General features: G+C 40.8%; 1 protein-coding gene across 1 annotated transcript; it reads right to left on the reverse strand.

The window, feature by feature from the left end:
• Positions 1–1,448: 1,448 nt before the first annotated feature.
• Positions 1,449–105,316, reverse strand: stau2 (staufen double-stranded RNA binding protein 2). Its single transcript, XM_042510548.2, has 15 exons — positions 105,184–105,316; positions 103,104–103,311; positions 102,670–102,800; positions 102,283–102,442; positions 99,764–99,899; positions 83,076–83,235; positions 78,045–78,152; positions 70,737–70,949; positions 69,882–70,019; positions 63,356–63,484; positions 60,183–60,240; positions 52,306–52,667; positions 38,125–38,238; positions 4,108–4,173; positions 1,449–2,993 (listed from the first exon to the last, which is right to left on the reverse strand). Exons 2-15 carry the CDS (start codon positions 103,300–103,302, stop codon positions 2,958–2,960), a joined length of 2,010 nt encoding a protein of 669 aa, XP_042366482.1. The 5' UTR covers positions 103,303–103,311; positions 105,184–105,316; the 3' UTR covers positions 1,449–2,957.
• Between the last annotated feature and the right edge of the window lie 2,476 nt (positions 105,317–107,792).

The following is a 107,792-nucleotide window of genomic DNA, read 5'->3' on the forward strand; positions in this document are numbered from 1 at the left end:
GTGTTCAACTGGAAGGGTCCTAAACCCGATTGTTATGCCAGATGGCTGAAGGATGTCATGTTCCATCAAAAACTAGAAAGATTAATTTACCCAAAGGCAGAAAAAGATAAGTTCAGAAAACTGATAACTGATAACGCCTTGGAATGACTCATAATGCTCTTTATGAAGAACATGTGGATCAATATGTAGCTGGACAGTGTGTATGAGTCCATTCTCTTTCTCTCTTCTTTTTGTGCCTGTGTTTTCTTTTGTTTTCTCTTTGTTATGCAGCTTTGTGCAATTTCCTTGATTACTGCAATTTTTATTATAATTCTTGTCAATTGTGGGCAGCTGTAACCTGCTGGGATGGGACTGGGCCGTGAGTTGGACTGAAATTATGAGTAAGAGCAACCAGGGGGTCAGGAAAGGGGAGGGTGGTTTTATATTTTGTGTGTATATATGGTGATTTTGTACTTATATAACTGAATATTTTGAAAATGCAATAAAGAGATGTTTAAAAAAGAAAGCTTTTTCCTCATCTGCCTTCAAATTGAAAGCTCATTTTTCAACTTGTGGATAGTTTAAAAAAAATATCTTAACTCAAGGTCAACTAACTTTTTCAAGGGCTTTCAAACACATCGCTTGATTAAAGCGCCATACTTTGGTCTTGTGAAGACAGCTAAGTAAATTGTATCCACCGCTGCAGACTGTTAAATGTAGCCACAAGTGCCAAAATAAGCTAGTAAATGGTAGAGCTGGGTATTGTTTAAAAAAATAACGACAGTACCAACACCCTTCAAGTGATACCGATACCTATGAAGTACTTTATTCAAATGGAGTGGCATGTAGTATAGCCATAATTTTGGCCTAATAGTTTTGGTGGCATCTCGGCACGCTGAACTGCCAACTCTGCCAAATACATCACGCTCAACGTCATCATAGACTAGTTGCTGTAGCTGCTGCTGTGGGAGTGTGAGCTCTTCACCAGAGACAGTTGTAAGAGTCTACCAGTCCATATGCACACAGTCACGGAGCTAACTGTTAGCAATGGCTAATGTTACGTGACCATTATTAATGGCTTTGACGACAGTGTCAGAGCAAGAAGGATCAAATGCAGTTATCGTCTGACTGGAGACATTTTGATACAACTTGATTATTTTGATTGATAACTAAGAGGTATCATGCACTGATACGCTAGTAAATGGGCCTTCAGTTAAGATTATTTTGTCAAACTGACCGAGTGTTCAACAGATGGTGTGTGTGTGCGTGTTTGTGTGTGTGTGTGTTGGTTAATGTCATCACCCTGTTCCTCGTTTTCACTTACTTGAATGCAATTTTGTTTTCAGCTTCTGCACTTAAAATATGTGTGAAAAAGTAGATTTAATACAGAAACGGTGCTAATTGCAGTTGGGGGTGAGATGTTGTGTTAACGCCTCTTTAGAGGAAAAAATAAGACACAAAGAAAAGGATATTTTTCCACATGAACTGAGGTGTTTTTACTGCATTTCAGTAACAGAAACTGCCTTATTACACATTGTACTCACAGCGAAAAAGAAGACACGTCCTCAATGTCAGTGAACAAAGTGACTCAAAGTGGCCTTTAGGGGAGGGAGTCTGCGGAATCGGACACAGGCTCTCTCCGCTCAAAAGATGCACTCCAGACAGAATGCAGGCATTAAAAGCACCCAGTTGATGCCTTGGCGGGTCAATACAACACACACAATGGGTGTAGATGTGATCGACAAAACTGTGGGGAGGGGAGGAGAGGGGGGACGATCCACTGACACAAAATCACTGGAATGGAGAAGACTTTTCATTCACTGGAGGACATGCAGTCACGCCGGTACAAAACTCTCTGGAGTTAAACGTTTACTGGCATTAGAGAAAGTGTGCAGAATACTAGCCACTGGCTGCTTTTTCTAGATAAAAAGTACAACTGTGGTGGCCCCTGTTGCCTCCGCTGTTGGTGTGGTGATGCTCCAGTGATGCTATGCCAGTGTTGGGTCATGTTAAACGGGAAAGTTAGACCCTTCAGGAAGTAAAGGTTAGTCCAACCTTTCCTCCTGGGTGGTCGACACTTCTACTGATTACTGCTAACACCAGTTTTGTCCTTTTTGTCCACATGAAAAAAACTTTTCTGTGTTATTTTTCGGAATATGATACTCTTGCAAGTCATACACATCCATATAGATAGATGAACTCTTTTTTTTATGTCAGCATACAAGGTAAGCTGGGTGACTATATATGAAGACAACAACTACAACTTTCACAGCACTGGCATTGGTTAATTTTAAATACAGTACTCAAGCATTGTTAGATTAATAAAATAAAATAATAATAATAAAAAAAAAAACAAAAACGGAAACATAATACCCCCGAAAAAAAATAGCTACTGTACGCAAGTTGGTTTCTCCCCTAAAATGTTTCTTTTGTGTTTCAATGGCATGATGTACATATTTGTTTTAACCATACCAACAGACATTTATCCAAAGGGAAAATTGTCTATGCAGTGTATCACTTTGGATTTCCCTTGATTTCATACAGTACCATGCATTTATCTCATTAGTTTGTGTTTATTTTTTATTTTTTTGTCCTCTAAATTTTGACTGAAATCATCAATAAACGTGTTAACATAGCGTTGTCTTCACATAGACTCAGGTAATGGTGTTTTAGTCGGTCATTTCTCGGTGCACATCCACCCTATTGCATGTTGACAGGTTTTGCAGGATACAGTGGCAATCGTGGGGGTGGGGGTGGGTAGAGAGGGTGAGGGGAATTGTGGGTAGTGGGGACAATGTGGGTGTGGGTTATGGGACATTGAGGTGAAGGGTGGGTGGGGAGGGAGGGAGGGAGGGAGGGAAGGAGGGGTTTGTCAGGTCTGTGTATGTCGAAGGAGGGGGGGGTTTGGGTTTGTCAGCTCCTAGACGACAGCCTTTGAATCCTTGCAGACCTGAGTGGTGGTGCCTGAGTTAGTCTGTTTAATGTCCATCCTCCCTCCCACATGGTTCACTGGTCTGAAAAGACAAATAGAACCGTGTTAGGGCGGATTTTGTCGAGGAACTTGAGCAATGATGCTAATAATCAGCCCTGCTGTTGATGATTTGTTCAACACGGAAGATCCCAGGAATTTAAGTTCAGTCTGTAAAAGCGCGATAAGCGATCATTTGGGAAGTAAACTTCCAAAGAGACTGAAAGTGCCGTCGCTGTGACTCTAAACACTTAACAAGTCCTTGACCTCAATCTGTTGCACAGTGACCGGCTCCTGTTCTGTGGTTTTTTATCAGAAAGGACTAAAGACAGACTCACGTGGGGCTGCGGGGAAAAGAAAAGCAGCCGATTTAGAGGAAAAGTGTGTATCTTCATGTGATTATCCAAAGCTTGATAACCAACACTGTGTTAACAGCAAGGTACGGGTGAGTTAATGAGTTTTAGAGGCTGAGAGGGGGAATACTGGAGCGAGAAATGAGCCGTTAACTGCTCAGGTGAAAGTGTAATTGCTGCCATATTTGCCCCTCTCTTGTGATGACGTAAATGAAGTTGTTATAATACTGCGGTTGTCTTTCCTCTCTTTGTTCCTTTCCTCTTCCTCTCTAAAGGAGACACTGGGCTGCAAGAAAACAACCCTTCTAATTTTTTTTTCCTGGGGCACACCTCCTATGAAAATACTCAGAAATGCTTGACAGTGATTTCCTCTTGAGTTTCCAAAAACCCCAAAGTGTTCCGACTTTATTCTCCGCTGTCCTCCTTTCCTCCCTTCCTCGTTGCGTAGGGGAGATTCGTGGAGAAAGCCCTCTTTCCTGCCATGACTGAGCCTTGGTGGCGATAGCCATCATGCAAAGTATCGACTGACAGGAGTGTGATGCATGTAAATATCGACGCCTACAGTTGCTTTCCTATGGAAGAAAAATGTGTAGCGGATATGTTGGATGTGTGCGCGTGGGTGGGAAGGGAACTGATGATGGGCCAGCCTGCAGCACTGAGGATTTGCAAGATTGGCACACGCACATCTGGCTCTGACCTACACGAGCATCTGCAAACCCCAATTGGCCGATTGTTTAAACATCCAACACTGAGTGAGCGTGCAGCGTTGGTCTGTGTGTGCTTGGCGTGATGCGTGTCCTACTGTACCTTGATGGGGCCATCCACCGGGTCCAGTCCCTGCTCCGACAGCTGTTTCAAGGCACTTAGAGCAGCCTGAGAAGAGAGGGAACAACAGATGGTCGAGTGAGTGAGGGAGGGAGGAGGGAGAGAGGGAGATTGGGTGGGAGGAGAGTGAGTGTCACCCTTCAGCTGCTTTTCAAATAACACTTACTCTGGGAAACCTGATGCCAGCAGGACACTTTCCCTTCGCTCTCTGTTGTCTTTGGCTCCTCTCCGCTCACTGTTTATCTAGCGTTATTGGGTTAACATTTCCACTTTATGTTTTGGCTGCTCTGCATTTTCCTAAGTCAGTCTGAGTGACATCTGTATTCTCGGTGACCAAAGCTAAACAAATATCAGCAGCTCTGAAACACCTATAAATCATAAAGGTAACAAAACACACTCAATCTAATCTGTGTAGCACAAAAGTCCACACGAATCAGGTAAAAATAAACAAGCGTGTGTGTAACATTTGTGTTCTTAATTGTGTAATGACTTAATTATGTTCAATTTGTGGTTGAGAAGAGGAAGCTTTCAACACTTCTCAGCCTCACACTTTTAAGGAAATAGCTGAATTGACTGTTTGCGCTCACAACCAGCCATGTGAAGCAATGTGGTGCCATGTCATTAAAAAACTATATCCATGAATCCACACTAAGCAGCTTGAATAATTCACCGATGCCTTGTGCCAAGCCTCCATCAGAAACGCCATGATGTCATTTCCTTCCTGCTCATCGCCCGCCTGTCTGTGCCTGCGAGAGGGGCTGCTGGTGATGCGAGGAGGGTCCAGCCTGCTATCATAATATAAGCAACATGTGTGGGAGTCGAGAGGTGCGGTGTGGACTGACACACGTGATATGTGAAGTGGGACGGAAGGATAAACAAAATAACAGAGAGGCAGACGGTGTTTTAGCGATACTTTCTTGACATTTGGTTTTGTAACGCTGTAACTTCCAAGTGTTGATCAACTCCTGCAGGGACGCTTAAAAGACAACCACTGAGCTGAGCCATCGTCACAAAAAAAAAACCAATTAATGTCATGACCAGAAACCACTTGTGGAGCACTTCTAGTAAAGAGCTGTTTAAGAGTGCCAACATGAACTGGTCGATTTGATCTTAACCAGGTTTCAGGTCCAATCCTGACACAGATACCCCCTCCATCTGAGAGATTGGCTCCAGATGTGTTAGTCCTCTCTCTGTTTCCCTCTGTTTCTCAGTATCGGAACATATAAAGGGAGTAACTGGGGAATATATCTTCCAGCAGAACGGACACCATTGGATCTGCCAGTGCATCATGAGTGACAACTGTTCGAATACAGTACGCTGCTCATTATCTGTGCAACTGTGTTATCATGCTGTCTCACAATGATTTTTTTGTGTCCTTTAAAAGCACCACCAACTGTGTTTAATGCTTGCTTACAACTGTTTTGTCAATGTTGGCGTCAAACGGTAGACAATTATTCACGAAATACGAAAAGTTATGTTCTAAAGCACACCAGGTGCATGCTCAAACTCAAAACAGTGCGCACCGATTAGCTGGGGTATCCAGGTTGAATTACATGTTTCCTTGAAATGTTGCAAAACACTGTGCCACGGACTTTGAGGCATGTTTTCTCTCCTGTGTCTGAAGTGTACCCAATCAGCAGCAACATGTGAGCAAACCAAATTCTAGGAGATCTTTACTTATTGTGCATAAAATTTTGTTTTTATTTCATACTTTATTTGTGAATCTACATGTATGTTTGCCATGCCAAAAAAACTTTACAAAAAAATTAACATTTTGCTACTTTTTAAAGAGCTAGAGCTGTCATGCCGTTGGTGAGCTTATTTCTCTCATCTTTCATCCAACTTTTTGGGCGAGCACAGGCGTGACAACAGTCGGCCCTCGTTGCAACTATTCTCGACGGTTCGAGGTTTGTGTGTCCGGGGTCATGTCATTTTCAGCTAGTGGACTCATATTAGTTTTTCCAGCCACGTTAATTGCATAATTATCTATTGTAAGTGGATGAAAATGGTTTCACTGCATGTTGTTTGCACACTTCGTGTTGCAGATTTTTCGAGTTAGTCATAATGAACTTGCAAATGTGCACCATCCATATTGTAGATTTAGTAATCATTTTATTTGGGCCCCTAATTTTACAAACAGCAAAAACGCTGAAACATTCTGATGCTGAAGATGTTGAATCCTCTAACAGTAGTGCTTAAATATACTTATTTGTTTATCAACACAGTAAATAATGCACTGGTAATAAAATAAATAAAAGTACTGATAAATACGACTTTATTTAAAGTGATGATTATTGTTGAAAAGCTGCTAAAAATAAAATTTTAAAATTACATCACCACTGAAAGCTTCATTTTTTTTTCACATCTGGTGATGCATCCTCACACTCTATCACTGGTTAATCAGCGGCGAGATAAGGCATACGTGGCTCAGCTCAGTAGATGAGTGAGATGTGACGACTGACTGAGTTTACCTCATTATGGAGCCCACCAACGTCAATCTGTACTTTATTCTTATTAGTAATATCAGTGGTACAGACCAATTAAATTCTCCCCACATGAATATTTGACTCTCAGACACACAGACAGAGATGTCTCCATGAATAACGGTCTGTACTCAAGTTAACATGCAGAGAGGAAACATCTATCACGCTTTAATCCTGACAAAATATAAATCTTGCTGCATGGCATATGAATGTGTCTTTATGGTATGCAATATGTAGAGGAGGATGTTACACACTATCATCTGTGTGCTTGCGTTCGAAATCATTTTCAAAGTGTTTAACTTCAGATTAACAGAAACATAAACCAGGAATCGTAATTTATGACTGACAGGTGCAAGGGTCAAAATCTGGTTTGTATCCATCAAATTGAGAAAAAAAAACAAAAGAAAAAACTGATGCTTACAGGTACTGAAAAATGTGCACAATATTGTAGGACTGGTTTGAAAAATTGATACTGTTGGGTTATTTCTGAGGGCGTTTCTCCAGAGACTCAAAAATCAACTGGAGCCCCTCGAAGTCTGTAACAGACAATTTATGATGCAATGTGTTTTTTTCTCTGTGAAGATCTGACAGCCTGTGAGATTTAGAGCTTGAATATACTTGCAGAGATTTAAGGCGACAACCCTGTAAAACATGACAGCTCAAGGAATGTTTTGACAATTACACTGTTAATAAACATAAATCACATCAGGAGACTCTTTATATAACCACTATTATATGCATCAGCACATCGTCTCACAATGACCAGGACTGTCCGCACATACTGAAGCGGAAAAAGTAATTAAGATAAGAGGGAAACCTAACAGATTAATCTTGAACACATGATCAGGTCACACCTGATAATCAACAGGGGCAGATCTATCTCCATTTTCTCTTGTGGCCAATAAATTGTAATCACAAGTTTCCACCAGCTTCCCCGTGATTACCTTTTGTTTGTTGTATTTATTCGTTTTGGGATCTTTCTCTCCCTGAGTAAATAGCAAGAGCCCATCTGTTGGAGAGGTGGTGGGGGGGTGGTGACTGGAGATAAACAGCCATAAATCAGCAGCTTGACGGTGGCAGCGCTGCTGATATACGACAGGCAGGCATAAGGGCCGTGGCAGCCAATCCCTGAGCCGAGCAGCTCAGCGAAGGACACGGAGCCTAAGACAAATACTGAGCCTATCTGTGGGAATGGCAGCCAGTGAAATCATTATTTTTCTATGAGATAAGTTGGTCATTGTTAGAGGCAGCCACAACACTGATGCATCAACACCAGGAGAGTATGTTTAGTCTGAGGCTGAGATGCGCAAGGTGGAGGTGTTCCATCTCTGTCACGGAACAAAGACAGAGTTAGAGGCGGGTCAGGAGGAATCGATGTGCAGAGAGGATGCTGAGTCCCAAATAGGAAAGGACTGGAGTGGCGTAGGCTTTAGAGTTCAATGCCTAAAAATGGATAAAAAATATCATATCTGAAGGTGTACCCAACAGCCACTCTCAAAAAGCAATCTGTCATTGAAGACCCATTAATCCTTTAAACATAAGTATAATGACACATTTTTAGAAAGTCTCACCTGGAAGGCATTCATGGTGTTGCACTTGTTTGTACAGACCACAATACATTGGTACTTCCAAGCACAAATTCACAGTGCCAAATGTCAGTATGTGAGGGTACATATGAGCAAAAACGTTGGGTTTAGAGGAGAGGCGGAAGTGCACAAAAGCTTACTGAAACCTAGAGGGCTGCAATACAGAGCCATTGGATTCCACTTCAGACATGAGGCAGAAGCACCCTGAAGCTGGCCATGGAGCTCCAAGGCTTCTCTGTTGGCTTCCCAGTAAACTGAAGTTGTCGCTGCAGCTTTGATTTCTTTTTTGTCTATTACAGCTTATTCAAAAATTAGTCAGGAGTTTGTACACAAGAAGAAAAAAGCTATATCGACATCTGACTATTACTCACTACTGATAGAGTATGGAGGTAGCTTCAAAAACAGTGCCTTATTCATTTCAATGAGACCACTGCATTGGCACAGCAGGGGTGGTTACACAGGGGGCTCCGAAAATAAAATGCAGAGTTGTTTGGCAAAAAAATATAACCTTTTGCATCTGGAAATGCAAATGTGTGCAAGCACACATTCTATGAAGGACACCTTGTAATGAGAACAGCATGATGTTTTTCTTCTTGAGTGACTCTAGAACATCTTTTATCTTCACACTCGAAGCTGTGACAGCATGCCCATTCCAGCTCAGCCCCTTCAATTTCTTATGGAACAAGTACTGAAGTGTCCCTCATCACTCCCCCTCTTCACCTATCCTTTCCTCGCCCCAACTTTAGATAACAACCAAGCACTCTTCATCAATCCAAGACTGGGAGTCAACATGAAGCACCCCACAGTCACTTGACACATTCATCTATCTATCTAGCTGTCCCTAGTTCAAAGGCTTGGACAAACAACGGTCAAATGTGATGGCATCTGAGGAGGATCTGCGACCGTGGCCGAGCTCCTGATGTGGAGTGACAAGGGCGGCTCATTTTTCTGGGCCTGCTGCGCTCTTAATGGCTACCCCGACAGAGACTTCGCTTCCGTCAGCGGCTTAGCCAAACAAAGGCCTTGTCCCCCAGGAGTCCCTGGCACCGGCCTGATGGATCTGATGGATTGTTGGATCACATCGACCCTGACAAATCAGACCCCTGTGTCAGTTCTCACTGCTGGACAACTAGGTTCTAGGGAAGCAATGAAAAATAATTAGGGGATGACGTAAGGATAATGCTAGTAAAGGAGCAGAAAAATTAAAAAGTTTGGTGGGAATGGAAGCTGAAAGGAGGAGATCCTTCGATCTCGATCAGTTCACCCTCTGGCCCTCAGTAGCCATCAAAGACACCAGGGAGGTCCTAATGAGGTGAAGACCATCAGCACATCATTCACTCTCACATACTTACATCTCTTTCTCTCCTCCTACTCTGAATCTTGAGAGCAGCAGAAGAAAGAGAAACTTTAGCCTGGTTTTCATGTTCTCTTGGCTTTATCAGATCAGATCCTGCCTCTGCTCTGCTGGAGGCCAGATGAAAGCATAGACATCAGCTGAAGGTTTAACCCAATGACCCAGTCTCAGTAGTACAGTGGTATTTCCCTCTTCACCAAGCAGATCCACACTCCCAGGGCTTTCTCCGGCTCTGTACGGTCCAGCTAGACTATTCGAGCACTTCTCTAATCTTAAGTCCAAGCCAAGAGCATCAGTGGCAGCCTCCCATCTTTGCTTTGATTGGACATCAATTTCTAAGTCATGTGTTTGGACATCCACGTTATCTCGAGGAGCATAGGATTGGTTTCGTACTCATTTGAAACTTGAAACTTGAAACTATCACTTAACAACTCTGCAGGTGCATTAAATTAGATGTATGTGGGTTGGTATACAAAAATAAAACGAAAAAGCTGACGAGATAAAGTTTTAAAGGCTCAGTGGTGTGACATTATGTGACGTCATGCAGGTGGGAGTCAGTATACACTGTTGTTGGGTGGGAATGAGGATGGCAAAGCTGTTCAGTGTCCCACAGAATTAGATGCTATATTGGGCGGTAGCTGATGACAAGGGAGGTTCAGCACACTTTCTTTTTTCCATGGTCCATGAACATACCACAGGTGGAATGCTTTAGAAGTTTGTTTTTTGGGTTGATCAGCTTGTTACTAGATCAGAGCAGATCATATTAGATCGAAGGAATAATGGAGCAGCTGCTGCAGAGGTGAGTGAAAGCAAACTTTCTGTTGCTACCTTTAAGACAGGCTATGCCCAAGGAAAATTATTATGTGGCTGTAAATGCTGATATTGTGGCAGGCCACAACAAATAAATTTAAGTGTGGAAAACGCTGCCATTACTGTAGCTACAAATTAAAAGTTTGAATGGACTGCTGCAAGCATTTAAGCATTTTAATGTAACTACTGTTTCTTATGGCTAGATTAACATTGTATTATTTACAGGAATCATATCAAGTGAGATAGACTTCCCCACATCTACGAAGTACCACTTCATTCCAGATAAACACAAACTGCAGCACTGTTTCACAAACACTTCAAAAACAGTTTCCTCTGAGAATTTGAGACAACACTGGGGTGGACGGACTGTAACCAGAACTGCCAGCTTTTGTGTCCTTAATTGTACAGTCACCATTCCTCCTCTTATTCTGCAATAACACACTGGCAGTCAGTTCTTAATAATGCTAAAAAGAGTCCGGTTAATGTCGGGTGGCTGGTTCTGAGCTGCTGCGGAGCAACGGGGGGGCACTCGGAACATGAAGGGGATACAGGACGGCTGCTGATGAGGATGATCTAAGGGACTTCCACTAGACTAAACAATAACCAGAGTGGATTTCAAACAGAGTGTTTTACAGTCAGGACCTGGGAAGTTGGAAAAATGAGTGCCCTGTTGTCAGGGAGGTTCTGAAGCTGGATATATTGTTCTGGAGAGGGCTTGTTCAGTTTTCAAAAGGCCACATAAAACATTGACAGTGCTCCCTCTTTTTGTGCTCACTCCCCAAAGCACAAAGAAACATGAGATACGAGGGAAGAGAAACCCAGCCATCTTTTTGTCCTGTATTAACCCTGATGTCACTACCATGCATTCACATTGCATCTTTCTCTGATGTTCATTAAATTCTTTTAAACGTTATCTATTGCTGACTCTTCTCCGTTTTTCCTTCTGTCATCTACTCTCGAAGCTTCTTCTCACCCCTTGGCTTTCGTTTCCTCTAAATTCTTTGTATTTTCTTTCTACCCACATCAAAACTCTGGACGGGGATCACTGGAATATTTCCGAATAGCTCGTGGAGAACACCTGTGTGTGCATGAGTGCTGGCAGTGTATGCGTCTTATTTGTTAATGCGGTGTGATATGTACATGGATTCTTGAATAACTACAGAGAAAATGTATTCAGATCCTCTCACCAAATCTCTTCCTCACTTTCTCTCCAGATTTCACATCCTCTTCCACATTAGAGGCATTGATAAAAGAAGCAGTGTGTGCCTGTCAGTGGTTTAGCTGTAGCCTGACATCACGTTGTTTCTTCTGAAGTAGGACTTCATACGTGCTACTTCACTTCTTATGAAAGAAACTGCAGCAACTGTGAATGTTGTACACCTCAATAAACTTCGCAATGAATAAATCTTTTTGATTTGTGCATACTTCTCAGTCATGTGTGCATGCTGCCACATTATGGTGATCAAATTCCTTCAGTGGATAGTGTGTGTATTCTTGTGTGTGTTTAAGATGAGCACTGAAGGCTGGCTGAGCTAAGTTAGAGGGTAACGGCAGTGGGGCTCCCCAGGGGAATGAGCCTTCACTGACATGGGAAGCCATAAATAAGGGCCCAGGGCGCAGCGCCATGTCATGCGTCATTTGGGCCGGAGAGGCCTGCTTTATCCCCTCCCATCACCGAGCTGCTGAGCATGGCACCTCCTAGGGCGTAATACAAAACATATGGGCAAAGGGCGAGGGGCAGAAGCACCTCAGCATACCATACTCCTGCCTTGTCAGCGACGCTATTCGGAGGAAAAGCAGATACAGCCAAAGACGGCCTCTATGATAACACTGTGCTTGTATGCCACAATGAAACTTTGTTAAGACACATCGCTGTTATAGTTATTTTTCCATACAACATCACATCATAATTATGGGATAATGGAATTGAAAAGGAGCAGGTTTAACTGGTAAGGCCATTTAGCAATTATAACCAATATATGAGCAATAAATACAATTTTGTTCAAAACAACCCATACCACACTATAATGTAGCTGTATCCAGAAATAAGAACATTTTCAGTGTTTATTGGTGTATTTGTAGACAACTCTAACAATAATAATGCATAATTTATCTTAAGTACTTTTCAAGGCATGTATATAAACAGTTTTTGTGTATGAACTATAGCTGGGTTTTGTTTAAAAAGATACTATACCAGTACCAACACCAGTACTCTCAAAGTGATACAGATATGGAGTACTTAATTCGATACCCATGTGAATGGCATGTAGCAAAGCCATACTTTTGAACATTTTGATGGAATCTCAACTGCAAATCTTTAAATACATTGCGCTTGACTTAACCACACTACAGAGTATATGGATTGTTCTGCTGTCGCGGGAGTGTGAGCTAGCCACCAAGGACAGATGAGACAATCTGCCCACCTGCACACATACAAAGTGACAGGGCTAACTGTTAGTATCACGTGGCTAACATCACCCAATGGCTGTTTACAGGCTCAGAGTTGAGCTGTTTCTCTGTCAGTGTAACTTTCATGGGACCTTTAACAGCTTAGTTTTGGATGTTAGCTGCTACTGCGGGCAGATGTCAAACTTACCAACCGCCAGGAGGAGAGTGGCTCCGGAGATGGCAGCAGCAGAAAATTTGGTGATCTCTTAGGGGGCTGGGATGGTTTGGGATCAGGTATCATTTGACTGGAAATGTATTGATACAACTTGCTACACAGCTATTTTTGTCAATATCTGAAAAGTTTCAAGTACCGATACTCAGACCTAGTATTAATAGCTAGAAATGCTTCAAAACACTATAAAATCATTATATGCCAATATATAAATATCTTACAAATGACTCAGAAATTATTTAAATCAATATTAGGATATTTTAAACAAGTAGGGGAGAGGGTTTAACTTTTTTGTTGTTTTTTAAAGATTGATACTAGTGAGTTTTGTTTTGCTGCTCTGGATCAAGAGTGACTGGACACTGACTACATGACACACTCTTTAACCAAGAAAAGAAAGTATGACACTTTCCCTTGTCATCAAGAATGGTGCCGATGACACACTTTCATCATCTCCATTCTCCTTTTTCAAAGGAATCTTCCACCCACAGGAAGTTACGCAGGGGAGCCTATGTTTGTCCATCTTCAATATTGCTAACTTATTCCAAGGTTGCTGATGAATCAGTGACTAAATAACGCATGAGATGAGATATAGGGCATGAAGAATGCATTAGTGGAGGGACTACTGCTTGTGAAGATATTGGTAAGAGGGAAAAAAACAGCCTCAAGGCCAGTGACTCACCAACATGACAACTGACTAAGCTCAAATGCTCCCCAAAAAGAAAATTCCTTGAATTTTCATGGATTAAGACCCCCCCACCATACACAGATGCAACCTGAATGATGAGACACAGTCTGGGTGGACTATTCCTTAATGACTCATCCAACAACCACAGTTTCTTCATTCACAATGTATGCTCCCCTTGTATAAATTACATAAACAGAAACAATGTTGCTTCACTGATATTACTGTTCCTATAAGTCATCTAAAGGATAGCAGGTGTTTCACAATATGTGGAGGAGATTTTCAGATGTCATACTGAGGATTCACTTTGTGAGCTAACTGTGGGTGATTTAGGAAACACCCACATGACCGTCCTTTAGTTAAAGAGGACCTATGATGCTCATTTTCAGGTTACTACTTTAAGTTTGGGTTTTAACTACACGTTTCCATGCTTTAATGATCAAAAACACTTTATTTTCAGGGCGGCCTCTAGCTCGGTGAATTCTAGTCCTATGCAGCAGCCTGGGTTTGATTCCGGCTTGAGGCACTTTGCTGCGTGTCATTCCCGTTCTCTTTCCCCCTTTCTTGTCACTCTCTGCCTGCACTAAAATAAAGGCAAGAAAAGCCAAAAGAATAATCTTAAAAAAACACTTCAAAACTTCACACTTCAAATTCACCACTTCCTTACCTTACAGGGTGGTCTCTGTCTCCCACTGTGCCGCTCCCTACATGTTCGCAGCTGCAAAGAGCAGTGTTAATGTCAAGAACACTCACTCTGCAGCAAAATCTGGGGACCAAAATGTCCCCATTAGTACACTGCACAGAAAAAAAAACACCCAACTGCTCGACTCAAAGCAATCTCAGTCAACCAAGGGTCTCCGACTTATGAATCCTACTTTCAAGGGCCACCCCTTCTACCAACCATGAAAAATCACCTATAATAGCTTCTAAACTAAATCTTATCTGAAATCAAAACGAAAATAAAAACATCAGCAACCAAGATTACTGGTCACTGATGTTAGCTTGTAGCTAAATGTAGCAGTCTACTTGAAGCCAGGAAATGACTGTAAAGGTATATAGCTGCACTTTCTACCATTAAAAATTACCAATAAAAGCTTCTACACACAACTATTCCGAAACAAATAGGATTCCAACCTGGGTAGAAAAAACACACCATCAGCAACTAAGATTACATGTTTTTCTGACGTTAGCATGTAGCTAAATGTAGCAGTGTAGGCTATGTAATGTAAACACCTGCTGTAGCACAACTGGAGCAGATGACCATATAAAGAAACTGGTTACAATCTGATTACAGCTTGTCTAGAGAAAAAAACAGCTGGAAAAAGAGCTGTCTAAAGCTTGATGGTTTTTGCTCACAGGGATCACTTTTCCATGAAGTATCCAACACCTTAAATATATATCTTTTTCCATCAGGTTTCCCCAGTGACTTCAAGTTAGTGTTACATCACCACATCTCCACCTACAGAGATCCACCTTTCTACACCAGAGGGAGAACCTTCTATAATCCTGAACAATTGGACTCAAGTTGCTCTAGGGACGGTACAAAAAGCCGTGGAAGGAAAAGCCAACCTTCAGGCACTCGCTCTCTTATCAGCAGTCGGATAGTGATCGGTCCCGAGGGGCGTCCCATTTCTCTCTTTTCTGCTCTTCTCTGCTCCTAATCTCCCTCTCCTTTCCTCTTTTCTCTTTGTGTCAAAGATCGACCACATGATCCTTTTAACCACTCTTTTCCTGCCAATTTTCATTGTCCTGGATTCAAAATGACAAACTCACACTGTTTGCTTGGTGATGAAGTGCACAGCATAATTAAAGTGGGCAGCAGTACAAGTGGACGTTGGGTGGGGATGCAAATCTGATGGCTGTGGTTGTTGCCAGGCTGCTAACACAACCAGAGGAAAAGACCTTTTCTATCCGCAGCATAAATGCACGGGGCAGCCCACACAAGAGTTAGGATCCAAGGTCTTAATCACTTCTCCCCTTTTTGCATAGATAATAAACTTAGTGAAGATACTGCAGTGGGCCGTATCAATCACTAGTGTAGATATCAGCCTGGATGTCAAAGAGCATTGCTGGCTGTTATCAGTACTTCCGTTAAAATTGGAAACCAATTATTTCTTCATCGTTGGTTAGGGGTGAAAGCTAAAATAGTGTTAGTATTAAAAATAGTCTGCACAAATAAAGAGATAGGTCTGATGAGTCATCGGAGCAGCAGCTTCGGTCTACAGAGTTGCTATTAAAACCTCCCATTCCCTCATACTGACAACAGCTGCTGGTTGTCTTGAGCTCAGAACCTCAGTGCTTCAAATGAGCCAGCTTGTACAAAATGTCATCCGAACATAATGTCAGATGTAATCCCCCAATCCCTTCATCTGAAAGGGGGGGGAGGGCTTCAGTTGCTGCATGGTGAAAAGTAACACCTATGAAGAGGTACCTATATTCAAAATCTGTTGAGTGTTTCCACTGCAAACAGCACTCTTTCATGTGTTGTTGTCACTCACTGCTCCATCTAGCTTGCTGTGTTTCCTTGTTCACAATACAAAGTGAAGTCTACACCCCGTTTATTGACCATAGAACAGGGCTGCATGGCGACATTTTCAGAACAAAAAAGAGCAGGCTGAAGTGAGAGTCTCTCAATAGAACATTTAAAGAAAGCAGGTTTGTACATATACTCCTTGTAAGACAAGGCAAGAGTAGGGGATTCAGTGCTGCTGAAGCACACAGGAATGACGTGCCGCCACCTTTTTTTCCTCCAGTGACACTTAATATATATGCTGTTAAGATTTTCTAGTTCCACATTTTAGTAGCTTTACTACCAGATCAGAGTGCTAGGTATCGCAAGCAGAGCCGTGACGAAAAATGGGGACAGTAAGGAATATGGAACCATCCACAAATTTTCACAATCAAAAATGTGTACTAAATTGAACTGAAGTGCTTTTGTTAATAGCATACTGACCCTTTTAGACCAACAAAAAAGATGTGGAAAGGCAAAAGAAAATAGCAAACGGCTATGTAGTATATGAAAGGGTTAAGATAAAGGGCGAGGGGCTAAGTGTCTTACTGTGGCAGCAACCAGCTGCATACAATAATCCCCAACTCTCTATCACGAGGCCTTTATATTTTCCCGTCAGACACAGCAGTGTGTACGAGGGAGTAGATATGGACAAGGACTTCCGGTAACAAGAGAGGACACACAGTCAGACGCCGTTATACACCTTCTTCCTCTTGTCTTTTCCTCCTTGTAGCTCCCTAAGCTCCTTTCTACGTTTTCTTTTAATCACCTTGTACACACAAGGGACATGCTTGTAAAAACTGTTGCAGTGTTTTATAATTTGCTATGGATCCCCACTAAGCCTGTGGCTGTTTCTCATTACCCAGCATGCTCACTGGGCCTATAAGACGTGGATGGACGTTTCGTCTTGTACCTAAATCCCAAGGAAAACTGAGTAGGTCTGCAACTCAATGTGTGACGGGTCGATTGAGACCCATCATGCCTAAGGGAGCCCCTGAAGTGTTATGAAAACCCTACTATGTTCCTATGGCAACTGACAGTGTGTACTGCAAAGACAGATTATGTATAAGGCATGTTTACTGAAAACAATAAATTCCAGCAAGCTTATATCAAGAGGCAGGCCTTCCTGGGTAAGGCTCCTCAAACCAGGCTGGTGTTCTGATGAAAAGGTCCAGGGGCCACACTAACCAGCCAAAGATGGAACGTGATGGGGTAAAATGAAACGTAATGCACACTGGAAACATATGTCTTCTTAAAATGTTAGCATAATGCCATTACCGAGTTAGTTTAAAGCCGGCAGGCCTGTCACAAAGTGTTCATAAACAACAGGAACTGATCTCAAGAGGAACAAAGCCATGTTATGGATTGAGCCTGCAAACACAGAGTGGCTGACGTGATGAGCAAACAAGAGATTGACGTAGGCGTGGTGGGCCTCTCACGCAAAATAAAAGCAGTATGACATGATCTTCTCCAAAGTTGGATAACAAAGGAAATCAAATAAGTAATACAGGCCACTCTTGCAGCCAGACAAAATAGAGTTAAATGTCTGTAATGTCATGGAGTATAGCAAAAATTAAATCAAATGGGATTAAATTTAAATAAATGGAAGTGATTTTATAAATCTCCCTGACTGGTGCGGCTTTCCTTGAGTTGTCTAAATAGTTTTCCTGCAGTAGCTCAGCACAGAGGCTATTACTTGTCAGTGATGCTGTGATTTTATCCACAAAAGGAGAGTGAGTACTTAATCCTCTGTGGGCAAGTTTTTATGAGGTACCTCACACATTTTTTACAGCATTGCAAACAGACAGTAAACACCACAAGGTGCTGCACTTTAACACGTGATTAAGACACAGCTAATTAGATTGTGGACAGTAAAACTGTGAGGAGAATCGTAAAAGACGGAGCAAGGCAAGGCCCGAGTGAGGGATCAGGTACAACCACAAGACGTTTAAGTCAGGACACCACAGGCCACTGACAAATGACTGAGCTTGGGTTTCTCATTTCTGCGTTGAAAATGTAAATAGCAGACTTTCTATGGTTAAAAAAAGAAAAGACCCCCTCACACACAAGCCCCCCATGTCCACCATCCATCCATCCCTCCATTCTTTTCCTCCCTTTCCTCTTATGCAGTGGTTGGTCCCATGAAACAGGGGTCAGGGTACTAATGGAGGACCTCATGGCCCTGTGTGCCTCTGGAAACAACCCCCCACTCCCGGCTCTCTTATAAATCAAGCAGGCTTCATTGAGAGTGGCAGACTCCTCTGATGTCCTAGCCATGTCTCATTTCAAAGTCCTGCTGAAGGCTCACACGGTTCCACGTTTACTCACTGGGCACAGGGGAGATGTGCATGTGGGGGTGAGTGCGAGACTCAAAGAGAGAAAGGCAGACAGCGAAACAGAGAGTGAAAGAAAGCGAATGAGTTTGTATTAAGAGAGAAGTAGAGGGAAATTAGGAATAGAGAAGATGTCCCGGAGGAAAACAGGGCCTCTAAAACAAATGTTTATTTAGTAACTATGCTGCATTAGACCTCTTACTTGAAAGCATGGACTATAAATCACACCATTTTGGGAAAGTCATTACACCATAGCTCTAATGTGTGTTCACATGGGCACATGTGAAAGTCTTGTAACGCGCCTTCCTCTGTTGCATGTGTTCAGTTTACAAAGCATCTATGGAAGTGCAATCAAAACATAATTTTCCTCCCTTCATGGTAAATTGAAGTGTGCATTCTATAGATGGATAAATGATGGCTGAGATAATGCCGCTTTGTGGTTTCCTTTAGTGTATGCACTCATAACAACACCAGATGAGTTACATATGGATTTACAATGAATGTTTTCCTGGCTATAGGTTTTGCTGTTACATATACAGTCTTTCTGCACACATCATCCAAATGACGTTGAGAGCAGCTAATCAAAACCAGCGACATATATAGACACTCTTGAAGCATACAAAGGAAAAAGGAAACAATACATTTTGATGCAATCAATACAATATTGAAGAAGAGAGAAAGACAAAAGGTACTGAAGGGAGAATATTAGGGATCCTGAAATGGAACCTTGAGGGACACCATAATCAATTTTCTTTGTCTTAGACCAACAGCTTGACATTTTCTTAGATGTGCTTATTTTCTTTCTCTCTGAGAGTCTCACATCTCACTCTGACATCAGTTCAGTAAATATGTAGCTTTAGCCAGCATCTGGTTAGCTTAGCTTAGCTTAGCACAAAGATAGCATACATGGGGAAAAAAAACTAGCTTGGCTATGTTCAAACATCATTAAATCAGCCTACCAGTAGCTCTTAAGGCCCTGACACACCAAGCCACTGGGCTGCCATTGGGTGTCCTGCACTACTGGTCCTCTTTGGCTATTTTTCAGCTGATTCAGCTTGTTGAGTCTATACTGGCGACAGTGCAGCCCATCAGTCAATAAAATCACAGGCAATGTGAGCTGAAGCAGTCCTTTGAAGTTCGTTTGGTTTGTTGGGGTCTTAAGGGGCTGTGTCCGTCAAAGCTGTTTTTTTTTTGAGGCCAGCTTATTGTTGACTTTCTTTGCAATGGGAGCACTGCATATTTATGCTATGCTACAAACACAAGCAGTGTAACAAGGTGCTGCCTGTTTGTGTTTTGTTTTTTCTTCTGACCACCAAGAATTGAAAAATGTTTTAACGCTGCACTCATCACTGTTACTTTAAACCCAGCCTATCAATCACACTGGAGGACGGACAAATACGACAAGGGTCAGCCGTCACATCTTACAGGAACAAGTGTTAAACAACAACAAAAAATTAGAGAAATATGTTAATATACTCAATATATACAGATATAAGTTTCCTCTCATGAACCTACATAGACCAATGGGTCTGTCCTCTCCACTTGTCTACTTCAGCTTTCCCTTCACTACCCTACTTTACACCAATAGTTTTACTTTTAAGAATATTGCATATCATGGCAACAAGATGACACTTAACCATCTCAGCTGAAAAAACGATGCACCTCCAAAACGCTCTCATGTGCTCCCAGCTGGGTGTTTCCTGGTGAGTGCTTGGTGTTTTCAGCTGGGAAAAAACACTTTGGGGGAGACAGGGCCTAAAGCTCATAAATTAAAGTGTTATAATGATGTTTGTTTAATTCCTTAAAAAAAAGTAATACAACAATTCAACATTTTATAGGGAGGTCCTATGCAGGACTATTTTTTGGCTTGCAGCAGTTTCCTGGCAACCAGCAGAGACTCCAGGAAGTCACTGGTTCAAGCATGTAACTCCCTGCAAAACCTCAATTTGTCGTATTACACTACAGTTAGCCCTTTAAAAGGGTCTGACAAACAGCTAAATCCATATTAGAATAAATGGAAACTGTGCTCCTTAGCCAGGGTGTACCCTGCCTCTCGCCCAATGACAGCTTGAATAGGCTCCAGCCCCCCGCGACCCTTGAAAAAAGAAGTGGTTACGGCCAATGATGAATGAATGAATGAACGTGCTGCTTAGATTAAAATGCAGCAAAATTTGTCATATCACTAGATCATATTCCATATATAAATACTTGCTAAACTATTGCAAAACTTTGAGCCTGTGATAGCTGTCATACGCAACAGAAGACAGAGCAAGACTGCCTTTTCCTCAGCTAGCAAAGACATGCAAAAGGAGAATTAATCTCCTTAAAAAAAATTGTATGCATCTCTTGTTTCACTTGCCGCTGCAAATTATTCCTCTCACATTTAGGTAGTGACAGTGTGGTTTGCTTAATCTTTCCTTATCTCCTTTAAATGCAAAGGGCTGGGCTGAATTTGCATGTAAAATGGAACGCAAGCTGTCACTTGTGACTTTATTTACAGAGGAGATTCGAAAGATCATGAAGATAGTTTCATGAGGTGGGCAGACACACACACACACACACACACACACACACACACACACACACACACACACACACACACACACACACACAGACAGTGTTTACTTAAACCGCAGGAGTGTGTGACACCTTAGTCGTAACTGGTGTTAACCCCCGACGAGGCTGTTGTTTTGAGTGTTTCAAAATGTCTGCAGTTTGAGGCCTGAGAATGCGTTAACATCCAGATGAGAGGAAGGTGGTTGTGGTTGTGGTGGGGGGCCGTTAGGGGGGGCTCAGACAGACAGAAAAACATTCCCCAGTCGCTACGCTCATCTCCATAACTCAATATGCAGCCAGAGAGCACTGATCCTAACATGGGACATTAGCAACTCGACTCCCACCGCTGGAAGCGTCATTACCTGTTGGTTAACAGTGAGGGTCATTTAGGGCCCAAATCATGCCAGCTCATTTTTGACAATTCAGGAAAGAAAGGAAATCTTTCTGCCTCATGGGTGCATTTAGGGTTAAATAAATTACTTGTAGTAACTCTGTATTAGGCAGAAGGAGCCTCGTCTTGCACAGCTATGGACCTGTCAGCGAAATCTGAGTGATAGCCTGAAATTTTAGTAAGTCATACCGTAATCATATTGTGTACAATGGAAATCAAAAACAACTTTTACAAACAAATAGCATCTAAGCATCTAGGAGATCGGATTTCATTAAGCCAGGAAAGCAACAAAAGAGTATAATTATAACCAACAATACATCTCATTGTGCAGTGTGTATACGTGTGGTTGTTTTTTTGTCTGTGAGGTATCCCTGCAATTACTGTCAGTGTGATTTGCTTTTGGAGCACTCCATGATGATTAATTCTTAGAAGTTCTTAACCGCAAGATGTGTGTCTCGTATCAAGTTTAAGAACTTTTTAAAATCCAGAGCTTTTTCGTCAGAGAGTTGCACAACAGATTTTTGATGCATTGTGCAACTTTACAAGAGTGGGACAAATCTGAAAGCATCAGCGTTGGTTTGTTGTCCTCTGTTAGATCTAAATCTAACTATGCTGACCTAAGGAGCCGTGGAACTGGATAATAGACAGCTTTAAACCCATCACCATATCAACTGTGTCTAAAACTGTGTATTTAACATATATTCAGTCATGCTTACTTTTTGCTCTGAAGCAAAACCTCTCAAAATACCACCCTAGCATTCCTCTACTACAGTATAATTTGTAGATTAGGACATTAAAATGCAATAAAAGAGAGTAAAACTGTTTGCATAATGCTGATTATGAAATAAAGGGAAAATGTCAACCTTTGTGGTGTGAAAACCTAACTGCGTTGGTGTTATTGAAGGTGTTTTCTCCACAGGTGACATCTCTCACATATTGTCACTGAGAGATGGCAAAGCAGAGGGAAAAAATTAAATACCTGGCCTTTATCTCAGGGACCTTTTCAGCGAGGCGAACTATCACTCAGTATCAAATGACATTAAGTTAATGAGCCAAAGATGCTACAAAAGAGCGGTGGGTAGCGAATTGGCAGCCTGGCTTGCTTATGCCTCCCACTGGGGTGATGAGTGAAGAGAGGTGTGATTAGTTAAGAGACCTTTATCCATGCCAAATTTGTGTGTGTGGGAAATCACACACAGAGCCTAACAGCACAAGGATTCGAGGCCACTGCTAAAAAATGTCCTCTTAGCACAGAGGTGATAATGAAGGTAACACCTTCGGTTGCTTTAAAGCTATCACCCTTGTCTGACAGGTCCCAGAAACCAACAGGGAAGAGAACAATTAATGAGTATAAACATAAATACAGACATCGCTTAAAAATGAATCATTACAAAACAATATTTTATTACATTTTTAATACTGCCACTAGTAAAAATTAAACCACATTCACAATTACTTGTGGATACCATCTCAGTAGGTGCATTTACGCTGATGCTGATATTGCACTAAAAACCCAGGGAATATCCCAAAAAAGAATAATCATGGCTCATGTAACCACCTCAATCAGAAAAGACTGGTCCGATGCAGCCCGATCAGGGGGGATTTTCATTGGTTTGAATGAGAAGGGTGGTGTCAACATTTAATAATCTGTTTAATAGCAAAAAATTAGCAGCTAAAAACTATGTAAATGGTCAAACAAATTGTTTCAATCATCTATAATCATCTAGTCATAACAATCATCTATTGCAACCAGAAGCATTTGAGATGTATTGGGAACATTGGGGCTTCACCTATTGATTTTTTTCTTGAATAGTGTAGCAATTATTATTTTGGTTAGTCATATATATTTTTTTTAAAGATTATATCTTTGGCTTTTTGCCTTTATTCAGTTGGAACAGCAAGTGCGAAAGGGGGAGAGAAAGAGAGGGAATGACGCAGTAAAGGGCCAGGGTCGGATTCAAACCCGCAGCCGCTGCAGCGAGGACATGGCCTCTGTACATGGGCCGCTCGCTCTACCTGGGCACCCCTGAATAGTCATTATATCTTAAGACTAATTTATTAATTATTCTAAAGATTTTTTTTAATCACTTGATTATTATAATAATTTACTTTAATATGTCATATAATCATTGATAATTAATTAATTCCATTCAATCATTTGCTCCTAAAAGCAATGATAAACCCTATTTCACCCTATATGCCTGAACAGAATAATACTGGACGTCAAACTTAAAGGGACTGCTCGGACACATACATTTATTGAATCATTGTAAATCATAGCCTGAACTGGAGAATCAGTTTTTTATGAGGATATGACGTGCAGCTGCAGCGAGGATACAGCCAATATACATGGTGTGCTGCTATACCAGGTGAGCTACTGGGCACCTCATGACATGGACATATTTAACTACTGGAGTAATACGCAGTCAAGATAATAACTGGCAAACATTTTTTGCATCAGTGTAAGGCAATGAAAAAAACTGAAAATAGTTACAAACTGCAACAACTGTAACATTAGTTAAAGCCATTTTTTCACTCTATATGTATGGCTGTTTGAGCAAACAGAAAACAGCTACAGCCTAATCTACACTTTGACCAGATGCATCTTACTAAACTGCGCCGCATGCTTTTTAAATCAAGATCTAACTGTAATTGATGAGGTCAATGAATGACCCAATCACTAAGGAACAGCTGTAAATTGTAGCTTGGTAGTCCGCATGTGAGGTTTTTAAGAGACAACAGTAATTTGTAGATACAGAAAACAACCTAGGTTACGTTTACATTACTTTCCTAAATAGCATTAACAGGTGGAACCACTTCCTCCTTTTTATACTTCATGTATTGAACGGTTTGAATTTTCTTAATTAAGTTCAATCAGAGCATGAAGTTAAACGTCCTCTGTTACATTTCCAGCAGAGCAGACGCTTCACAGCAGGTGGAACCACTTTGCACAAGTCAAAAAAAATTATATTAAGAATGAATGCTTGGGGCACGAAAACACACATTTTATCAGATCACTTCATTTAGAAGTCGTAAGTTGGAAAACAGAAATAGAATGATTTCGATCAAAACCAAAGAAATGCTGTACATGTAACCACAGCTAATTTATTCTGCTCTTAAAGTGTATCACATCTCACTTTAGCTTTCAGAGAAACTCCACGTTATCGAATCTGTCATGCTCACCATATATTTGAGTGTGACAATTTTACACATCTCCAACAACTAAAACGTGTCAAGTTACTTTCTAGCACATACTTTACAAACACATGCCAACAGCCTGGAGCGCAAGACGCAGGCATTTCAGTTTTGTTTTCATAAGGGCAGAGCAGAAGTTATCATCTGTTATCATCTGCTTAGCCAGCACTTGTGGATAAACACAGTATCTTGTGAGAGAAATCATCCTTCATATATGGGTTTCTTTCTTCTATGAATCACTGATAAGGTTATAGAGTGTAGGCTGCACAGCATGGTACTTGGAGCATAAGTAAGCAGGAGTTCTTGCTGTTCATTCAAGGCTGAGGTACTACACAGATGCTAAAAACATGGCATGAGTCATACGCGCACTGGCGGTAACCCTCTTTAAAGGCTATTTGCACAATTCATACAGCTCATGCAACAAGGTCAGCTGCTTTGTTACAAGGTGTTAAAAGGTCAATCCACAAAAATCACAAATATACTCATCTTTTCACTTTTTCACACAGTGTGATCAGTTGAAAACATGCTCTGGGGGACTGTTCACAATAAAAGGCACATTGTTTTTGGAAAGAGATGTCGCCATTCAATATTTTTAAAATATCAGTTTCTGCTACTCTGAGCACCACAAACAAAACTCTATTCAAGTTTGTTCAGTTGGGGTCGAGACTGAAATCTCAAAGGCGGAGACCTCAAAACTGTTTCTAAAATGATCAACATCATTTGCCAGGAAAATTGTCTGTGCCAATTTTGATAATTGACAGTCATTTATCAATAAAGAAAAATAAAACTGAAAATTAAATTTATTTTCTATATTTTGTGTCATAGTAAGTTTCATACCCTGGCAAGAAAGACTTGGCTTTGGGGGCACTTTTGGAAACTGATAACATCTGTAATGGTTTTCATTATTTTAAAATTTAAAAGACTGAATTATGAATATATTAAATGGAATCTGCAAGTAATATCTAAATCAATTACTGAAATAGTCATTATCTGCAGCCCTGACACTGAAAAAAGGACTCGGCTGTTCGCATAAATAAACTTAAAAAAAACATGGAGAGAGTGTGTTGGTGAGATTGTGGCTGTGGTTGTGCAAAGGATTTTTTTTTGCCTCTTTTTCCCCGAGCACACCATGAGGAGAAAATACTTAATTTAGACTCATCTGATATGAGAAGACTGATTCCCTAAAGCGTTTATTAAACTGATAACTTCTATTTTCCCTGTTGATAAAGACAGTGAGAGCACACTATTATTTATTATCTTAGAAGGCAGCGATGTCACAAAAAGCACGTCTCTCTTTCTCTCTGCATGTTCTACCTTGTGCAGCAGTTAATCTGATGGTCTTTACTTCAAACTTATTTTCTGTCATAAATATAATGATGCGGTGTTGGATATTAGTAACAAATGTGGCCAAAGTTTCATAAAATGAGGTACAAGTGCAAAGTAATTAATGCCTGTAAGAAAAAAACGACTCAGGCTTCTAACTGCTCTGAATACTAATATTTTCTCTTTACTTAGGCTATAAGATGATGTCAGACAGTGATGGATTTCTTTAAATTGTTATCTGCCCCAAGCATGCTACTGCAAATGTTTAAATTATATATTCTTCTATGTTGCATGTAGCTACATGCTAACAACAGGGAAACATGTAAAAAATGATTCTGAAACAAATTCTAATTTGAACACATCCAGTTGTGTTCAGAAGCTTTTATAGCTTTTTTTTTCACGGTAGAAGGTGCCACCATAAACAATCATTCCCCAGCTACACTGCTACATGTAGCTACATGCTAGCGTCAGAGAAACATTTAATCTTGGTTGCGGATGTTGTTAATTTCTCCCCAGTTTTGGATCATATTCCTGCTGGAACATGCCCAGTTATGTTTTGAAGCATTTATTGGTGACTAGGCTTGGGCAGTATCACTGTATTACAGTACCAGGTTAATTAGAAACCCCGAAGGTATGTTTTAAAATACTGTCATAATAAAGGTCCTCTTATTAAGCTCATTGTATTTAGTGCACAGCATGCACCACCAGAGCTCAGTCGTCGGTCTCTACTGGTAGAACAGACAGCTGTAATTAAAGACACCATGACACCTAGTGGTGGAGAGATAAGTTACAGGACTGTAAACAGCAGGCAGCAAATGGGAAGAGAGAGAACGTGTGGAATAACTGCATGCTCTTTTTACATCTAACCTGGTGAATTAAGGATTTATTTCGGCCAAACCAGAGCTGAAAATTGTTGGAACAGAGGACTTACTAACTTGATTACAAGCAAGAGCAATCAAGACGGTTTGGGTGAGTTTTATTTTGTTTCTGTCGAGTTTCAATGAATTGCGTTTTATTCTTAGTTAACGACAGAAACAGAGCAGAGCTTTTTCAGGAGCAAGGCTTAAAGAGAAAGGTGCTAAACGGAGCACCTCAGACAAGGTGTTTTTGACGAGTAAAGCATGAAAAAACTACAAGCCTGAACTTGAAAAATAGTATAATACTTTTAAATGTTACATGGCCCTTCTTGCAAGATTCCTGTGCAACTTTTACTTGGATGCTTATTCAGACATGAAACCAACATGTTGAATTTTGATCACATTAATGCAAACATGTCCACGAGGGGCTATAATGCAGTGTTACAAAACACATTACAAAGATTACTTGTGGTCAGTTGCTTAATCTTTCACATCTTGTTTGATGTAAATACGGCTCAGAGTGTTTGCATGTGTGTGTGAATGCACGTGTGTGTTTTCGGTTCCACACCATATCAACCCTTAATAGACATGCTAATGTTCCAAGGGGCCACTTTGAACTATCAACACATCCCCTAATGGGCAAGTTCATGTTTATTCTCTCCCCACTGGTTGCTGCTTCCACCAAGAAAAAAAAAGAAAGGAAGAAACAGTCACTTCTATCTCCTATGTTCTCATTCCCTGTCCTCATCAATCTTACGTATCCCCACTCCATCAATTTCTCTGCAGTTCCTCTTCTTCAGTGCCCTCTCTCCCTCTTTCTCTCTCTCTGCCTCCCTGGATCGTTTACCACCCTCTCTCCCTCCTCCTTCATCATTCTTTCACTGCTCCTCTCCTCTCCCGTCACACTCTAATCTCCTGGTCTGAAAGGTGTTTCCTGAGGAGGGCACGCGGGAAGACAGGCAGGAGTGATGGATCACTCCGTGGATGCTTCACTTTGTCCTCTCTCCAGGGCGGGATCAGGGTGGGGTTGGGTGAGGAGAGCAGCAGGGGTCGGGTAGGTCTGACAGTGGGAGTGCTGGGTGAGGTGGTGTTGGGGAGGAAAACAAGGTACAAGTGCCTTTGAAAGGTGGTGTTGAGGGGGAGCAGGGGAGGTCTCTGGTTCTGTAAGATGTGAGCTAATTACAGTGACGAATGAGAACTGTCCAACGAGTGCTTCCTGCTGTAATCTCTGATCACACCCGTCTTATTATACACTGAATCCAATTCAACTGACTTTATTCATGAACCATGGACTGTAGTGGTAAATATTAAACATTCAAACATCTGAAACAGTGACTACGTTTAAATGCACAAAATATTCTTTTTTTTGCCCTTATTCATAAAAAGACAATAGTCCTACTGGGCTGTTTACATGGCTAATTAAAATGAATGTTCCACTGATATTCCATTTACATGCAGCAGTGCATGATCCAATTAATGTGTCCTAACACATCCTTTATCATGTCAAAATATGGAAAAATGGAGAAACTGGAGCGTCTTTCATTTTTCTTGTTTGTATCAAAACAGGATTTTGGCAGTTTTCTTGCCGTTTGTGGACTCTTTCAATCATGCTAACACAGTCTACCGCTTTCATTCCTTCAACCGCCTTCTTAAATATGTTGGCATTGCAATATTTGTTCATCCCCAAAAACCTGTTGATATTCATGTCTTTTATAATGTTTAAAAGTACATGTGTTTGTCCTTCTGACTAGAAATGTAGGCTTTTCTTTTGGGTATGCATCTCCACGCCAGCCTTGCAAACTGTTGGCGAGTTGCACGCAGAGCTGACTGTAAACAGGCAAGAGACCGTGTATGGTAAAAGCACTAATTGAGATGCATAATTCAAATGTCTAAAGAATGCAGAGCTGACCCAATGCAGTCAAGCTTACAGAATCCAAATGGCTAGGACATGGCCTGAAGATAACAGTTACCTAATTTTGTTTAATTATGTTGTATAACTTAATTACATTAAGCTGTCATTTACACTTCCCTATAAACTATGAATTAAAGATCAATTTTATGCTCTGTTTTTGAAGTGTGATCTCCTGATTTTGAATGCGTAATTGTTTGATATTTATTGATTTTTTTCTTTTTGCCATCTTTGATTGTTTGTTGTTGTTAATGTTTAAGTATCTTTTTACTTTTGTTTGTTGTTCAGTGTTTTGTCTAATTATGCTTATATTATATGCTTATACCCACTGAAAAATAAAATGGTATATCTCAGAGCGGATATACCTAATAAAGAATTCCCAACATTTCCACTAATGGCTTGTTGCCATGTAGCTGAGGAGCTTTTGAACTGGCTCAACTCAGAAGCAACAGATGAACACTCCCGCAGGCCAAAGTTTTGGATCATTACACTCAGCTGTGACTTTGTGTCAGCCAAATATTTATCATGACTTTTCAAGCTTTTGGCATAATGCATTTTGACCCTTCACATAGGCTGGAATTCAAAGGGCAATGGTGACAAAAAGTACAGACAAAGCATCAGTTTTGATCTTCTTAGTAGTCCTAATTAACCCTTTCAAACCTGGCTCCACATCAGTTTTCTTGTGCTGCGTTCACATGCCTCTCATAAGCTATTCAACCCTTTAAAAACTGAGCATTAGTTGAATTTCTTTCAAAAACTTGGGGAAAAAGGCAATGACCAACTTGGCAAGAAATGTCCCATAAACTGCAAGAAATTAGTAAAAGCTGACAAAGTAAATGAACTGAAAATTTGGTTTAAGAAGTGGGGGAGAATTATTAAAAAACATGAAAACTTAGGCTAAAGTGTCCAGATAAAATATATTTATAATCATAATAATTCTATATCTAAATTATGTTACACTTTTTATGAGTCAATTTCTTTTTGCTTATTTTCAGGTGATTTTCTTGTAACATTTTTAATAATTTCTTGCTATTTTTTGGTGTTCGTTCTTCTCTGAATGTTTTTAAAAGAAATCAAACCAATATGCTCAGTGTTCAAAGGGTCAAGCCTGTGTCCTTATTTAACTAAATGCACTTCTGACACACTCACATGTTTAAACATCACTGAAGAAAGGTCTTTAATGTAGTCAGAAACCTAGGTTTGTCTTAATCATAATATTGTAAACCTTCGACCCAGATTGGATCCCGCTCCCCTGCTTTCTCCACATGTAATGATTTAGGATACATACAGGTGCTGTGTTTGGTTACACAACACTGGCACATAAAGAGGAGATAGACAAGATAGAGGAGAAGGGAGGAGAGGCAGTCCGACAGCTGCCTGCTTGGGTAACACTCCTGCAGGACCCCCTGAGAGGCAGCCCAGCCTGGGGTAACGTCTGCGCCCCAGTCGGGAAGGAAGACTTCAAACACGAGGCCTGTACACCCTCCACCCCTCTGCAGCTCCCTCTCCTGCTGTTCTGCTGAGCTCCATGGGGGATCTCTGAAGACCATCCCAGCAGTCACCACACCATGAATCAGTCCCGTATATCCTCTTGCTGCCAATACGTTTCCCTACTGTCGCTCTCTTTTCTCTAATTTATGCCTATTTTCAGCACGCCACATGGATAAACGCAGGAATGTGTGCAACATATAAATAAATGCGCTCCTCACCACTGGTCCTCATTAGGACTCCCACACAGCCCCCTTCCTTTATCCTTTGTTTCTTTATCGCAACTCCGCTGGCAGCAAAAATCCACATACCAAAGACATGGTCAGATGCCCAATTAATTGTAGTCCAACTGTCCAAATTTTTGTTTCTGTAGGGAGGGATTGGGTAACCTGATGGTGCAGTTACCTGTGTGCGGTTTTGAATCTGGCCTCAGAAGATAAAAAACACTTAAGAGAGCCAGCATGTGACCAAATGGTGTTTAGGTGAGGTAATGTCAGTCATGTGAAAGGTCTTTTCACAAGGAGAATCACAGGACTACTGTCTCAGTGAAAGAAGTCAGTTCAGAGAAAAGTTATGAAAAAAACTTGATCTTTGCTTTCGCTAGATTACAACCTAAAAAGCAAAGGGTTTTTTAGGCACACCAAAGAGAGCTGGCAGGCCTGGTACAAATCACGAGAAATAAATCCAGAAAACATAATCTAAAAAAGTAGGCCTCATTACCTGAAAGCATGTCTAAAACACATTTTAATCCTGATACACTATGTTCAACATGTCACATCAAATCAACCAAAATGTGCTCCTGCTGCAGAAAACCCAAGCAGCCACAGCTGACAATCTGGGAGACAGGGCCCCCGGGACCCTGGGTGGCTCAGCTGAGGACATTACTGCACGCAAAGCTACCCTGCACACACACAAATACACACAAACACACAGAGTCTGGTGGCAGACAACAGTCACCCTGTCATCTTCGATTGTGGGTCGCTCATGTTGGACCAGCGACACCTCACACACAGCTCAGTGGGCCTCGGCCCCCCTGGTGTCCCACTGCCGCCACAGAGGGACTGCCAGAGAGTTACTTCAGCTCTGCAGAACAAATACAGAAATCAGCCTGTCTAAAAAGCATCTAGTGCTGTCGAAAAAATGTCTAAATATATCCCACTGCCACTGCCTTTAATTTGTTCTTGTAATTCGCAGATATCAATAGAGTGAGAGCAGATTTAACCGAGGAAAATGGATATAACCTTGAGGGAGTTTGAGTAGACAGCGAGGCTGGAAGTTTGTGGTCATGGAGCAGCATATGGTTTTCAGTCTGACAGTGCTTCAAATGAGTAGTTACCTAAAAATAAATCAGGGCTGTCAATTAACATTCATAAATTGATTATGAGACATGTAAAAGTTGAAATTAAAAATAACAAAATTAATATAAATTCATTTTCTATTGCGAAAAATAGCAGCAGAAAAAAAAAAAGAAATCTGCACTAATGCGGCTGTCTGCCTCGCCAGAAATTGATTAGCACATTCTCAGTTCATACTCTAGCCCCAACCACAGTGCAGAGAGAGAGACACAGACAGACAGGGAGGGAGGGAGAGGACATTCACATGTTTATTTTGTAATTTGAAGGCATTTACTGGAGGAGATGTGAAGGGGGATGTCTAATACACGGACAGACACGGACCTATAACTTATCACATTTTGTCTGAGTGTCACTATCTCAATCAAGTAAAGGGGTAAAAAATTTAGAGCCAAAAGAGGAGTTTATGGGTTGGTTTGCGAGTAGTGGGTGAATAAACTAACCATTTCTCCCCTCTGCTAAAAATTAACAACTTGCCTACTGGGTATGAGGATCTTTTAAATCTATGTTTATGTTGAAATAAAGAGTTATGTCTCTTGTTGTATTGGTTTGCCCTCTTATTGACAAAATGCTAAAATAATATGTGTCTGAATAATTTGAGCCAAGCTCATAATAGTTGACTTTAATTACACTAAAAACTAGGTGTGAAAATCGTTTTTAGTTAACTGGTATAAAAACGTCCCGAGTTTTAGCTGACAAAACAGCATGAGGAGGAATTAGTGCACTTTTATTGAGACTGGTTTCTCTATGTGAGTCAACTGCCCTCACAAAATGTTTTAGCAAAGAAATTAAAACTGATACTGAAACTCAGAAAAACTAAACAAAGATAGTATTTTTTTAACGATAAAAATGAAATTGAAACTAAAAGCAAACCCACTCTTGAAACTGAAGCTAAACTAAATTGAAAACTAAAATTAAAAATGAAGAAAAACAAAAACTAATGAAAATAATTACTCTGATTTGAGACTTGAGATTTGATGTTTTTTTTTATTTTTTTAGAAGAAATAATCAAAGTTACTTTTTGGCCAATTCTGACACACCTAAATAAACCTACAGCTAAATATGGAAACTGAGAACATGAGACAAGTTTTAAATTAAATGTACAAAAAGCAGAGTTTAACATCGGATTTGCAGCGCTTTTGTTTGGTCAAAAAAGCTGTCAGTGCTGTATTTTTTTCTTCTTATCTGTTTGATTTAAGATTTTAATTAAACCTACTGTAACCTAAAGCTGAAACTATCTGCAAAAATCATTTAGAACCAGTATGGAGAACATGTTGACAAACATCTTTGGCTTCAGGCGAGTTTCAGCGAGTGCAGCAGCCAACGGGCTCACATGTGTTTGGCAGATGGCATCGAGGAGATGGCACAGAAGGTCAGAAAGAGCACTCAGCTGTATATCTCTCACACATACAGGCCCTCCAGGAATGTCTGCACAAGGCCAAGGATTATGGCAACGAAGCACTGTGATGTGTGTTAATGTGTAGTCGCTTCTGTGCGTGTTTGCACTCGTTGATAAAGAGCAGAAGATTGTTAAAATTACACTGACAACACCTCTGTTCTCGATCACTATTGTTTACTGTCCAACAGATGTCTGTGCAAAGGTTTGACTCTCAGATCACCAACTCTGTAGCTTTAACAGGTAGTTAATTATCTTTCAGTATTAACATCTGACCCAGTGCGTAAAAAATACACACTTCCATTCGTGCCCGAACTCATTGGTGATGCCCTTGGAAACACGATCTGGTGTACCAGGAGCTGATTGCATTAGCTCCTGTGTTTAAACTTCACCGCTCTATAATGCAGTGGTCACTAACTGGACATTTACACGTACCCAAAATGAAGTGGGTTTCTCCACACAAACTGCTTACACACAGATGAGTTGTCACTAAATATTTACACATACACACTGCTAGGGGTTAAATGTTGTGTAGCAAACTGAACCAAATGACAAAACTAGCTATAGCCTAGTAATAGGAATATGTAAGGCGATTAAATGTTGTTACAAGGGGTCGACTAATATTGGTTCATCAGGGCCGACACTGATACCAGTTAGTACTTAATGGGACCGATAACCGATATTTGGAACCGTTATGCATTTACAATAAAAATGAAATATTTCTGCCGAAAGTTATATAACAAACTCCAATACTAAACATTGTTTATATGCCTTTAACAAATGTTGAAACTTTTAACATCATATAGAGCTAGTTTCCTGCAACTTTTTTTTTTTTTTTTATAAAGTTCAGTGAAAATAGTGTGAATGAATAAAAATCTCCCTGAGGCCATAAAGTAAAGGTTCCTCCCATGCTCACACTTTGCACCTTTGCATGTACTGCAGACGGCCTTTCTGGTGTTGGTTGAGTGTAATCTTCAGACTCTACCATTGATTCATTTTATTGGCCATCATTAAAATAAAACACAGATACATATAATCAGCAAAATCCCAAATATCCGCCCCGATAATTGGCCAACTCCTAGTCGCTACCCTTGCTAATCGCCACCAGAAATACTACTTAAACTTTTTATTAGGATACCAGGAGACAAAGAGGAGGAACTGGCTTGCGAGACTCACCAGAGGCTCTATCCTTTACTCTTTCACACACACACACACACACACACACACACACACACACACACACACGCTCAACTCACATGCATATCTGCATGACTGTTACAAGACCAAAGCTTTCTGCCGATGTGGAAAACAGAAACTATGTCCGAGCCTTTACACACACACTCTTTCCAGCTGGGTGTCTTCTAGCCAGGCTGAACAACAGAGGTGCCCATAGGCCTGTCATTAGTTGAGCACACAGGAAATCCTGAGAAGCCTGGATGTATGTGAGTGTGTGTGTGTGTGTGTGTGTGTCTGTTGCGTGTGAGTCAGTTTGTGTGCACCCTCATGCGTGAGAGTTACTGAATGAGTGTGTGTAATCATATATAGATTAGCCTGGAAGTGAAATACTCAGTAAACAAATGTTATTTGTAAGCTTTTTTTTTTATAGTGAGTTGGTGTCTTTTGTTGCAGAATAATGTGTAATGTTAATATTTGCACAATGCAAAGTATCACTATTCTTCAGCTATATTTAAAATATGACTTTTTTTTTGTTTTTGTTTTGTTTTAGACTGGCGACTACCTTGTTTTGAAATTTCTGTGTTATCAGAGAAATAAAATGAAATGTCATTATTAGGAACATCCCTATATGGTAATATATGTAAAGTCTTAAACATATATTTCTAAAATTATGCAAATATAAACTGAATTAAATTGACAATTACATTTCCTAAGGATTGTCAGTTTAGCGTAACATATGCTTGTCCCGCTTAAAATGTAATTTCTGGGACATGTGCTACAGTTTGTGATGCTATAGTGAGTCAGTTGTTTTTATAAAGTCGATCACTTTTGGTTGGAGGGCACTACATGTTCACATGTGACTGTTACACACAGCACTAAAGTCTTTCCTAGCCAAGACATTTCTTAAGTTTTAATGGTGGAACACAATTTAGTAAATTACAAGTTTGAAACTACAAAGGAGTTAATATAAATTTTGCACACACATTTTCTTCATTAATCTCCTTTTTGGCTTTTTCTGGCCTATATTTAAGTTATTAGAAGCAAGATGGGGATGGAAAAGGGGGATTATATTGGAAAAGGAGAGGGAGTCAAACTGTAGATATTGCAGTTCTGTGGCACGTGCCTTAGCCATGAGGCTACTGGCGCGCCTAAACAAATTTAATAATGGATTTATTAATAGTAAGTGCAACCCATCATAAGGCAGAGGGAGAGAGGGAAGCACTCAGGGGTGAAACACATGCACACTATTTGAGTCTTAAATCAACACAAAAAAAAGTTTGTCCACAAATTTCAGTCTGTTCCTTGAAGCATTATTTATAGTAAACATACTTACCATTGTTACCACTGCTGCTGTTCAACAGTTAGCTGATTCAAGATCAGATTTTATCTATTATTTGATCTGTAACAAAAAGTAAGACGTTTTGGTAGCGTGTGTGTTCTTTCTAAGTTATTGTTTTATGCTTATTTAACATTTACTTACTGTATGTGTAATAATGAATACTAGCATGAATACTTCTATTTACAGCCCCACCTCTGACTTGCTCGTGCTGCACATAAAGACAAACCGCATAATAAACAACAAGACTATTGAAATAATCAGAAACATAGAAGGTGACACTAATGTCCATTATGTGTTTGCAAAAAACACAAAGAGTTGCAAAACTTTAAATTTAATCAAATTCCAACACTGTCTTAAACAGTTATAAATAATCCAGATCCTGCCGATTTTTCATCGAGTGCTGTTTTTCCAACTGCAACTTTAATTTTCACAGAAAATCACCCATAACTGCAGCTCATATCCTACACATCTTTCCGTCACACATCATGGGTAGAGAGGTGTGGAGAGGATTTCCCTTTGGATCCTGATCTTAATCAATTGCTCTGGTCTGACACAGACCTCCATGACAGAGCAGATAACACAGCAGGAAATTCCCTCAGTGGTGTATAATAAAACAAAGTGGAGTCACCAGGCATTACTCTGTGTGTGTGTGTGTGTGTGTGTGAGTGAGTGAGTGTGTGTGTGTGTGTGTGTGTGTGTGTGTGTGTGTGTGTGTGAGTGTGGAGACAGGCTCCAGGAAAGGCTTTTATCACATTACAATGTCTAATTACACAGATAGGAGCACAAGGTGTGTGTTTGTGTGTATAGGTGCCAAGGCCAACATGTGGAACAGCAAACACGTGGATCTCCTAATTGGCAACTCAGAGACATGACAGATTGATCTGAATGCCTGAGACCCTCCTACACACAGAGAATACACTCTTCACAGCCGCCAGTGTCCGTGCACTATCACAGCGAAGTCGTCCAAATGTGTGACGCCTTCAGGCCTACTTTGTTCAACAAGTGTTAGGGTTTGGGGGGCTGCTGAGGGTGACCCCTTATTGTTAGGTGCTCCCTTTGTGGTCGCACTCCTCACTGTACTGAGAAGAGAAAAAGAAAGGCCTTCCCTAACAGTCGGTCATGCCCCAGTGCTCCTGGCAACAACAGGTCCCGAGGACGCAGACCTGCCTGGCCTATATTGGCTTGGCTCTCAGTTAGCGGTGGCGGCACTAGCCCCCTGTCAGCTGTCCCATTCAGAGCCGGGCGGGCCTTTTAATAAGCTTTGAAGACTGCTGAATAAAGGGGCGTCCCATGTTTAGATGATAGAATGTAAGCAACTGGTTTTCTGCTTGGGCAACACAAGACAAAGAGCCTCCTTCTGAGTATGCCTGAGAGAGAGAGAGAGTGAGTGAGAAAACCAGAGAGGGAGGGAGAGAGAAAGAGGGGTCCGCCACAAGGATTTTCAAAAGTGGGATTACTTTGATGGATTGAAAATCATACAGAACTAGTGGCTGTGTTTGTGCGTGCGTGTGGAACAGAGGCTTGTTAAGGAGAAATGTAATCAGTGGTAATTATCACAGGTGGTTCTGATGCCCTGGTGTGTAACAATAAAGCCACAGAGCTGAAGCTGTTGTGATAATTAGAGGATGAGATCCCTGCCAAAGTCTCCTCCTGACTTGCCTTATATACACAACATGCTCCACTTCACTGAACCAGGACAAGCAGAACCTAAAGAACAGAGCCCAGCTGATATTATCTGCCGTTATTGTGTTGTAACAGATATATCATCATTGCTGTTTACTGTGTGCAGGCAAAAAGAAACTGCAGAGCAGTAAACTGGAGCAATAAATGATTTATTAAAAGCATTTTAATATATATTTGTTATTAGTTTTCTCAATTCAGGTTTATGCTTTTTCATTTTTTTTATGCTCTCTCTTGCTGAGGCTACGATGCCTGTGTGCTTCGTACCTGGGTGTACTTATGCCAGCAATGGGTTTTGCTCATTCTTTAGCATTCCAGCCAATAAAAAGACCAGGAGCTGCTGGATAAAACCCATCAGGTAGGATAACTTAACATCTGTCAATGGAACAGAGATAAGTTACCTGGCCAGCCAACTGTTGTTGGGGATGTATATTGTGCAAGGTGAGAGAAGTTGTTCACTTAGCTGTTTCACTGAAAACTAAATGACAAACCTCCAAACAATTCTCTTGACTTGCAAAATTAACTTTTAAAATCCGCAAACAACATGCATTATTCATGCAGTCTTGCTGTGTGTATTTTTTCTGAAACAAGATCCCTGGGGAGGGACTGCGCCTCTCTCTACAGACCATCAGAGCCCATCCATCAAAGCATTAAGACTGGTGTATGTGATGTAAAACTTTTTTATGCAACTTGTTGAGAGCTAAAAATTGTGCGCATCATGGCTGTATGAAGCCCAAACTGTTTAAAATATTTGCAACCAGCTTCATGCGATAGCGAATTAAACTACTGATACCAACTGCTTGCCAGCTAATGCTAAAATAACTAAATTATAATCCCACTTTTTGATGTCCACTTTGATTGATACTTTTTGATATTTACGTACCATTCTCTAAGGGCATACAACAGGTGTGACACTCACCCTCCCTTCGAATGCTTACATAAGTACATGCACACACATACCTGGTCATGGCTGGCTTGAAGGGTGCTCCCGGTGCCGTGGAAAGTCATTTGCACAGGGGAGAGGGTCAGATAGGTCACAAAATCCTTACCACTCTGCGCGTCACTGTACTGCACCTGGAGCAGGGGGCAAAGGCAGGCAAACCGAGTTACCCCAAAAGTAAATACAGGAAAAGATCAATTAAAGCACAAAAGACAAGAGAAGTGAAGCATCTCAAGTTTTCAGTGGGATACAGTCTTGTGTTTTTGGAAGTGGCTGGCTTGAGAGTAAATCTTGCATGTCTAATTGCCACCACAGAGCATTTATGGACAATTACACCACACCGTAGAAAGACGGCAACGGCTGGGAATGACTATAAGAGTGTGTGTGTGTGACCGAGGGGGGGCATCAGAGGGGGTAGTGATGACATCACTGGTGACCCCTCATCACTGGGAGGTTAACTCTGCAGGCATTCCTAAATGCTGTGCAATCAGGACTGTTATGACATGATGCTCCTCTGGGACAGTCTGCTCCTGAGATCCAAGGGCTTTGGTAATACTGCCTGCTTGTCTGCCCTACTTCTCACTGCCTCTCACTCTGTGCACGCGTGTGCATTTGCATGTGTGCGTCTGTGTACAAGTGCATGTGTTTGCCTGGCCTACTTATGCCCAGGACAGCTGCAGGCATCCTAATAAATGGCATGAAAAACTATGGGAGCTAAAAGGGGAGAAATATCTGACTGATGCAGAGACACAAAGGACAGAAGGAATGAGAGAGAGAACATCACTGACTGAAAATGCTTTCACACATCAATAAGCAAAAAAAAGAAGTACGCTAGAAGGTATGGAACAACATAGCTATGAACATAAGAGAGCTTTTAGCTACTTCTAATACTTCACTTCAAACTTCAGATAGTTCAGGCATAATAAAAAGGTGATTTCCGAGCCATGATGAGTGAAATTTGTTTGAGCCGACAAAATGAAGATCGTTATGGTGATGCATAAATGCATTTTACATTAATTTGTACATTACTGTATAATGCTGACCACAGCCATTCTAGACAATTCTTGTAGTTTCAGCAGATGTGCCACAGCACATTTTAGCTAATAGAAATATGTGCCTTGTCTACTTTTGATGGAGCCACGATACGTTGCACAAAGCAGATCAAGTTTTCCTGCTTACAGGCACTGTATGTGAAATATAGATACAATATAATTATGAGGATGAATATATCTTTAACAACTAAAACACAGCTAGAAATCTTTAAACCATGTATTCACAACTGGAATTTCAGCGGTATTGACTACGGCACAAAAAATAGGAAATAACAACAATAAAAACAAGTAAAAAAGACAAAAAAAGAAACCACTTAACTGCATAGCCTACTTACTTATGTTAGAAGCACATGAAAAAATTGAACAAATCAACAAAAATCAGCAAGTCTACAAAATCTTTCAGTCAAAGTTCTCTGCGCTCCTGGAGTGGTATCACACCGTGTGGCGGATGGAAGAAAATCAGGTCGCAGCTGCACCTGATGCACTTGCACTGGCTCCTTTACATTCAAGATGGTGGCAAAGATGAAAAAAATGGGGAACAATTCATCTTGTATCATGTATTACTTTAGTCGATTCAATTAAATTCAATTTCATTTATAAAGCCCAATATCACAAATCACAATTGGCCTCAGAGGGTTTTACAGCATACAACCTCTGTCCTTGAACCCTCACAGCTAATAAACGAAAACTCCTTAAAAAAAAAAACAAAAAACCTGTCATGGGGTAAAAAAAAGACATATACCCCAGGAAGAGCAATATTTTTTTTCAACAGTTATGAGTTACTACAACCACAAGAGGTCCTTGAACATACAGTCATACATGTGCACACAAAATATTAGGCTGATTGGTCCAGTACTATTAAAGATGAACTGCGGATAGACGGATATATACACGCTCCGACATGCTCACACACAAAAGACCAACAGTACTTCCAGCCCTATGCCTGGTGGAGATAATATTATAGAAAAATGTGTTGAAAATGTTTAACATCAACATCTGCTGAATTTATATACAATGTGGGTGTCGGTTTGTGTCTGTGTATTTTTGTTGGCTGAGGAGTTTTAAGTTATTACCTTCTTTAAATCTACAGAAAATGTATGTCACAACATGCAGTGTGTATTGTGTGTATTTTCCTTTGCACATATTAACTATCTTATCAGAGTTTTTGGTACAATTTGTAGGCTATACATGCTGAACTGTGTGTATGCACATGCACGCACACGCACACAAGCCGCTGTATATGGTCTGTGACTGAAAGCTTCCAGAGCAAGTTCTGTGTCTCTCCGAATGAGTTATGAACATATGTGGAAAAGCGTGTGTGTGTGTGTGTGTGTGTGTGTGTCTGTGTGTGCTCCAGCCAGCCAGACACATGGACGTCTGCCCATTAAGACATGGACCCATCATAACATACACAAACGCACAGAGATATGAACATGTGCATGCAGGGATATGCACAAACGTGATGTTAAGCACAGTGCGTGAGCAGACACAGTAAGTACTGACGTGCATGTGCACACACACACCTGCTGATGAGGAGATGGGCCCACAGTGATAAATTGTGGAATGCTATCTGTTATGTGTATGAATGATGAATGTAGTAAAGTGAGCCGTGGAAAGAGCCTTCTCTGACAAGTTAATCTCCAATAAATTTTCCAGACTTCAACATTAAGGAGAGGGAGAAACAGAGAGGAGAAAAAAAACACAGGAGGGGCGCTTTTTAAAGGGTTAGAATATAATTGTTTTGGAGCAAAATCCTATTTCAGAATTTTAAAAATGAATGAATGAAATCAAACTACAGCTTTTCTATTAATTTTTTAAACCTGGGTGAGAAGACATACAGAGCTGTGTTTGTGCTTGAAAAGATATGAATCTTTGTGTGAGTGTGTGTGTGTAATTGTCCAGCACGCTGGTTCATTTAAGCAGTATAAAAGCCTATGGTTGGGAGCTTGTGATGTATGGTGTAATCATGCTGTCTGATCAACGGGCACTTTGTTCAGTTCATCTATTGCGAGCTGTCTGGCCTCCAGCTGAGGGTGAGGCCCATCGTTGGCGCTGGAGGAAACAGATGCTCTCTCTCAGTCTTTCATTGTAAAGAGATATATGCTTGGATAGATCAAATTTCTAATATTTTTCTCCCATTGTCTGTGAGTGTGTCTGCACACAAGTGTGTACATTCAGTTGATGGAAACTACGAATTACATATAAGTATCCTTGACCACAAGGGGTCAAAGATCAAAAGGTCCCTTATGTAACATAGACTTTGTGCTACCAAATAACAATGGAAATGTTCCTTTGGTTGGGTTTATATTTATAATTAAATACATAAAACTTTTATATTACATCAGCAATTTCATAACCTTAGATTATGAAATGCAGGTTTTTAAAAGCTTTGCAAGTACAACGTTTGATGTCAGTGTTCAACATCTGGTTTTGAATGGCGGCATTTAGTGTGAGAAATCAGGAGGGCAAGGCCCTTTTTCTGGAGTACACAAACTACCTAACCTATAGGAATCTTGCTGGTTAATGATCCCATTGCTGTACTTTAATAACTGGTCTTTCTTTGTCAATGCCATTTACCCTGAAAGCTATCTGTAGAGAGGGGATCCCTTTCTGAATTTCCTCTTGAGATTTCCTCCGATTTGTAGGCTTAGCACGGACAAGAGATCTGTCCACCACTTTGTTCCAGATTGAAATATCTCAACAACTACTGGATGGGTGGCAATGAACTTTGTTACAAATATTAATGGTTCCCAGTCAAAGTCAATTGTAATGAATTTGCTGATCCCTTGATTTCTCCTCCAAAGCCACCATGAGTTTGACATTTGTGGTTTTGATTGGCATATTTTATCAGCTACTTGATGGGTTGCCAAGAAATTTGGTGCAGATGCTAATGTTTCCTGCTGGATGAGTTAGAGTCGCTTTGGTGATCCCGTATCTTCCCTTCTAGTGTCATCGTGAAGACAACATAAAAAATAGTCCAAATCTTTGGAGTGGATCTGATTAACAGGGTGGAAACAAAAAATTATTTTCCACTTTTGTTAACATTGTGAGATAGGGCATTTGGTCTTCTCTGAGCTCTGTGCTCTCTCTCTGTGCCCCTCTGGTTTCCTTATATGCTTAAATGTGTCTTTTCTATTTCCTCATCATCTTAGAGATCTTTAACTTGGTCTGGACAAAATGCTTTTGTAAACCTGCAATGTGCATTGACACACTGTATGTGATTTTGAACTATACAAATAAACATGTCTTGCTTCATCCACCAGCCAAATTATGGTTAAAACAGCAAATTTGGCAGATCATCAAACGCCACCTGGAGGTCTAACTTTTGTTGTTGAAATTGTCAAAGTTCCTGGTTACTTTGAGGATTTTCCAGCAACTCAGACCTACAGGCAGCAAAGAAAGTTGCCTATGTGCCAGCATCAAAGAACATTATGGCATCATCTCATTTGCGATGATTTGGCGGAAACTGAAATAACGAGCATCTTAAAAACAAACCGTCTATTCTCCCATCCAGGCCGTCTGTTTTGAGTGCATGTTTGTATGCATCTGTGAGTGCATGCATTCTAAACAGGCCTAACTAATCATCCCAGGTCCCAACTCAGAAAACAGCCTCTAATCCACTTCCTTTAAAGACAAAGAAGCAGGAGAGTTACGCAAGGCCTGCGATTGATCGGCGGCACTAACGTGGAACGACCTCTGACATCTGGCTTCTAAAGCTGGATGGCTCCTCTTCAAATGCTCCTCTTCATTCAAACTAACACGAACATGCACAAACTAAAAAGCAATCACAGCCATACCGCTCAAGAAGCCATGCTCCAATTTATGTTAAGTGCACAAATATGCATGCGCACACCCACAAAAAGGAATCCAAACAGACACGAAGGGGTGCACTCAAACACACAATGGAGATGGATGCATGTGTCCATATCGTTAGGACTGCCTTACACAATACTGTCAAGGTAACTGCAAAAACAAACAGTTATTAGGTATGCTGTCATGTTATTCAAGTTAAACCACAGAACAAAAGCACTGCAGGAATAAGAGCTTGATTCCAGAATAAGCAAGTGCAGGCTGTGAAGACTCAAGGAGCATGGAAATAACTCTGACTTTACTATAATAAACAAGCCCTCTTAGCTGAGGAACGCTGTCATTGTTGGTGAGAAGCAATTAGAGGTCCAAGGCAGGCCACTTCAGTTGAGACAGCAGAGGTCAAGAGTGTTTAAAGCACACTGTTAATACACCTTTCACTTCTTCTAATGGCAGGAGGTTAAGGGCAAACAAAGCTGCCACTCTCAAACCTTTGATAGCACTTTGCCCAAATAACAGAAGGAAATATTAAGACAATGAGACAATGTAGTGATTTCTAATGAAGCCAGTTCAGTATGGAGAAGTTGGTTTTATAGAAAAGGTTTTCTAAAGAAATACATGTTAAAATAAATGTGTAGAGTGACCAGAAAAACAGACACTGTTTAGACACTATTAAGTTAGGGGTTATCTAAGGAAACAGCTCAACACACTGTAAAAAAACACTATTTTCTTTTTTCTTGAGAGTTAGGTGAGAAGATTGATGCCACTTTAATACACCATATCAGCTAGTTACCTTATCTTAAAGGTATGGAGAAATCAAATATCATGATACTTTTGACCAAATATCTCAACATCAACATGGTGGGGTTGACTATTGATGCTCTCACAAAATACTTTTAGATTTTTGATAAATAATCATCAGTAATGCGCATAAAATGACGTGGCTATAAGCAAATAACAGAACAGTCTGGTAAGTTTAGAAACTTGCTTCACTTTACTGTTAAGCAGCCTTAAAAACCAGGAAAAGACACTTATGATAAAAATCTTAGCCAATATCTAGTCTCTTTCATGATATCTAGGGCTGTTCCCTACTCAGAATTATGTCAGTTGAATCAGAATTTCCTGTTCAATATGAATATTTGACTATTTGCACCATTAAAAAAAAAAATAGACTTTTAGCATTTGAATGGGGTTCAGAAGGATGTTTAAAGTGATGGAGGCATTCATGTCATGTAATCAACAAACCAAATGAATCCTGTGAATGCATGCTAACTGCACTAACAACGAATCTGAAATGTGCAACATCATTTTTTTGCCAACACAAGATATCAAACAAAAGCCTGAGATTTAATTGTATTAAGCAGAAGATAGTGTTACAGTGCTTATTCTGCAGCTTAATCTGTGCACCAACACATCCCCAGAAGTACATCGCACATTGACTGACAAAGAACAAAAAACAAAAAAAATAAACACTCAATTCAAAGAATCTCAGTTGACTGAGGGGTCTCTTACTGATGTTTCAAATCTTCAACTTTCAGGGGCACATTGACTTCTCTACATCTTGTTGTTTCTGTGGGGCTGTCAAACTACGTGGATTTTTTTTTTAACCTATGGACAACGCCAGGCTAGCTGTTTCTACAGCGACTGCTGTAGAGATAATAAAGAGCACTGTTTAGATTCCAAACAAAGTGCCAGGTGAACACACCCTCCATCTCCACATGCTCGGACTGTGTTGGCACACAGCTGCTGTCACTGCCTGGTGTTGAAAATAACATGAAATATGATCATTCTATCAAAATACAGACAACAAAAGAAAACAATAAAAAAAGATTATGCTGCATATTTAAATTTGCAATATGCTGTGCTGGCACATTGAGGGTATTTGATTTAAAGGTTTGCAAATGGGCTTGATTGTGGTGTAAAAACATCATCACTCAGTTTTGCCAAACACACACAGACTCAGGCATACGCACCGACACGCACACAGAGGGCCACCATGTAAGCAGAGAGACTGTGCGCCGAGCCAGCACAGCATTAACGGTCTGATTTATACCACAGACAAAACTTGTTTTCGAAGATCGCTCTTCACACAAATATGCCGCAGAGCGCAGCTGGAAGCCATCACCCTGCCGCAGAAATCAAACGTGGTGGGATTAGCCATCCCAAAATGTATTTTCTAACGCAAATCCCAGAGTAAACAGAGAGTAGAGGAATGAGATGATGACAAGGAGGTTGGAAACAAACTGTTAGAGTCTTTGAACGTTTGTACCAGATCAGGCGTTTGATGTTGATACACAGAGATGAGAGTCAGCATAAGAGATCAGGAAAGAAGGATGGAAGAAAAAAAAAAGAAAAGCGCCAGGCAGAGTACAAGGTGTAGTCGGCACCATTTGAAGTGTTTTTTTCCTACACAGCCAAAGAAGGAAGCAGAGAGAGAGGGAGAGAGAAGAGCAAACATCGTGAAAGTGTGAGAAATCCTGGGAACCGTACTGAATGGATATCAACACCTGCCACCCGCCAAGGATAGTGTTTTCATTAACATGGGATTTCCAACATGGAAGTTCTGATTCCAGCACGGCAAAGAGTGCAGCCCTCCCTTCTCTCTAAATCCATCTCCCAAGATAAGCCTGCCCTGGCCAGATAACATAACTCAGCCGATTGCTATCTCTACGGTGTTATTGGATTTGGATTTAGCAGGTGGACAGAATTGATAGATTCAGTAGATACTGTTCAGCACTTCCAGACACAACTTGGAATGTCATCGTGCTGTATGTTGATCTTTGATCGCCATATGCAGGAGGATATTAACAATTTCTAAAAAGGTGCAATATCCTGTGTCACTGGGAGTTAACATCTGACCTACATGAACTTGTTATGGTTCATTTTTTTTGTACTTTTCACAGTGCACCTTAAATGTCACACAGTGATCCTGCGCTCATGATTTGAGAGATCGAACAGACGCCATACCCTCAAAGACCCACAGGCGCCATACCCTCATATAACACAAACCAAACTATTAGGTTATACTTTATGCAGGTCATCAAAAGTCTACAGGCTGCGTAAAATCTCTGCTACAATACACAAAGTGGTTCTGTCATATTTTCCATTTGCACAACACATCCTCAGGAGGGGTGTAATTTGTAATTCATGGTGAAAAGGTGCTACTTTCACTGTACATGCCAGTTTCTTAGGAATATGGCTTACTGTATTATGCACTGCAAAAATAACGAGATGCTTTGTTACCGTTCTATATCATATTTTTTTTATGCATCTTTGGTTAAAGAAGTTTAATCTAATCTATACACATTATAATTAAATAGTGATGACATAAAACTTTTGACAAAATCTGTTTTTTTTCCTCACACAAATGTAAACTTGATTAGCAATAAAACGTACATTTCTTAAATCAATAAAATCCAGGGTTTGCAGCATGTACACACACACACACACACACAGCATGCAGCATTGCTTGTAGAGCAATTTGCGTTTCCTAGGACAGCAACTCTGTCTGTGATTGACGACTACTTGTTTCTTGCTTGGATTGGTTAGGTTTAGGCAGGAGGACCAAGTTTTCTTAGGGTTAGGGAAAGGATGTCAGGGCACCTGCATGCTGTTTTTGGCTGGGGGCTTCACACATCCTGACCACATCGATGTAAGAAAAGAAAAGGTAAATGGAGATAAATAATGGGTCATAAATCTTTACATTGTTTTTTTTTCTTTTTAAGGAAAATCCTGTATAATACACCTTTAATAATTATTGCTTCTTGCTACATTAGTTTATCTTTTTAGCTAATAGCTATGCAATATCTCCACAATTCAACAAAGATCAAGCAATCTTTCTTTAACATTTATGTTTCCACATTGTGGCGTCTGTTTTTTATTTCTGTTTTGAACTACTGTAACTACTACTGCTTTAATAACATGATTTGTGGGTCACATAAATTTGGGTCCATTCATCCAAAACAATTCTGATAAGGAATATGATGCACACATTGCAGGCTGAAAATCTTTTCTGAACCAAGGATAAAACAACGATGATCTTTAACAGTAAAAAAGGAAGAAATATGTTATCACACCAGGTTGCACACATTCCCATTACTGGTTACTGATGTAACTGGAACAGAATTGACACTACTTCCCCACAATGTCTGAAGAATCATTCTCAGTATTGGTCCACAAATAAAAGCAGCATGTGATGACATACACACACACACACACACACACACACACACACACACACACACACACACACACACTCACACACACTCACACACACACACACACACACACACACACACACACACACACACACACACTGGTCTTTCATCCACACTTCCTTTCTATCCTTTTCACTCCCTTCTTCTTTATTAACTTGCTCAACCACTGAGTAACTCCACTGCCAGTCCACATTCAGACATGGACAAACAGACAGAGTGGCTCTGATAAACATCCCAGTCTTCCAAGAGCCAGGCAGGTTATTGGAAATAAAGCACACACTAAAAAGGCGTGAAGGCATGACCGAGAATAAATCTGTTCTGAAGCAGTACATTTGTTTCAGTCCAGGTGTGTATAACCGCTCCATTGGAAGGCCATGGAAAAAAAAACCGTTAGATTTCCATCAATCATTGATCTTCTATATAAAAATCTCCAGCCCGCTTTAAAGGGAGGTAACAGTTAATAATCTGGAGCAGTGGCAGCCTGTGATGACTCTATTAAGTAATGTGATGGCAGAGTAAATGGGCAGCTGGTGACTGCAATGCCGGGGTCGAACCCTTCAACATCTTCAAACCACACACCAGCAAGATAAATTAGAGAAATTTGTGGAAGCAAAGGGGCATAAATAAGAACAGAGGAAGCAATTATGATGGAAGTGCAGAAAGACATTAACCAAAGACAGAAACACAGGGACAAAGAGAAAGAGGGAGAGTCTGTTACGTGGCTCTTACTCAGTACTTCATCCTTGGTCCATGTGTTGTCTATTACCTCCTGCTTCTTTGTTTCTGCCCTACTTCCAGCGCACATACCCGCCGTGCCAACAACACGCCAGCCAAATTAATAGGAAATACACACACACACACACATACAAACACACTGGAGTGAGTGCCAGCATCCTTGCTCCAAGCTGGCGTGAGTACAACACACTGTTGCTTATCCCGTCAGAGCTTCCACCAGAGGCTATTTTCCAATCAAATCAAAAGAAGGGCTTAGCAGGTAGGCCCAGGCCTTTGTCTGTAGAGCTGGATGGATGAAACAGACACTATGAGAATGTCCTCAGTGCTTTCTTAGTTGCTTTAATCCAGTGTTGGGCGGTCACTGTAATCCGCTCACTTGGATAACATAATTACATTACAAAAACAAAGTTACTAATCAGACAAGGAGATTATTATCAAATTACAAAAAAAAAAAAAAAAAAAAAATCTTGGTGGATGTGAGCTTGTTGTTGAGTGTGGTCGACAGAAAGCCGGCTCGACACAAAGAGGCGCATTACGTGTCCAGTGGAAAAGCAGACAAGTGCATTTTTTGGCAAAAACATTTAAAATCTGGGGTGGTTCAGCCCACAAAAACACATAAGAATACATAAGCCCTAAAAAGTCTGCCTAGCATGGCTTTGTAGGCAACCAGAGGTTCTCATTACAAACCCACATGATATGAAACATCCCCTCAATAGAACACATATTGTCTGCATGTCTCAATTACAGCCTGAATTCCTCGCTTAAGAAACACACACACACACACGCACATGGAAATATGCGAGACGCCTGTGTGTTTATCTACTCAGATCAATTCATGTAAAGGTGCACAGACGACAAATAGAGTCATTTACATGCAAAGGGGAGTATGGTTTGTGCAGTATGAGAACGACAAGGAGTTAAACTTCACACACAGGCTTAGCCCAACTCCTCCATTTCCACTAAACAGAACCTGCTGTGTGTGTGTGTGTGTGTGTGTTTGTGTGTGTGTGTGCATATGTACAAGTGTGTTTGGGCTTGGCCAGGCAGCAGAGCTCTCTCAGGTTACACACACACAGGAAGGCTCAGAGCAATAACAAAGGCCTTTCAAAGGAACCCTCAGCAGGTTAAGATAAAATGTTTTCGCTCAAACTGATAAAAAGCATCTGCAGCTTAAATGAACAGGCGCTGGTATCAGTGGCATGGTATGCACCACAGATCGGCCGGCACTGATTAAAACAGACACCAGGCTGTCTCTCTGTTACACACACTGAGTGCTAACAGCCAGTGTGTGTTTCTGTTCTGTGTGTGTGTCCAGTGTGGTAATGACAGAAGCACCTGTGGGGTTTAGTTCCAGCTCTAAATCCATAGCCTGCCAATACTGTCCGCAGTGAGAAACACAAGACGGATAGTCTTATCGAGCATTTCTATACTCCAGACCACTTGGTCTGTACAGGAATGGGTATTGTTAAGATTTTAACAGTAATGCTACCTTTACTGATACTGTGCTCCTGTACTTTAATAGTACTCTTATTGGGTTTTTCTTGTGTTATTTTTCAAGAGAAAAAACATAATTAATATTGCCTAACTGTATTTTCTGCATCACAGCTCGGATGAGGCTCCATTTAAAAATTGAACTTATGAACACACTGGGGCTGTGTATTTGCAAGATTCAGCCAATAGAATACATATCATGATACAGTGATTATGATTCAATAAATTACAATGCAAATTACGATTACGATACAAGGCCATTACAAGCCCTCACCATTTGCATAAATTCGGAGTTAAAGAGTTTCCTTTCTTATGATATCAGAACAGTGGCATCTGCATTTGTGTATATCACAGTCCCTGCAACACAGTGGTCCCCAACTGGTGGACTGCAGTCTAAAAGTGGGTCCATTCTGAATGGACCCAAGTGACTCACTAACATGTCAAGTTTATAAAAAAACCCACTCTATTTTAAAGTACAGTAAATTTTCAGCACAGAGGTAGAATTTTGAAGTGCCATTTCCTGCTGTAGAGTAAGAGTTTTTTTTGAGTAAAGCAACTCTTTTTTGCCCAGTTTTGGTATTATTTAGCCTATTACCATGCTGTGCCTCCACAATGTTTTTGTCATTGGTCTTAAAGCAACAATATCCACTTTTTTTTAGTTGTAGTGCTATTTATTTAATACATTTTAAGTAACCACACTTTATTTTAGAAATCTGGACTTCATGGCTGGACCAGTTGGGAACCACTGCTGTAACACACTGGCGATATGTTGGAGAGAGAGAGTCACATAGCAAAAGATGGATACAAAATGAACCATTGCTAGAAATCTTTGCATGTAATTAATCAATTAAAATCAGTACAGTGTTTTTTAGATTCAATACTGCATACTGCAATACTGCAAAAGACTTGCTGCAAAACGGTTAAAGTGTAATCAGACTTTTAAGCACTTAAGTCTTGTTTCAACCAAGCAGTCCAGTTCATTCAGTTCGGTAAACATTAAAAAAGTAATTTTTGCATCTTCATTGTCAAATGTTGTGGATGGTACCAATAAAATTGTTCAATTTGCTTTTGTTTAGGTACCTAGCACACTGATCCGATACGAAAAGGTGGAGCTTGACACAATGCAGTCCATTGATCTGTCAAGAGAGAATCATCACTCTTGTTTGACAAGGACTTGATGCACAAACCACAAACACGCTATTTTTAAATATCCCATTGATTGTAACAGAGGCTCCAAACACTCCATGCCTGTTCTTTTTTGTTCTGAAAATGTCATAGCACTACCACTTTCTTTGGATGACTCTGCATCGTTGGTAGAAAGGAAACAAAACAAGAGCCTATATTTCAGAGTATTGTAGGAGTTTTAAGGATACTATAACACGTGTTTGTTTGAAACACGGCTTCAGTTCTCTGCCACTGTCACTAAGAGCAGGGCTGTGTGTGTGTGTGTGTGTGTGTGTCAGAGAGAGAGCTCTTCTTCTTGGGAAGTCTCCACCTCAATTCACTTGCTTGCTTGCTTGCTTGCATGTATGTTTGTGTGTGACATGCATGCTTTGATACAGAAAGCCTGCACCACTTATGTGGTGTGTGTGCGTGTGTGTGTGTTTATATGCAACATTTCTTCTAAAGCACCACACAGGTTGACCAAGACCAGATTCTTATTTATAGCAATGGCCCAAAGGGAGAAGAATCAGGGCAGGAATGTGAATGTGTGCGTGTGTGTGTGTGTGTTAGTGTGTGTTGGGGGGGGTTCATATTTATCCATGGTCATGCTAACAGCTGTGCTGTCACTTTAGCGTGTGTATACTGTCCGGCTGTACCACAGGGTGTCTGCAACTTTAACCAAGTTTAAATTATGACTTTCATGACCTAATTTATGGCAGTTAAAATGAAATACAAGCCAACATTCCGCAAGTGGAATAAATGTGAAACTGGCAACAGTTGCAAGCATATCAGCATGGCGGCCTCACTGATTGGACTTTCACCCAGAAGACACAATCTGCAGTAGTGCAATGTGCAAGAGGAAAGTCTTAAATTTCTATATTTGGCCATCATTTATATCAGTTTTCATATCATCATACTGACCAAAGTAACTGCAAATTTCTTTGGTCAGTGTTTTGCTGAGATCTCAGAACATGGCTGATTGCAATGGGGCAAGAAACACCAGAAGTCAGATAATCAGAGTTTTTTAACCAAAATTAAAGCCAAAATTGCAGAGGAAAACTAAGTGCATGGACAAATAGGCAGGTTTCCCACAGAATTAAATGCTAGAGATGCTATGAATAAAATGCATCTCCCCTAAAGTCAGAGGAAATAGCTATGGTTTTGTGAAATATAATATTAGGATTACTAAATTGTTAGGACATGTGCAGTGGAGCTACACCACACAGCAAAACAACAAATATAGCATGAATGAGGCAATTGTTTAAATCATCATTTACTCACTACTGGTAACAAAAAATGAGATTCATCAGGATCTGTCTGAATCAGCATAGCAGGTGTTTGAGTGATTGATCACATCATACATTTGCTCTGCAGTAGCTCAGCAACTTTGTTAACACATTTCTATGAGAAAACCCTGTGTAAGTAATACTAGTATATATTGTGATGGATGTTTACAATGGACAGGTTGGGGTATTTAAATCATTACCTTTATTTTATCTTCCAAATAAGTTTGCCTAACATGAGTTTTGTAGTGGCTTTGTTGCTGTGTTTTCAGATCTCAGCATATAACTTGGTGAGTGCAATGTTATTATTAACAATAGGAAAGATTGCCAAAAAAAACAAAGAAGGCTTCCTGTTGGAAGATACTAAATTTCTCTTTACGGAAAACATTTTAGACGTTTTTCTGGATCTGCAGACAAACTTGAAGTAGCATGTCAACATTCTTGGATCTTACCTGGAAGCCCTGGATGCGAGCCAGGTAGTCCAGCTGCTGTGCAGGCTGCACCGAGACGCCGCAGGGCAGGGCCGAGTTCTTCCCCTTCATGGCCAGGGAGGCGTCGGCTGTGGGTGACTGACCGTTAAGCAGCAGCTCCCTAGCCATGGTGGCGGTTGGGCTGGGTGAGGAGCCTGAGCCGCTGTAGTAGGGAGGGTGTCCTGGGGGCAGCGGGGCAGAGCAGGGCCCCATGTCTTTGGATGTCATGTAGTTGACAGAGCCGCCACTGTTGCCACCGGGGCCCGGAGCACTGCCTCCCTGCTTCCTGCTGGCCTCCATCTCCTGGTAGACATCGGGGCTGAGGTGGAGTAGACCCTTCTGGGCTGGAAGGGGTCAAGGGAGAGGGGAGGGAGAAGGGATGACGATTATAGGGAGAGGAGAGAAAAGAGGAACAAAATAAGTGTTGGATGAATGGATGCATGGGCAGAGAGGAGGAGTAAAAGTGGAAGAGCAGAAAGAGTATGTGTGGAAATAGTGTGGATGAAGCCAAATGGTTTATAAAGGAGCAGAGCGAGACAAAGGTAGACATTTGGGGACAGAGAAGAGAGAAAAGGGATCATTAAGGCTTTCATTATTAATTGTTGAAATGATTTGCACACACATTCCTCGGTCACTCTCTACCACACAATGCCAGGGTGTGTTTGCATGTGTGTGTGCCTAACTGTGTCAATTTGTGTGTGTGCAGTTGTTTACTGGCTCCCAAACTGGCATTCCATCACCAAACGTAGATGACAGTTTCATGTGGTTTGGCAGTTCCGAGCACTATCAAAGTGTCTGCTGGGAAACACACACAGCCTCCTTCACTCTCACTCTCAAACACAAACACGCAGACACAAACGGAGCATCTACCAATATCAACAGAGCCGCTATGACTTCATCATTGATGGGAAACAGCGCTGTTGGCATCCTGCTTCATTCGTAACTTCAAACGCGGACCCAACAGGACTCGGAAGCAGGTTCGGTCTCAGATCAATGTTCTCGTGAGAAAACTTCCGTGGTTGGAGGAAAACGTCAGAGGCAAGGCCGAGGCAACTCTGACCGGCTTTTCTTTAACAGGACGCAGCTTGATCCAGATATGCTGTGGTTGTAGCCAGCTGAGCACAACAGCGCTCCAAGACCATGTTCCGATCCAGACCATTTGGATAAATCTCATTCGTTTATGTTGGCTTCCTTGCACTCTGACATCACTGTCCTGAAATGGTCGTGACAGGTGGAAGGAGGAGACAGGTTGAGGTTCAACACTTTCGTCACTTAGTGGCTGTGGTGAAAGTGAGGTGAAGGAATATGAGACGTGAAAGAAGACGAAGATGTGAAGGTTGAGAAAGGATGAAAGAGAAGGATGAGCCAGTTCAATGGAAGAGGAGGTGGGGATGAGTGGATGTGAAAACCATGCGGAGCCTCCGAAGCCCAGCCAAGGTCACCAGAGACAGGAAGACCAGCTGTGTGTGTGTCTGTGCGTATGTCTGTGTGTGCTTGTTTGTGTGTGAGTACGGGGCCAACAGCTGGGAGAAAGCGCTGGAGTGAGTGCATGACTGACAGGCCACTTCCTGTTTGAGTTAACATTACCATCACACATACAAAGACAGAAGGTTTTGCGCACTTGTAGCTTGCTCTTGTCTAATGTTTCTGAGACCCTGCAGACAGTATTTCCCATTGTGAACAATGAAGTTTGCGTTCCTTTCCAGAGGAGCAGAGAAGCTGAAGGAAACAGCAATGAAATCCAGGACTTATTACTCATACTACAACAAACTGCCCCATGCCAGCAATGACACAACTGTTAGGATTTGTTTCCCCCCTCCCAATCATGATGACAACTTTAATTAGAATTTACGCAAGTAAAACTCGCAGGCCTGCACATTCTGAATGTATCACAAAAAATGAAAGGTGTTAGCCAACATGACATCAGCTGTGGACAAAGAATATTGTGCTAGAGGAGGGGGGGCAGTGAATGTAATCCATGTGAGTGTGTGTGTGATTGTCTGCCTAAGTGTGCGTGGGCGTGCCTGTGAGGATGTTTGCATGTTTGCATGTGATTGAGTGCTTGAAGCTGGTGTCAGATGGCAGCCGAGAGCGTGAGAGCAAGAAAGAGCAAGAGTGAGACAAAGGAGGAGAGACAGTCGAGAGAGAATAAGTAAGAGTGACGAAGTGTGTTTGTGCGTGAGGATTGTTGGGTAGAGAGATTGTGAAATTGTGTACATGAAGTGGGAGCAAGAGAGCAGGGGAGAAGCACAGCTAGGCTGAGAAGTAGGGGAATGAAAGAGTAAGGGAGAGCGTGTTTGTGGTGCTGGTTCCAGGCAGTTTCGGAGGGGTCCCACCCAGACTCGGCGTCCGGTGGGCCAGGGGAGCGCTGGAGGGAAGCCAGAGCCAAGCATGAGACTGATCGAAAACAGATAGGGCCAGAGCCCGCCGCTATAAATCACCACGGTGGAGCAAGACCTTCACATAGTTCACACATGCACACTACGCACAGACACACACACACCACACATATGCACAGCAGGAAATGAAATGTGGCAACTCGAGTGAAAAGCCCTGCTGCAATACCCATGGGAACAGCAGGGAGAAAAATCACTCTCTTCTTACTTCTTTTTCTTTCTTTTTACACTCCCTCCCTGTCTCTGAGCCACCCTGTTTGTTGTAGTGCTGTGTCCCACAGACCCACACACTTAAATACACACACACACACACACACACACACACACACACACACACACACACACACACACACACACACACACACACACACACACACACACACACACACACACACACACACACACAATTAGGGCCTGTAGGTCCCTGAGGTGTGTGCGTTTTAAGTGGAAGAGCAAAAAACGGAAGGACAGGGCCATAGCTTGTGACACATTTATCTACTTTCTTCCACCTTGCTTTACATAATGCAGCAGTGCTCCTTATGTGGAGTTAAACTGGTCAATGACAGTTTGTAGGTGTGTACAAAACAGTGTGTACATTCGCTCAGGTACAACAAAACTCAGGTGCTGCGCCCAAGTTGTACAACTGGTATGGAAAACCCTGCTGTTTACTCTGGCATCATGTTGGCTAAATGTGGATGACATACTTGTTAAAGCAAACATGCATATAAATGCAAGTGGAATATTGTGCATTAAATGTGGCCAGGACCTCAATCATTTTTGACCTCACTAGATGTTACTGTGACTATTGTGGCAGACCCATGTTATATAAAAGACTGATATCATATGACACCCATTTGTTATACAAAATTTGAGACACTGTTAAAATGTAAAAAAAAAACAGAAAGCAATGATTTGCATATTCTTTTTGACCTATATGCAATTGAATACAGTCCTCAGAAAAGATATTTAATGTTCAAATTAATGAACTTTATTATTTTTTAAATAAATATGCATTCATCCCGAAAATAGTCTAGCAGTCTTTTACTACAAAGCCACGCTGTTGAAATGTGCAGAATGTAGCTAGGCAATGTCTTGCTGAAACAAGCAGGGATGCACTAAAAAAGATGTCATGTGGATGGCAGCATATGTTGCTCCAAAACCTGTGTGTATCTTTTAGCATTGATGGAGCCTTCACAGATGTGCAAGTTACTCATGCGATAGGCACTAACACACCCCCATACCATCACATATGCTGGCTTTGAACTTTGCAGTGGTATGTAAATTTAATTACATAGCCAGGCACAAGGGATTCACTCCATACAAAAAGGATGTGACATCATGACTTAAGTCTGCAGAGATCGCTACTGCGCAGACTCTGGCTCCAAATAATGTCACTAGCGCAAGATGGCAGTGACAGTATCTGGGATACTTTGACTTTTTTTTTGGCTTCCGAGGAAGTGGAGACGCATCCTGCATCTTTACACAGTCTAAGCAACAGACACCCTGAAGTACAGTTAACAAGGGCTGAGAAAAATATCATCGCTGTTGAGCACAAACCTCTTATCTCCAGAATTGCTATTTTTCAGGATTATAAAAACTGCAGTGTTTTGAAAATGATCCAGTGGAGATAGTTTTAGTCACAAGATTTTTCAAACAATTTTCATTGTTTGAGAAATGGTACAATCCATTGACAGATGTAGAGGGGGACCAATATAATTAATTTCTGAAAAAAAAGGAAAGAAAATAGTGAAATGTGGAGATACCGGGTTTGCGCCCGACAACGATGATATGCAGAATGCGATAATGTTCAATATTGCAATAACCACATTAATTGTGAAAAACAGAGAAAGTGTACTCCGATCTTGACTCAGACTTGCACAGTACCTGTGCTTGTGCTACATGGACTTTGCTGTGTCCAGACAGATGATAACATGAGATTTTTTTGGCATCAGTTCCTTTCGGATTTTGCACTTTCATCTGCACTTGTGACACTTTCCTCCCCCAACCATGCAGAGTAAACCTCTCACCTCACTCGCATGCATGCAGTTTCTGACCAACCAGTGCTTAAGGGGTCATTGTTCATATTTAACGTATTAGCGTGTATCAGACAAAATAGCACCTACAAACAGAACGTAAATTAACACTGACAATGTGATGACAATACAAAAACAATATACTGTGCAGATCAACGCTTTACACGACTGCAGCAAGGTGAGAAGTTAAACCACTTAAGGCCAGCAAAAAAAGGATTGTCAGCTGTTTTAACTTGAACTTTAAAATCTCTGTAAAATGTTATTTATTAGTAAAAAGGAACTTAGCTGTGAAACAGCTCCTGTAATTTAAACACTTGTAAAGTATGTCATGAGCTGACAAACAACTCTCTATTTGTTCTCTCTAAAAACCACACTTCAGCACAAATAACAAATTAGCACTGTTTATCATATAAAACATGTTACAATCATTCTGATGCCAGAGCCTATTTTTACTGAGTACGCCACGATTCTGCAAACTTTATTTAGTTATTCCCACTTCTATTCAATAAACGGCATGGTCAATCAAAACAATGGACAAACCAGAAACATCTTCCATTCAGCAATCACACACACACACACACACACACACACACACACACACACACACACACACACACACACACAGAGAGAGAGAAAACTGAGACCAGCTGTATCTGTTTGAATGAGTTGTAAATGGTGTTTATGCAATAAACATTATTCAGACATTAGCGTCGTGTGAGTGTTGTGTGGTTTGGGCAACTTTAAAGAGGTAATTAGCAGATAGTTACGCTTCGTGCTGAGTGTGAGATAAACTATGAGTGGGAATGGCATGGGACCAAAGACACGCTCCAAGCCAACAATAGGAATAATCACCAAATAAGGAAGACTTTGTTTCCCACGGGGCTCTGCTCTGGAGGTATTGGGCAATGCCTGGAGCTTGGGCTACCATAGAAACCACAACCACCAAAATAGTTTATCCAAGAGAACAACCATTTATCTCTAAACATAATTTAGATGATATATCTTTCGGAGAATTGGACTAAATCACACATATGAGTGCTATAAAAGTTGTGGCAGGGGCTCATTTCTCATCTGGATTCTGTATATCAAGTCTGGACCAGCAATGGACAAAAACAAAAAGTCTTACCAAGCTGCTTTGTACTTTTCAACATGAGAATATCACATCCATTCTCCTCTCTAGACTGAAGTTGGATACCCCATGTCAGAGCACTGCCAAAAGCCTCCATTACACCCAAGTGACGACAGCACATTTGAATCTAATAAGGCTATCTGTTTGTTTTCCACTCTGCTGCTCCACATCTCGCACACTGTTCATTTGTCCCCCAAACTGCCCTTTCTAAAGCTGCTGACATCTCGTTTGCTGGCATTCAGAGTTTTTTCAAAGTGTCCTTTTATCAAACTGGGACATCACAACAAATCAAGCTCAGCTATCACAATGCATGTTGATCTGCTTAAGCTACACACGACAATGAATTCCTTGCATAACTTATTACACCTGCAATAAATATTAACTTACTTACTGCCACACCACGTGGAATAAATGGAAAAATAACATTGCTGCCAGACTTGGGAGACCAGAATAACATCTGAAAATAGAATGTGAAGTCTTTAAAGGGAGTTGGTGAGCTTTTTCATTGTTTTTATTTTGATTACAAGACAGCCAACTTAACGGATACAGCTGACAGACACCAGCTGTTTCCTACAAAATTGCATCCTTACGCTTTTCAGTGAGGACTCCTTGAGTCCTACCCCCCTCTATAAATAAAACATCCCTTGAGGCCATCACATTCCCATATAAATTCATACATAAATCCTGAAATGAAACTTTTATTTATTTGTCTGCACTTAAAACCGTCCACAACTGGGGAATTTTTGATGACTAAGGAGGATGTCTTCCCCATGTCTCTGCATATGTTTCATATCTGCTCTAATCTTGGACAGAGATGGACAGAGACTTAGCTGCATGTTTACATGCAGTTAAACAAACAGGTTATTTTGAGCATATTGCAGGGCAATCTAGCATGCTAATTAGCACCACATTCACAAAGTGCAGTTGAGGACAATGGGAATGTTATTTTGTCCGTATTTAGTTATAAATCAATGTATTGGACAAACTGGAATTTTGACCGTATAATGCCCTTTGATTGATGATCAGTAGGCGGACATGAGTATCTACACCAAATTTTAAAACCCCAAAATGCGAAATTCATGGTCGGGCACAATTGTTTTTCTAATAAGTTGACAAGGGCTGTTTCTAAACTTGTAACACCATGTGCCAAGAACTACAAACTGCATCAACATAGATGTACAGCAGTCATAAAAAAATCAAAAGGGAAATGATGGAGATGTACAGTATATAGTAGTTGATGCTACATCAGTAATGGGTTAATAAGAGCTTCCTTTGTAGCATTGTTTGCTATGATGATTAAAGCATCTTTCCTTCTGGACAAAAATCCCACCGACAACCATTAACATCTGACTTCAGTATTTAGTTAGAAAGGTTACAATCAGCATTTATTCCGGGGACAAATAACAGGTAGTTAATGTAGTCATGGGTCTTTATCGGCTCCAGCTGTGAACAGCAGTGATAGAAGCATGACAACTGGGTGGACATGCTAATTTTTACCCCTCTTCCATCACGACTGTCGGTAAACTCTAGGACTTAGCAACAAATTCTGTTTATCTCCGACCAAGAAGTTACAGATTTGAGAAAAAGAAGGTAACCACCTTACATTTTCACTGGCCTCCCTGCTGCTTTCCTCTGTTTTATGCCACATTTGTGATGTTGAGAAAACCCCCCCCAGAAAAATCCAGTTGTCTACAGGCCATGGGAGAGGAGTCTATCAGCTTTTTAAAGTGGATTTTCCAGTGTTTCAAAAACCCAAATATATGCACTTATTTTCGTGGAATAGGTTAAAGGTTCCAGTGCTTTTTCATGAGGTCTTAATCTTATTTTGTCTACAGCTGGTATGTGTAAGAGACACACAGCTAAGTGAGATATATCTTGCTTCATATATATCCCCATATCACATCATCATATATCCTGCCTCACTGTTTTGTGTCTCTGTGTGTAGGATTATAGCTATGTGTGTGTCTGTGTGTGTGCATCGGTGCTCCAGTGGTCTTGTGTGTTAATCCTGAGTGAAAGGCTAGTTTTTTTTGCACAGGAAGGCAGTGGGGGGACTCCCCAGAGGGCCTCAGTGTGCCGGCCCTGTAAGCCTGTGTGAATGAGCCTGAATTCGCAGGCTCCCCACGAGGACGCACGGCCGATTAAGCTGACAGTCAGAAGCCCATTGACCAGTCACAGAGATTAAACGCCGGGCCATCTCGGCGGCTAAAACCACCTGCGGGATGGAGGGAGTGATAGAGTGCTGGAGAGGAGGAGGAGAAGGAAATGGATAGAGACACAGGGAGACGTGCGGATACTCACTGTTACTTGTCGCTTCGGTAAATGACGCCTTTTGTCCGTTCCAGCCTTTGTTGTCCATCTGTAGTGATGCAGAGAGAAGGAGAGAAGGGGGAGGTAAGAGAGATGTAGATTCTTGAACAGACAGCTTCTTTCACGCATGTCAGACGAGTTCCTTCCTACTGTTTGGGCCACAAAGAGACGAGCGCTCACAGAAGGGGATGCTTAAGGAGCCTAGTGTCTGTCTAGGCCAGCTACTTAATTAGGGGGGTTGTCAGTGTTTAGTAACTAAAAAAAAGGCTCCTATTCAATGTGTTACTTCTGTTGTGGTATGCACGTCTGTCTGCACAAACACACACAGCCACAAAACACACGTTTGTGAAACAGAAAAACTAATAATTTCTGATGTGTGTGACAGCTGAAGCGATGACATGTCTGTAAACAAATGCACTGCACTTCGGTAGCACTAACACTCTCTTCACACTTTTGCACCCACAATCCCACGGTGGGAATGTATTGCCACAGAGTTCCCAAAAGAAAGGGAGACAAGGGACAGGAAGAGAGAGATCTGAAGGGAGACAACCTATCCTACAAAACAGGAGCTTGGCAAACACTGTTTAAATCATTCCATAGAGCTCGGGGTTGTCTGAGGACCTAATGAGAAGTAGGCCGTCCAGATAATTTTTATAGATGTTTTCAGAGTTGCCAGGCCAATGCACAGCCATGTATCAGCCACTAACTCCATTCTGTCTAAATATTCTGCCTTGAGTGTAACCAGAAAGGTCTCACCTCTTGCCAGGATTTAGCTTAAACAGTGAGACTCAATGTACTGCTTATTTTCCAGCTTGGCAGCCTCTCATTTATTTGAAACCTTAGACATCTAAACATGCACACATAAAACATGCAATGATGCAAGCAGAATTTCAGGAACTTGTGCAACATCTGACATTTTCATATCAACACAATATCCACCATGCAAAGGGATTCAACTCTTTCAAAAGCTTTAGAAATGTGTCAGAGGTAACCACATAAAAAAACCAAAGTGAAAAATATCAGAGCTTGACTGTTTCATATGAGAATAGAGGAAAAAGGAAATGCTGGCTGCAAACTGGGTTGTGGTTTCTTTGGAGAAAACACGTCAACCTCAGGCACTCTGATAAGAGCAAGTGTCATCCTTTAGCTACAGTATATGGTATGGCTGTCTGACTCAGATATATGAAGCAGCACATATCTAACTAATGAGCTGTCTGGAGAACGATGAATATTTACAGAGAGCCCGGTTATATAACATCATCTCTATCTTAATCTGCTCCCTTGAGCTTAAAAACCAACGAGGTGCATAAAGATGATGGTGATCAATGGTTGCTTGCAAAACACGTCCGGTTCAGGGGAACTGAGCGGGTTACATAATAGGTTGACCATGTCAGCTACACTGGGACTTGTGATAAATCTGAGTATCTCAATTTCTTAAGGTCTGCACAGTGCTGTGAAGCTGAGATAGCATGGAGACTAATAAGAGAACTTCTTTATGTAATCCTTCAGCATATAGCTATACAGATACCCAGTGGCCAACATCACCATCCCTGCAGAGCTGCTGCTAGAGAAGCTTGGATTTGCAAGACTTCCTACATATACCTCAGTGTGTGTTAGTAAAAAAAAAGCAATTTTCAGGTAACACTTGTGAAAACAGTTCATATCAAGCCTCCATAAAGAGCTCCAGGCTTTAAAGCAAATTTTACATAGTAGCCAAAAGTGGAATTATACTGTCCAGGTCGGTCATGTGATGCCATGGGGCCCAGAAAGACTATTTCCCATAGACACACTGGGAAAAAGTAATCTGTAAATCAGTGAATGTATTTTTGTGGAAGTCAAAACCTCTGTGAAATGACTGATTTCACTATCAATATTTAATCCATTCAGTTCCATAACATTTGGAAAGTCTGAAAGACCTGCAAGATTAAATTATTTGATCGCCATTAAAGCTAGTGAAGTGCTAAACCAGAAGTCAGTCACTCCACATACGCAAGTTGCCCTCTCAGGCATAGTGTACATGCTCTAGGGGCCCCATAATGCAGAAGATTCAGGTACTTTCATACTGCGGAAATGGAGAATTTTTTGCTTAATGCGCCACTGAGCAGCTCTCACAGAAATGAACGTGGCCCCGTCTGCATGCTGTATTATGGTTTTCTTAATACATCCATGTTTCATATGGTGCTAAATTATGTTACCTTAGGCTAACTAGTTAATAGGGCTACACCAAATAGTTCATAGCTTGAAGTGTCATTCATACCATGATGTTCAAGCCAGACTGTTTACTGTTCACTTAGTAACTGTGGGTATGCATCAATCATGCATGCAACCATTTTTGATGCAAGTGGAAATGCTAAATCTCATTTGTGAAATCTAATCCAACATAAATTAATGTTAATATACCTCAGAGGTGTGATCACTGACTACCTGTTTAATCAACTACATGGTTCAGCTGGGATTTCTCTTTCTGGAGCTGAAAGGATTTGATATGCGGAAAATTCATCAGAGACTATTTCAATAATAAATGCAGAATGAGTCATCAAGCAGAAATACTAATTATCTATTAGCAGCAGTTTTTAAATGGGGGAAATGGCTTGATTAAATAGTGTTGCAGAATGAAAATATTTGGACTGCTGGTTGATTAAAACTACTTATTTGAAGATGTCGAAATGGTAAAAAATGATTGATTAATTCAATATGTGTGAGTGGACTTTTTCTGGTCAAATAGGTTTTTCATGCATTTCATGTACAATATTTGAACGTCTCCTTTCACAGACTGCACAAATGATTTGTGACATGTATTACTCTGAGTCGGTCAGATGGTGAACAACACCTATCATCACAGAATCTAACAGCCTGTTGGTTTATATGACTAAGTGGAGTCAATCTGCTCATTTTCAACAGCCTTGAAACTATGTGTGACATGGATATAACTCTGATCCTTCCTAACTGATAATGGAAATAATCGTAGCTGCGGCCATGTGATTCCTTATGCTCCTTGTCCTAAGTAGAGCGCCGGCAGGATACTGTACTTACAAATGTTTAAAACTTGGAGGGAACTACCTACACTTAAGCACTAAAATATATTTAGGACGGGAGACATGTATATAAACTGGCTCAAATATACAAGTTGGTGTGAGAAAAAGAAGCATGAGTGGAGTTTGTACCTCGGTGGGGTTCTGAGGGACTGTGGAGGCCTTGTATCCCAGCTGCAGGAGCATCGCCTCGGCTGCGTTCCGCTTGGCCACCTTCTTGTTGGGTCCTGTTCCTGTGGCAACCTCACTGTTCACCTTCACCTGCAAACACGTATATACAGATAAAGACATCTAGAATGACAATATCTTCCCATTCGCAAATGGACATAACGGCTGTGCAGCTACATGTGTCATGATGAATGATTTGCTGAAAAACAATCTTAAATGTGCTTTTCTCACGACTTTCCTCCTCCTGTCACACTTTCATTCACTTTCAGCCCAGAACACTTTGCTTCGCTTACTGAGCCGTGACAGCCATACGATTTACATCACCCAAAAATGCTTCTAGTGAAGTGTTTGTTTTTCAGTGATCCCAAAACATTAAATCTGTCCACACAGAATGTAAGCAGAGAAATTTCCAAGAGAATATCAGACGTCGTTATGTTATGCAAACAGACAATTACACTGTACAAATAACATTCTGGGAGCCAAAGCGTGTGAACAGCCAGGCCTCAGCGCACTTACGCACAGTGGTCTGACATGCCCAATAAGTACTGTTTACACCTGGTATTAACATCCGTCTTCATTGATTGGATCACAAATAGACAACATCTCACTTAAACCACAGTCAAGGGAGGCCTATGGCCTCATTCTTTGGGAGGTGTGTTCATTATTGTTTTGTGGGCCAAATTAAAGGACCATCGACTCAGCTGACGTCTTCATTCAACTGACTTTCCAACCAATAAGAAAACTTTATGTTGCTGCAGTTTCACAGGTTACATCCAGTAAGTTCTTGTCTGAGTGCATCAAGGAGGCCACAACAACGCAATTTGTTTTGCCAGCGCAGCAAAAAAAAAACAAGACAACAACGACAAAAAAAAAAGCACAAAAGAAAAACTGGATGTTACTGGATGTAACTGGGCTTTTATGAGTACAAGAACTGCAAGGCGAAGAAAAGGGGGTTGAGACGGTGCCTGGACGCGTACAAGCAATGTGACTAAATTACCATGGTTTATAAAATGCAGTGAAGTGAGGATTCAGACATTTCACACATCAGACCAGTGCTGGTCCCCAGCACATTTGGCACCCTAAGCAAGCTTAGATAAAGATCAACAACCTGGCTAACAAACAATAATGAAAAATGACAAACATAAAATAACAGTATGTGAAATGCAGTATGTGGCTTTTACTGTTTCATTTTCTCCTACTCCAGTGCTCTTCCCATACACTCCACTTTACTGTTTCCCTTATGTTCAATTATTTTGAATATCAAAGTCAAAATGCCCCGGGTGGCTGCCTATGTTGCCTATAAGAAGATTCGTCATAACACTAGACATATACACAGACCTGCACACAGTCAGCCCTCAGTGGACCCATTTATATAAGTCAGCCGTCCTACACTTATTCTGCCAATCCTTCACTTAATTGATAAACCTGAGACTTGTACAATTGCACTGGGCTCTCTGAGAAGACAGTCAAGAAAGTTTTCTGAGTCTCATCTACACTTCTATCCATACTCACACGCTCTCTCTCACTTATGCTCGTTCACATGCACGCTCATTTTATCTCCCTCCCTCCCCCAGCGGGTACAGTACCTTGACACATTATTTAATGGAAATGCCTGGATGGATGGATGGATGGATGGATGGATGGATGGATGGATAGACAGATGGACAGATATACAGACAGATATATAAAGGGATATATATGGAGAAATTCTTGTATCTAGTAGCTCACATAAGATCACGTAAAATCAACATTTAAAAACAAAACAACAATAAATAAGTTGTTGATAAAATAAATAAATTGAAACTAAGGCGCTATAGAATCGGCTGCTTCTCCGTCCTGCCATGACGTGGAGAAGGTGGCCTTTTCCATTTTATAATAAGGAGCTATAACCAAATCAGACATCCTTTTGTACACATTTTCACAAATGTCAACGTAATGCAGCAGTAATAGCATTTACCTTATGAACCCAGTAAAAACGGTTTGGACAGTGTGGTAGTTAACGAGCCTATTAATCACCATGGCAACCCCAGGCAGACTCAGGAAAAGTCACATGGCAGTGCCCCCACCAGTCAGTCAATGTGAGAAGACTTCAATCAAATAAACCTTACCTGTTGCCTGCTGTGTGCGTAGTAAAAGTAAGTGGACTGGTCACTGGAACTTATTCCCTCATTGCCTGTTTTTTACTTGGTAGGCAACCCATGCTTATGCTTATATTAACTGTGGCTAGAGAGCCTTGCTCATTTCAATAGCTACATGCAAATTGATAGATAAGAGATTCCCTCAGATGTTATTTCAACTACTTATAACCCCCGAGAGATAGTTACTTTTATGTTTATTTCCTTATTACTAATTTAGGCTTGTATTTTTTGCTGAACCACATTAGTATTAGTCTCCTGTTTTAGACCACACACCCACACATATACCCTGGTGTTGAGGCAGATAGGTGGAATAGAAGGTAAACAAGTGTGCTTTTTTTTTGTTTTACAAAGTTTTAGGAACCCAAAGGCAGTCTCTGAGTCCTGACCTGACACTCCATATTGGTGAACACAGAAGGAACTCCCTTACATCCTGCATCCATGCTATGTGCATAAGTAATGATAATAATAATAAATACATGCATTAATTTATAACAACAATTTTACTAGTTCATGAAAAATTACCTCTTCAAAATGTTCCCCGCCCCACAACAAGTCCCCACAGCTGATGCTCTCATTCCACAGAAAGCCTCATTCAATTACCAAATTGCTAAAATAAACACAGTTGCTCTTTCATTGAATTCTAAAAGATGATCACCCTCTAAAAGGCATCTGGCATAAGCTGGCGCTTCTTTCTGTAACAAGTGATGGGATCAGAAAAAAAGATGTGAAAACAGAGACTCATTTGAGCCCTGCTGCTGCTTACCGAGGGAGACAATGTGGAAATTTTAGAAGAGTGAGTGGACTGCACAAAAGTAACACACACACACACTCGCAGGGTCTAATGTGTGTATCAAAGAGGCATGGAGAATAGGTTTGAGGCTGAATTACTGCCTGATGCCAAGAGAAGCTCTGTTCTTCTTATGAAAGAAAAGGATTACGGAAAAGAGAGACAAAGAGCGGGAGTTTGAGAGACAGACAGAGAAAGACGAACAGGAAGAGTGAGACAAAGAGAACTGCAGTTAAAATGTTGTGCATAAATTAAAATGGACTACGCCAGCTTTGCTAGTTGTTTTTCTCATGCATGGAACAGACTGCTGACTAGGGCTGTATATCTGCACAGACTGTATTAATGACAACCAAATGACAAAAAAACAAACAACTAGCATCCTCCCCAGCTCAGTGTTTCCCAGCCAAATCTGAATCTCCACATCAGTTGAAATCAAAATAATGCATCTGTCTTTTTTTCTTTTTGACATATCTTTCAACAAAGACTGTAAAACTGTTCATAAATGATTGTGTGATCCTGCTACTGCTCAGAAATGGCCCAGGGAATGTGACAAAGAGCTCAAGGTGTCAACCTGGCCCCCAAAATCCCCAGATCCCAATCTGATCGAGCGTCTGGGGGATGTGTCTAAACCCGAAAGCCGAGTCCAAATGAGGATGAGGGCTCCTCAAATTGGATTTGGCTCAGACCTGTTGAGGCATAGACTCAGGACCTCTGGGGTTGTCCTGTGATGTTTGGCACATGGATCCTTTGAGTCCTGTCAGTTGCAGGTGGGATACCTGCAGGTTCTATGAATGCTCAATGAGGGTGAGATCTGGGAAATTGGTATCAGCATGATTGGCGGTTTCCCAGCAGAGCATTGCATTGTAGCAACATGATCCATTTTTTTCATTTCACCTGACAGTGGTTTTAATGTTGTGACTGACGGTGAACATCGTAACCTGGTTACTAGGAGAGTCAATCTCGGCAGTTATAGTCTTGCTGAAGCAGTGACATGGTTCGCAGGCGACACTGCCTATGTGAGCAGTGCATCATGGTAACTCGTGTGGGGTTTTTTTTTTAACAAATTAAGGCAGCCACACTGCCCTTGTGAGCAGCACTGTTTCAATGTCTATATCTACCAGACAAAAACAATGTTTATCTCCTCTCTATTCACTAGATTAGTGATAACAACAAATCATTCATAACTTAGTTAAGGTTTAAAGGTCGTTACTGCAGCTAGACCGTGACATTTTATCCTGTTAATGAATACCAATTCCTTGCTGCATGGACCACATTCTGATATCTTTCTGTCAACAGAGGATTGTCTGTGAGCTGTCTTTATTAGCCACAACAGCTGAAATGTCTGTCTTACAGTTTAAAACAGTTGGCTGCTCCCAGAGGAAAACAAGGCTTTAAAGCTGGACTTTCAAGATTCAGAGTTTGATATGCTTGCTATAAACATAATGAATATCAAACAGAACGTTTCAAGTGGGAGCAGAAAAGATGAGAGACGGAGAGAGGAGCAAGAGCGGAGGAGAGACAGGGGAAGTACAAGGATGTCAGTGTACAGAAGACAGTTTTGTATTAAATGTATTAATCATCTACTGCAAGCAAAACGGTGCAGTGAGGAGATTTTCCCATTGAGTAATACATTGAGACAACGCTGGTGTTACTGATAACATCAGACATGTACAAGGGAATACATTTGCTAATGACCTTACAATATCTACAGAGTGCTGTACTTAGTAACTGCTAATGCAAACCGTACATTCCCTACTGCTGCTGCTTCATAATTAAAAGAATTTAATTACAGAAACATGAGTTGACTTCTATTATGAAGTCAGTGAGATTACCACAAGAAATGCGCCAACAAAAAAAAGATAATGGTCATTTTCAGTATACTTCTTAAGCCTGAACTGCCCAAAGCCATGTTCTTCAGCAATGATTCTCAACCTATGGCCTGTGGGCCAAATCTGGCCCTCAACCATTTTCTAATTCATGGTAAAAATAAAGTCATTTACACTGGGAATCTTTTTAGTATACATTAGGTGTGAGAGTGCATAAAAAAGCAGCAAAATCAAGCATGCATGTTGGCTGTATGCAGCTTGGACGACACACATGACAGAAATAGGAAACCATAGCATAGTCCCATGAGAAAACTGAGTAAGTTGTGTTCTAGTGTAAAGAGGTTACATAATGCTGCTGCTGGCTTCCTTTGGTGAGACAGAGAGGGTTGATTCTTGTTCTGCCACGGCCTAGTGTTCCCCCTCTTGATAAATACAGTCAGTGTTTACCTGCTCTTTGGCTCAGGACAACAAGTCAGTCCTTTCAAGCATTTTCCAACTCAAAAACACATCTTTTGATTCATCCATTACAGCGTATCTACACATGAGGTCTTTCAGTGGACACAGTATTTAAGTAAAATTAAGCAGATGACAGTTAAGCTCATTTCCCTCTTGCTTATTTCAATCCCACTTCATGAAGCTTAGACTGCATTACCTAAAACTTAAATCCCTGTAAGGACACTGGTTTCCTGTAGCATCACACAGAATATATACTAAGACATGCTAAACATTTAAGAAAATTAAAATGACTTCAACAACGGGGGCATGGATCCCGGTCTACAATCATGAGTGTTTACTATCCTGGCTCTGCAACAAACTCCCCATCAGGCCAGCAGAAAATCAAATCGCCCATCACAGCCTGAAAAATGTGGCTTTATGCATCAAGGCTTCATGGCTCTGCTGAGAGTCAAGAAACTCTCACTTATAACTGTTGTTCCTGACCGTGAGTAGCAGCAACGCTGGTTTGTTTTTCTTTGTCATACCAACTTGACACTAATAACATGACTGTCTGCAAAATACCTCCGCTAAATACATTCATGCTCTACTTTATAACTGCGGTGGTTATGTCAGATGCATTTCAACTGTGATTTTGACTAGCTGTGTTTGTCAGAATCAGATTTAGACACCATCTTTACTTTTTATCCTTGCTGGGCTGGAAATGGTGTAAAACTATGAACTATTTAATAATGAAACAATTAATACACTACTGCATAAGTCCTGCAATCAATTTCTTATCAACGTGAAGAGTGAAAGACAGGCACAATCAGCACAATGTAAAAAATGTCTGTTCAAGTGAAGCTTTCAATTATAATATAACACTGGAGAGTTTAATGAGTAATAATGCATTATGTTTTGATGGTTACATTGTCTATGTCAGGTTAATGTTGTAGAACAATGTCTTCCTCTAGAGTATAGTATATAGTAAGGAAGCAGCATAATATTGCATTTTATTTTTTTTGTTGAAATGGTAACATAATTTAATAGTTTTTATGTGTGTGTCTAGTGTGAAGTTGCTTATATGGGCAGTTCCAAACAGGCATGATTTGGCACTGCATTGACTGTCTCGAAACCAAGAACTTGAAGAAGATCATATTTGATGACGTTGATGAACTTGATTCAAACACTTTTTGGCGTTATACCCATGTGGTTGAATGTACTTATTGTAAGTTGCTTTGGATAAAAGCGTCACCTCAATAAATGTAATGTAATGTGATGTGATATGATGAAAAATCATTGTTTACCTGCATGATGAACTCCCGGCGTCGGGGCATCCCCCTTTCAGAGAGCAGCAGGTACTCGGGTTCCTTCTCCTTCTTGGCCTGCTGGATCTGGGCCAGACGGCTGATGGGGTTCATGCCCTGGCCATAGTCTGGTCCCGTCTGGAGGGAAAAGAGGAGACACCAGATGATCAATTCTTGTTATCACAATTATTTATCATATAATCACAATATGCAGTCCACAGACAGTACAGTGCGTATGTACGTGCATTCTTTTGTTATAACAAAACAGTGCTGTATAGGAGTGAACGGAAATTACATCACACTCATCTGCAATGGATAGATGCAAAAGATATAAAGACATATAGAGTAACACAGGAAATTAGTAGGAGAAAAAAATGTCATGATATCATTTTTCACACATCAGGGCTGGAAATAAACTTATTTTTCCCCAGACCTGCTACTGCAGCTGATGGATTCCAAAATCTACCATCCATTCAACAGATTATAATTGTTTTTTGGTTGTCAAGTAGGAAATCAAATCTAGCAGCCACTTGCGTATTTTACCTGCATTTGGCTGGTCGCTGTTGCTTATTCCATTCATGTCACGCATCTTCTGAAATCAGATTCCCATTAAACTTTATCCCATTTTTCAGTTGGCTAATTGAAATAGTGGCAACGAATAATCCTGCCATGCTAAAATAGTTAATGACTGACCAGGAGCAACACTTCTGAGCAGATTCTACTTTGAAAAAAATGCTAAAAAAACCCAGATGCCTTGAGTGCATCAAGAAATGTTGTACATGACGTAACAGTTTAATGAAATCGCAGTGGTTCTGGACACCATGGCCACAGCTTCTCCCAGCCCAGCTGCAGTACCTTGAGGATGGTCTTGGTACGTTTCTTGTAGTGCGTCTTGGGTTTCTCCACAACAGGGATGAAGGGCAGCTTCTTCAGGTCCTGCAGGATGGACAGAGCAGCACGCTTCTTGGACAGCTTCTTGCTGTTGCCCTCGCCCTCAGCGGAGAACTCCCCCACGCTGACGCGGGTCAGGAAGCTTTTCATGTGCGGGGGGCCGCTCTCTTTCAACACCTGGAAGAGAAACAGAAAGAACAGGTTGGAAGTATGTGAATTAAACTTCCACTTAAGTTTTTCCTATACCATATTTGTCACAAGATGTTTCATGGAAAAGGGATTTTAGATAAATTACAAAAGACAGAAAAAAAAGAATGTTTTTGTGTGAGGGAGTGTGTGCAGCGCACTCTACAAGCAGCTACACCAGGTGGTCCAAAACATCTGTTCTCGATGGTCACAGTGCTACCCACCCATATGCGCGTGTTATTCATATACAAAACACACACACACACACACACACACACACACACACACACACACACACACACACACACACACACACACGGACGTACAAACACACATACGAAGAGGAACATGTTCCTAGATGACAGTCTCTAGTGATGAGGGCTCAGTTTCCTTCCTCTAGCCTCTGGTCACCTGGGAGACCTAAAACAAACACCGGCTGGCGTTAGGTCATGCTTCTGCAATCACATCTACTTCCTGTGAAGTCCGAGAACAGTGTGAGAGTGTGTGTATGTGTGTGTGTGTGTAGCAGGTGGGGTTCTCCCCATCTTTGTGTAGGAAAACACACTGGAGGAAGAATTAGGTTTCACACACTTACCGAGTCCAACAGTACGTGTTCGGCTAATGTGGACGCCTTTTCGATTCACAGCTCACCGACTTTCTCCCTCGCTCTCCCTCTAGCTGTAGCTGCTGTGTGTAAATGCCCCCCCCCCCTCCTTTATTTGAGCTCAATTTGTGGTGCAGACAGCACAAATTGTAGCAATCAGATGCAATCTAGAAACAGTTAATTTGAACCCAGTGACCGATAAAGCAGATTAAACTGATAAGCGGAACCTCGAGCATTCCTCAAATGCTTCGCACATCAACACAGACTAATACCAGACCTTGAAGAGAACAAAGCATAATGTGTGCATACCTCTCCTCCTATTCTACACAACTGTACCCACACAAACATGAGATTTGTTTCAAATAAACTAAAATGACAATGCCTGACAAAATCGGGGCATTAAACCAAAGAAAGAAAGGTAACGCCTGAAAAATTCTAAAATATTCTGAAATGGATAAAAAACACACACACAAAAAAAACCCTAAAACGTTAAACTACACCCATAATCCATACATTTAGGTTTCCTCATCCTAACTGTTCCTACTCAAGTTACTGCAGGACATTTGTGTTAACAGGACTGACACTGGCCCCGTGTTTGCTGTCAGTGTACCTGTTAGCCTGTCAGCATTCCTGCACAATAAGTTTAACTACACAGTGACGATGTGTGTTGTAGGGCAGCCTTGGAGCACTTGCTGTCCAAGCTAACAGCCAAACTCACTCCCACCCAGGGGATCTGCTCTGGTCTTGCTCATCACCAGAAAAGGGAAATGTAACATGGCAGCTTCTTGTACGTTACAAAATTCAAGTGGGAATGGATGCATCCAATTTCTGCACTTTTTTTTTTGATGGTGTTGATGACACACTGTACATCACTGGCCCTGGTCAGCTAAGATTATGTCACTTGGAGAGAATAAATTTGAGCTATTAACAGAATGTAGATGTAACTGGTGTTTGGTTATGGACCAGCAGGCAGAGGGCCCTGATGGTGTTGTAGTGAGAGATGGGATACACAGGAAGCCTCTTCAGCTGCACTCAATCACTCATTCAGTCTTACTCTGTCCATCACAGGCCTGTCTAAACATGTGTATCTATTCAGTTTATGTGGTCGAGCGAGATGGTAAGCAGACCAAAAAATACACGCATTTGCATCCTGTTGGGTGAGTGGCTAACATGATGTGATGGCAACGTTCCCAGTTTGATTCCAGCCAAGAACCTCTGTTTCAAGTCTGTGATTGTTTGTTGGCAACCAGCGGAAAATCTAGAAAGTAAAAGCTGAGGCCCAGAAAAACTCAGAACATAGCTGCTGTATTACAGCACACTATCTGTTTCACACTTTGGGTTTTATATTGATTTGACAAGCAGGATTAGTGCTGCAGTGATTAGCTGATTAATCGATTAATCAATCAACAGAAAATTAACTGTCAACTATTTGGCAATCAAAGAATCATTTTCATAATTCTTTAAGCAAAAAAAGCCAAACATATGCTGGTTTGTGCTTCTTAAATTCAAGAATTTTGATGCTTTTCTTTGTCATACATGATAATAAACTGAATAGCTTTGGATCTTCAATCAATTAATTGAAAAACAATGAGCAGATTAATCTGTAACGTAAATATTCATTAACTGCAGCCTGAAAGGAGCCCGGCAAGCTTTTTCCCTTTGTTTCCAGTCTTTGTGCTAAGCATAAATAACTGTCCGCTGGCTCCAGCTATATATTAGATATTTCATACAGTTACACAAATAAATGAGTGTTACATCTATCTTCTCCTCTAACTCTCAGCAGGGATGAAATGAACACATTTTCTGAAAATGTGGAACTGATCCTTTAAAAAAAACAGTCTTGTTGTGATGTGTTTAGATTACAGAGCTGTAATCTAAAAATTGGCAGTTATACCCTGACATTCACTCATCTATTGTAACATCATGTACTCAAGCACTGACTTTATGTATTTAAAAAAAAAAAATTGTAATTTCCTTTACAGAGATACATGGTTAAGCAGATGTGCTACTGAGTCGGTGCTCTTGGTTTTAGGCCTTTTAGGGTGTCTATGTATACAAAAAACACTGGGAACTTGCAAGAATATTGCTGAAAAAGTGATGGACAAGTGTTGCACTGACAAGGCTCACATGGGCTATCTGAGTGGAAACACGCAGTTGCTAACAGGAAGCAAAAAACCAAATGCGGCCTGTAGATGTATAAGGTGCAGCTGACAAAAGAGCATGAGACAAAGTGTGTATCTGTGCGCACATGTCGCACGCTCTTGGCCCAGGATGGCGGCAGACGAGCTGCAGTCAGTCTCCTGGCAGACGACACGGGATCTGCGCCACACCGATGGGATTTCAGCACATCCATTCATTTACACGCACACCCGCACACACATACATGCAAACAAACACACAAACACACCCGTCTACCACCTAATCACAAGGATCAGGTTGTACACAGGAAACACTTGGTAATTCAATGTTGATTTTTTTTCCCCCTCAATCCCCTTCTCTTCTTGTCGCTTCATCTCTTCTTTTCTCTAACATGGGAGGCCTTCTCTTCAGCTTCTCATAGAGTCATTAATACCCTGAGCAGTCTGAGGATCCGTGCATGCGAGACCTCAGGTACTCTGGAAGAGGAGGCTATGGGAGCAGGGTAGGACAATGGTGGGGACTGGTAGAGGGAAGAAAGGCTCTTTTGTGACGAGCACTAGATGGACAAGCCCTGAGGGAAGCTGCTTCTTGTAAGATGGGTGGTTCTTGGCCCGGACCCTTTTCTCTTGTGTCCTCCTTGGAAAGGGAGCCTCCGATCCAACACACAAGCTGTGATTTATAGATTGGTTCCTCTTTGATGCTGACATCTGTTTGATATTGCCTGACGGGGGGATTAAATGAGCCAACTGGCTCTCAGGGTGGCGGCGACCCTCATCGTTGCAGAGGGGTGGGAAAGCAGACACTCGCTAGCGGTGACTCACGGGTAATTTCATGCCCCAGTAATGGCAGGGATGAGATGATGTGAAAACATGGCTGCTGTGAAAGGCGTTCACATGAGAGATGACCGTTACAGTTTTGTGTAGGATGCGTGAAGGTTTAACTGTGCGTGTATATGTGTGTGTGAGTTTGACCGGGGGTGTGGGAGTGTACCATTTCTTCTCTGTGCATCAAAGAGGACACGGTGAAGGGGATGTGACATAGCAGTCCGGGAGATGATGCCAAACTTTGTCTAATGAGTTATAATGTAATGGACCCAATAGGCAAGAAAAGACCCATAGAGACGCGTGTAATTCACACTTGGTGTCTTGCCACAGCGTATGCATGCAACACGCTGATTGAGGGTGAAAATGAAACTGCTGGAGAGCCATTAGAGGTATGAGGGGAAGAAAAGGGTATGTAATGCCAGGAGAGGGAGAGGATAATTGTCTTGATGCAGCCTGGCCTTCAGATGTTCAGCTTGATATGGCACAGGAAAACAAAAGTGGCGTGACTGATATGTAGAAATGGAGAACAAAACTAATCAACTAACAGTTTTTGAGTGTGGAGAAAATGAAAAGACGGCACTTGGGGAAACAAAACTGTTAGTCTGACGTGTTTCCAGCCTCTCTCCGCTTTAAATCATTCGTTTCGAACACAGAAAAGGCTGAACGCTGTCGTCACTGTGCGCACACAAATCACAATATGTGAAAAAGGCAAAGAATAGCTGTCGACGGAGATATGGAGAGACGGTTGAAACAAAGACAAAGTAGGGAGAGGTTACTGATTTACTGTCCATCAGACAGCAATAATGAAGAATCTCCAGACTGACAGTAAGCAGAACAGAGACCGTTTAGAGAAATGTGGCTGTGGTCTGCTTTTAAAAAACCGCCACTGTCAGCTTCCAATTTGGAGGGTCTGAAAATGAAAGCGGCGTAATTGCTGACAGTGACAAAGACATGACAGATAATGAATCACATCAATCCAGATTTAGCTGGCTGAAATTATTAATAGTATTTCCAGGAAGGATGGCCATGTCATGCTCTGATGAGCAAATGTGTTTTCGAACAAAGAAGATGAGAGGATAGGAGGGGGGTGAAAGAGAGGATTGGACAGCTTTCCTAGATAATTTTTCCAATGTTGTGTAAACTCTTATTAGCAAGCAAAGTCAACAGAGTGAGGAGAGTTTCCCTCCCTTCCTTCCATCGCTGTCCCTCTGTTTCCTCTCACCCCCATCTGCCTTTCCCCTAGTCTCAACACGCAGCCACCCTCTGTGTGATTTTTGGGAGCAATGGTAGGAGAGGTGGAAGGCAGGGATTCTGTGGAGGAAGGGAGGGGGCACACAGAGTAAACTGAGCCTCCCTTGTTTTTGGCACCTTGCAGAGTGCAGTAGAAGAAGAGAGGCCGATCGGGGAGTGAATTTTGGATGAGTCAGCTGAGATACGGTGAACGCCAAGGAGAACAGACCCTGCAGGTCATGTCAGGACACACTTGACTTCTCCATGGATTTAGCAAAGTTGGGGACAGTGGCTTGAATTGTTAGAAAAGCAGTGGTAGGATTCCCTGTAATGCATTGAGGAAACTCAAACTAAAACACTGAGCAAGGCAGTTAAGGCCTTCTCTTATCCAGTGGAACACGCCAGTGGGAGATTGTAGCAGCACTGGGCAGCTCCCAGCTGAGTTTATCAAGGTTGCCAACCTTCTGCTGCAAAGAAGCTTTTCTCAGAGGCAGCTGTGGATAAGAATATGCTCTGGCTGAACAAACAAGCCGATGCAGAGGTGGCTTAAGATTTATTTCCTCTAATGGCCACTGCATGCTGGGTGTTAAATTGACTAAGAATGTACTGACGTGAAGAGAAAAATCCCCAAGAAGTTTTTTCTACAAAGCACTGGGGCTTCAATATCAATATCACACACATTTTAGAATTTCTTGCAGCTGTTCACCTCCACCAAATTAATCACTGCCTTTGCTCAAGTTCTACACTTTTTCACACTACTGCAGACGTTTTGACCACAAAAGACGCAATGCTGTTAACATGTGCAAGACTTGGCGCAGCAGATGACAGTGATTGAATGATCAGGCTTACAGCTCCAGTCAGGAAATGTCGGAGTTATACAACTCAGTCACAAATAACTCAGAGTACAAAAAGCACTGCTGGTCAAGTACTGAATTTCACTTAGTCTGAAAATCTCCAGCTGGAAACACTTTTCATGTAATGCATCAAAATTAAGGTGATTTGATGCTTGATATTGAGCAGCTGGACTTGTATTTTAATGTCAATAGCTCGGCATTGATTGCCTCCATGATTCTCATCAGTAGTGATTTAAGTGATGAGCACAGCGCAACAGCTCTGCCTCTCTGTCTGCCCCTCAACGACATCCTGTGACTGGAAACCACAATGAAAGAAACAGCTACAACTAACTAAACGAAGGGTTGATTTCTGACTTTTGACTGATTAGATTCAATCATACTGTAATTCTGTGAATTGTGTGGACCCCAAAGGTAGACCGTAAATGGAGCAAATGAAGGAACAAGACTCTTTGTATTATGATATAATGTAATGTGAGAGAATAAAGGCATTTTGGCTGATTTGAGGGAGTGCGAGAAAGCAAAAGGTAATGTTACAGATGTTTTTTTTTTAAATAATTGCAGGGTTCATGCATGTACCTTTTTCTGGGTTCATCATTACAAGTTTTTATTGGTTATGATGTGTAGGGTAATTCTGTTCAAGCCCACAAAATTGAATTCTGAATTGTAGTTCAGATGCCCAGTTTCAAATGTCATGTCTAATTTCAGTTAAAATTGCGCAAAATTATTCAAAAGATATATATTTTTTAATCATTACGGAGCACTGAAGCCAAACAAAACAACATCTCAGGTGTGAATATTAAACACAGGTGTATTATAACTTATAAACCTTATAAAAACCTGATTTTGTTCGAATTTGCTCCACGAAGAAACATGTGATGGAGGGTTCACATATTGTATTGCATTGAGAAATAAATGTAAGAATAAGAGGTAATTGATTACTAAAAGAAAATTGGATGTTGAAGACAGGTTCAGGAAAAAAGATGTTATTGGTATAAGCCCATCTAATTTTGTTCACAAGGCTGCCTAAAAGTTCAAGTACTGAATGACCATCATTACACAGCACCTTATCAGCTGAGTCACATCCACATCTCTGGAACCCATGCTGGTGTCCTATATCAGTCCAGAAACACTTTGACATCATGAGAATTTCCACAGATTTTAAAAAGCAGTGAGCCATCTTTAACTTCCTGTACACATATTTTTTTTCCAACTTCCATTAAGATAAGAAACCTCCTTTGTGGGAAAATTAAGCAAAAGCGGGTAAATACGCATATCCTTGCACATCACTTCCCTTATCATTAGGGGACTGTGTATTATCAGTGTGACTCCTTCAATGAGCTGTTTAGTTTTTGTAATACACCATGACTACACATCCTTTCCCCTCTGCATGGATTATTCTCATAATCATGACATACATTCGTCATGTTTTTCTCACCTCAAAGTTGACAGATAAGTTCCTCTTTAGGGCAATTTCGTAAACCAGGCTGATCTCTGATTTGCTGGCATCAGTGCCTTCCTCAGTCTCGCTTTTTTCCTCTGGGCTCTGGAATAAGAGGCAAAACATCACAGGTCAAAATGTTGAAAGGGGACATACTGAGTGAAACTGATCAAACTAGTGCCACTTTTTGGTTATAGGTTTCCAAATGGACTATTGTTCTGTTACACTTGTTCACAAAATGCATTATCTGTTATTCACAAACTGGCCAGAATATGTCAAGAACTCAGAACTCTGAGAGCCACCACCAAAAGTTTTACTTGTTGAGTTTATCTACCAGTAATCTCTTTAAAATCTTCTTTTAAGACTCACTTGAATTATTTGGAATTCTATACTATTTCATACTACTTTCTGTCTTGTACATGTTCTTTTAGATTTGTTAATATACAACTTTCTCTTAAAAGATGCTATATAAATAAAGTTACTGTTATTATTATAAAACATTCTTTTAAGGTTTGCCAAACTCATATAACTAACATCACTGCTATGGGGAACATGAGGAGAGGAGCCAATGCTGGAGGAGCCTCTGATGTCATTTTTGCACTCGTTTAGAAGCATTGCAGTCTTTCTGAAGAAAAGGTGGATAGACCAAAAATAAAAGTGGACACTATTCAACCTACCAAATGCCGGGTAACATTATTTCTGTGGAAACACAGCCACATTAAAGAGGCTAATTCATTTGAAATGGCATCACCACAGTGTGTTGAGTTACATCTATGTCTGTCTGGACTTATATAATATACTGTGATTAATTCAATGAAAGGTGTAAAGTGTGTTTTTTTTGTGGAAATGGACATTATCACTATAAAGGCATGTATGATTCCACTGAATAACGCCCTTTGAGAAACATGCCCCTTAACCAAAGGACTACTTTTTACTGAGAAGTACAGAGGAGGACTAACAGCAAAGATGTTTTGTGAGGTCACAGTGACCCCGACCTTTGACCACCAAATTCTCATCAGTTCATCCTTGAGTCAAAGTGGACATTTGTGCCAAAAATTTAAGGAAATTCCCACCAAACATTGCTGAGATATTGCATTTGTGTGAATGGGGCAGATGGACAAGCAACCCGAAAACACAATGTGTCCCACACTATGGCTGTCGCCAGTGCGTAGGCTTAAAAATGTATTTTTTTTGTTTTCCCTGCTTTTTTTTATACCAACAAATAGTAAACTGTGACCCCAAAAACTGTGAACATATCAAACCAAGAATTACACACCTACAGGGTGGATGTCAGCCAAACTGCTGCAACAAGAAGCCTGTCTGTCTTCTGACAGTGATCTTTATCTGATATGGGATTGAGAACTCGGTAATCCAGGACACGACTGGTGGTCCTCTGTCTGTACAAGAAGGTCTCTTAAAGGGGCGGTCCCTTAAATAGGAGACTTGTTGTACATATTAACTCTGATCCAGACAAATCATTTTTTGTGAGCATAAAGAACCATCTCTCCTGGTAAGAAATAAAATGGCTCAAGTTTGTATTTTCATTAGGCAGTAAACATAGGACGGATGTATTGAAAAAAAAGGAAAAGACAGTTATGGTCAGTGGGAAAGCACCAGCAGGTTTCATCAGTGGGATAACCAGACATTATTTCCAGAAAGACCTAACGACATCACTATGTTAAAAATTTGAATAACTTTTTCTCAATCCACAAAATTTGCCGCCCATGAAACTGTGAAGTAATCTTGGACTTAATATCAGATGACTCAGGTTTAAGCCTTCAGTCTTTGCCTTCTTTAAGTTTTATTCACCTCCACTAATAAGAAACCTCATTCACGTTATAGAGATCATATCATCAGCTATACAACAAGGGGTTTTCGGTGCCAATTGTCTATGGGAATGCAGAGTGCTGTCCCGATCTCTATCTTCTCATGTCCAGCTCTTTGTCTGATTATGTCTGAATGGCTGCGGTCTTTCCCTTTGGGCTTCTTCCCTTCACTTGCCTCATTGTGTGACCTGATACAACGCATGATTCATACTGAGAGTTCTCTTGGATTTCACAGGGAAACGGTCACGTGGTACGATGCACCTACCACACCGGACAAAGACCTCACATTGGCGAGAGGTGATGATCATGCGCTCTGCTTTGTTTTGTGTTTTCTGACACATACATTTCCTTGTATTGTATTTTATGCAGACATGAGTGAAATCTGAGAATCCATTTATCCCTTTTCCATGAACTCACTAAAATTCTAATATGTATTCATGGTTTTCATGGTTACATATCCCTGTGTTTCTGTTTCAAGCATTCTTAACGTGTGTGATTAATAGTGTGAATCCCCTCTCAAGGCTGCATTAACAAGCCGCTGGGTGTAAATGTCCGCATCTGTCTGTGGGTGTGTATTGGTGTGCAGAACAGAATGACCAAGAGACCTTCCTGTGACAAAGACAAATAGAGGGCTAAATCAGACTTCGGTGCTGCTTCTACTTATGGATCTATTGAACAGAGTGTCCTGGGAAATGAATAAACAAGTGAAGATATATGGGTTCTTTACTTGTTCTGAGACATTAACTCTCACTATGAAGGAGTTTGAATGAATAGTGACTGTGGGCGAACAGTGTGCTTCACATTCACATCAATGCTCCTGGGCAATTGATTTCGCAATAGGGCAAAAGGATTCAACATCAAACGATGCGAGGGAGAGTCTCCCAATGGACAGAACGACCTAATTCCTAGGAAAGTAACTGTTTATTGTAAGAGGTCACAGTTTCACAGCTCTAAATTTATCGTCTTTCATCACAACCAGGTCATGACCATGCAACCTTTCTAATGATGCAGATTTCCCCTCATAAATATCCAGTCAAACTGCTGATTGTAAGGTTCACATGCTTTTTTTAAGACAATAAAAGCACTTGTTTCACAGAAAACATAACAACTTTCATAGTATCATCAGCATATAAACCAACTGTCAGTAATTTACAAGCTAAATCAGACATTTCATTAAATAATCTTTATTGCCTGAAGCCCTGTTGAGTTGGCTCTACCTGTGTATAAACACAACACAGTTACAGCGTGACTGATATTTACCTGTGGTCTTCCTCAAAATAAAGGTTTGACAGTCTATAGTTGAAAAGAACACTTTTAGCCTGAGGACCTCCAGACATTAATACATGTAAGAGCATGCACGCACACGCACGCGCACGCACACGCACGCGCACGCACACGCACACGCACACACACACACACACTTAGAGACAGGATGACAGACATGTACTGTAGACACAATGTGCCTCAATTTGTAAAGCAAGACTCAGAAGCAGCAGCAAACAAAGAGCACATTTATGGAGGCCGACGCCACAAGACAGCAAGTCAGGCGAGTGAGAAGAGCCAAAGCGTTTTGAATAACCATCAACGATGCCAGGCGGTGAGGATATGGGGTAATTTGATTTCCGGTGGGAGATGATAACAACAGTTAACAGCTATGCCTGAGGGGAATCTCTGGAAAGGTACAGTGACATTGGGAGCAGGCAGAATCAAAAAGGGCAAAATAAAAAACAGAGAAAATACTCTCCTGCCAGGGGTAAACTAAACTGTGGAGACCGCAAGGCTTAAATTATACATTAAAGTAATTAGAGCTGAGGTGGATTTGGATTCAATCTGATGAAAGGTGGTTACATATTCATCTTAGTATCCACAAAGGAACACTGCGTAACACTCTTGATGGAGCCTCTCTGGGGACGACACAAACAGATCAGCAAAGCAAATCCTTTGACTTTTCATTAAGGGAAGAGTTTTAAAGGGGGAGGGGTCGAGCAGGGAGACAGTCATCTGAGGTGAAAGTACTTACAAAGTAACAATAGTGCTGCAGGAATGAGGTTTGAATGATTGGAGGGCAACTTAGGTGGAGAGTGGTGTGACCTCTTAAGACTTGGAAGAGAAGCAGTTTCAACAGTTTGATTTCTTTTTTCATATAATTTCAGTTATTTGGATGTAAGAAAGAGTTGCGTGTCTCTCTGCACCAGCAACAGCTGTGCAGCTATGTTTTTGGGTTATTCGTCCATCTGTTCATCCCATTCTCTTGAATGTGATATTTTAAAAATGCTCGAGGGAATCTCTTCAAAGTTGGCACAAACATTCACACGGACTCAACAAGTGACTGATTAGAATTTGGTGGCCAAAGGTCAAAGGTCACGGTGACCTTGCCTCAATTTTGTAAAGGCAATATCTCAAGAAGGTATTTAGGGGAATTTCCTCAGATTTGGCACAAACATTCACTTGGATTCAAGAATGAACTGATTAAAATTTGGTGGTCAAAGGTCAGTGTGACCTCACAATACATGTTTGGTTCTCATTCAAGTATTCATAATCTAATTATGGCAACATTTCACAGAAATGTCAAATAGGATAGAATGATGAAGTGATGATATTTTATATCCAAAATGTCAAATGTCAGTGATGAGAAATCATAATGTTCTGTAAAAATACTTTTCTGGCCATTACTTAACATCAAAGCTCTCTAAGACCTTAAGACATTTGGTCAGACACTAAACTGGTAACGCTATTTTTGGGTGTCTACGTTGAAACTGTGTTGATGTACTCATCCTCTGAGCTGCCTGGTTGAAGATGTGTGTGAAGAATCTATGTTTCTGAATATGCAGCTTCTCTGCAGCAACATCTGTATTTTAAGATCTGACATCTGTCATGGCTAGAAACATGTGTCTGGACAGACATGGATGTAAACTTAAATTGCAACTTCTCTGCTTCACGGAGGCATATAACTGTGAGGCCATAATTCTAAATAACCTGTTTTACCCTCCCTTGAATCTGTGTTAAATAACTTAAACTTCAGAAATGGATTTTGTGTGTCAATTCAGGAGCCCATTCAAGCTTTCACAGCAATGAAACTGTACTGACAGTGGCGGCAGGGTTTCCCAAAATGGAAATCAACAATCTCTAGTTAAAAACTGTGAGTAAACACTGCTTGCACAAGCCTTCCTGTTTCTAAGTGCTTGTGTGTGTGTGTGTTTACCTGTGGTGGCCGTTCGGGGATGGGTTCATTGCGCAAGGCTTGCAGAGCCTTCATGGCAGCGTTGTGTCTGGCTGCTTGGCGGGTGCGTCCCTCGCCAATAAACTCGTGACTCCCCACAGACAGCTGCACATAGAAGATCTTAGGAACGGGATAATGGTACCTGGAATGAACAAAACATATAAAACAAGCTTATTTTTGAGATATTCATCTATAAATATATGAAAAACAAGGGAGGGGAGAGGCTCAGACTTTATGAGCCAAGTTATCAATTCACACCGTTTACACTGTTCCCAAATTAAAGGCCCACCACTTCATCAGGGTCAATTACTACACAATAGCCTGTTGGCCAACCATTTGACTGATGTCTTGCTATTGAATCTCAGCTTAGGGATGGCAAACAAAGCACAGAGACATATATATCCTCTCCTCTTTCTTCTGGCCCTGGACATAGATTTTCCTCTCTTTCTTTGGGTCCTGACAGAGCGGGACTGAGCTGTCACCGAGCAGATTTAGAGGTCTGCGAGTCCGCGTGTGTAATACCCCCTCCTGGGTCAGGGGGAGAAGGGCTGAGAATGTCTGCCCAATGGAGGACAAGGAATGAGAAATAGTGGGAAAGCTAACAAGAGAGGAGAGGAATCCAATGTTTTTAATATCCGTCTCAGTCCTCTTTCTACTCTGCAAGTGTATACTTATACCACCATATGTGGTAGACACAAATGGATGGCAGCAGATGAGATGTTTAATACTTTATTGTGAGTCTAAATGGATGAAATATTTTCATGTTTGGTGAAGGCATTGAGCTTTGCCAAACATGAGGAGTTAGTGAATGGGGTGGAGTTGATTTACAAGGTTGGCTAATGTTACCAAAAATCACAGAATAACCTCTGGTCTTATGTTGGTAGTTTTGGTAATCATTCCTATTTGCAATAATGACTCAGTTTTTGGCATGTTGACAACTATCTGATTTTGAAGATTAGCTTGATTGTGGGTCTGACGTGTTTTTCCCTGATTTCAGCAGGAAGTGTGGTGAGTGAAGTGTTGTCACAACTGATAGAAACTGTGGCCGAAACTATGAAAAAAAACCCAAGTTGTAATAAACTGGAAATTGTCTCGATTATGTTTTCCTGAAGCATTCTTTGCATTTTTCTAAAACCAAAATACTGGAAATGCTGCCTCTTGACTAACAGTAACACTTAAGACACTTAAGATAACTCTTAATAAACATGAGTAATTTCTCTGAATATCTCCCCCCTTCTTCCCCCTCTCCTCATGTCTTTCCGCAATCTTCTGCTCAGCAGGCCTAACAATGAGTCAGCGTTTTACCCCCAGAATTCCAGCAGGTCTTTCTCCAGCCCACAGCCCTTCTCTCATCCGTCTGCTCTCAGCTCCTCCTGGCCACGGGAGCCTTCCTTGGGCGGGGGCCTGCCTGGCCCTCGCACGTCAAGTGTGGCCCCAGGGTCTCAGAGGACATGCCAAGTGCAACATGGGCTCCAGCCAACAGCGCTGAGCCGAGATGGGAGCAGCTGGGGCTGGAGCGCAGAGTACAGGTGCAGAGAGGAGGAGAGAGAGAAATAAGAAAGAGAGAGAGGGAGACTAAAGGGGAGGGAGAGAGAGAGAGAGAAGTAAAGAAAAAGAGAAGAGAGAGACGGACGTGGAGGGAGGCCTGTGGGAGACCCTACTCTGCAACGTGGGAAAGTAGTGGCTTACACACAAGCAAGTCAGCCAAGAACACAGGCAAGCACACGCACACACATCAAAATCATGCAGACAAAAAAGGCAGGAAAATCACGTCAGCGCTCCGTGGCCAGTACAAAAATCAGCACATGCTGGCTGGCTCTGCCTGTTCTGTGTTATCAATTATTATTTTTGTTATTATTATTACTACAGAGAGGGAATTGGACCAGGACACCTGTAGGGAGGGTGTGGAGACTGCTGAAGGGGAAAGAAAAAACACAAAACACCACCGTGTCTGTGTGATGACGTGAGCATGTGTGTGAGTGTGTATCTGCTGTGATTCAGCGATGAGTGACTGAGTGAGAGAAAGAAAAAGTCACTGATACCACAGCTCAATCAAATGATAACTCATCAGCTTTTAGCAGTGAGTAATGGATTTCACTTTGAGGATGAAGCTTTCCTGCAGCTCTTTTTAATGTGAGCCAGGTTAGTTAAGGTTACTCTTTCATCTTTAATCATTCAAAGACTCATGGGTGAACACACAGCCACATTCAAAGACACTGATGTTTTTGAGCCCACACACAGTCCTATACTGGGAAATGGGAGATATGGAATTGCAATTATTACTATAAATGACGGGGTGACATTTCGGCTGGAAACTATTTTCTCTTGTGGCATGGAAAACTATTTCCTTTCTAATTGCCTGTGCAGGAAAAATACAGCTGATCTTCTCTTACTGCATGTGTTAACACTTGTTCCCAGACTGAACAGGTTACTTCTCATTCATTACCTTTGTTATTTTTCAGCATATTTGTATTTACAGCACCAGATATAGCCGCTTGTTTCCATAAGTAATGTCAGCTTGATCATGTCGATATAATGTCAAAAAACACAGCTCACGCGAGGAAAGTACTGCGGTCACATGGCTTTATACCACAAGCTATGGAGTACATTTGATGGAAAAGTATCATAGGCATGCCTTATTGTTTCCAGCGGCTCCATCACAACGTCACAATGGCTGGTATTGTTTCCACCTTGTGAGTGTGTCTGTGTGTCATCGTGGCAAAATGTGGTCCAGGTGACGTCGCTTGTAGCGGTAACTTGCATAGAAGCCGTTTCAAGTATTTTGCCAGGTGTTTTTATGTCGTAACTATGCAAAATAGGGTCATAAAAACTTCAGGTGTTCAGTTGAGATCAAAATGAAGGCTGCGTTGAAAGATGGGCGGTTTCCGAGCAAGGGAGCCAGAAGCAAGGGGAAACCTCTGAGGCTGAAAAATGAAGCAAGTGCCAAAGTGCCAAAAACTGCAGTTCCTCTAATGGCCACTTGAGGTTGTTTACAAAACAAAGTCAATCCCCACAGACCCCCATGTTAAAATGCTCAACTTTGCAGCACAAATAAACATTTTTACAGCCTGATACAAAAAACTGTTTTGATTTCTTTAGCTAATTTCAACATTCATGACAATACATCACGTTAGCTACGCCCATTATTTTATACAGTCTGTGCCGAGAAGCAGGGGGACAGGGTGTACGGAAGAGGCCATTGCCCCCTCCTCTTTATGCCCCTGGCTCACAAACTTTTACAGGTGTTTAGCTGAGATTAAAATGAAGGCCTAATTCGAAGATGAGTGGAGTCCAAATAAGGGCACCAGAAGTAAGAGGGTAGGAAGTAAAGAAAGGGCCACTGTCCCCCTAACATTTCACACCCTTAGCCAACATTTGCTTTATATCGCAAATCACCACATTGCAGCTGGAGTAATCCCACCACTATGGGCTCTAGTTTCATAGCTGGGTTTTCCTTTACTTTTCAAGTTAGCGTTGGTGCGTTGGGAAATCTTTTTTTCATATCATATCAAATCATTTTTAGTACTCACAGTGATGTACAGTCAGTTTATTTAAAGTTGACCATACTTTCTGAATAGAATAAAATAAAAATGCAAACATATAGTGATACAACAACTTGTGGAATCTATGTATGCAAACTTAAAATATCTGGTGTGTAACTCAACACATGACGTTGACCAGTTGCAGATGGTGGTGTGGAAAAAGCTGTGAAAATTTCAACAGCTATGGCTGGCAAACCTGTGCAGACCACAGCAATCAAAACCAAATGCAGCACTTCCTTTTGGTCATAAAGCTGCCATTTTCTCCATAAGAACAAACATTAAATTCATTATTTTTCAATATATTGCAGCCCTTAATCTGCTCAGTCAACTTTTGTGGTTGTTAGAAAACACATTAGAGGTCACAAATACTACTCATACACCATAAAATATCAAATAAAATACTCATTAAGTTGTTGAAACTTGCAGCAGTTAATGTATATACACATTTGTGATTATATAATTAGCACAACAATATGTTGTACATGGGTGATCTTTGTATGGGTGGGCTTTTGCATTTACGGTGCTGATTTTTTTTTTGTTTTCTTTTTTGCGAATATGTACTGCTCTCTGTGTGAAGCTGCCTTTGACTGGCCATGTGGGCATCAGATAGGGCAGTCATTTTTGTTGGTCTTGCTGTGTTGCTGGGTTCTTTTGACTATATAGCTTCTCTATTTGTGCTTTGTTGGTGTACTCTTCCTTTAAAAGACAACCTACAACAATGTATAACTGCATAAAACTATAGCACAACAATAAATGAGCTTTGGCTGTCTTAGTCACATTTCTTTGCAAAACAAACAAAAAAACCTCACAACAGGAAGAGGAGAATGTGGACTTGGTTGCAGCTATGGAAAAGAACATGAAATGCAGATTTTTCAGTAAGTTTGTGTGGGTAAATATGTTTTTAGCAGTAGTATTATGCCAGCTTGCCAGTGTGGTGATCTGATTGTTTAGACTATAAATGTGGGATGTATTCGCACCCACATTGTTGGATTTTAGCCCTAAATTTCAAACCTGACACTGAGTGTATTTGGTCCACGTGTCAGCCCTGTGATTTACTGACAACCCGTGCAGGGTTTTCCCCACCTCTTGTCCTGAGCCTTTAAAGGATAAGTGATTATAGATAATGGATGGATGGATGGATGGATGGATGGATGGATGGATGGATGGATTTTGACAGCCGTCGGACATGTCTCATAGCAGGATCTAAAACCACAGTTTTCAATTGACAAAAACATATTTCAATTTCTCTCTAAAAATGTAAACTTTTGTCCAAGACATCTTAAATTCACAGTGTAAAGGGACTTTTTACATCTGCATTTTTAATTTCTTAATATGTAAAATATGTGTGAAACACACATTTAAATGTCAGTTTGCTCATAAACTATTAAACTAAAATGGTAAATCAAGAAACAGTAATTCAGTTGTAATGCTGCTTGCAGTGGTGCAGACCTGTGTAAGTGTTAATAAAGGCAAACATTTAAGCAATTCAAGCTTGCTTTAGTATGGTTGCTCCTGGATTAAGCCTGGAAGACTGAAAACATATGTATTCTACTACAGGAAAGAGCAAAAGAGCAGCAGACAGGAAAAAGTGGGCCAACCAAACACAGACAAATAACGAGACATGAATGAGGAAGCGTACTGGCCCACTTTGTCTTCCAGCATCTCTGCGCTTGACCACCAAGACGTCTACTGGCCACACATGCAAACAGTTGTATGCTTAAACCACAATTACACACAGACATAAACACACACAACTGACTCAAAGCCTTGTAAAGGGCTACAGGGCTGTGCTGGGATTAAAAGGGTGACAGAGATTTGGGGGTGGGGGGGATGCAAAAACTTGGACAGGATCACTTCTCCACCAGCTGCACTTTCTTCCAATCTGCTGTCAGACCTTTACTTATTTTCTCTCCCTCCCAACTTCCATTCTTCATTCCCCGTGTCCATCATTGATTGCTTTCCTTCCCTTTTGCCGCACGCAATTGTTAATGTAGAAAATACATGGTGGTGTGAGAAAACAGTCCATGTTGTCAAGTAAACATGGTGTTGGGAAGTGTATTCAAAGTTCCTTGGACCCCATGTGAGGTCAGAAACCACTAACCCACATGGGAAAAATGGATTCAGCGTGATGGCAGAGCTGTGGTTTCACATGAAATTATTTCTTTGTCAGTAATTGCTCATTAAGGAGTATTTTCCCATACAGCCCCTAGCCATAAAACACAAAAATACAAGTTACAGTTGCTCCAACCCACTAATATCTATTTCAGAGTTTTCACTAAAATAAAATTCACGTGGTATTTAAAGTAAATGAAAAATTAAATCATTAGTGGGATTGAAAAAACACAACACACTGCTTCTAATGATGACAAGACCAGTATCAGATCTGGTAATTTTATTCTAAGTGGTGTTGCATATTGTGTTTGTTTGTTCATTTAACTATGACATAAGAGGATGAAATTCAATTTTGTGACCATATTATAACTGTCATCTGTTATGTTGGCCATTTAGTTCAAGCCCGCGGGAACAGCACCAAGCTCTAAAGCCTATTGGACATAGTGGCAAAAAAAGTGGAATTATAACTTCTGTCCCATGATGCCACTGGGCCCAAAAAGACTTTTTCCAAAGATTAACATTGTGAAAGATATGTCTGTAAATCAATAGATACATTATTGTGAACGTCAGAACCAACATGAGATGATCAGAATTCAGGATTCGATCCATTTGGTCCAATGACATTTCGAAAGTCTACAAGAACCGCACCACTGAATCACCTTCATCCACATTTAAGTTAGCGCAGCGCTAAAACAGAATTAGTCAGCTTGGCCGGCAGAAATCTCAGATGCACATGCTCTCTGGGCCCAAGGATGCGGAAATCCAGGCAATTTTATATCCAGAATTTAGACTTTTTGGCTACATATGCCAAAGAGCAATTTTCAGGAATGAACAGGACCTTGCCTCCAACACTGTATCCAGTTCTCTTTATACATCCATGCTTTAGCGTAATGAGCTAAAACTTTAGTTCAGAGTGCGAATATTTTTTTCCTGAAAAGACAATGACAGCAACCTCACTGGGTCATAGACACACCAAGATCCTTTATAGTTTCAATTTAACTGGCAATCAATGGTGCATTCACTCACACAACATGAATTGTAAGTGTGTGACAACTAATATACAAGCGGTGTTAGAAAATATCAATAACCTTGAGAAACAAGGCATTTAGCAGTGAGTAAACAATTATGAATTTTGATACTGTATCAACTCTCAAACACACTATCGATTTTTAGTTTCAGTTCATTTTGTGTTGTGCTTAAACCCCTGATCACTAGATCCATCTTCAGCATAACAATATATCGTAGAGTAAACTAGCGAGAGAACACAGGCCTGTGAAACAGGGAGTCATAAAGGGCACATCGCTGGCTTCTAATATTAGATTAAAAAAAGCAATATATCAGCTTGCTTACAGTATCGCAAAATATCAAATCATAACCACTGTATGCATTGCGTATCAAATTGGCAAATTCTTGCCAATAAATGGCCTTCTCATAAACTATAAAACTCAATACAGAAATACACTGTATTTAACTTTGCTTTTAGTTAAATGTTTTAAAGAAGTAGAAACAGTTAACCTTCAAATGATGAGGGTGTTCAAACGTTTACAGAACAGATGGAGAAAGTGTGAAAAGATGTTCGAAAATGCAAACAAACAGATTTAATGTGATAATGAGAACCTGTGTATGTGAGACCTGTAGCGGTCTCAAAGAAGCCACAACTAGTTACTCAAACAGACGTCCCCTGTGGCATCTCTGACTCACAGATACATTAATTCACTGCGACGGTGAGAAATTAAAATGGTTCATGTGTTGGAGCATTAAGATGTGAATCTTGTGGTGGAGCCTTTGTATAAAAACTGAATGTTCAAATCGACATTGTCACCGACACACATCAAATCAGTCAGGTTTAAAATACAATAAAAGCAAATGTAAAGTCAATAACGTGGGCTCACCATCCACAGCTTTTAACCGGCCACGAATAGGTCTCATTCTACAGTTTAATATAACCAAACTTTTTTTTCATTTAAGTATGTCATGGGGGCGATGTATTTTCTTACCTCAAATCCCTCCTGTGTAATGCACTGCTGTGTCTATGTGCAGGAGACAGCTGGTGTCTCATACTGACTACACATATCACTGCCTGTGCCGACAATAGCTATTTAAGAATTCCTAAAAGACTCAGTACATAAAACAGAGGTTTCATAACCAATTTTAATTAAATTGTCCAATCTGACAGTGTTTATTGTTTTTACTGTTTGTTGTGGTTTCAGTTTCGAACAAGAGATTAAAGCTCTCTTTGTGCGAGCTCTGTAATCAGTGTGCCCTTTTCCATGCCTGGCTCACGAGAAGTCACGGCCCCCGTGTAAACCGACCCCTGCTCTCCTGTCACACTTTATTGCTGAGTCACAGTGGTACATCAAGATTTGTTTCCAAACATGATAGATTTACAGCACTATAAATGACAGGTAGCACGCTACAGAAAAAAAATGGGCTTTGTGGGTAAAAAACAAGGACGGATTTCATTAAGCTGGCAATAAAAAAGCAACCACTGGAGATCATCTGACTGAAAACAGGCATTATGTGAATAATACTGACTCCTTGAGCACAAAAATGATCAGTTAGTAATAGAAGACTCGCAAGTGTGTGCAAAGAAATTGCATCATGTGTGCATTTATGTGACATAGCAAAAGAAAATTAAAAAATAACTTAGTTTCTATGCAAGCCTCTCTGCCTGCAAATGATTTTCCTTCCTCTTTTCATCCAGGCATCTCTTAGGGGACATATTTCACTGACTGATAAATGGTTCTTCGAAACTGGCTGCTGGCCAGACTGAATGTTTGATTCACTCAAGGTTAGGTGAGAACACTGCTGTTTAAACTCAGATGAGCAGCAAACTAGCACACTGAGTCACACTTAAAATGTGGATTTTTGAGCTGGATTGCGGTTTGCTTGTGCTGAGAGCGCAACACAAACCAATTACATGATGTGAAATACGGTTGCTCAGATTCCCCAATTTCCGTGTGAGCTCTCAAGTGGTAGGACCACCAAAGAAGACGTGCAGCATCACTTAACTGAACAAACTTTGTTTTGACTTTCCCCGCACTGAAAACTATTATAATGACGCAAGAAGACAGGTCCCCTAACAGTAATATGGCACTGAAAAAGCCCTGATGCACAAAGTGTCTACTGCTGGTATGATTCAAACCAACTAGAACAGGTATAAATTTGTTAAACATGTCCGCTACTTCTGTGTTCCTCATCACTTCTTCCCATGACATATGCAATCACAGTAAAGTGACTAGTGACTGCGGTGTTTTTAAAACTTAAGAATTTATTTTCCCTGAAAAAGGATCCTGTTCTCCCTGTCATAATTACAGGAAATCAAGTGGAGAAAGTAGACTTATAAAAACACCCGGGTGTGCACTTGGACTGGAGAATAAATACAGAGACACTATTTACAAAAAGGGCTGTTCATACGCTTTTGTATGAGGATACAAGAGCCTAACATGTGCAGCAGGATGCATCTCTGAATCAGCATCCTGGATGATAACATATAAAGGCTAATCCCAAAAGTTTAAAGGCCCCGACACAACGAGTCGGTCAATGTTGGGCCGTTTGTAAGCGGCCATCGCCCTAGTTGCTGTCGTGTGTCATGCACCACTGGCTCTTGTCAGCTTTGGTTGGCTTTTTTCTACCTATTCAGCGTGCTGAATCAACGTTGGCGATAGCAGAGCAGGTTGGTAAATAAAATCAAACTAATTCAGCTCTGCGCAGGAAAAGAGTGACGGAACTGAGGAACGTAAACAAACAGCCAAAAAGGGAGTGAGTTTGAAATTAACTTGTTATAAAAGACCGTTTTTCTTTAGCCCTTGAGCTCTTTAGCAGAAATGTTTCCTTATGGTTTGTGTCATTGTCCACTGAAGCATGGCACAGAACGTATGTTCTGGTTGGTAAGTTTCTTGTGTTCATGTGCAACTTTTTGGTTGAGACATAGCAACATGAGGCGTAGCAGTGGGGGCTTTCGTTGCTGCTGGTTCTCTGACATTGGTTTGGTGTTTCTGGGCCTTAAAGGGAAAGTTCACTTCAAAATCAAAAATGCATATTTTTCTGTTTTCTGCTATTTGTTTTGCTTTTTCTGAATCTAGATTGTTTTGATGTGAGTCACCGAATGTTGGAGAAATACTGGAGTTGTTGGCCTTCTCTGCAATATAATGGGACCAAATGGCACTCAATGTCTCTTTCAAGCAATCATGACCGGGTTACTCAAAATAATCCACAGACCTTGTTGTGAGAGGTTTTATGAACTATGAACTATTTTCTATCAACCGAATAACACCAGCCAATCATTTCATCTCACAAAAGAAAGCATTCATATACAAATGGATAAGAGGCTTGTGCTCAGCATGAGATGTATCATAACCGGGTCATCAGTAAAGCCCAACAAATCCTGACCTGTCCTGACCATCCTCTCTTTGTTGAGTTTGATCTCCTTCATTCTGGCCGCCGTTACAGAAGGCACCGAACCAAAATGAAACGTGCCAGACCTTCTTTTATTCGTGTTGCCATTGAAAAGCTTAATTTGCTGGTCTTATCTGGCAGTCTGTGTACTTTGTGTGTGTATGTGGGTTAGACAGATTTCTAGATTACATCCTGTCTTTATACCCTGATTTTTAATTATTTATTCATCTGTGATCTATCTTAGCCTGGGTATTCATTATTATTTATTTTACCAACTGCATTGCCCTTTATTTGACTTGATCCACTTTATATGCAGTGTCTGAAATGTTCCAGCCTCTGACTCTGTTAAAGTAGTTAAAGTATCCTGTGTTTCACTTGTGTAATTGTTGTGTCTTGATGGTTGCTGCTGATCTAATTTCCCTTTGGATAATAAAGTTGAACTTGAATGTAAACATTAATGGTGTCCTACTCTGCTGAGCCCTTATGTTAGCTAGCTCAGTGGTGCTAGATGAGCTGGTGGTAGACACGCGCTTACTTCTGCACTGTGATATAGTTAGCTGGTGTAGTTCAGTAGACAGAAAATAGTTCCTACATGAATCTGCTCCAAACAAGGTCTATGGATTAGCTGAGTAACTGGGTCATGATTTCTAGAAAGAGACATTACTGCTGAATTTTTTTATTTTTATTTTTTTGTGCTTTGAGTAGAGCAAGTCGAGTGCCATCTAGTTCTGTTGTATTTGAGAGAAGGCGGACATCTCTAAGGCCGATAACTCCACTCCGATAACTGATATATGGCACTACCAGACAGACAGACAGAAATCGTGTATTTTTGATTTGAGGATGTACTGTCCCTTTAAATGAGAGCACAAATCACTAAGGGAGTATCTCTGGAATCTGTTGAGGAAGAACTTTAGAAATAGTTAAAGCACAGTAGCCAGGATTTGCCAGTACAAGTGATGAATGTGATAAAATTGGTTTTCTGCAGAGCTGATGCACAACAGTGCAGGGAAAAAGTAAAGTCGCGTTGTCCAACAAGATGACATGCACCATCTTGACAGCCATTTACTGCTCAGCACTGATGCTGCACAGCTACTCAGATATGAAAAATCACTTTGAGCACGACAGTAAAAGAGTGGTATAATTTCCTGGGAAAAGATAAATGTAAGTGGGGTATATCTGTATGAAAATACAGTTGTGAGTTCTTGTGAAGAAACCCGCTTAGATTGTCTGACTCTGCCAAACAAACTGAAAGGCAGAGTTACAAAAGCTATTTCCACTGATGTAACACACTTAGTACATCTTGGTCTCAGGTCCGTTTTTACATTCAATGCATCAAGACAAAAGAGGAAAGGAGGACACACAGGGATACACAAACACAAAACTCCACTCAGAGGAGCAGAGATGAAAGGAGAGACCAGACTTCTGTGTCACTGAGTCTGTTGAGCACAAATCATTCTAAGCATTTGTTTATGTTGGACCTGTGTTCCACTCCCCCACCCCCAGTCTCCTCAATAAAACACTGCTTTATGAGTTTACACCCATTTGTACAATTTGGACAGATTATCCTTTGTTCTGGCATGCAGCCCATGGTACCTTATGAACTATCTGAGTGGATGCATCTGATTTACATCTGATCTTCACAGATACACGCTGATTTAAAAAATAACATAATGCAATAAAAAGCTATTCCCACGAAGTCTCTACCTTGTGGGCTTTGGCAGCTCCTTTTTGTTTTTGGACAGCAGTGATGATGGGATGGATAAGAGAAATCATATCTGTGGAATGCATGAGTGGACGAAAGAGCACACAGTGTCCCGATAAGGCTATATGAGATTCTGAGGCCCAACAGGCCAGTAAGCTATATAAAAAAATAAACCTGAGTGGGAGAAAGTGAGCAGGAAAAAAGGAGACCACGTGTGTGAAGAGGACCTCAGAGGATATCTGATATCTCCACATAGGAAGAGATGAGAGGAAATGTTGAATATAGAAAAGCGCTCATGGGCAGCTTTGCCTTTTCAGTGAGCCAGGTTGGCCCAATTAGAGATGTAGATGACAGAGTACACCTGTGTATGCGTGTCTGTGTGTGTGTGTGTGTGTGTGTGTGTGTGTGTGTGTGTGTGTGTGTGTGTGTGTGTGTGTGTGTGTGTCTGTGTGTGATCTTCGTGTGATGTTATTCTGATGTCCTACAGGCATGAGGATATTCATCTTTCAAGGATAAGTATCTTTCCATGGCAACTGTCTCTTTATATTTCTTACATGATCAGACTCACACACACAGACACATAGCATCACAAAGGCATGTATAGGGTTGTCTTTGATTTTACAAGGACATAGCCATAGAGCTACAAGGTCAGTCTAGAATACAGCCAACATGCATTTTAACCCTTCATGTGCCTCAAATGAAATGGTCAGCACTTATTTTTCTAGGCTATTGATATCTGTATTTAATGCTTAATATTCATTGTTGTAGGTTTTTGTAGCAGTAGCTGAAAATTGACAGATTGATTTATTTCTTTTAAATTTGCATATATTGATTCTTTTGCCCACTTTGGGGCAAGGGGACAAGCTACAAGCACGACACTGGCATATTATCACCTCATAAGACTGATATGGACAATGTAATAGCAAATAGTTTCCTTTTTATACATTAAGTTGGCACACAACATGTATTTGGTTATTTAAAGTAAGTCTATTTTTCAAGTCAAGTCAAGTATATTTTATTTATAAATGCTTAACTAAAAAAAGTTTCAATACTACTTAATAGAAGGTTAATACAGTCAGTACCTTAAAATACATTGAGTGTTGATACCCAACCCTACTGCTGGAAGAGGAAATAAGGTTTACAAGAGCAATGACAATGAAATAGTAAAGATGTGGGCCAAAACATCAAAACTGTGAGCTGGAAGATGCAACAAAGATCAAAAGATCTGAGTGGAAAAGAAGAATCAGGTTATATATTTACATATTATTTATGCTCCTTTTGGTGTAAAAATCCAGACTGGCCGACATAAGTTTACTGTAGGTACTCTGCAGCACAGGTGACCAAGTCTTCCTACAGAGAAAGCAGGAACAGCCATCTCAGTATCTGACCATCATCACAGGAGGAAATGTCACAGAGCAAAGCACCCCCAGTCAGTCATTCAGCCCACTGTTCCTCCAGCTGACATAATGTTACTGACATAACCAAATCAGGGCTGGGAGGAGGTGGGCGGCTTCTGACTGCTCTACTTTGCTCTAACAGGGAAAGCCCTATCCAAATTCCAACTGTGACTAAATGCAGGATGCAGGCGCCCCCGCCCCCCTGGGATCACAGCAGCAGGGGGAAAACTGGGAGCGCCACGGATAAACCGGAGGAGCCCAGTATGAGTCACTGGAATCAGGTGTTCCAATGATAACACGGGAGCTTTGGATTGTCCATGATAGAGCTTGATGTAACCATAATTCTTGATAACAAAAAATATTTTCCTGATTCAGTGATCATGTATGTGAATCATTTGGGCTGAATTTCTGTGGAATTTTTCACAGCAGCTCCGTCACTGATTAAATAAGCTGAAAACCACGAATCATCCTGAGTATGTAAAGTATTTGAGAATGAACAATGGTGTGGTTATGTCTGCAGGATAACAGAAATGAATCGCTGGTTTAAACTAGGACTTGGATGGAAAGAAATTATGCACAGGCTCTTCGCCATAAATAAGATTCATTAAGACGCTGATAAATGCACATTTCATATTATTGCCATATTTCCTCATCAGGGCACTTTCTGAACGAATCAATACTGGTCTTGGTGGTGATTAGAGCGCTGATGGATCAGAGCCAGGCTGCCCTTTTAATGGTAAGATTTTCCATCAACATGACTCCGGATCACTCTTATTCATCATAATAGGTAAGGACATGGGCATGTGGAAACCTTCGTTTCCCCGCAGCATCATTAAGGTGACTGATTGTGGATATGGCCTGCCACTCCGCCACGTAGTCAGTCATCGGATGAAGAGAATTCATATTCAGAAGGTCTCACTTTCATTAATCCAGGGCTCGACTACACTGAAAGAAAGAGACCTAATGAAAACATAAGTGACCTTGGGATAATATATACTCCTACGTCTTCTCTCTCTTTCAGACACACACATCCCTTCACCCCGCTCTTCCTTACAAAACGGCATAAGAAAACAAAACATGAGGAACAGACACAGCCTGTCTCCTACAAACTCATCCCTGTGACATATGACATTGACAGACAGATGCTAAAAAACAGATTTTCTCCTCTACCCCACAGACATTAGTCTTTCACCCCCCGTTTGTTCCTGCATGGATCAAATAGTGGAAGATGTGAGCCAGATGCTAGACTGTCTGCTGACTAGACTCAGTTACCCAACACTGCAACTGAATCACCGACTTTTTCTGGCAACGTATCCACATTTTAAAAAGATATCCAACACATTTGGCATCAGAATACCTTACCATAGGACTTTAATAAGCCAAAGTTTATGTAAGAAGCAAAACAGACATATTTGTTTCTCTGTTAAGACTTTCTGTATTTTAAGTGCTTTAATAAGCAATGCTTTGCATGTAAATAATACAGATTACATTGCAGAAATCTATACCTATAAAAACCTATATAAAAACCCCACATTCCTACCTTGCCTGTTACAAAATGGGTGCTCAATCACCTTAGATAAGCACTGCTTAAGGATTTTTAAAATGAGGAAACACTGCCATCTGGAGGAAACCTTATTGTCTCCTCAATGCATATCAAACTAACCGAAATGAATACTGGCTTTACGAAATTATGTTCTGCGGAACAGTGTGTGCTCTGGAGCCACATAACTTAGCTTCTATAAACTGTATGCACAACATCTGTCAGCTTGTCTCAGTATTTAAAATTATATCATAATATTTAGAATATTAATAACTGCATAAACTGCTATGGAAAAATATTTATACCAAGCTGACATTCCAGAAAAAATGTATAAGAATAAGCCTACCATTTAAAGACATAAACTGCAACAAACTTTATGCCTTGCCTTTTAAACATAGGAAAAGAATGCACCAATTTCTCTTTTCTTTGCTGCACTCCTTTGTTGATGATTTTCTCAATATTGTCTACCAGACACAAAAAGGAGCATCCATTCCTTTGCCAACTGAGAGTACCACAGTGTACCTGGATTTCATGTTAGGCAAGTCAAACACATCCGACATAACATTCCTTCACTGGGGGAGAAGATCATTAATTGCACCTCCGTGGCATTTTTATGGAGTTTTGGAAATGGCTGGATTGCTCCAGTAAAGCAAAAGAAAACGAAGGGATGAAAGAAAGTTGACAGAGACTGAGTGCGAAGGGACCCCACGAGGGCACCGCATTCATCAGTTGAGACAACACATGGAGTGGAGGGCCATGTCTGACACACATCTGAGCCACTGGGATCAAAGAGACAACGCAGTTTAAGGCCGTCCACAACATATCAAGACCATGTCCACACTAAGTTAGATTACTCTAAAAGCTTGCCTTTTCCTCTGCGTCTTAGCCACCTACCATTCCACAAATATAGCCCAAAATGAAGCATTCCTAAAGTGGATAAAATGAAAAATACTAGTTGCTGTTTTAATGTGGTTGGGAAAACAAAGCTGTTACAAAATGATGGGATATGCTTCCACTAGACAGTCATGTGGTGTGTGGCAGTAATGTGAACAAGAAAATTAACTGTCCCCTCTAAAGCGAACTTGTCAAGCGATACAGCAAAAAAAAAAAACAAAAACAAAAACTCTTCCTCAGCCTGTGGCTGTTATGACAGTCTCTCCAGCAAGATTGTGTTCAGGTTGTTAAGAATAAAATAAAAACAAAAGAGAAGAGAAGAAGAGTTATTTTTTTGTACTACAGCTAACGTTTCTGCGACCTGCATGCTAACAAAGTGGCTAAAAGTCACATTATTTTAGGTGCACCGACTGAAAACTGATGTTTTAATACAGTCCGATTTATGTCCTCGTCCCTCATTACACCAGTACCCAAACCCCTTGAAGATTCATTTAATTGTGAACATTTCTTACTGAAGCCTCAAAGCCCAAAACACAATGTTCAGGACAGCTACAGTGACAACCCCACTTTAAAGATGAATTTATAGTTTCACACAGTACAGGTGTTTTTTATAAGGACTTTGCAGCAGGACTGCACTCAATTTGAGTGACTATAGTGTGAGTTTGACTATAATAAAGCTCAATTTAAGTGCTCATGTAGAACAGAAGGTGTTAGAACAGATGTTTCACTTGCTGAGATCCAGGTGAATAACCAATCATCTTATTATCAATAAATGATCCTTTAGTGCAGAAAGTGTGCCAACTGAAAGACGAGAAATATTTGTTTGTATTTTGTTTATCTATATTGAATCTGCAGATCTATCCACAATAACGTGAACATGGTTCAAGAATCAGGAGACAAAATAAATGTGGGGCAAGTATTAGTTTCTCGAATGAGCAAATAAAAATACATTTGTTTTGACTTTAGAAAAGCTCATCATGATACCTTCCCCATCTTGGGACAATAAGCCAGTGTTACTACATAGCTTTGGGACTGAACTGGTCAACAGCTGGGGCAGCTGGGTGAGTTCAGTTTTTGGAGCTTACCTTTGGTTGAACATCCCTCTGAAGTTGTAGTTAGCTCTGTAGTTGGGCATGGGCTTGGGATCCAGAGGCCTGTATATAGCTGGCTCCCCTCTCTTCATGGCCAGACCATTCAGCTCCACAGTGGGTGTTATACTGCCTTTATATATAAGACAGTAAATATCAAGGATTAAAGCCAGGAAACCCATGGAAATTTGTTGTAAATTTTATGCCAATAACATGAATGGAATATTTCTATTTGACATCATAAAACTATAAGAAATGCAGAAAAATATCTAGTTTTTTCAACATACCACAGAAGCACCATCATGTCTTTACACTGTACTGAAATCAACATGTTTGAATATAAGAATGTCTGTGTCCTACCTAAAAACTAAGAACTTTCCTACCTGTCTGACAGTGTATGATGCGTGCACTGCTAATCCCAAAGCCCCCCGTTGATGTTGCATAACCTATCACAGGGATTTCTTAATCCCATTAAGAGCTGGCTACGAGGTCTTTCACTACAACAATGCCACAGAGGGTAGGAGAGGTAAGAGGGGTGAGCGGTATTAATTTGGGCAGAGATAAAACATAAGCCTGCACTTAGGCTTTATTGAGTGGGTCTGTGTGGGCTTTGTTATGAACATGGGTTATTTAAATATATCCAGTGGCTAAGAAGCTACTCCTGGAAGTCAAACTCCTCCAGGTGAAAAACCCAAACACTGAAACATTCCATTAATAATGGAGACGGAAAGGCGGGACATAAATGCTCTGCCAAGTTTCTTCCCCTCCCTGACCTCAGGCCCCTTCTTTGTGATTGTTCCTGCACATGAAAGATAGAAACATCCCAGAGTTAAACACTGCTCTCTGACTTCTGAGGCATCCCCATCTCCCTCCAAATGGATATATCTTATTTCACCAATATGATTAGCTCAAGAAAAAAAAGGACAGTAGAGGGCACTGCTGCAACCTTAAAGGAGGCGTTCAAATCTTTTGAAGTGTGAATTACTCACTATGGTGGTATCAAGAGGTATAATGGTCAACAATGTGTCTTTTTCTATCTAATAACTCTAATAATAGCTACATGACACAGGAAGGTCAGAGGAGAATAAACCATTGTAACTACACAAAATGTTGCATTTTTTGTTGGGTTCTTAAACCTTCTTTGATCCTGTTGTTTTGGTGTAAGATGCCATTGTTAAAAGGTTCAACATATCCTTCCTGAAAAGCTCCAGAACAGCTGGGACATTTTGGACTGATGTCCATAGATTGCTAGCACAACAAATGACTAAAGAAGCAGTGAAGGGGGGGCTGTTTGACGTTGTATGAGGTAGTGGTAGACCAGCAACTCCACTGTTCTGCAAGGTGAAGTTTCTGTTTTTGTCAAAGGAGTCTGGCTTTGAAGAAAGCTGAGATGTATATAAAAGCTTCAGTTCCCCATCAGAAAGAGCTGTCTGTCTGACAGCAATGTAAAGCTGTGAAAATATGAAACTGTGATTATGATTGATGACTATGTGGTGACCAAATATAGTGTGCACTTACACTGATTTTTTTTTTTTTAGTTTGCACTGTTTGTAGGCGGCTAAAATATGTTTTGCTTCTGCCTCCATCCACAGCAGTACATTCATACGCTTCCATGGTGGTACTCCTGCTTGCTTCAGCAGTGACACACTGACTATGGATAAGCATCTCATAAAGCCCCACTTAAAAAAAAATCTGAACCATCCCTTTAACCAAATGAGGGGAAGCAAGAAAAACATGTCCCCCGTCCCCCATCATACATTCCCATTCCCCTCTCACACAATTAACTGACACTATTGAAAAAAATCTAGGCTCTTTGTAAGTGAGATGTAAACATGCTCATTTTACTAGCATTTAGAGAGTTGAAAATAATAGCTAAATAGTGACAAAAATGGAAACTGGTTGTGCTGCTTACGATTAACTTCTTGAGTGTGGGAAAAAAAAGTTAAGCTTGAGAGCAAACTTCTCATTAAAAACACTGTCTTTAAAAAAAAGTTAAAATACACTAAAACACTAGACAGCACAACCAGCTGTCTTGCTCTGGAAAATTAAGCTCACTGTTGACAACCTTAATGAGAAGCTTAACAGGTCCACTTTTTTCTGACAGGTTATTATCCTATCTTACTTTGTCTGGCTGCTGCAGCCAGCATTTGTGATCTACTGCTGAAGTAAGGCACCGCTTAGGTACAAAAGTGGATATATTTTGAATTCTTAAAAATCTTAAAAAAAACATTAATTAGACATGGATTTGTCTTTCCATTCAGGGCTGTCTCCATTTAAATGATCTATTCAGTGGAGAAAATGACTTCCTACATTTAGAGCTGATAAACATTAACTAGCTTTGTGGTTTTCATCAATTCATTCTGCCTCACATAAAACAGCTGTATAATATACACCTGTATAATATAGGCTATTCTGGGCCTAACACATTAGCAACAAGTGTTAGGCCCAGAATAGCTTAATATTGTCTACCAATTCTTGGTAGACAATACAGTAACTTTTTCTTGAGGCTGCCGTACCTGGGTTGCTGTTGATGTCCACTTTAGGGGAGCGGGGCGCTGGCCTGGGAAGGACACTCTCATCCAGCGCTTTGGCGGCTGTGGAGTGTTGGGCCTTTTTAATGCTGGTGCCTTCGGCCTCCCAAACCTGCTCCCCAAGAGTCAGCTGCACTGTGAAGATCTGGAACAGTGACACCCAGAGGGAGAGAAATTACCTGATAGCAACTACATTTTTACCAGCATCCCTCTGGAACCCAGATAGTGAGAGCTGTATTCTTCATGACTAATATTCATGAATGAAAAGGACTCAAAACTTGAGTCTCATTGTCTGGATGTCCTTGTTTTACTGAAGTGAAACCTTTTTCCCCCATGCGTTTTAGACTTCAGTGTCATGTCCCCATTTCTTACCTTAGCATGTGCAGGGCCTCTCTCATTGAGGAGCTTGTACTGTGGTTGGATCCTATTGAAACGGGCTAACTCATTCACCAAACACATTGGAGTTTTCTCTTTAGGGTTTGCCATGTTCTCCTGGGGCGGGCCTATAATGGAGCACAACAGAAGACATGGTTATACTGAGCAACACGGCTACAGTACCAGAGACACAACTATGTACATGAATAATGATCATGTATTGGTAAAACAAATGTTATATCTGATTGAGTGACATAATACATGAATGAAATGGGATAGTCAAATGTTGTAACAGCATTTTTTTTGTCAGAAATGCAGAATCACCTGTGGAAATTCAAAATTGAGACTGGTGGTGAGATGCAAAAAGTTAATTATTTATTAGAAATTAAACTAATTATCGTGAAAAATAAACTATTCTGCTGGCATTCTACCTGGCGATGTAGCAGACACAGGGGCGTCCCCATATCCGACTGCAGGAGCAGGGCAGGCGGGTGTGGGGGCCGGGCCTGTGCCATTGACGGAGGACTGCAGACCCAGGGATCCAGGGCTGGCCATGGCCGTCGGGGGAACTCCGGGGGAGAGGCCAGGACCAGCCAGGGGTGCTGAGGTCTGTACTTTCACTTGAGCCATGCTCTATTCCTGAAACCAGACAACAATAAACAACTGTAAAGTCTTTTTATGAACACACTGATTATTGAAACTGTAATCACTTTAAATACACTATGTCTGGGAGTTGTTGTTGTTGGTTGTTGATTAAAAAAAATCTGTCAATAATAACATGTGCATCATAAAGTATGCAACTGTCTACACATGCACTCAAGCACACATTATTTCACACCAGTTGTTGCAAAATCTCAAGCTGTTTGCTGTCATTTGACAAATTTCTGTGGGCAAAGCCTGCAGAACAGACTTCAAACTGAGCAGCCCTAGGCCTATCTCACATTCTGATCCACTGGCAGCTAATACACCCAGACAATGAACCTTTATTTGAAGGAGCTTTGCTCATGTTACTGCTGCTAAGCTCCCCGGAAAAAGGAGAGAATCCTGTGATAGCAGCCCGAACAAGACAACGGACGTTCAATCACATTTTATTTGAGTCTAAAGTGATGTACGGAGGCCTACACGAAGCAGACATATCAACATGAACAGTTGAGGGGGTCCAACAATCTGGTAAAAGTTAGCAAAACACACATTAACGTCTTTATCTTTTTATGCATGCAATATTTCGGTGAATGCAATTACACAGGTTATGGCCTGTGGCTACGCAACATAAGTAACATAATACACCACCATGTGTTTTTAATCAACAAAGGATGAGGACAGTTTGTAAAATGTAATAAATTAATTAAAAAGGTACAAACTGTATCACAATATCTTGCCAAGATGGTTCAGTTCTGGTTCAAATTAATATGTGGCAGACACTGAAGGGAAATGAGGGAAATTCTTTCACATCCCCACAGAGGTCAGAGCAAAGGGTCAGACGCACAACTGAACCCCTGGAGTGTGGAGAAATTCAGTGCCTTGCACTTGGACACTGAAATGCAGGGCGATAACTTTGATCAATTTCACCATGAAACAATCTACAAAAATAATTGAATAAAGTGCACGATAAAATCATCTTGTTCTATAGCCAATAGTTTCAATTATGAAAGGTGTTAGGTCAATGCAGACAGCTTTTAAATTCAGATTTTTCAGATGCCACCTGTTTTCATGGGCTTGTCCCTGAATTCATGATTACAGGTGTTAACTGTATCCATTGTTTACATGTGAGGGCCAGGACTGGACTGGCTGGACCAGTGTAAACAACAGAGCAGTGCCAGATCCACAAAACAGCTGATATCGACTATATGCACAACATAAAATCCTATTTTTACTCTTATCTGTGACCTTAAGTCTTCACGTGCAATCGACTTTCCCCTGTGTATGTGTCTTACTGCATCTTGCATGCCCCCGAGGGTCTCGGGGTCACAATCTTTCATGCTTTTCTTATGCTCTCTTTCTTATGCTCTCTCACAGCTTAAAAAGCGACCCGAATGCACGGTTGACCTACACAGAAACTTGACTATGGAGGTGGTTACGTTAGGGTTGACTGACAGAGCTACAGGGTTGTCTGCAACCCCTGAACCTACATTACAGCCTCGACTGTGTCCAGCTTAGCAGGAAGCTAACGTAACCAACGAGAAAACGGCGTTTCCTCCAAATGTCAGCTCCCAAAAACAAACAAACAGAACTGGCAAGCGTGCATGCTGTCACGAATACGTCGCTGTGATTTCTCCTGATGAATATACACTGTTTAGCCGCCTCCAGCAACGCTACTTTAGCCGGTTAACGCTCATCATGGCTGATCGGCCGAGCACCCCTCTTGCTAGCATCTCCATACCGCCCCATCCTCCACGAAAGTCTGGGGCATTTCAGTCCACCGCAACATGGTACACGGAAAGGCGACAGCATGGCGAATAATCTTGACACTACTCGATGACAAAGGGACAGATATTTTAGGGTATTTTTTACCTTTGTCCAGGGCCAGACCCCAGTTACACCTCCGACATTGGCAAACACTAAAGAGAACTGGATGGAAGAGGGAACAGACCACGTTATTTGCCAGAGTAAAATTTTAAAAATATCCAACAAGAGGCAAATGACTGGTGGTTTTGATAATTCGTGTATAAAGATTGTGTTTCATTTATATGGCCAGTGATGCGTTTTGCATACCACTTATTTGCAATCATTATAGTTTGAGGTGAATCTTGAATGAATCAGCCACCCCCGCGGCGAAAGGAATGGTTCAGTCCTGGTTTGCTTCCTCAGTGCCTGGAGCTGAGCAACTTTGATTCAGAGCAGAAATGAACCTTTACAGACTTGTTTTCTGCAGTTTGATTGAATCATTTTGATTTAACTGATGCATTTTACAGGCACAAATGATATAAGGCTCTGTTTTTACGAATTAGACGAAAAAAATGCATAACATGTCCCCACATTCTATTGGGTCTCGCTTTATGATAAAATAGTTATTTGAGAAATGTTGTCTTAATGATAAAGATAAAGAGGTTTCCTTTAAAATCTTGCATCAAATATATCCAGCATTAAAGACATTGGGGAGATGTAGGCTTGTCATTGAATATTCTTGCACTTTCTGTGAATTAGCAGAAGAAACAATCTATCATTTGTTTTATAACTGTATGTATACCAGAATATTTTGGGTCGATGTTCTACTTTATATAAGAAGGAAAACTGCACAAATAATTCAACTGCAGGATACAGACATTTTTATGTATTTTGAAAACCAGGAGATGGAGAAAGATTTTTTGTGCAATTACTTTTACTTTGGGGAAAATAACACCTCCACAAGAGGAGATGGGCAGACTCCAGACCAGAATTTGAACTATTATCCCCCCCCTTTTTTTTCACAATTACTTAAACAATTTTGCACCATAATAAGAGGCCTTAAAAACAAAAAAGTAGTTAAGACGAACAGTATTTTTGAAAAAATTCACATGAACTGTGGCAATATTTTGATTTTGTATAACTTTTTCATTAGTTATGATGATTTTCATTTTCCCTTTCTTTTTATTTCTTTTTCTAAATATAACTATAACCTATTAAACTTGGTATATAAATGTATTTATGTTTGTCAATAAAGAATTAAAAAATAATATTAAAATGGCCTTTTTTGTCAGGGGAGCTTCTTTGTTGAATTTAATAATGAGGTTAATTATAAAAACCTGGACTGTTTTTTCTTCAGAAAGCACATAATCACCTATTAAACAGCCCCTGTTGCTGGTAGGATTCTAAGGGGACACGGTCATGAGCAAAATAGCCTTTAGCTGAGTCTTCGACAAACCTCAAAACCATCAAGTGTATCACCAAGTTCTTGGTGCAAGAAATCACCCATAGCCAGCACTAAAATGATAAGTGCTCATACTGGGGTCCCACAGCTGTAGAGGGCCCTTGTAAATTCCAGTAAGAATCTTTTATATCAAAGGGGCTCAGAAAATGTAAGAAAATCAGTTGTGGATCATCTGAGATTTGGCATGAGTACTATTGTGAAAAGTCCACCAGATGGTGCCACTAACCTTTTCTTGTGTAATTGTGGCAAGCCTTCTCCTTTGACTGGTTGTGATTTAGTATTAATATATACAAAATAAAATGTTTATAATGTCAAACTGATGATGGACACTTACACATAATTAAGAAAAAGATACATTAAGTTTGGCCTATGTTAAAGAAATCTTAAGAGGAGGGTAATTGCCTCTGTAGCCTGTAAGTAAGTGTTCCTACACTTACCTAAACAAATTAATGTTCCTGAAACCATTTTTGAAATAGTTTAGCCTGCTGAAATTATGCATAATAATATTGGCATGTCATCAGTATCAGCCGATATTTTGGCTTCAAAATGAAATATCAGAATCGACCAATATGCTGATTTCTGCCAATATCACGAAACAATATTTTTATATATATGTATATATTTTGATTGACAAAGTGTATATGAACAAACCATGAAACGTTTTGCTGTCATTTCATCAAAGTTTTAGTATTTTGATTATTTTGTACAATGAATGAATATTACATACATTGAGAAGCATTACATGTAATGTCTCCATCTGCCTGTGGGCCATCATGATGAGAATATGCATAATATGATTTTAATTCACTTACAGAAGAGACTTGATGATCACCAAAATTAGGTGGGGAAATGAGTTGTTATATATTATATATGGGTGCATCCATCCCCAAAAATCCAATATTGTGTATACCTGACTGAAATAATTTGGATGAAATACTTAATAAAATGATTGTTTCCCAGATGTAATTTCACATGGTTGATGGTGTGCACCACATACATAAAATTGGATTTTTTTTGTGTTTCACTGCAAGGGTTGCTTGATAGATTTGAACACTTGACCATTACTGTGTGACTATACATTTAGACAGTTGGCTAATCTCAGTTTTCTGTTAAACTGTGAATTGTTGTGCCATTCTCATGGACGGATAATGTAACAATAGGCCCCTGGGCACAGATACAGAAAGGGCCCCACCACCTCTCCTCCATTGAAGCAAGACACACAGACTTTGTGGAGGTTTTGCCTTTGTTTTGGTTTTTTTTTGTCTCTTTGTGG

Source organism: Plectropomus leopardus, chromosome 21 (genome assembly GCF_026936395.1).
Source record: "Plectropomus leopardus strain MGB_pleo_1.0 chromosome 21, ASM2693639v1, whole genome shotgun sequence".
Taxonomy (NCBI): domain Eukaryota; kingdom Metazoa; phylum Chordata; class Actinopteri; order Perciformes; family Serranidae; genus Plectropomus; species Plectropomus leopardus.

What these genes read in the sequence shown, in the direction of transcription:
- stau2 (XM_042510548.2), bottom strand. Translation starts at nt 103,302, where the DNA reads ATGGCTCAAGTGAAAGTACAGACCTCAGCACCCCTGGCTGGTCCTGGC. An exon ending in GAGGCCCTGCACATGCTAAG is followed by an intron (nt 102,443 to 102,669) that starts GTAAGAAATGGG and finishes TCACTGTTCCAG; the next exon opens with ATCTTCACAGTGCAGCTGAC. An exon ending in ACTTATCTGTCAACTTTGAG is followed by an intron (nt 70,950 to 78,044) that starts GTGAGAAAAACA and finishes TTTCTCTTCCAG; the next exon opens with GTGTTGAAAGAGAGCGGCCC.